The sequence below is a fragment of the Solea senegalensis genome, linkage group LG1 (genome assembly GCF_019176455.1).
Source record: "Solea senegalensis isolate Sse05_10M linkage group LG1, IFAPA_SoseM_1, whole genome shotgun sequence".
Lineage (NCBI taxonomy): Eukaryota > Metazoa > Chordata > Actinopteri > Pleuronectiformes > Soleidae > Solea > Solea senegalensis.
This window is the reverse complement of record NC_058021.1, coordinates 7,743,933-7,852,550: the sequence shown is the minus strand read 5'-3', so window position 1 is coordinate 7,852,550 and position 108,618 is coordinate 7,743,933. Positions and strand designations below refer to the sequence as shown.

The 108,618-nt window shown below is 40.4% G+C and overlaps 9 protein-coding genes across 27 annotated transcripts; 6 read left to right on the top strand and 3 right to left on the bottom strand.

The window, feature by feature from the left end:
* The first annotated feature begins 5,071 nt into the window (after positions 1 to 5,071).
* rgs5b (regulator of G protein signaling 5b) lies at positions 5,072 to 6,564 on the top strand. The gene is made up of 5 exons (XM_044037521.1): positions 5,072 to 5,191; positions 5,314 to 5,409; positions 5,495 to 5,556; positions 5,666 to 5,829; positions 5,922 to 6,564. Exons 1-5 carry the CDS (start codon positions 5,148 to 5,150, stop codon positions 6,096 to 6,098), a joined length of 543 nt encoding a protein of 180 aa, XP_043893456.1. The 5' UTR covers positions 5,072 to 5,147; the 3' UTR covers positions 6,099 to 6,564.
* Positions 6,565 to 14,951: 8,387 nt separating this feature from the next.
* Positions 14,952 to 28,490, top strand: LOC122781359 (carboxyl-terminal PDZ ligand of neuronal nitric oxide synthase protein-like). The gene is made up of 10 exons (XM_044045004.1): positions 14,952 to 15,461; positions 16,745 to 16,816; positions 19,287 to 19,379; positions 19,492 to 19,550; positions 19,642 to 19,750; positions 22,323 to 22,443; positions 22,868 to 22,995; positions 24,728 to 24,889; positions 25,031 to 25,199; positions 26,496 to 28,490. Exons 1-10 carry the CDS (start codon positions 15,357 to 15,359, stop codon positions 27,020 to 27,022), a joined length of 1,545 nt encoding a protein of 514 aa, XP_043900939.1. The 5' UTR covers positions 14,952 to 15,356; the 3' UTR covers positions 27,023 to 28,490.
* Positions 28,491 to 33,568: 5,078 nt separating this feature from the next.
* ddr2b (discoidin domain receptor tyrosine kinase 2b) lies at positions 33,569 to 44,235 on the top strand. 3 transcript variants are annotated; one of them, XM_044015783.1, is made up of 17 exons: positions 33,569 to 33,736; positions 34,421 to 34,437; positions 35,700 to 35,802; positions 35,989 to 36,226; positions 37,272 to 37,419; positions 37,517 to 37,619; positions 38,280 to 38,463; positions 39,079 to 39,319; positions 39,440 to 39,505; positions 40,092 to 40,228; positions 41,176 to 41,386; positions 41,475 to 41,683; positions 41,980 to 42,107; positions 42,199 to 42,417; positions 42,871 to 43,105; positions 43,182 to 43,331; positions 43,407 to 44,235. In XM_044015783.1, exons 3-17 carry the CDS (start codon positions 35,723 to 35,725, stop codon positions 43,539 to 43,541), a joined length of 2,484 nt encoding a protein of 827 aa, XP_043871718.1. In that variant the 5' UTR covers positions 33,569 to 33,736; positions 34,421 to 34,437; positions 35,700 to 35,722; the 3' UTR covers positions 43,542 to 44,235. The 3 variants fall into 3 exon arrangements, with proteins under 3 accessions (XP_043871718.1, XP_043871790.1, XP_043871645.1); XM_044015855.1 differs by having other exon boundaries at positions 34,348 to 34,437; positions 41,610 to 41,683; XM_044015710.1 differs by having other exon boundaries at positions 34,348 to 34,437.
* A 718-nt stretch (positions 44,236 to 44,953) lies between these two features.
* Positions 44,954 to 48,338, top strand: LOC122780473 (3-keto-steroid reductase/17-beta-hydroxysteroid dehydrogenase 7-like). The gene is made up of 9 exons (XM_044043440.1): positions 44,954 to 45,112; positions 45,925 to 46,128; positions 46,274 to 46,366; positions 46,795 to 46,909; positions 47,079 to 47,273; positions 47,369 to 47,473; positions 47,585 to 47,641; positions 47,756 to 47,854; positions 47,968 to 48,338. The coding sequence occupies exons 1-9, from the start codon at positions 45,078 to 45,080 to the stop codon at positions 48,067 to 48,069; spliced, it is 1,005 nt and encodes a 334-aa protein (XP_043899375.1). The 5' UTR covers positions 44,954 to 45,077; the 3' UTR covers positions 48,070 to 48,338.
* A 1,219-nt stretch (positions 48,339 to 49,557) lies between these two features.
* Positions 49,558 to 57,208, top strand: serbp1b (SERPINE1 mRNA binding protein 1b). Of its 9 annotated transcripts, none has more exons than XM_044043357.1 (9): positions 49,563 to 49,951; positions 51,314 to 51,494; positions 52,191 to 52,328; positions 52,694 to 52,765; positions 53,428 to 53,502; positions 53,724 to 53,922; positions 54,225 to 54,290; positions 54,406 to 54,597; positions 55,426 to 57,208. In XM_044043357.1, the coding sequence occupies exons 1-9, from the start codon at positions 49,696 to 49,698 to the stop codon at positions 55,483 to 55,485; spliced, it is 1,239 nt and encodes a 412-aa protein (XP_043899292.1). In that variant the 5' UTR covers positions 49,563 to 49,695; the 3' UTR covers positions 55,486 to 57,208. The 9 variants fall into 9 exon arrangements, with proteins under 9 accessions (XP_043899343.1, XP_043899351.1, XP_043899292.1 ...); XM_044043347.1 differs by having other exon boundaries at positions 52,188 to 52,328; XM_044043383.1 differs by having other exon boundaries at positions 49,565 to 49,951; positions 52,188 to 52,328; positions 53,724 to 53,910.
* A 658-nt stretch (positions 57,209 to 57,866) lies between these two features.
* On the top strand, positions 57,867 to 61,328 carry LOC122780465 (UDP-N-acetylglucosamine/UDP-glucose/GDP-mannose transporter-like). Its single transcript, XM_044043428.1, has 12 exons — positions 57,867 to 58,130; positions 59,218 to 59,251; positions 59,370 to 59,456; positions 59,537 to 59,604; positions 59,705 to 59,776; positions 59,855 to 59,923; positions 60,015 to 60,117; positions 60,233 to 60,325; positions 60,709 to 60,776; positions 60,914 to 60,992; positions 61,103 to 61,185; positions 61,262 to 61,328. Exons 1-12 carry the CDS (start codon positions 57,943 to 57,945, stop codon positions 61,326 to 61,328), a joined length of 1,011 nt encoding a protein of 336 aa, XP_043899363.1. The 5' UTR covers positions 57,867 to 57,942.
* Positions 61,329 to 62,166: 838 nt separating this feature from the next.
* Positions 62,167 to 69,963, bottom strand: mier1b (mesoderm induction early response 1b, transcriptional regulator). 2 transcript variants are annotated; one of them, XM_044043326.1, is made up of 13 exons: positions 69,915 to 69,963; positions 68,364 to 68,388; positions 67,821 to 67,969; positions 67,542 to 67,730; positions 67,310 to 67,439; positions 67,133 to 67,200; positions 66,399 to 66,471; positions 66,091 to 66,242; positions 65,612 to 65,693; positions 65,345 to 65,439; positions 64,941 to 65,068; positions 64,147 to 64,274; positions 62,167 to 63,590 (listed from the first exon to the last, which is right to left on the bottom strand). In XM_044043326.1, exons 1-13 carry the CDS (start codon positions 69,921 to 69,923, stop codon positions 63,271 to 63,273), a joined length of 1,548 nt encoding a protein of 515 aa, XP_043899261.1. In that variant the 5' UTR covers positions 69,924 to 69,963; the 3' UTR covers positions 62,167 to 63,270. The 2 variants fall into 2 exon arrangements, with proteins under 2 accessions (XP_043899261.1, XP_043899269.1); XM_044043334.1 differs by having other exon boundaries at positions 64,941 to 64,987.
* Positions 69,964 to 74,185: 4,222 nt separating this feature from the next.
* Positions 74,186 to 75,530, bottom strand: dynlt5 (dynein light chain Tctex-type family member 5). 2 transcript variants are annotated; one of them, XM_044016825.1, is made up of 5 exons: positions 75,323 to 75,530; positions 75,000 to 75,139; positions 74,821 to 74,912; positions 74,598 to 74,722; positions 74,186 to 74,511 (listed from the first exon to the last, which is right to left on the bottom strand). In XM_044016825.1, exons 2-5 carry the CDS (start codon positions 75,110 to 75,112, stop codon positions 74,308 to 74,310), a joined length of 534 nt encoding a protein of 177 aa, XP_043872760.1. In that variant the 5' UTR covers positions 75,113 to 75,139; positions 75,323 to 75,530; the 3' UTR covers positions 74,186 to 74,307. The 2 variants fall into 2 exon arrangements, with proteins under 2 accessions (XP_043872760.1, XP_043872821.1); XM_044016886.1 differs by having other exon boundaries at positions 74,598 to 74,686.
* A 507-nt stretch (positions 75,531 to 76,037) lies between these two features.
* On the bottom strand, positions 76,038 to 94,710 carry LOC122772594 (SH3-containing GRB2-like protein 3-interacting protein 1). 7 transcript variants are annotated; one of them, XM_044030783.1, is made up of 24 exons: positions 94,328 to 94,710; positions 91,358 to 91,421; positions 90,941 to 90,986; positions 90,413 to 90,469; positions 90,057 to 90,114; positions 89,323 to 89,498; positions 88,935 to 88,946; positions 88,143 to 88,154; positions 87,827 to 87,851; positions 87,668 to 87,731; positions 87,129 to 87,199; positions 86,965 to 87,039; positions 86,812 to 86,880; positions 85,519 to 86,280; positions 84,391 to 84,512; positions 84,098 to 84,281; positions 82,960 to 83,016; positions 82,105 to 82,216; positions 81,806 to 81,961; positions 81,547 to 81,679; positions 81,264 to 81,466; positions 81,111 to 81,175; positions 78,857 to 79,015; positions 76,038 to 78,528 (listed from the first exon to the last, which is right to left on the bottom strand). In XM_044030783.1, exons 1-24 carry the CDS (start codon positions 94,335 to 94,337, stop codon positions 78,506 to 78,508), a joined length of 2,715 nt encoding a protein of 904 aa, XP_043886718.1. In that variant the 5' UTR covers positions 94,338 to 94,710; the 3' UTR covers positions 76,038 to 78,505. The 7 variants fall into 7 exon arrangements, with proteins under 7 accessions (XP_043886718.1, XP_043886711.1, XP_043886731.1 ...); XM_044030776.1 differs by having other exon boundaries at positions 78,857 to 79,021; positions 94,328 to 94,709; XM_044030796.1 differs by having other exon boundaries at positions 78,857 to 79,021; positions 84,098 to 84,248; positions 94,328 to 94,709.
* Between the last annotated feature and the right edge of the window lie 13,908 nt (positions 94,711 to 108,618).

Genomic DNA, 108,618 nt, shown 5'->3' with positions numbered 1-108,618 from the left:
GCAAACTAAGATCGCAGGAGCTTGTACTTTGTTTCCAGATGGGTCATGCGTGTATTAGTGTCATAATCAAAAAATACATTCAGCTTTGCTTGTTAAATGACACACTGATACACTGTTTCCCAGAGTAGTTAACATCGATCTGTCATTCCGACTGCTGCTTCACCAGATGTCCGAGGGCAAGTTGACATTTGATGACGCAGATTTACATCAGGACAGTCTGGCAGAGTTCAGGTGGCGGTTGGGCTCAGGCTCCTTCGACTGGATGCAGTAGGAAAGCGTCCACCTGCTTTGCAGATTATGCAGATTATCTGTTCGCTGCCAGGTGGTGCTACTCACACTCTCGTCCGTACAGTGTTTTTTGATGTGCTTTATTTTGACTTTGAGAAAAATGAACTTGATACAAGCAAACTCCTGTGGCAGCGAGGAGGTTAGGAGAACTGACAGAGAATGGAAAAAAAACGGGCTGTGTTTTTGGAACTCGTCCAGATCGAGGCTGGGGTCAAATCAGCTGGGAAATGGTCAGACTATGTGGGAATTCCCCTGTGTTGTGGATTTCCTGCCCAATAGAGACACTTCCAGAAAGCAGCGTTTGACTTCAGGCTCATTATCGCCAGAGTGAGGCAGGAAGTAGAGTCAGTCCTGACTTTTATAAATAAACTAAAAACATAATTCAACATTACATTTTAAACAAAGCAGATTAAGACAATCAGGACCAATTTATGGATTAAATAGATCAGTAGCTCATGTTTTCATGTGCAAAGTTCAGTTCCAGAGTTATTGCTTGAATGGTACTGAAGAATGACAACTGTATCTCTGCCTGCACCAGCAGCCCCTCGACCCTCATGTGGAGGATAAATCGGTAGACAATGAATGGATGAGCAGCACACATGTGTAGAACATAGAGACGAATGATCCTCTAACGCAGGGGTGTCCAAACCTTTTTTTAACAAGGGCCAGATTTGATAATGTGAAGATTTGTGGGGGGCCATTGGTCCCTTCACACAATTGTCATTTTTAAATGGCAATGTCACCAAATCTAAGCCATGCAAAAGTGTAGCTGGAACTGTGTTGATTTCTTTCACATCTGGAGTCAAATACATGACATAAAAGATGATGAATGTATGTATCTGTCTGTCACAGGTGGGTTTCAAACCCAGGAAAAGCAGGTGACACGTGATTTTCTGTCCATGTTCCTCCCGGGCCGTTAATACATTATAAAACCAAAGCTGCGGGCCGTACAAAATCTGGCCCCCGTGCCGGACTTTGGACACCCCTGCTCTAACGTATCCTAAATGTAGACTTTAACATTAACGGTAATCAGTCCTGAATATGCAGAAATAGTAATGCCCACGAATATACTGTGCATTAATTGTGATGAGGATGGTATATGCTGTGTATTACACTGCTAATCTATGGAAATAGAAATTACAAACAACATTGTTTCTGAACCACTCTAAGCAAACATAGGCAAAGTTTAGGCAGTTTGAAAATAGAAAGTTGTAGTTTTTAATATCCCAGTGGAGCTAAAGCTATTCCCCAGTTTGATTGTTGGCAGCCTGCAATAGCTCATTTTCCAGCAACTTTGGGGCAGCATAAGCATGTTTGATATTAAATAAAGTTGTCAGTTTTTCAGAAAGCACTGTTTATGCCTCAACTAAGCAGCCACAACATTACCTGCCATGCTCACACAGTTTTCTCCTCCCTGAGGGTTTGTACAGCAACATTTATTGTCTGTTCTGTTCTATTCTGACAACATTGTTGGCGTCTCAGACTCATATAATCAGCTGTTCTGGGGCCAAATGAGGGACCTGAGACTACTTTACCTACAGTGTTGCAACACTGTATTTCACTGCAGTACAAACACAATCAATGTTTAGTTTTATATCTGAAATAACAGTTGTTGTACACAGTGTTTTTATCCACATGTATTAACACACCTGCAAGGACCAGCAGTGACCACATGAGTCATTAAATCAGCCACTACAGAAATCTAATAGATGTAATCTTATCCTATAGGGATTGACATCAGCTATTTAGTATGACATGAACATACACAAATACTTTTGACACATCCAACAGATATGGAGCGACACTTGCAGAAATAAGTCCAATATTCATTTCTGTTTCTGTTCCAATTCTTTGGAGTGATGTTTTTTTCTTTAGCTGCAAAATGAAGTAGTCGCCATTGGGTAACTTCACTTTTTTTATCCTTTTATTGTGAAAACCAATAATAACCAATACTACAAAAATATAAAAACCTCAGTCCATGCCAGGCCACAGAGACCACTCCGCAAAGCCCAGGCCCCATCCTCCAGTATATTCCAGAAAGGGTTCCCAGATTTGAAAATGTTTTAAATGACTTATCATTAAGCCAAAAGCTTATAGCCTCTAGGGGGAGAAGTTCCATAATACTCCGGATCCAATGTGAGACTGTTTTTTTACACCTATTACGACCTACATTTTACCACCGATCGCCTCGGCACGGCACGGCTTAGAGTGCGTTTCCACTACAAAATTCTCATTTGTCTTTCAGTGAATCCATTACAAACCTTTTGTGCATCAGTTTTGTAACGTTTGTGTCATTTCAGAGCCGAGACTGCAGAATAATCCGCCCCTGCCCTCTTAGTGAGAACTGTGTCAAGATCTTCTGCTGTTAGGTAATAGGAGCAATATGGAGATGTAACGTCAATTTCAATGAGTTGTGTCACAGAACCATACATAGGCAAGCAGAAGCAAGAAAAAGGCTTTCAGGGTCAGTAGGTAAGGCTGTAGCAGAAAGAACGACAGTAGAAAAACATTTGCCAAAGCAGAAATAACGTGACGAAATATGATTTTTATCTAGTAAAGCTGTAACGTAAAATGATCTGACAAGATTCATCTCAGTTTAATTTATTTGCTGTTTCAATTTCAATCCTATATAAGGTTCATATATTTTGTTTTTTGCATATAAGTTATTTCTATTTATTATTTTACTCTGTCTGTTTGTACTGTTCCCAGTGCTGCTCTGACGCAGTGGATTTATCTTTAGTGGGAGTAATGTGGAACCTATCTATTAACCTATCTCATCTTAATTTCACTTATCTTATTACAGTGGTATTATGTGTATCGTAATCAGATTCCCAGCAGGAAGTTCTTTTCATCCTGTCTGACCTCTGAGACCAGAAGCAGGAGAGAAGCTTATTAATCTGAACCAGCCGCACCTGGAACCAGTGTGTCAGACAAAACAAGCAATGAGCTGGAAAGCAGTATATACTGGGCCACTGGTGGAGGCCGCTGATTTTTCTCTTTCCTGTGCTTTTCCTGTGAACTCAACAAGACATAACCTATTTGCTGACCTTTGGCTGACTCTCTGTCTGTCCTGAATTTAGAAAATTGTGATTGAATGAACAATAGTTTTCTCCTCTCTGAGGGTATGTTTAGCAAGAATATGTTTAGTCATAAGAAAGGAATTGATTATCCAGACTGAAATTGTGCAAGCGCTTCCTTAAGACACTTTTACACTATTATTTATACATCACTTACGAGGACCGTCTCCATGGAAGTCCACAACAAAGAAAACACAGTTTTTACAACTCTAGAATGTAAGCTCTTTAATCAGAATTGTTGGTTTGTTTTATTATTTGTTCAGTTACTATTACAAACTCTTCTAACTTTCACAAAGTAGTTTCATTTATTTTCATAAAATACACTCATTCATTGGTCTGACCTTGTAAGTGCTGGGTTCCTCGGTTTGTTTGCTGGTTTAGATCAGGGGTGTCAAACTACAGCCCGCAGGCCAGAACAGGCCCACCAGAGAGTCCAATCCGGCCCACAGGATGAATTTGTTATGAATTCTAATTGTAATGTGAAACACTATATTTTTCATTTCCAGATACCTGTGACTAAATGTTTGTGCCTTTATAGATCCACTGTAGGTTGTAATGCAAATTTGTAAATGGTAAATTCAAAAAAAGATACTTCTTTGAATGTAGAAAATCAGAGTTCTTGTTGTTTATATTGTGACGGTACATCAAACTACAACAACTACAACTACAACATTCTACTTTACGGCATAAAAGATCTGTTTATTAACAAAGTGATTCAAACAATGTGTTTACACTGAGCAAAGGTTACATAAAGTGGGTTGAGAACACAAGCTTGGCAAACTGCAGCGCTATTTTGTCCATTTTTGTTTCAGGGTTATAGTTTTACTTTCTAATATCTTACAAAATAAAGCAATGTTGTCATATTGTATATAAAATGCTATAACATAGGAGTAGATTAGACATAGAGTTCACCTGTATCATTACCGATTACCAACTGCAGGGGGAACCCGAGAGCAAATCCTATGTTGTGTGACTTTAATAAAGTAGTAACCATCCTGTTTTTATAATAAAATAAAAGCAGGAATGTAACATTTAAAAGATTTTACCTACATACCCAGTGTTGCTGTTCTGTAAAAATCATGGCTCTATGTTGTATTTAAATGAACCATTGTTTACAGTTCTTATGCACCTGACATAAAGATCATTCACATGACAAACAGGTCTTGTTGAACATGATGAACATGCTTCATTTTAGATTCAGATTCTTCTCAAGCTTAAAAATGTATTTGCTTAACAAACAAATAAGAGCAGGGTTTGTGTTTTTTTCACATTTGTCATAGTTTAACAGGACGTGATTATAGTCCATATCTGTCCTGTCACTCATGTGGGACGCGTTCATATTCCCATCTCATCATTTTAATACAAGGGCTAAAGTTAGTCTGTATTAAAAGCAAGAGTTGTCAAAATGTTCTCACTTTAGTGGATTCCCCCCCCGCCCCCCCATGTGAGTGATGTGGTTTTGCCGACACATACTGAAGAGACAACGCAGAGTTAACTTTCCGGGAGGGGCAGAGATGATTGGGTTCTGGGGAAGTCACTGTAACTCTCACATGTGCTGTTGAGAAGTGAGGAAGTCGTCTGAGGGAAAATCTCTCTCTTCATCCACCCACACGTCATTGTCATTGGCCCAGAGTGGTGATGTCACAGTGTGGACTATCCTATAAAAGGCCGCTCTCCCGCAGCAAAGGCAGAACAGCTGCGAGCTAACGCACTATTAACAAGGAGGAAGGCACTGTAACATACTTGACAAACACTCGTCAAACATCTTTGGAATTATTCATCATGTGCAGAGGATTAGACTCGCTGCCCATCACCTGCCTGGAGAAGTAAGCTCACTTTCCTGTTGTTTTTATTGTGTTTGTTTAGTTTTTATGAAGTCCTTATTCTTGCAGTTTATCAAAACGTTGCATTCCTCTCTACAACATATTGCCTTCTTTTGTATTTGTAGGGCAAAGGAGCTGAAAGCTCTGTTTGGAAGTTTACTCCAGAAATCAGATCACAGCATCACTGGCACTGGACAGTCAAAGAAATGCAACAAACAAAGGTAAGACGACTAAAACAGTCTGTCTGTGGAATTAAAACATCAGTGATTCTAAGTGATTTTTCTCACTCACGCTTTTTTGTTGCAGGTTAAACATCAATGAGCCTCTGAAATGGAAAGAGTCATTCGAGGAGTTGCTGTCCTGCCAAAGTACGTACGACCCTCTACAGTGCACCTGAAGTGAAATATATGATGCAATCATTCTAAATCCTTCGAGATGTCAACCAGATGTTGATCCCCACGTTTTTCTCTTTTCCAGATGGACTGTGCCTGTTCAGAGCGTTCCTCGTCTCAGAGTTCAGCGAGGAAAACATCGCCTTCTACTTGGCATGTGAGGACTATCGTGCAGCTAAACCTTCCAAACAGGCCACGAAGGCCAAGAAGATTTACGACGAGTTCATCGGGTTGGACGCAAAACGAGAGGTAAGTGTCACATCACCAAGAGTACGGACATGTGTTGGTTTCTCTTGTCTTGCTGTAAAGTGCAGATCATCAACTCCTCTGTTTCCCAACAGGTGAATCTGGACCATGTGACCAAGTCCATCACAAAGGAGAACATGGAGCATCCCAGCCAGTCCTGTTTTGACCTGGCCCAATCCAAAATCTTCTCTCTGATGGAGAAGGACTCTTACCCTCGTTTCCTCAAGTCTCCTTTTTACCTGGAGCTCAGCAGAAAGTCCAAGACCGGGTAAAAATACTTCTTTTGACAAACTTTCCTGCAAGCAGCAGATTTGTCAAATAAGCTTTGTGACGCACAGCAGAGACTGGAACAGGTCAGACCTCAGTCCGAAGAGTTTCATGTGGTCATGGTTTGGAGAGCAGAGGTTCTACATAGACGAGCATCCAAGCTAGAAGCTGGAGGACCCTGTCCCTGCCGGGAGAAGACATTGAAACAGACTGAGACGTCTCGTGCTGGAAGAGACGCATGTGTTGCACAAACATAAACAGAAGCAACAGTGGAATAAAGTAGAGAGAACGTAAACAAGAAATGAATTCCACACAACAAAACTACCACTAGGAGAAAATGTTTCTCCGTAGCATTGATGTTTATTTATTCTTTATTTATTAAGTTATTTTATATGATGTGAAAACTGCCTCGTATTTGGTATGTTTTTATCTGAAGTACTGTATGTGACACTAAGTGCTGTGAATAAAAGATTTTTCAGACGATTGTTCTTTCTATTTGTTTGTATTCTGTGGGAAAATTCACACGTGTATGAGAGGTGGATGTGTTCGGGGAGGACAGAGGCAGAAACACTTGCTCATGTTCACTGTTCCGGCTGCTGCTAACTCAGTAGTTCCACTTCACCACTTCACACGTAGGTGACAGAATGACTGCTTTCCTCCAAAGTTACAGTGAACGGAAGGTATGTGTGTGTGTGTGTGTGTGTGTGTGTGTGGGTGGGTGTATGTACTTCTATACATACACATCTTTGTGAGTTCCAAAAAACTTACAAACCTTTATGAGGACATTTTGACCTTGTGGGGACATTTAGTTAAGGGACCCACAACTTTAAAGTGCTTTTTCAGGATTAAGACCTGGTTTTAGGGTTAGTGTTAGAATTGGGTTTAGTTTACGGTTAGGGTCAAGGTTGGTGACCCCCGCTTATGTCTATGAAATGTCTTAAAAACAAGCTTTTGTGGGTATGTGTGCATGTGTGAGAGAGAGAGTGGGAGATATTCTATAACACGTCACTTTCTACACATACATCAGATACAAACATACATCAGATACATCAAATAAGTTCACAAAACAAATTTTGCATGTTTCAAAATATGCCTATTTGCGTAAAGACTTGAGCTATAATGTACTGTATGGTGACATGGAATTTGTTTTACCTGTTGCTCACAGTTTTCACCTGTTTTCTGCCTGACACCACAAATTAGGAATATTTACTGTTGGTCAGTTTCTGTGGGAAAGTGTGTCATTCCAAACCCTTTTTTCCCAAATCATGCTGAACATGACCTAACTGACATACAGTACCATCAGAAAGAACCAGACTGAAGGAAATCACTTTTATGCCAAGATAAAATATGATATGGTGCCCCTTTAATAGCATTGAAAAACAAATGAAAAGGGTTATTTGAAAAATAACACCTAAACTATACGAGATAAAAACGAGAGAAAGCTTCTATTTTGCAGCCAACAGGGCAAATGGTGATGGTGATGGTGTGGCTTCACCTTTGAGGAGCTGTTATGTGATCCATCTGTATACAGCACAGTACAGTTTGTGTCCCACTTGAGCATTTGAAAAGTGACTGCATCACAGCGTTCATTTAAAAAGACTTGTTGCTTCCTTTCATTCCCAAGCAAAGAAAAGTCAAACTTGTGACTCACTCTCTCATAAGCCACGCAGCCAGCATTTATTAGACTGAAAACAATCTAATTCAAAGTCATCTTATTGCCTCCAAAAGAGAACTAAATGTTGAATTTTTCCTTTGATTCTGTTATAAGTTTGATGGAAGGCTAGATTTGGGGTTCGAAATGATATTATCGATGGGAAACCCACAGCGCAGACAACACGTAAGGCTTTGAAATCCACTAAGTGTTTATTTGTCCAAAAGAAAGTGCTCATTTTTCTGAGAAGCAACTGAGCTTGCGAGGGTGAGTTGCCATGGAGACAGCAGCCACCTACTGAGCACTTCCACTTTTGTTTACTACCACGGCAGCCACTCGACCTGTGAGTCACAGCTGCCATAACCATCCTTTTTTGTAAATCCGCCTCCTCCGTCCATTCTAACACTGCAGCCCTCGTCAGCGCTCTCCTGCTGCAGCAGACAACTACTGTTCAAACACTTGGCCTCGAAGGAGATGAGGGCAAAGTCATTAACGTCACTCTTACACTCCAGGTTTTATCTCACACCTCCACCTTGTTCTCTCATCCCTGGATGATGAGTAGTGGCTCTTCTTCTCAACGTGGACAGACAGTGAGTGAGTGACAAGACCCTCATTTTCTTTCCCCCAGCAAATTGTTTTTCCTCGCAGAAGAGTCACACTTAACTTGTAATTGTCACTTCTTTGCTGCAGCAACTGATGTTACACATAATAGTATTTGCATTTCCAGCATTCTGTTTGGGCAGGTGCACATCTCCATTCCCATCTATGTTAGCGGATGGCATCAAACTTTGGAAAAGAAAAGAAACTATTCAGGCCCTAACATGAGATTTATCATTCTATATAAGGTAATAAATAGAGTATGTAAGATAAGTTGTGTCTATATTTGGCGGAAATAGCTTGGGGCATACATTTTTAACCCTTTTACACGTAATTACTAACGATTTCAGTATTAATATATTCAATATTAAAAGTTATTCTGGAATAATTGACATTTTCTGGCAAAAAGAAAGTCCAGATGGACGTTTTGAGGCTTGGGAGTTAAAGGGTTAAACAATGCACGATATCATTTTCTTCTTTGTGACATCTTCATGACATTTCATATGACACAATGTTGTTTATTCAGCCAGGAAAAACAAATCTGACTATGATTAAGATCCTCTTTTACTGGGGAGACCTGGTCAAGACAGACAGCAGATCAAATAAAAACACCAAGTTTCATCAATCAAAAGACAACAGAAAAAATCTAACCAACAAAAAAGATAAACAGACATTTGAAGAATTCAGTGACATCCTGTGAAATCTTTCTCCAGTTCTTTCATCATCTAATCAGATTCATTTTTTAATCAATAAAACATTCCCCAGTTCTCTCTCTCTGAAAGTCTGCCCACACACACACATATAACTTGATTTAATTAGTTTTATGCCTATAGGAAGATTGTCTCAATGAGGTAATAACATTTCAGAACAGCATAAAAAAAAAATTTCATTAAAAAAAAAACTTGTGAACATTAATTACGCAGCTTCTGGCTGTTGTGTTCCTACTCTAATCTAATACTGGGAGGAATTTATTGTGATGTGTGTGTAACTGCATACAGATGGGCAGACAAAAGCATTTGAAACAAGTAAATTACAGCTGAGTCACAGCAAGCACTGTGCAAGTCAGAGCGTGACACGACTTCGGACTCATTTCCTGTGCTTTTTTGTTGCTTTTATGTCATTTTTTACAGTCAATACGAGATTATGAGAAAGCCTAACTCCTTTCTAGTGCCGTCTACATATTAGATGACCATAATCTTCCTCCCTCAAAGAGATCATTTCCCCTTAATTAAACAAAAACAGCAGCGTTTCAAGTAGGACACTATTAAAAAGTAAACTTGGCTGCAGTGTTTGAGTAAATGTGTGTCTTGAACCACTGCACACACTTCAGTAAATATGTAGTTGCAGGACTAATGGAGCTCTGAAAGATGAGGAATAGAAACATCATGTACTTTTATCTCACAATTCACTGGTAGAGATAATACAGAACTCTGTATGCTGCAAGCTTTAACTCATCAAATAAAAAAAACACACTTTTTCAGCAGCAACTTTCAGTGAATCAGAAGAAGAGAATTGAAGCAAAGAGAAAACAAGGTAAGTCAACATCATGGAAAATGATGTTAGTGGAAGCTCAACTTAATCGGTCTATTTTCTCCTTGCAAAAGAACAACAACCAACTAAACTTTAACATGGAAAATCCACACAGGGATTTTGACAACCCTGATAAGGAAGTTAAATCGAGGGAGAACAACAATCTGAGATCAGAAGGGAGATTCGCTTCAGGAACAGTGTCGTTACAGTGACTCACTTCGACTTCTCGCAACAAAAACTGATGAAGAAGATGTGAAATGGGAAAACATTCTTTGCCGGATTTTATTTGAAGTCAAGTCACCCAAACAAATGTTTTTGCACCCCAACTTCAACTTCATGCAGCCCACCACTCAATATCAAGTTATCATGAAGTACATGTGTATGTTTTTTATATTTGCAGATTCATGATAAATACATTGATTATTGTTGAAACTATTGTGAAAAATGAACACTTTTATTTGGAAATTCTGTGAAATATTGTCACAATTGGTATTATTGTGATATCATGATGGAATATCCTGATATGATTTTAAACTGAACAGTTGACAAGCATTGGCCCCAAGGTCATTTGAGTTTCAGACCCCTGTTCTAAATTGACTGTAGGTGTGAATGGAATAGACCGACGACCTGTCCAGGGTGCACCCGACCTTTCACCCTGTGTCTGCCTCACTTGCAGTCTACTACCATACTAACGATTACTATTACTATTATTAATAATATCGTTTAACTAGCTTGAAGACAGGATTATAATCTGCATATTCAGGTTACAGTGAGAAGATCTTTGTCCAAAAAAACATGATGGTCTAAAAAAAAAGACTAAATCTGAGGTCATGAAAAACTTTGTATTCATAAAATAATTAGCAAGAAGATCATTTATAATTTCAACACAGAGTCTACTTAACATGTCCACTCATAATGTAAACAGACAACACACCCAGGTGAGTTGTCATGGAAGAGGCTTAACTTTAGTATAGTTTCCACAAGTGTCTTTGAAGCATGGATCAGTTTCATTAGGCAACATTATATGTCATGAAGGTGGGCGCATAATGCAGAAGTGGGTCAGCAGACTCCTATTAAAACATATTTGCTGCGTGAGTAATGGTTATTGTAACCTCCATGCTTGAACTTGGTAGAGAGCTGCAGTCATGGTTACCATGTTACCAAGGGAACAAGCCCAGCAGAGCCGAGTGGTCCCATCCCAACATTTTTGTCACAATACAATAATAATTATACCAACTGAGCTGCAACCCATTTTGGGTTCATTTGGTTTACTGAATGGGAAAAATAAAAGAACTGAAATGAATTGCAAATGATCTCCTCCACGTCCATGTGTTTAAAAGAGGCTCATTTTGGACAGCAGGCACACGTAATCTGATTAGAAATGCCATTCGGAGGACTTTGTGAGATGTGTGGATAGCAGTCCACTGGTGTTGTTCTTTCAGCATCTGCTGTACACCGTTAATTAATTGGTGAACAGCAGATGCAGCAGGGAGTCAAGTCATATAAAGCAAATGACGGTGATTCACTTCAGTCAAGTAAAGTCACATGTGTTTGCTATTATTGTAAACTTCCAGGAACTGATGTGCAGCGTGACTTCACTCAGTGACATGTAACCTATACTGTGTGTTATCAAATCCATGGTCCTATCATTCTGAGACATTTGGGAAAAACTCCGTCAAGCGGGACACTTGACATTAGACAGATGACTTAAGAGTCCCCAAGGGAAAATGTATGCGTTGTAGCATCTGTAGGACATTTAGGCAGACAATACACAATCAATGCAATGAAACAAGTTATCAATAAATTACAAAGTGTTAAAAGTGTTGATAAAAAGTGTGAGATGCAGCAGTAAGTTGACAGTAAACACTAAAGTGTGGTTTAAGGTGAGAATGTAGGAGTGTGTGTGTATGTATAAACAAATTAAAAAAACACATACCCACTACTCTTACTAGAAACATAAGTAACTGTTGCCTTTCCATTATATCAAACCAGTTTGGTCATTTTCCCCTGAAGCATTCTCTCTTCACTGCTCACCAGATATTCTGTCTTTGTTCAGATCATTCTCTGTAAACCCCCGACATGGCTGCTTGCTTTAAATCTCAGTAGATGAGTAGTTTCTGAAATACCAGAAAATAACCAGGCCCATCTGGCTCTAGCAACCATGCCACGTTCAAAGTCACTCAAATCCTCTTTCTTCTCGATTCTGAGGCTCAGTTTGAACGTCTTGACGATGCCTCTAGTGAGTTGCTGCTGTGTGATTGGCCGGCAGGATATTTGCTTTAACGTGCAGTTAAATGTGTTCCTAATAAAGTGGCCATGTGAGTACGTACAATGTGTAATTTCAAGTGTGTTCAGGTGTGTTTCTCCTCCCTATGCTGCCACTGTCTGTATATATTTGTATAAAATTCAATACAAACAAATTTGTGGTAAGTGTATTGAGTTCTGTTTTTTTAATTGCCTCGAAGAAAAAAAAAATGGTGGTAAATAAAAGCAGGACTGTAAAACCTTTTCCCACATTCTCTCAGGAATTTACTTTAAACATAAAATTCCTAAAGTTAATAGTAAATCACTACTGTTTGGTTCCTTATATTTATGCTTTATTTATTGTTTCTTAAATGATTACACATGACAGAATGTGACTTGAAATAATCTTGTGAAAACGGTGAACTCTAGACATTAACCAGAGAATAATAAAGTGCACAGCTAATAGCATTGGGGTCAAAGGTCATGGAGTCACCCTTTTAAGCAGCTTATTTAATTGAGGACTGAAAGCCATGGAGAGTTGAATATGACAGCAGCATAAATATGAGCAAAAAGTCACATTTAGGCCAACATTTTTGGGAACAGCAAACACTTATTTGCCTTCTTTTCAAGAACATGGCGGCCAACAGGCAGGGTGCAAGAACTGGACAAACTAAGATGTCAAACTACTCTAAATGTGACATTTTACTAGAGGAAGCTTCTGTGAAGCAAGTTTTTTTTGCTTTCTTTCAGTATGATCTCAGAGAACACCTTGTTCCAGAAAAACAGTGGCCAGACGTTTTTATCCCAAGGAGTAAAAACGTGTTTTTTTTACGCAACGGAGCATTCTGTTCGTTTAGATCGTAATGGATGGAGCCTGAGAAGGAGCATGTCATTTGTACTGAGTGTGTCCCTGTTCAACAGTTCTGATGGAGCACACTCAGGACACATCACCACAGTTATACAGTTAGCTTATAAAATACATAGAGCTCTATTGCCCCCTACTGGACACAAAGCACTACTGCCGTTTTTGTCATTCTACTTGCAGGTGAGGGAATTAAAGCAATGGAGCAGGTTTCACTTCAAACATTAGGGGGAAATACAGCTCATTTTCTACACTGCTTACACTTGATGACATGGCATCATAAGGATTAATGCAGAATCAAAATCGGGCTTTAATTGTCATTGTATGTCGACACAAAGTTGTGAAATTAAAAGAAAAACATAGGGACACACCGTAAAATGAGAGTAATGGAAAAAAATGAGTATTACGAATAAAATAAATGCATGTTTTTATGTGCACATGAATAAGCCGTGTTGAGTGAAAGAATCCTATTGCATTTTCTTGTTCAATGTGGAGATTCATTTTGATTTACAAGGCAAAGTGTGGCAAACGCTGTGCCATTTAACATGCCAATCATACACAGGCTGCTTGAACTTGCTTCTTAGGAGAACTGACTGTGAGTTCTCACAGCACTCTGCGGCTTCTCTCAGCTCCCGTGGACCATTTTAGTGTCTTTTGTCTCATTAGTTTGGTTTTGTGGGCTGCCTGCGTGTATTGTAGGTGTTTACATTTCTGTAAAAATGATTTGACAACACTGATTCTCATTTTGCTTGACAGAACCATGAACCCACCTATAAAAAAAACATACTGTGGTCTGATGCTGAGCGCCTACAAAGCTCCAAATGGTTGTAAGTTATCTTTCAAAAATAGAGCTCATGAAATGTAGTCTCAAACGTTGCATCAGCAGATGATATGATGTGTTTATGAAAAATTAAAAGTCAATAATAATACAGAGAATACAGAATCAGTTCCACATTGTATTCAGAAAAAATATCATAGTGATGATTCAGAACTCCACATTGTACAAACATGATTCGTTACAAATCGGATTTGACGGTTCGTGTTCATATTCCAGTGTTTTGCATCTGAATGTGACTGCCTTCATATATGCATATATACGCACAAATACGTTTTTGCATGTTAATCACCAACAGAAAACTTCATATTTGTGAGAGTATATGCTGTATTGAAACCTAGAAACTATTATTATATAGCTATTGCAGCAAATCTGAATTGCACAAGTCTAACTTTCTACCTATTAATGTAAATGTAAGCTCAAGTTACATGCCACTATAAAGTGTTTTTTGTGTTTTGTTTTGTAATAGCTTGTTGGCTTGAGAGCTATGTTTATTTTTATTTTATTTTAATTTTTTCATTTCTTTCAAGGTGAACACTTCTTTTTCTAGACATTTGAAACGATAAATGAAAGTGGTTTCATATTTCGTCCACTAAAATATATGTCTACATCAAATGTGATATTGACAACGTCCCAAATGGGATCCACATAATTATGCAAGCATGCACAAATGAATTTATTTCAAAGTGGTCTTACTTTTCAAACAGATCTACATCGTTCTGTGTTTTATTTTAAAGTAGGCCAACGTGTGCCAGTGTTTTTCCATCACTGAGTTTCCCTTTTTAGCAGGTTAAAACAGTATTGAAATGTCAACAGTTTTCTGTTTGTAGCTCTTAAATGTCACCAATGCAACACCCTATATGGATTTTATCTATATACAGAACGTTTATACATGGTGTTATCTTCATTTTATGGGTCAAAAGTTCATGAATAATTATATTAGTAAAGGTTGCAGACCCCTGGTTTAGGGAGACAGAGGTCTCACTAGTAAACACCAGGTGGCGCTGCTGCTGTGTGCACATATAAACATTTCCATCTGTTAGCTCAACCAAGCCCATGTAAATGTTTTATAAGTGGACGATCATGTGATGGTGAATATTAATTACTGCATTAGAGCGATCAATTTAAAGATGTATGCCTCTGCGCTTCGACTTCAAAAAAAAAAATAAAAAGAAAAAAAAGAAAAAAGGAGATCCGTGCGTCATCGGGACCCCGGCGGGCGGCAGCGACGGCGTCAGCGCGTCCTCTCTCTGCGTCGTTGCACTCGCCGCGTTCACACAGCGAGCGCTCACACCGATCACCGATCAACAAGCCAGTTGGACGCGCTAACCAAACAATTCGCCGCGACCGGGGAGCATCAACCCGGATGACCTCCGGAGTGACGCGTCTCTCCGGCGGCGACAGAGCGAGGGGAGAAGACGGCGGCGGCGGTGGCGGCGGCGCCGCTGGAGGAGATGGACGTTTTTACTACTACTACGATCTGCAGGTCTCTCTAGCGCAGTCGTAAAACAAGAGCCGGGAGAACATCAGACATCGTTAAAGCCATGCCAGGTGTGACCAAGTACAATTTGGTAGACGACGTGCACGACTTGAGGATCCCGATGCACAACGACGAGGTGTTCAGTCATGGGGTGTCTTTTGAGGCGAAGGTAGGAGCTTGTGTAGTTTCTGTGTCACAATGCTTCAGAGCACTGATCACCGTTCATCACAGTGTGGTAACTCGTGTCACCACCACCACCACACTGTGATGCTGATGGTGTTCAAGTTCGGTCAACTTTGCACGACTAAAATGGCAGAAGATTTAAGCAGAAAATGATCTTATTCAACCTCAAATGTGTCTTATTAAGAAAGGTTTGCTGCACTTCTCTGTCATTTATCAGAGTAAATATACAGTATAGACTCTCATTAAGTTGTGGCTCGTTGTCTGATACAACAAAACCCAACTTAAATGTGTAATTTTTCATTATTATCTAACATTTTATGGTCAGTCTGAATAATGAATTGATGAACTTGACCACCTGCAAAGCAGCTGTTGATTGGATGCAGCCCCTTTTTTTTCTACATTGGAGGCACAGATAGGGCTGGGCATTAATTAAATAATTATATATTGCAGTAAATGTTTGTTCAATAGCAATATAACAGAGGTTCATGTTGGCGTACGTTTATGTATTTTAGACACACACACAAATGCTTAGAATCTTTTTCCCTCTGACGTTTCTCCATCCGTCCATCTTCTACTGCTTTATTCTCCACGTGAGGGTCACGGGGGCACCGTCCCAATCTCAGCTGACATAGGGCGATAGGCGGGGTACACCCTGGACAGGTCGCCAGTCCATCACAGGGCCACATAGAGACAACATCCACCCACTCTCACACTCACAGTCAATTTAGTGTGGACTTACCCTAATCCCCATATTGCATGTTTTTGGACTGTGAGGGGAAACTGAAGAAAACCCACTCACACACGGGGAGAACATGCAAACTCCAGGTCTTGAACCCGGGTCTAGAGCGCTCACTACTACTACACCAACCGTGTGCCCCAGATGTTTCCTTATATGACACATTCACCAGTTTCTTCAACCTTCACTCCTCTTCTGGCATTCATCTCAATATCTCAAAGTATTGTTATCAACTCATTTCCAAATCTTTTATTCTGATCCATTTTTTGGCTATATCATACAGCCTTATGATACTGCAGCTTAACAAATTCTGATATAACTTGATTCCATTTATAATTTTCGACAACACTGAGAGAAGTGCAGAATGACTAGACCTTTTTATCTTTCAGAGAGAATTAAAATTACACTCAATGAACAGCAGTGTTCAAGGGGAGCATGCAGCCCACAATAATACATCACAAAGTAACTGCTTATATTCACTTATATTCATTCCTCTCAGTGTCATTGTGTGAAGCTCTTTTTCATCTTTGCAGTACATTGGCAGTTTGGAGGTGGGTCGACCCGGCAGTCGAATGGAGATAGTCGCCGCAATGAGGAGAATCAGAGTAAGACACTTAAATATGTAACGGGTGCACATTAATCTCCTCTTTGTCTCTCTCTCTTTGTCTCTGTCTCACCATGTGTAAATTGCTCATTGGATACTTACTCACCTCAACATCCTCCTTTCACATAAATCACCAGTCTGGGTGAAAGCACACACTCGGCAGATTCATTGTGCTGTCAGGTGTGGTTTAAATCACAGACGGACTCATAAGGCAAGTTGTGTTTTATAGCCGAGGAGAGACACAGCATGCAGGATTGCATGTGATACTGTTAGACCAGGGGCTCCTTGTAGCTTTGAAAAGTTTATATTTATTCTGTTTTTATTTTCTTCTTTCACAGTGAACACCTCTTATTTAGAGATCAAGGCGATGAATAAAGGTGTGTTAATATGTTGTGCGTCACAGCCATCGTCTACGTCAAGTGTGATATTGAAAACCTGACAAAAGTTATGTACATATTTACTGTTTATGCCAGGCAGGTTTTCTCAAGCATGAACTACATAATATCCAAATATTACTTTATTTATTTGACTTTTAAATTTTATTACTTTCCACAAACAATGGAAGGACTAGGTCTACATAATTCTGTGTTTTATTTCAAAGTAGTTCTTTTCCCCACTTTATAAAAGTGGGGAAAACTGTCCATTGCTTTGAACAGCAATGGACAGTTTTCTTTTTGTAGTCCTTAATGCAACAAACTATCATTATTTTGTAGAAAGTATATGCGATATTTGCATATTTTTATGGGTCAAATGGGTTTTGCGGCTCCACATACATGGGTGGAGAGGGATCTCTGGAGCCTCCTTTTATTCAGACCGTGATTGTCTCGCCGTTGCACATCAGTGCAGCGTTCCACACTCACTGACGGGAGAGGATTTAGCGGTTTGTCAGCTGTTGAAACTAATCTGACGTCCAAGTTATTCTGTCAGTGAGGAGGAGGTCAGGCCCAAGTTAAGAACTTAATCCCGATGCTTGGAGTATCTGGTGCAGGATAATGATTTTGTTTAACTGCGTTTCATTGATTGTTTTTAATTAATTTGTCAGATATTTGTCAGACATCTTTTGTGTGAGTGCTTACTCGCAGGTTTGAGTAGACGGCAGAGATTATATTATTATAATTATACCCTCGCAAAGCACTAAAATGCTGTGCTCCTTTCACCTTTGAATGTCTGCCCACAACTAAATATCTGTATCATGTAGCTCTGATCTGCAGTAGCAAAGTGTTTTTCTCTAAGGGTTTAGAGCAAAATTAAAAAAATTAATGATGGAGATTGAAGAAAATTGAAAGTGTTAAGAGACAAATGATGAAATAAATAAAATAAACATTCAGGCGATAACATAAAAGCAAGCTGATAAAGGAGCCCGGCTGTTTTGCTCAGTAATTAAGAGTTTCTGCTTCTGGTGGAGACAAACGGTAAATATAAAAAAATGTAATTCAATTTAAAGTACTTAGAGATCGGATCAGAGGTGAATTAATTAACGCAACCTGTGGCAGTGGCTGTGATGGGGGTCAGTATTAGTCTGAGTCGCTGAGGCGGGTGTGCATGAAAATGCAGTATGAATGGTTCCTGTGTTCCACTCACTCTCACTCCTGACAGCAGAGCGTGTGGAGATGGATGGCGCTCTGGTCTCAGTTCAGATGGGGCTGCATTACAAACACATAAAGAGACACATTAATAGAGCTGCGTCCTTCACCTGAGCATCCATCTACCTCAAACGCTTATGCAGAAACACGCCCACACAACAATAAGACAGATGAACGTGATTAGAGCGAAGGAATATTAAGTGGAGGTCCTCACTGAAGCGTTTCTGCTTAAGGTCACAGACTCATACACAAACTGTTCCTCATTCGTTAGCTCTGAAATCACCTTTTATTCTGAAATGTCAGTTAGCGCGAGAAGACGGTGACAGTCGCGCGGAGATAAAAGCCAGTGGAGTTCTGTTGTTATTTTCACACAAAGCAGGGAAGAGATGACAGAAAATATCCCCGTCTGTCACAGAGAGAAGGGCAATGGTGATTTTGCAGAACGAATCTGATCAATAAATCATGTGATGTTGGTCCGTGTTATTTCAGATAAATCCCGCTCCGTCTTAGATCTCTGCATGGCCCGGGTGTTTGGAGTCTGTGTCTGCAGTGGAGGCAGAGGGTTCAGGCTTTAGCATTAATCATGGAGAGTTATGAGAGTGTCCCACACATGTCTCCCTCCCTCTACCAAGTTTGCCTTTGAAAGCTTCAACAGCATCCAGAAACAGAAACTGACAGTTTCTCCGTGTTTACTCACTCGCAGATTTCCCCTGAGGAAAAAGAACGTCTTGGTCTCCACAAGCTCTTTTCCTTTTTTCCAATATATTCCTTAACTTGAGTAAGGACCTGAGTGAGCAAGTCATGCCACATAGCATCGTCTAATTTATAACATGAACTACTTTGTTTGGCCGACCCTGTTAATATGAATTCTCTCTTTTATCTCCACAGTATGAATTCAAGCTGAAGAACATAAAGAAAAAGAAAGTCAACATCGTCGTGTCCACTGATTACGTCAAAGTGATTTTACGCAAAAAGAAGAAGGTCTGTAAATAAACGATGTCAATTCATCTGACTTTACACTTTGGCTAAAATGTTCCTCCTCCTTTACAAATGCTTCATCACTGTCGGCCCATGTGTTTCTGTGTCGTCTCAGAGAAAAGGCTGTTCATGGGACGACAGTACATTTTTGGTGACGCAGGATCCCATCCACAGGTATGAACACAGCTGAGACTGACTTTTCTTTGCTCCCCTAATGAGAAAAACCCTCATGGAGCTCATGTCCTGTGTTGTTTTGCTCCAACAGGATCTTTTATGTCTCGCACGACGCCCAAGACCTGAAGATCTTCAGTTACATAGCCAGAGATGGACCGAGCAACGTCTTCCGCTGTAACGTGTTCAAGTCAAAGAGGAAGGTAGGTTTTTTATTTCCTGAAGAAGTGAAAACGGCAATTCGTTGATCTGTTAAAAAGTCAATCCTTGGGCAATCATGTCGTAAAAAAGACTGCTTGTGGAAAAATATTGATTAATGTAAATGCTTAATTTATAATCTCTTTATATGAAGAAAGTTAAACTAATTCAAGTGTAAAATAACAAGAGTCATTCACTATATTGTCCCTTTCCTCATTTTTATCTGCAAATCAAACCTGGATCCTTTATTTAATCTCAATAATTGGACTAGTTATTTAAGACAATTTATTAAAAAACATTAAATAATCAGGGCACACAGTGGTGCGGTGGTCTCAAACTGGCAGCCCGCAGGCCACATGTGGCCCTCCAGCCCATTTCATGTGAGTTTGTTTTTTTTTTACTAATAGATTAATTTTGCATCATAATTACAAATTTATATCATGAACTGCTGTATATATTGTTCCATGTCAACACAGACACTTTAAAATTCTGTGAATTATCTGTCATTGCGATATCATGATGTCATTTTCACTTTTTTTCACCCACTCCACCTACTGGCCAGACTAGATCCTCGATGACCCCAAGTTCATTTGAGTTTGAAACCCCTGCTCTAATAATAAATGAATAATAATGACTTAGATTTATAAAGCGCCTTTCACAAAACCCAAGGTCTAGATTGTGGTGTAACCCCACCTTCTGCCCTATGTCACCTGCCATTGGCTCCACCAGCCCTGCAAACCTCAGGTAGAAGATAAAGCATTGAACAATGAATGAGAAATTAAAAAAATAAAGTAGATGGAATAATTTCTCGGCCAGCCACAGTAACATCCTTTTTATTCAGTCAAACACGTCAAGAGAGGAGAGACTACAAGGCAACAATATATATTTTAAATATCCACCAACAACCTTGAAAAGAAATACATTGATATTTCAATCTCTGATGACATCATGGTCATTTTTATGAATGAATATTGTATATATTGAATATTTCTGACATAGAGCCTCTTAAAAATCGTCATTATATCTCCAGCTTTAAAGGATTTATAGACTACAAACAAATGTGTACTGTAGCGTCAGTAGCTGGATTCTGTTTTCAGCTCTTTGCCTTGAAACATAGCTTTTTATGGTGATTATTACTGGCACTGGTTGGACCCACGGACCCATGTGGTAATTAACCTGACAGGTATCTGCAGATCAAGAAGGAACATTATATTCCTCCCTGACAAAGACGGCATCGGTGAGGTTTACTCCCATCTCTTCACTATGGATACCAGACAGATGGTGACTTAGTGAAACTGCATACTAATCATTGTGGTGGGAAGAGGATTTTTTTTTTTCTTTTCTTTCAGTAAGCACTTAAATGCATTCACTAGTGTTGAACAAAAAACGCCCCTCACATGGGCATTGACACAGTCAGTGGAGCCTCAGTGCCTCCCCGGGGGGTTTGTGGAGACTTATCTGGGTGCTGCAGACCAAGCGTGTGTGCTGAGTAGGAGGAGATGGACGAGCTGATACGATGAGATTTGATTTATTTTCATCACGGCTTGTTGCGGCAGAACAGGGTTTTGATGTCGACTGCGTACACTAACAGACTATTTTCTGTTTGGCCTTGGGAAGGCTGTTGGGTTGGTTTTTTTTTTTTCTTCTTGACAGTTTAAAACAGGATTACATTTTGTATCGCCAGAGCAAAATAATACATTTCACGACTCTATTTCTTTTGCTATTTCACTTGATTGAATACTTTAAAGCTTCACTAACCTTGACATATTGACTGAATCCCTGGAGGCAGAATCATTTTCCACAGTAAATGTATTTCAATACTGCTTCTGTTGCCGTTACATATTTAAAACAGAAATACTCACTTTTACTGAGAGTGAGAAAGAACATGATGGATAAAGCTATATGGATTTAGTTTGTTACTGGGCTTGAAATGACACTGACATCAAATGAACTGAGGAAATAAGATAATGCTTCTTGCTTATTTTAGTTTAAATAAACTTAATACATTTGCAGTGTACTTTAAATTAATTAAATTTCAGCCGGGAAAAAAAACCCACTCCCCGAGTCCAACAGTATGAGACATCTCATCACTATTTTTTTTGACTTCTTACAAAATGAAACTGCCCCTGATTGATGGCCCGGAGTTACACACCCACCGAGCCTCCTGCAATAACATGGAGCTTAATCCTCACTTCCTCCACCATCAAAATGACTTGCCCCTGAAGTAAAGTAATCCGTCTCTCTGACAGCAGAATGTGAGCGGAGCAGATATACAAGGACAAACAAGTAAAGCCCCACACTCGACCGTATCTTCTGACTTAAATATGGTCTCTGTCTGTCCTTTTGCTTCTGTCTTCGCCCCCCTCTCCTCCCTCCCCCTTGCATTCATGTCCCTTTTTCTGTCATTTCTTGTATACCTGTGCACACGTTCCTTCCACCTTATCTGCTGCCTCATTTTCTCCCCGACTGCGTTCCTTCATTTTGCATCATCCCCTCTTTTTTTCCGTGCTCCTGCTGCTCCTGCTCTCCCCAACACACACACACAGACGCTCTTTGTCTCTGTGTCCTCCTCCACAGTCACAGGCCATGAGGATTGTGCGGACGGTGGGTCAGGCATTTGATGTGTGTCACCAGCAGACCCTGCAGCAGAAAAACGATGACGAGGAGGGGAAGGGTGAGGAGTGTGAGGCGGCACCAGGTGACTCATACTTACCTACACACACTTACACACAAATCAACAAAATTGCATCCATATATCCAGTCCCCATATCTCCCCTGCCCGTTCTCCTTCTATCACACACACAAACTCCCTTTGCTCTTCTTTTCTACTACGCCTCTCACGCAACTTGTGCACACGACAATAAATGGAGCTCCTGCAGAAACTGAGAACAATCAAACGAGGAGAAAGATGTCATCATTATCCACAAACGGAGACGCTTCTCGCGCTGCAGCTGCAGATTGGTTTTGCTGGATTGTGCGAGCCATTGATCAAAGATGTTTGTGTGGTCTGAAGCCCACTGCTGCTGCAGCTGCTGACACTGTTTCCAGATAGAACTGTAAAACACCAAGTGAAATAAAAATCCCCACATACAGATGACTGTGTCTGTCTGCTCGATCCACAGCAAAGAAGAGACTGGCCTTGTCTCAGGAGACTGACCTTGAAGCCACCACAGAGGAGAGCATTGAGTGCGTCTCTTCATCAGACCCTGAGAAGAGCAAGAAAGATGAGGAGCTCAGTCATGCTGCGAAGGTAACATAATCGTCCTTGATTGTTTCTGTGTTGCTGATTTCAAAAAAACAAAACGAAAGCCATGCTTTTTTTTCCTGACTCTATTAGAAACCAGTGGTCTAATACAAACTGCAGACATGAATGTGTGATTCTATGACGGATACATAAAGTGGAGGCAAGTGTCTGAGTGTCTCAGATTATAATCATTCCTATTTAACCTCCCTATTCTAAATCCCCCGGCTTAATGTAAGTGCATTGCTCAATAGGTGGAGTGCCCTTTAAGTGATAATCAAATGAGCTGCAGCAACATTTTCAACTCTTTGAAGCATCTCATTATTTCAACTCTGAAATGAAGCAACCAATAGATTTTTCAAGACTGCACAGATCTGATTATCTTCCACCCAAGATAATCTGGACACAACAAACGAGTTATGCAACAGAAACCAGAACAAAGTCATTGATTTAATAGTTTAATAAGTGAAGATAAAAAAAAACCACAAGGAGTGAAAATGAGTCCATCACGTCTTTAACGGTTGATTGTTTTTTACAGTTCAACAAGTGGTTGTCAGTCATTTGTCAGAAGGGACACGGGGTGTCGTTCCTGTGAGGCGATAATTACTTTTCAATTAATGAATATTACACTAAATTCTATTATGGTTAAATGACATGGACTCTTTCTTAAAGCAGTTCTGCACAATAAAACATCATTCTTTCATCAGTTCAGATCTCACATGCACTTTCTGAGAGGGGCGAGTTTCCTTCAAGGTTAGTAATAATGACAATATTGATCTCAGTTAAGCCACGTCTTTCGTGGCAGCTCCACAAATGGCAAAAAGTAAATACCAGCAACCTGTGCAGATGTGTTTGTATTGAACAGCGGCTGAATCAGCACATCTCTACAGTGAGATTGATGAATCCACTTTGTTAGATTTGATACTGACCTTTGACATTAAAGCTACAATGAGTCATTTGTGGTGATATTTGTCTCTTTTTAGTCTCGTTTTCAGTCCGCTATGCACTTGTTAATTGTGTTTTTATTGTTTTTATACCACAAACTGTAAAGAAATGTAAGCTTGAGGGACAACAAAGTTCTGAACTGAACCGAAGAAGATGAAGAAGAGGAGGGTTGTCCTTGAGTATTTTAGTTTTCGACCACTAGACTTTGTTGTAAAAGGTGAAAAAGCACTTAGTTTGCAATTTATTATGGTCCAGTCTAATCTAACAATCCTGCAGTAAATTCTCCTTCATGAAGGTTGTTGTTTGTGGTTTATTGAATTTGGTTTATAGAGGTGCTGACTCGCCTGTGTCTTTGCCAGAGTGTTTTTTTATACAGTAGTTAATGTTAAAATGTTTTATTTTCATACACACTCCAGTGTATTGAAGCCATCACAAATTTTTTGTTCTTATTTGGTTTTTTAATATTGTCTAATAGTCCCAGCTTGTGCCAGTCATATATTAGCATATGTCAAGTCAGGGATATTGTGCCATTCACAGCAGAATAACTGTTCCCTGTGAAAATCAACCACAGATATTTTTACTCATTTCATAAGTGTAATGTCGACACAGTTTTAATGACACTGCACTCTTGAGGACTGACATACAGTAGTGATCAAGTTCAAAAGCTGTGTTTGTGATAACTCCAGCTACCAGGACTTTTCAGACAACGGTTTAATACAAATTCATTCAAAAAACATTAATTTGTTCATGCATTTGTGAGTAGTAAGGCCCCTCTTTGCTCCCAAATCTGCTGTAGGTGTCAAATGACCCCTCTCTGCTGCTGAGTTCCCCCGTCCTTGGATCCTCTGTGTCGGTTCAGTTAGCGGCAGATGCTCCCTGCTCTGCAGAGCATCAGGTCCAGCTCCTGCAGAAACAACTGCAGCAGCAGGAACAGCAGGCGCAAGCAGCTGCAGCACAGGTATGTTTCTGTATTCATCTCATCAGTGAAACTCATTACAGTTTATCTTTTTAATTATAATAAATGAAATGTCCTCATACCAGCACCGTTGCCGTTCAATAAACATTCAATAAACATGTTGAGCTGCTTGGGTCTGTTCAGGTTCACGTGCTCCAGGAGCAGCTGTCAGTGGAGGCGCGTGCACGGAGCGAAGCCCAGGCCCGAGTGCAGAGGCTGCTGCAGCAGAACACTGACCTGCTGCAACACATTTCCCTGCTGGTAAAACAGATCCAGGAGCTGGAGCTCAAAGCCTCTGGCCAGTTAACGTCTAGTGAGTGGCAATGTGCCTTTATTCTTGGCTTACTTCTCAGCTTTTTCATTTATAGTTTATTTGGTTGCCTGTCTATTTTCTTTCTTTCTTTCTTTCTTTATCCTCCACATGACTGATGCCAATCCCAGCTGACATACGGGTCACCACCTTATCACAGGGCCAACAGACAGAGACGGACAACCATTCACACACACCCACACTCAATCTAGAGTGTCCAATTAACCTTTGCATGTTTTTTGGAAAACCTGGAGAAAACACATTCACACACAGGGAGAATGTACAGACTCCACACAGAAAGGCTCAGACTGGTAGACGAACCAGCAACGTACACAACGGTGTGGCCCTCCCTTCTTCTCTCTTTAATTATTTATGGCCTTTCTTTTTTCCCGTCCTTTTCATTATGCCCCCCCTTTCTCAGCCACCTGTGTGACACACAATTAATTATCTGGTGGCAGCCTTCTCAGAGGATTCACTGCTGCTCTCTATTCTCCTTCCTCTGCATTTACAGTAAGCATACATTTTCCAGGCATCTCAGCACTGACGTCAACGTTCTATTCATTTTCTACAACTTTATGCTCCACATGAGGGTTATGGGGGAGCAGGAGCTAATCCTAGCTGACATGGCAAAGGGAAACACCCTTGACAGGTCGCTAGTCCATCGCAGGGCAGACGTACAGAGACGGACAACCATTCGCTCTCACACTCACACCGATCGTCAATTCAGAGCAACATTTCCCAACCCTGGTCCTCGGGAGCAGGGAAACATCTAAAACATGCAGGACAGTGGGTCCCCGAGGACGAGGGTTGGGAGACACTGAGAGTGTCCAGTTAACCTGAACTAATAGCTCCCCTTGACAGCCATTGCTCCTAGGAAACTACAACAAGCACATTTGTTGACACGGTTTCTGTCACTCTACATGCGTACAGAGGCATTGTAATCTGTGTTGGTTGGTCACGCGTCTTGTTATCCCAGTGCATATATATGCATATATATATGTATGTATATGTATATGTGTGTACATATATATATATATATATATATATATATATATATATATATATATATATACATTGACTTTATTTTATTTATATATAACTCAACTATCGAGGGTTTTTTTTTTAAAATTAATGATGCATTCTGGCCTTAATGTTTTAGTAAAGGTGTGTTAATGTGTTTGTGTTTAGGAAAAGATTGATTTATTGATGTATAACGTGTGTATATAAATACGTTAGATATTATATATTAATGTCATCCTACATATGTTTCATCAGCTCTCTTTCTTGATTTGTCTCCAGTGGGTTCGCAGGACAGTCTTCTAGAGATCACGTTCCGTGCCAAGCCTCCTCCGCGCGAATCCCTCACCCCTTCCTCTTCTTCAGGCCCTTTCGCTGCTCAGTCCCAGCTCCAGATCAGTGACAGTGCCTGGGTCTCCAGCCTCCCTGGACCTTGCTCTCCAGACACCATAGGCTACGACACCAACCCTCTGGGGCTTAGCGGCAGTGGAGTTCGCTTTGAGTGTTTCCGCTTCTCCTCTCGAGGGCCAGACAGCCAGGAGCAGGGCCAGGACATGGGGGAGACACCCAGTGATGGAGCCCCAGATGATATCTCACTGCTGGGGGAGCAGGTCCTTGGAGCTCTGGAGCTGCTTCGGTTTAGGGAGTCAGGAATTGGATCAGAGTACGAGTCAAACACAGACGAAAGCGATGATCGGGACAGCTGGGGACAGGGCGAGGGCCTTGGAGCCGACAGTGCTGCTCGACTCTCAAACGTGCTGAATGCAGAGAGTCTGTCAGACTGCTTAGGGGATGAGATGGCTGTGTAATGATGCTCTCAAAGCTGCACTCTGATGCAAAATGCCCCCATCCTATGGGAAACACGTGAAATTCAGAACCTGGGGGACTTCTGCACACACAAACCATGTATCGAGACATTAATAATGAGTATCATTTGATGGCATAAATTAAGGTTGGTAGCGGATCACCAGTGATCTAAATGTTTACTTTTTTCGCTTAGAGAAGATGTCCCCTTTAACAAGAGTCTTGTTAAAGCAGTGGTTCTCAAACTTTTTTCTGCAGGGCCCCCCTTGGGCAGATGAAACATTTTCCCACTGTGTCTGTTGCGAGAAAGAGAGATGAATTATGAGTTTCTGTAGGGGTGAATGAATAAATGAATGACTATACATGTTAAATAAAATGTTCTCGACATGTAGGTTATGGCCCAAGGAAGAAATGATCAGATTTTAGTGGTGATGTGGATTTAGAAACTGAGCTGTCTTGGTGAATGTTGCTTTGGTGCTTTCTATATTTATGAATAAACTTGAAAACCATTATTATCTAAATAGTAATTTAAAAAAAACTCACCTTCGTCCTCTGTTTTACCATCATTTCTGTCACAAACTTGTCCATGCTTTACCACCAGTGTGGCAAATGTCATTTGTTTGCCCCTGTCCTCACTGCGCCACCTTTTAAACCACAGAGCCACTAGGGGGTGCCCCCCAGTTTTGGAACCACTGCATTAAAGTAAATATGAAAATAGAATTATTAAACACAACTACTGTCACAAAAACAACCTTCTGATAAAATCTACACTTGTAACTGATTCATTACGAAGCGCATGTTAAATAAATGACTTGTCTCTCGAGGGAGAACTTATAAGAGACACTGTACAAGATATAAGATATGAGGATTTACTAAATCCAGCTTATTGTCTGTCAAACCCTCAGTGTCCAATGTTTATCATGTTCACCATTGTTACATGGGTTTATGCTACTTGACTTGGACTGATTTTGTGGTCACAAACTAAAATGTCAACAATTCTGAAGGCAAATATACAAATCCAGTCAATGACTAAATCTTAACACAACAGCACTACATTTACTTTCCATATTTCAAAAAAGAAAACCGAAACTTTTATTGGACAAGGATTTTGCACAATGCAGTTTATTCAAACCCGTCTGATAGATTAAACACTGTGGTGTTTCAGGTTGTCTCGCTCTTTCTGCTGCTTATTGATGTCTGTTACATACTGTGTGTGTTGATTGTTGTACTTTTCACATGCTTGGTGCCATCGCCACTTGCTGGACTTTTTACACTGTGGTTGTGTCTGTGCTTATGGTTTTGTGGCACACGTGGCCTGGACATTTTATCTGTTATCTTTGGGAAATCGAAGAAGAACAGACGCCTTTGCCAGATATGACTGGACGTGCTAACACTATTGTTTCACAAGTGTGAAAAATGAAATCCTTGCTGTGCTTGCTTTGATACTCAAATACACATGGGTTTAAAAATGTACATGTATCTGTCATAGTTTGATTTCCTGTTTTCAGTGCATATTATATATCTCTATATATATATGTACATATATATATATTGATGAGCTAAACATTTAAAACATGTTTTAATTCATATTTGTATTCATCCTTTTGTGGTATTGAAGACATTTTTTTGATTTGGAGTAATTGTGTCTCAGAAAGGACCATCTCTCTGTGTGCAGGTGGTGCTACAGCTGTGTCTCTGCTGCTTATAAATGTTATTTATGAATGCTGTACTACGTCAGCGATAAACTGCTGCATTACTGTCGCTCCACCATGCAGAGGAATTGTTTTGATGTCCTGAAAAACCAGACCAGGGAAGACAGAGGCATTTTGGAAACTTCTGGACTTCATATTTCGGCAGCCAGCTGTCAAATCAGCTCCGCTTTGATCCAACTATATGAATCGTTGAATTGGGAAATGTCCCACAGCTCTTTCCAAAATCAATACATCTCATCCAGGCCTCCCTCGCTCCTCTTGCTTATTCACCTTTCTCCCCTCTCTCTCCTGAAGCTCATTACCCGTTTCCAACTGTTCCACTCTCACAATCTCTCTTCTGCATCAGTCTATCCACATCTCTCAATCTCTGCAATTCCGGTCAAGATAATGGCTGTTCACATGGAGTGTACTGAAAATGAAAGTGCACTTACTGTACATCGACATTTCTCCTTGTGGAATTAAATGCCCTTTCTCTTTTTTGTAGTGTGGTGCTATGTGTGTGTGGCAATTTAAACCAAAATATGTTTTAAGAAAATAATAATGATGCTCTGTTGCTTTCTGGGCTGACCTTTTCGAAATTGCTTTCCTCATTAGTATTCAAAACTGCTTGAGAAACTAGCTGTGTCTCAATAGTAAAGGCTGCATCACCCTCGTGTGAAAATCAGTACACACATGAAAATACAACAAAAAACAAAAAAAATACCTTTTCCTGCTTGCCTGCTCTAAAACAGCAATTTTCAGAATAAAAGATACCGTTTAGGTTGCCCACACTAGAACATTATCATGTTATTTTCAAAATAAAAGGTAGTTTGTTTTTGTCTACACTAACAAAGAGCCCAAAATAAAAGCCAGAAGTCAATGATGCATGAATGTAGTCATTAAAAACCTACAAACATGAAAAGAAAATCAAAGATATTGTCACAACTGTCAGAAAATAAAAAAGAATATTATTATTAGTAGTAGTAGTATTGTTAGTATTATTATCATTAACTAAATAAAATAGAAAGTGTTTTTCTCCTCTTTATATTGCTAAAGATGGCAAATAAATTATAAGTATAATGCCATTTGTGAAGTATTTTATAAATACGGACATGGACATAAATGAAAACATTGAGGAACATGAGGGAAATGTGTATGTTTTGTGGATATAGCATATCAAAGCAGAAACTGATTGACTGATTGGTGACACACAACACACCTGTTCATCTCCACACAGGTGTTTTCAATCAACGGTCAGTGCCATTATTTCGAAGAGAAGGCCCATTTAAACGAGCCGCAAAACGAAGAAAGTGACGCTGTTTCTTTAAACAGAAACTGTTTCTGAAGGAGGGAACTTTAAAAAAATAAAACCGGCGTGACCTCAGACGCCAAAAACTTGTCGTGTATAAAAACGTGACAAGGACGTGGAGACTAACGATGGCGGTTTGACCGGTTCCAGATTGATGGATAGTCCAGAATGGTGAGTAGCTTTTGTCAAATTATCTTTAGCGTGGCTCTGCTGGCTGAGCTATGTCATGTTGGCTTAATTATGTGCTCAAACACAGCCTTAGCTCAATGTTAGCCAAGCTGTGCTTCATTGTCAGCTCAATGTTAGCCAAGCTGAGCCTCATTGTCAGCTTATTACTACTTCAATGTTTGCTTAATTGTTCGATTTCAGCTTTGGCTCAGGGTGTGCTTCGTTATAAGGTCAATTTTGGCTTGATGATGGCTTAATTATTGATTAGTGTTGGCCAAGCTGCTTATTTGTTCAATTTCAGCTTTGGCTCAATGTAATATGATTCTTTATCTGATTTTATTTTCTCATTTTGTCCATAAAATGTTAAATGTTGATTGCTGTTTTTTTACCTCCATACAACATTCCAGAACACCTGAACTAGTTGTTTTACATGTCATGGCAGGAGCTTGAACATTGTCGAGGTTTGAAACTGCACTCAAATTGTGTTTATTTTCTTTCTTTTTTTTCTTCTTCAAGAAGATCATCAAACTGTAAGTGTCATGTATTTTAATTCTGGGTGGCTGCTGTGTCCCCACTCTTTTTCTTGGCTTTTCCTGCCCACAGCAAACTACCGAATCTGTGCCATTAAACACCTTTTCTTAACAACTTTTTCTTAAACGGTTAGTGCCACGCATCATATTGGCCTCTGTGCCATCGCTGTTCCGGCCGCCGTGCCGATCTGTCCTGGCTGCCTCGCCTTTCCTCACTTTTAATGAAAACGTGTCTCTAAAAGAAAAAAAACCTCATCTTAGATTTTAAAGGAATGTCGGATGCTGTTTTTCTTTGCTCATGACCTTGAAATTCTGATGTTTATTACTAAACTATAGTTATGTTGGAGGACCAGATGTTAAGAGGGCTGAATGGATGTTGGTATGTAGTTGACGCTAGATTCTATGAATACATTGAATGTTGTGCCTTGTCTTGTCTGCTGTGTCACTATGCTTAGGCTTCTTGGCCACTGTGCCTTTTTTTTCCTTCGCTTTTCCAGTGTGGCCATTAATCAACCATTAGCCCTAGCATGTAAAATAGATTCTGGTGATCTACAAACACAGTACCTGGCTTTGTATGGACGCCGTGCCATTGCCTTTGTATTACCATACGTCCCATAATGCAAGTAGGCCTATTTGTATTATTGTGCGTCTGGCCTTGCGTGTCCAGTCATTTCACAAACATGGATGCCTCCGCATCCTTGCACGGTAAGTGTACTAACCTGTACTTTTCTTTTAGCATCAATCAAGAGGATTCTAATTAATTAAATTGCATTTTAGTTTCGGTAAAATAATTTCCAACGGTAAGTGCAGTTTCTTTCTTGCTTGGCCGCTGTGCCATTACTATACCTGCTCTGAGCTTTTTCACATCTCTCTCTTGATTTGTCATGGCCACTGTGTCATGACTGCTTGGTCTTGGCTTCCATGCCAGTCATATGATTTCTGATCTGTTTTTGATTCAAATAAACAAACAAACAAACACGTTTGCCAAGAGATGTCTTCAGGTACGTTCTTTCAGATTGTTTAATCCATATTTACTTTTACTTTTTTCAGATGTTGGACCTTAAGGACCAGAGCCCAGTAACCTACGCCTCATACGCATACATTACTCGTCACAGATCCAGCTCTTAAGATTTTTTTTTTGATTTTTTAAATGGACTTTACCACCAGAATCCCCCCCCCATTGACCCACAACCACACATCACAAAAACACTGTACATGCACATGATGCAGCACAGCACTGAAATGCAGACACTGCTACTTTCAGCATGTAATGGTGTAATGAACTTGTAGTTATGGCCCTCTTTATATCAAGTAAAAAATGTTTTCTTAACTTTATGATTGACTTGGTTTTTGTTTGTTTTTCAGGTTCTGTGATGTATGTCAGTTTGATAGGTTCTTTGAACTCAAAGATCTTGAATTCTTGCGTAACTTTAGACAAGATTGTATTACTGCCTCAGTTAATGGTAGAGACTCTGACCTTTGAATTCTGAAAGCCAATTTGATTGTATTAAGAGGTTGTGTTGACCCTGAGGAGCAGTTAAAAGATATTTAAGGGTTATAAATAGATATCTAAGTGCTTCCAGCTTGCAGCCACCCCCCCCTCCACCCCCCCCATCTGAAATGTTGTCAAAAAATGTCCATTCTGGGAGTGAAGACATGATCAGAAAGAGACAAATCTTTTCAGATATAACTGAACAAAAAGGCAATGAGGAATCTATGTGACTGTCAGGAACCTGCAAAGAGGGTTGAGCTGACAGGAGAGGTGGTGCACAAGTTAAAAATGAGCAGTTGTTGATGATAAGCACAGCCTGACAGCTAATATATAAGAAGGTGGGGATGCTCAGTGGCAGAGGAAATTTTACACTGATGGAATATTGAATTTTTCTCAATTGCAGTAAGTTCTGCATGGAAATGCAAAATCAGATGGAGTAGCCAGCTTCTACAACAGCACACACATTCAAATAAAACTTAAAAATCTGTCAGGAAACAAATGTTTTTTCAAGTTGCTACTGACTAAAGATGTGGGTAAATTTATAGGCCTTATTTCCTTCTCTGACTATGGAAATTGTACTAATTCTTATTTAAACACAGCCATGTAAACACTTACAACACTCTCTTGATGTTTGCAGTTATGTTGCTCGCCTGGTTTAACATCACTGTTCTACAGTAGCTTAGGACACAGGTCGACATAGTATTGATCACTAAAGGAAATGATTTCCTATAATATTACACTATCCCTTCAACTGAGCAAAGTCACTTTCACTGAAATTACACATTATAATAAAAGGTGCAGATGAAGATACAAGTGTTGTGGTTTTAAGCAAGTGTTTGACCTTCATTTTAAGTAACTGAGAACATGTAATGAAAGCATTAATGTTTTCAGTAACATGTAATGTTATGTTATCAACACGTATTGTTTGAGCTTTTCTATATGCGACTGCTCTGATTCAGTTTGATTTCTGGTAATCACAGCAAGGTTCTGCCTTTTGTTTTTACCGCATATGTCCATTTTGCTTTTTGTCCAAGGCACGACTCCTCCTGTCTGTATCAAATGATCACTTCTTTGTGTTTTTTTTTCCTTCAAACATCATGTCTCCTTCAGTAATTAGCAGGTTCTTCCCTGCAGTAAAATGAACTCCCTGTTTTTTTAGTAGCTCATGAAGGAAGCTGCCAGGCTCAGCTGCTCTCAGCTGCTTCTGTGGGCCATAATTGAAACCATTTGTGGATCAGGTGGAATTCTGGGATTTTGGCATCACCTCAAAATCCCAAACGTGTTATTTTCTCTGCTTCTTTTCTTCAGCCAGGAGGACTGTTAAAGCAGGCGTCGTTTCCTCCCTCCCGCCCTCTCTCTCTTTTCGTTCACTCTCTACTACTCTCTCTCCCACTCGTCTTTCCATTCCCAGAAAGCTTTTCAGAGGAAGAGGTCTGCGACTTGCAGTTGTGAATGCATCAGCTCACAGTAGATGTGGAATACTCTCCGACACAGATGGTTTCATAATTACGAGAGAGGAACTTGTGAAAGTAAGTCAAATCCATGTTTGTCCCAATGAGATGTTGATTTAAAGGAAAGTTTGTCAAAGTTGGAACTCAGCTCAGTATGGAAAGTGACATCAGACAAGAAAGTAGAGTCACAAGGCCAATTATTATATTTCTAGTTGTACTACATTTGACTTCTTTTAGTAAGGCATCAACATTTCTTTTACACCAGACAGTTACTGGTCTAATGCAGTATGTGAAATATAGTGTGTGCTCAGGTAGTACACCGCAAAATAGTGCACTCTATCCCCAATTACATTTTTGGAAGCACACCACGTTATTTCAGGTGAGTGCAATTTCTGAGCATTTAAATCACTGAGACTTTCACAGTCAAACCTTTGCAGGGTTTTGAGATATTCGCTGATAAGTAACCGTTCTTTAAATATATGATTAGATTCAGGTTTAATGTATTTCAGTTTTTGAATTACTTGAATCTTTCATTGTTTGTGTGTGCGATTAATCGTGAACTAATATGGTAAATATAACTATAAAGCCCAGCATAGTAAGTGGAAAACTTTATTTTGTAAACTTAAATAAGAGTTTACATTGGGGAATGTCGATCTCACCAATCTGTACAACTGTCCTGAAATGTTCAGCTCCTTGAAAGGATATGGAGGTTAAACTGATCACACATGGTGTCTTCTTTATCCTGCTGGCTGCTGCTGCGAGAGCTCAAGTCAACCCAGGTAGATATTCATCATCTACATTCATGTGAAATTATGCATGCCTTCATGTATATATATTCATTTCACGTGCAACTAACACATCCACGAGGGACAGAGCTGAATTTGGTTTTCAGTGTGTGACCATAGCCTCAAGTATGAGGCAGTCCATGTGGCTATGTCATACTGAAGCTTAAAATAACGTCTTTATTTTCCTGGGGATAGGTGTGTTGACAAGATGGAGAAAGAAATCAATTTTAGGTGGGTGGGCTTAATGGGTGTGTGTGTGTGGGTGTGTGTGTGTGTGTGTCCGTGCGCATGCATGCGTGTGTGGTTTACCTAGTGGTCAGACTGCAAATATCCTCTGAACAAGCAGACCTTTCACAAGTGGGGGTATATGTGGGGTGGGGGGGGGAAACTGTAAAATTTTGTAGGCGTAGCTGCATATTGCACACATACATGTACACACACATACATACACAGGTTCATGCAGCTATGCTTCACACTGACTTCCATTCATTTGGACAGCAGCACTAATCGGCACTAACGCTAACCTTAACCAAACCATAATATGAATCTTAGCCCTGACCTTAAACAGTTCCTCAAAAATGAAGTTCTGCCTCATTAGGACCAAGTCTCCATGAGAACTACTGGTCCTGACAAGGTCAGTGTTTATGCCAGAAAAGGTCCAGAGAGGTAACAAATACAAGTGTACACACACATCTGACTTTTCCATTTAGAATATTTTCACAGTAAAAGACTTATTTGTTCGGCTACATGTCAGGGAGTTCAGTGGGAAGGTGAATAAAACAGACACCCCTTAATTACCAGGTGGTGAGAGTAAACAGTAGTGCTGTGGAAGATGCAGTGAAGAGCTGCAAGGTTACAAAAGTATAGCTTCTGTTGTCACACGTGTATAAGACCGTACTGTTAGCATAGAGATGCCCGATTATCTTAAAGTTTAAAAACTTCTCTCACGTGTCTCTAGTATAAATTATGAAAAGCACAGGCAACTCAGAGACCCCTCCCTCTTCATTTTGCTTAGACTGGCACCTACACAGTGATGCCTCTGTTTTGCTTTAGAACGGTTTGTGGTGCTGCAGGAAGGGGACTGGGGGGATGGGATGAGTCCAGAGCACTTTACACTCACCTCCTCACATCCTGAATACACACAATTAAGATGATCACTTACAGGACATGTGAAGGTGTGCAGGTTTTACACATAAAAAAATAAATAAAATCTGAATATATCCATATATATCAGCAGCGCTTCATGTGTTGTGCAGAAATATGTCGCTATCCTCTTGGTATGACGGGCGGGCAGATTCAGGATGAGGACATCTCTGCCTCCAGTCAGTGGTCTGAGTCAACGGCTGCAAGATTTGGCAGGCATGTTTGATGATACCTTTTCTATTCATTTTTCTTTGCTCAACATAATTAACAGTTACATTATTATTTAACAAAGTCATGATTTGAATTTATATCCTCCTCTCCCTCTTTCTTCCTCCACTGTTTAAACCCTCTGCTCCTCCTTTCCTTCACTGTCTCCTCTCTCATGTCTTTTCACCTCCGCAGACTTGACTTTGACAACGGAGACGGTGACGGGGCCTGGTGTCCTGACATCATGTCAGAGCCGGCCGGCCTCAAAGAGTATCTGCAGGTGGACCTGCGTTCGCTGCACTTCATCACACTGGTGGGCACCCAAGGTCGCCACGCTGATGGGATGGGAAATGAGTTTGCACAGCGATACATGATCAAGTACAGCCGTGACGGCAAGAACTGGGTGGGATGGCACGATAGGAAGGGAAGGCAGGTAAGCAGTGAAAGAGCGATTTTTACAGCAATTACCTACAATGACACACATATACAAACACGTTCATATTCCAAATTTTACCCACTAGATCTTTATGTATCAGGTGCACAGATGGGTTTAGAGATTAAGATGTTGTTGAATCAAGACAACATTAGCACTCATTTTAAGATCATTCTGTCTTAACGAAACCCAGACAGATCAGTCCAACGTTGATTTACAGACTACAGTGTCATAATTGTTATAACAGAATGATTTAACGTTTTCCTTTGGCCTGTTCATGAGAGAAAATTTGAGTATTCTCATATTAGGCAGGTACAGAGAAGGCGCCTGAGTGCCAGGAACATGTCTGGCCGGCAGCAGGAGGGTTTAAATCCTGGCCAGGATAATGAGGAAGCAAGTGTGTGAGGGAAGGGGGAGCGGCAGTGAGAAAATAGAGACAGGTGAGCAAGACTCAGGGCATCTGGTAGGTGGACAGAGTCAGGGGGACAAAATAAAGTAGGCTGGAACTTATTTAAAAAGTGCTATGAAGAATCTACAAAGCATTATGTGAATACAGTGCCTAAACCAGGAAGCCGTATACTATTGTTTTTATTACCCCAGAATTAATCTTTTATATTTATATCAGGAGCCAGTTGGACCACCATGTTTTTACAAAAGCCCACAGTGAACAAACAAAGCAACTTTTGAGTAAGAAAGAAAGAAAGGAAGAAAGGAAAAGTGAGGTGAGGGCTATTCAGCTGCAACATACAACTTCACCAATAAATCTTTATATGTTAGACACTGATCTTTGGATTGCCTTAAGATGTTGTTGGAGTAATTAAATGACCGGATCCTGCCTGTAGCAAGGTGTGTCAGAATTGGGAGGCATGATCATGAAATAGAGGGTTCATAATCTATGTAACATGCCTCATATTCGAGCTGATAGGAGGTGACACGCAGCGATTTTGTCATTCAGTAACCCCACTTGACACCATGTTCACTCAGATGGTTGCATGTCTACCACTGATCAGTCAGTCTGATGTCATCTGTCTCTCTCGTCTGCCAGGTAATAGAGGGGAACAGGAATGCATATGACGTGGTGCTGAAGGACCTGGAGCCTCCCATCATAGCTCGTTTTGTCCGCTTCATGCCCGTGACGGATCACTCCATGATCGTGTGCATGAGAGTGGAGCTCTACGGCTGTGAATGGCTGGGTTGGTCGTCACTTTCCATTGCAGCATCTTGACACTTTAAAAACCCCAAAAAGAAATGTATTAAAAGTAATAACTGTACTGGACATGTTCTTTTCAGATGGCCTGATGTCTTATAGTATTCCAGACGGCCACCAAATGATCTACAGAGGCCTGGATGTCTACTTTAATGATTCTGTGTATGATGGAGCATCAGCTGAAAGGTTGGGATTTATCACCGGCTCTGAAGCACAAACAAAGCATAAAATCTCAATATACTTACAGATACCTGTATTACTTGTGTAATACTTGTGATTTGCTGCAGTAATGTTCTACTAAACTAACTGAATATATATTGTGTATATTTTTTTAACCAGCTCATGTTAATGAGGGTCAGTGGAATATAAACATGCCAGATTACAGTAAGAATGCTTATTTACACCCATAGTCCCTAGACATGTTAAAATAAATGAGGACAAATAACGATATACAAGAGAAAATAGGCTTATATGAACCAAAAGGTTTAGTTTAAAGTGTTGCTGATGTTAACAAAAACAATGTAATATTATTTGTTTGCTGAGTCATGCGTCTGAAAACGGGCTCTGTCGAGCAATAGGAGGGGAAAGAAGCGAACATCACATCAAATAGTTTTTTGAGCAGTAGAATTCGCTTCTTGAACTTTTCATGAGCCCTTTGTGTGTTTTTCAGTCATACTCCTTGCTTTATTAACTTAATATTGCTGTTGCCTCGAATCACCTCCTGTGTGTAGTGAGAGCGAGAAAGAGAGAGAGATTCGTGTGGAGCTTGAACTCATTTGATAATTTCTCTAAATTAAACAATTAAATAAATGGAATATTTTTGTCTTCCATTTATCTTTCCCTTAGACTGACAAAGGGCCTTGGCCAGCTGACAGATGGCACCTGGGGTCTGGATGATTTCCTCCACAGCCACATCTACAGTATGTGGCCTGGCTACGACTATGTGGGCTGGAGCAACAAGAGCTTTACCAAAGGTTATGTGGAGATAATCTTTGACTTCGACCGTGTCAGAAACTTTACTTCCATGAAGGTAAGGACTCCAGGGGAATGTGCTGGGTATTTCAGTGAACAGTGAAATAATTCTGAGCCAATATGCCATGCTGGGCATGCGTCTGTGTTATGGGGCTGCAGCAAATCTTGATGGGGGCACGGAATGTAGAATGATGCAAAATAGCATAGCAGCATGGAAATTATGTGTAATTACCTGCAGCCAAGGAGTTTTTTTGGCCGCATTTGTCTGTTTGTCTGCATGACTCAAAAACGGAAAAGACAGATTTGGATGGAAGTCGGAAATTTCTGGAGATGTAAGTTATAACCAAAGGAAGAAATGATTTCTTTAAACAATGTGTCCTGCATACAAGCTAAATGGAACTCCATTTATACACAAGAGTGAGTGAGTGTATTTACACTGTGAGACTCCACAAAGCTTGAGTGTTTTCAGTGTGTTTGTCCTGGATTATAGCCAGAATTGGGAGAGACAAGATACTGTTTTTGACAGCACAGCAGGAAATGTTAGTCATCACAACACTTTCTCTTAGGATAATGCAACCCCCCCAGTAGAGAGAAATTGACTATTCCTTGTATGATGCAGTGCTTACTTCTTAAATAATGTTTTTATTATCACATCCAACTTTCTCCTCCTCAGGTTCACTGCAACAACTTGTTTAGCCGAGGGGTGAGGATATTCAAACAGGCCACCTGTTACTTCCGGTCAGGATCAGAGTGGGAGACAGACCCGGTGACATTTCGGCCCACCGCTGACCGTGTAAGCCAAATTGCCCGTTTCGTCACTGTTCCCCTCGGAGACCACACGGCCACTGCCATCAAATGCCGCTTCCACTTTGGTGACCTTTGGATGCTGTTTAGTGAAGTGGCCTTTCAGTCAGGTAAAAACAAGACGAGTGTGGGTGGCTGGGTTTTAATTCACTGCCAATGTGTTTATAGTTTGACCTTGTTTACTCCCTCTTTGACGTCTCTTTTTCTTCACTCGTTTCTTTCACTCACAGGTTCGGCAGTGTACAATACATCACTGACTCCTCGCAAACATGGACATCCCACAAACACACTCCCAGGTCAGCGCCTGAAAACGTTCTGATGTTTTTATTTCTCTCTGCAGTGGCTGTAGTTTTGGTGAAGTGACAGAGAGGCAGTGTAGAATCTGGCAGATGCAAGAATGCAAGGCTGCTGGGAAGTGATGTGGCAGTAAATAAAACATGGAATGACAATAATCTTCAGTATCGCACAAATATAACAATATATTTAATGACTAGATAAAAAAAAGTTTCTCTCATATAATTTTATGTAATGTAATATACTCTACTTACTATATAATCTTATCTTATCACATAGATTTCTTTTATATATGTTTAGAAGGTTTTTCATTTATAATTTTTACAAAACTGGTTTAGTCTCATGCATCTTACTCTGATTTCTCATGATATTTTGTGTTTTAAAGGGTTGTTTGAGTAAAATCTAGATTTTTGGATTAAAAGTGCCCCCTAGTGATAATATGTGAAATGACTTATTACAGTAAAGATACTTGTCAGGTGTCTGTGAAAATGAAATGTAATTATTTTGTGGCATATTATGAGAAATAACTTGAACTTTGATGCTTTTTATTAAATTAAATCGATCCAAAATCTTCTGTCCTTTTGACAGGGGATGATCCCACTCATAAAGTGGATGACAGCAACACCAGGATCCTGATTGGCTGCTTGGTGGCAATCATAGCCATCCTTCTGACGATCATAGTCATCATCCTGTGGCGGCAGGTGTGGCAAAAGATGCTTGAGAAGGTGAGGGGAGAGGACAGTGTTGGGAAAGTACTGTAGGTAAATATGCACATGAAGCGATGGCAGCACGGTGGTGCAGCTTTGTAGAGTTTTAAGTCGAGCACAAAATGCTGTTAAAAGGGGATTTGACATTAAAATCCCTGAAGCCATTGCACTTGTGTGTTGTAATTGTTTGGGGATAAAACATTTTTATTTATTTATATTTTTGGTCATGACATTTAGATCACTCATCACACATCAGTGTAGTTCACACAATACACATAACCGAAAGGGAAAGCGGGAGAAGGAAAAGCTTATCTAGTCCCGCCCCCATTATCATCATACAATACATAATTATTCTTTTCTTATGACATTTGACAAAAACATGTTTCAGCATCAGGTAGCACTCAGAGATGTAGTCTAGCTCTAGACAGTCAATCAGACTCCATGTATGTCTGTACATGTGTCCATAATATTCCGTCGTGAGTGGCAGTCTCGACTTGTTGCCTGGCATGTTGAACTTCCCAAAAGTCACAAAATGATCCAACCAATAGAGGTCAATTCATCATCTTTTTTTTTTTTCCCCTTTAGTCATCCACCTCTCGTTTTGCTAAAATACTTTTACTATTATATTGTGTTATTTTTTTCCTTTATGTTTTCACCTTTCATGTTCATGTTGGCAATGTTGGCCTTATAAAACCCTCACAAGCCAAACTGTCTGTTTGTGCTTGCATATTCTGCCATTTCCTAACTTTATGAACCATCACTGCTTCCTTCAAAGAGCCATATTATGTATGTTGTTTTTTTCTTTGGTAAAACTAGAGTTTTGTCTGTAAAGTACCAAAAATCTGTTTCTTAATTGGAGATCTGCAGATTTGTCTGTGCTATCCCCCACATAATTACTGCTTATATCAGAGTATATCATATGTCGTCTCTCTGTTTCTGCCCTCAACTTTTGCATGTTTTCTTAGGCCTCTCGGCGCATGCTGGATGATGAACTCACAGCTCGTCTTGCTGTCCAAACCCAGGCCTTCTCCTTCCACCACTCGTCCCTGTCCACTGACGACAGCTCAACCTCCAACTCCACCTATGAGAGAATCTTCCCCCTGTGCGCCGACTACCAGGAGCCTTCACGTCTCATCCGAAAGCTGCCCGAGTTTGCTCAGACCACAGAGAACTCTGGTAAGATGGCAACCAAAGTGGAGGGTTACCTGTGTTACGTATCTGCCACCACTGCTGTTGTTTGATTTCTGTGTGCATGTTCAATTAGGAGCAGGCACCTTAACAGGTGGTTCAGACAGTGCCCCCCACTATGCAGAGGCAGACATCATTAGCCTGCAGGAGTCCTCAGACAGCACCAGTCATTCCATCACAGCTGTCAACATGAATCTCTTTGCTGGCACAGATTCATCCATGAAAGAGTTTCCCAGACACAAGCTCACCTTCAAGGAGAAACTGGGAGAGGGCCAGTTTGGAGAAGTATGTATATATTCAGTTTTGGAGCTCTTATATCTGTTGGCATTCATTTTATCACAGAGAAATACTCTATATAGAGATGGTAATTAAATTGATTGTTTGCTTTCTTTTGCCATTGTTGTGTTCTTGTGTCTTTATATATTTAAATTTAAAAAATAAATGATAGTGGATAGAATTGCTGTGTTAAAAAGCACCAGAGTGTGTGTACTGCAGTAACACATGCTGAAACACTTATCAATATTAAACAGGCGGTTCCAAGTGGTGTCAAGTTGATGGACTGATGAAATGTGTGTATTCAGGTGCACTTGTGTGAGGCAGAGGGCATGCAGGACTTTTTGGGTGAGGATTTGTCTATAGAAGGAAACAATGAGTCACCTCTGCTTGTTGCCGTCAAAACCTTGCGAGAAGATGCCAATAAGAACGCAAGGTAAACACAGTGCTGTGTATATTATCTTGACCATCGATCAGACTCGGGACATATCGGGACATTGTGATATTCTTTAACTCCTGTGTTGCAGGAATGACTTTCTCAAGGAGATCCGTATCATGTCCCGTCTGAGAGACCCCAACATTGTCCGTCTGCTGGCGGTGTGTGTGGACACAGACCCTCTGTGCATGATCACTGAGTACATGGAGAACGGAGACCTGAACCAGTTCCTTTGCAGCCTCAGGCTGAAGCAGAACACTGACCAAGCCGAGACGGAACAAGAGGAGAAAGACGGGGAGAGTATGGACAGGTAAGCTCATATCTTTACATCTGATTAAAATCAGAGATAAAATAAAAACAACATACTTGCCATAATTTGTGTATATGTCAGTATGTATTTTTTCTGTTTTATATAGTTGTCTGATTGTTTCCACACTGTCTATATTATTGAGCCCTGAATTTCCACCTTGAGGATCAATAGATGATTCTTGGAGTCTAAGTTTTAACAAAAAAATGTAATACAAAAAGCAACATTAGGAGGACTACCTTCAGTACTACTCCTCCCACTGGTGCTCTTTAGTTTGGGGAGACGGTAATGAAAGCTATGGGAATGCAAGTTTGATCAGTGATTCGAAGGTCTGTAAGGAGTCAGAGTTCCTGATGTGATCCCTTTGTCTTACCCACATTTATTCTGAGGACGTGAAACAGGTACGTGAAACTCTCCTTATGTCCTCGGTTCATTTGTGTTCTCCTCTGCTCTCAGCTACAGTAAACTTATTAGGATGGCTGTGCAGATTGCATCTGGCATGAAGTACTTGTCCTCTCTCAACTTTGTCCACCGTGACCTGGCCACTCGCAATTGCCTGGTGGGTAAGAACTACACAATAAAGATTGCTGATTTCGGCATGAGTCGAAACCTGTACAGAGGAGACTACTACAGGATTCAAGGCCGGGCTGTGCTGCCCATTCGCTGGATGTCCTGGGAGAGCATCCTACTGGTGAGTGCTGTTTGGAGCGAGAGGATATTGTTACTGCTGATAACACTGACGCTTATTACATTATCTGCTTTCTCAGGGTAAGTTCACCATGGCCAGTGATGTGTGGGCATTTGGTGTGACTCTGTGGGAGATTCTGACTCTGTGTAAGGAGCAGCCTTACTCCCAGCTCTCCGATGAGCAGGTGATTGAAAACACAGGGGAGTTCTTCAGGGACCAGGGCAAACAGGTAAGCATCAAGAGTATGGTTAATCGATCACAGAGGACTTTTCTTACATCTGTGTGTCACGGTGCTTCCTCACAGGTGTACCTGCCAAAGCCGCCATGTTGTCCTGAAAGAGTCTACACTGATCTGATGCTGAGCTGCTGGAGGAGGAACGCCAAGGAGAGGCCAAGCTTTCAGGACATCCACATTCAGCTGATGGAGAGTCTGGCATAGCAGATGGGACGTATAAATTCTCCCTGCTGTACACTGTCATCCACTTTCTTCAGGATGTATTCAGTATTAGGACTTGACTAACAACTTGTCAAAGGTTTTTGTTAATACTTGCTTGCTAAAATGTTGCGGTAAATGGAGAGGGTGTACACTTGAATGAGCCTTTTATTGTAGATACCATGCAAACTAGCACACTTCAATCAGTGTATTTACACTTCTGTATATTTATTAATTACTTTTTTTATATTTATTTATAGAGTACTTAAAAGTAATCCCTAGGTTTTGAAACACAGATGTGATTTATTTAATTTTTTTCATATATACAATATATGTGGCCGTGGATAAAAGTGCCTACTAAATGAGTAAATGTAAATAAACATTTGCTTCTATTGCACATTTAGAAAAGAATGTCCCCCATGTGAGCATTTCTGTTTTTGCTTTATTTTTTTTCACAAACGAACACAAACCTTTAACGACTGTTTTCTGGATGAGAATGGTTTTATCTATCATGACATGGTTGCAGAAATAAATTAACCGTATAGTGTAAAAAGAACACTATAAAAGAGAATATGAGTTACACCAAAGAGCTTTGTAAATAAAAGAAAACGTGAACATTAATTACAGTGTGTCGAGCTTTGTTCGTCACATACTGGATATAAGCATGGAACATGCAGTACTTTCATTATCTGTTTTTTTTCAAATGATGAAAATGTTTTTAACAAATGTTTTATTTTTACAAACATGTTTGCAGAAAGAAAATAAAGTGAATGATTTACAATTTTTAAACTAAATTGTAGTTGTTTCAAAAAAAATAGTTGCACAATTGTTGATATCCACTATTTATTGTGAATATTAACAATAAAATGAAAGATGAAAAGACAAGCCTTTTTATTTATTTCTTTGTCTAAAATGACATAGGGACAATGTGATGTAACATGTTACACAGATTAGGCATTGAAGATAGTTAAATGTTCATTTGAGGCTTATTAACAGTTTAGTGTAAATATGAGCATATATAACAAATATACTGACAAATATAAGTAATAAATTATGAATAATAAACTAATCTAAATAGAGGCATCACCAAGTCATTTCTGAACGCTCCTAAGGGAGAGGAGTTATGGAAATGTTAGCTTTATGAATATTGAATTTACTTAAATAAAATAAAATCTTTTCTGAAAACCCAAACCCCAAATGTTCGTCTTGACTAAAGAAAGACGAGAAATGTGTGTCTATACTCGTTGTTATATGTTCAACAGTCACCCATTATTATTTTAAAACAAGTTGTAACTTAAAACGATTTGTCATAATATTTATTTCGCTGCGCTCTTTTGCGTTTTGGACCGCCTCTCTCGCCGTTGTGGCCGCCGATTGGCCGGCTGTTTGCTGACATCCAATCACACCACGCTCAGGCTCGAGCATATAGGCTGCTGAGCTCTGACTGGAATCAGCCGATGGGCTGAACGTTTATGTGGAGAAACTCTGACCTGGTCCCTGGCGTTATTCTACAGCTGAGTGCGTCTACAGCTGTGGTCAGAAATGCAGAGAGTGGTCATCGTCACCGGAGCCAACAGGTGAGTCCACGTAGTCACGCGATAACAACGAAAAGACGTTGGGTTTTTCACGAAGTTACCGTTAAACACTTGAGGAAATTAACGTGTTCGCGTCTGTAGCTCATAAAAATACGTAATGTGTTTCATGAATATGGTTAATAACACGATTATGATGTGAGAAATTGTTTGTTTTTATTTACAAGTCACATTAATGAGTTTCTTATGCTTGAAAAGGAGTGAGAAGATGTTTAATACTTATTTAATCTCACCCCTTCTCCTTGAAACGTGGATTAATTCACCAACACTGCTTTCTGTTTACATCTTTCTACAACATTTCATCACATAATTAGTACTTGCATAATCAAAACAATCCCCCTGTTTACAACTTTTCCTGGTCGTCTGAACCCTACTAATTTTGAAATGTAACTTTCCTCTGAACTTTAATAGCACCTTTGGAAAATGTGCAATGACTCAAGCACATTGTCTCTCTGTTGACTTGTTTGTGTTTTATCTTTCTACACCTGCTCTGTCTTTGTTTATTATCTCTGTGTTAATGTGTTTTTTAATGTTTCATCAACCTGCCAAGGGACTGCAGACAGAAACTAGCCTTGGGCTATATAATCTGACATATTTACATATGTAATACATAATGTGTACTGGCTCTAAGTCGGTTGGATTACCTGTACTAGAGATTCAAGGTTGTTGTGGGGCACATCTTATCATCTCATCTTATCTTATATAGACTGGCAGCATTTTTAAGTGATGAGTAAATTATATGTGAAAATATTTGTGTAAATGATTGAAGGACTGTGTTTCTCTCTGTGTGTCTGCAGTGGCATTGGCCTGGCGTTATGTGAGAGGCTACTGACTGAGGACAGTCAGCTCCGTCTGTGTCTGGCCTGCAGAAACCTGCAGCGGGCCGAGGCCGCACGCTCTGCCCTGCTCGCCTCACACCCTGATGCACATGTGGATCTGCTGCAACTCGATGTGGGCTCTGTGCAGTCAGTCCTCACGGCTGCTCATGAGGTCAAGGCCAGGTGAGGAGACTTTGTTACTTTGAACTTTTTACCTGTTGTTTCCATGGTATTGCTCTTTGTTCGCTTCTGACTTCAGTCACTGTTAATATGAAAGTAATGCTGTTTAATCTTTGGGCCATATTTGTGTTTTGTTTTTTTAATACAGGTACAACAGGATTGACTTTCTCTATCTAAATGCAGGAATTATGCCAAATCCACAAGTGGATATTAGAGCTTTTTTCAAGGGACTGTTCTCCAAGTAAGTTTTCAAAGCCCGTTCTTGGCTTGCATTAAGTTTTCCTTCCTGTGTTTTAGGGCTGGGAATCTCAGGGTACCTTATGATACGATAAAATGTGCAATACATGGTCCATGATACCAATATGATCGTCATGGTACAATATACTGCAAGACAATCCTATAGCGATACATCATGAAATACAAGTGCAGGATTTCTCTATTTATTCACAACATAGAGAACTAAGTGCATAAAGTCTATGTAGTGAATGTGGATGGGGCAAGTGGTTTACTTTCGAACCTTCACTTCCTAACTAAAATATCAATATTTGCCCTGGTTTATCGATTATCGTATTGCACAAGGAAGGACGATGATATATCGCGAAACCAATGGTGTGTTTTTATTTTTATGTGTGTGATGTTGTCACATAAAAGTGTACCTTGTCCCTACAGAAATGTCATCCAGATGTTTGCGACAGCAGAGGGAATATTAACACAACAGGATCGTCTCAACTCGGATGGACTGCAGGAAGTTTTCGCCACCAACCTCTTTGGTCATTTTCTTCTGGTATGAACCTCACACGGTACACATTAACATCCTGATCTAGCTGTTAAACTTACAATAAAGCGACATAACATTATGATTTTATTGCAATACACTGTGGCAACATGGTGAAGTAGCACAGTTCATGTACAGTTTATTCTGCGTAGTCTGATATCTGACATCGGTGCGCCAGATCAGGGAGCTGGAGCCTCTGCTGTGTCTGACAGAAAACAGTTCGAGGGTTGTGTGGACCTCCTCGAGCAACGCCCGCCGCTCTGCCTTCAACATAGAGGACATGCAGCACAGGAATGGCACAGAGCCCTACAGCTCCTCCAAGTACGCTTCAGACCTGCTCAGCCTGGCACTCAACAGACGCAAAAACAGCCAGGTTTGTCTGTCACACACACTGCTGTAACCACATCTGTCCCCTTATTATAAATGACCTTTCCTTTTTAAACAGTTTTGTTTCTGCTCTTGTGACAGGGGCTGTTCTCCTCTGTGATATGTCCAGGGCTGGTGATGACTAATCTAACCTATGGCATCCTGCCCTCTTTCTTCTGGACTCTCATCATGCCCATTATGTGGTTGGTGAGTGCTGTTTTTTTAGTATTTATATATTTATTGTCTTTGTCTGTCACACATAATTGAATATGTATGAAATGTCTCATTATCCTTTTATTATATTCTTCTGATGTACAGATAAGGATCTTCACTAACACCTTCACACTAACACCGTACAATGGATCAGAGGCACTGGTATGTTGTCAGCCTTTACCATTTTTGTTCATGATAACCAAACACTGTTGAGTTTTATATCTCTCCAATGAATGTACTGTAAGCACAGTTTTCCCGATCTGGTCTTTTTCACAGCACTGGCTGTTTCTTCAAAAGCCAGAGTCTCTGGATGCAAGGGCAAAGTATCACAGTTTAACGTCAGGACTTGGAAAAAACTACACTAAGCCTCGACAAGTGAGTGACAAGAGATCAATAGTTCCTCAAAGATACTCCTCAAGTCTACTTTGTGCTAAAGTCTGCTGCTTCTAATACTTCACTTACATAAAAGGTCTGCATTTATGTTTCAGATGGACATGGATGATGAAATGTCTGATGCCCTATATTCAAAACTTCTTAAACTGGAGAAAGAAGTGCGAAGGAAACTGAGTGAGAGAGAGAGAACACAGTGAGATAGTTTGTCTTTTGTAAAGTAAATAGATCGTGTGCAGGTTGTGATGTAACCATGATTACATTTGTCACACCTGTTTCACTGGAATGTGTGTGTGTGTGTTTTCTCCACGTGAATGAAATGACCATACTTATAACCTACCTCGGTCAAGGTCATGTTTGCTACAAGAGCAAAGCTCCTTATGGAGATACTGCATTTGATGAAACTGATCATGTGAACACAAGAAACATGGCAATGAAGCAATGAATAAAACCTTTTTGTCAACTTGTACTTGTACTACTAAAAGGGAAGGGTTGTTGTCATATTATCAGTCTTTACATGAACTCCACCATCCACACTATTTAAAACGTTACTACAATATTGAACCTGCACAGGTACATTTTCATTACCCTTGTGGGATTTTAGCAAAATGTCCCCTTTTGGTTTAAGTACAACAATAAAAGCCTCAAAACTATATTTGGCCCTGTCATTGTAAACAACAACAACATTTTATAACTTTATAAGCTTTCTACTGGCTTCAAACAATGTCCCAGCTTCCAGGGATCTTATTAAAGAAGTCCACAGGGAGCATCGGTGGTGGAAGTTAAAAGTAAAAGATTATTTTCATTAATAAATAAATCCTCCTAAACTACAAATATGAATGACTCAATTGTCGCCCAGCCCTCATGTAACTGTCTGATGAAATTTTGTCTGAGGGCCATGGCAACTCCTTAACTCCCGTTATTTTGGTTGCACCTGTCCATGTATGGCAGCCATTTTGACAGTTCACAGTAGGACAATCACAGGTGTAAATAATCAAATACATTATGGATGCGTCCCATTTAGCTTCCTCAGTTTCCGGTTTCACATGAACTGAACAGAGCCGTTGTTAATGTGATCAATTACAACAGTGTTTTAACCGCTCAAATTCAAAGGCCCCATTAGTATTAGAAATATACATTCTCTTTTCTATGTAAAAGGGTCCTCATTGACAAAATTGCCTTAAAATGTAAGAAAGATTAATCAGTATCAGTGTTACTACGAGCAGGCTAGTATAGGTACAAGTGCAGGATATGAATAGATATTTAATAACAGTTACACTAAAGAAGAGAGAAGCATTTTTAATAGATTTAAAAAAAACAAATACTTTCTTTTATAGTTTTACAAATAATGATGTTGGTGTCATGTGAGATTAATACCAGCAGATGTCTCACCATTAGTGTAGTGTAGTGTAGATAAGAACAGCTAAGCTTGTTTATGTTCAATGAATGGACACATCAGCTGTGATCAGTCATAATATGATGATTTTCTGACAGTATATAGAATAGCCTGTTAAAAAAACCCAAAAAACATGCTGCCAGTAGTTGTATCTACATCTAATAATATATTCAAAATGAAAGAAGTAAATAAGGAAGTAAAGTCTGATAAAACATTCAGAGAACACGAGAACTGTTGTTACATAATGTAAATAAACAACAATACAGCCGCCGCGTGCTCACATTGGTCCGCGCTCTCGATGTCCCGGATGATGGTGTTTGCGCCGGAAGAGAAGGTGCAACTCTCCCAGCCATCTTGTGGCAGCATCCAGCGAATTGTTCGCATCAAGCCTCGTAGAATCGGAGGTGAATCCCGCTGAAGGGGCGCCATCATGCCCGGACACCTACAGGAAGGCTTCGGCTGCGTCGTAACCAACCGGTTCGACCAGTTATTAGACGATGAGTCGGACCCGTTCGAGATCCTGAAAGCCGCCGAGAACAAGAAGAAGGAGGGGGCCGCCGCTGGCTCCACCAAGACCGCGGCTCAGTCCGCCAAGCAGCCGAAGAAGGAGTCACAGAAGGACAGGAAGAACCCGCTGCTGGACAAGAAGGAGGAGTCGCAGCCTGCAGTCCCCCTGAAGAAAGAGGGTAAGAGGCTGTTTACCTCTGCATTTTCTCTCGCTCTTGTTCCTTTTCCCTCTGTTTCACATGAACTGTCATGTGCAGCCTCTGTCTGTTAGCAGGTAGCTCAACAAACGCAGCGTGAGGTCAACATGGACCCTGTCCTGTTGTTATTAGAGGACACACCGGTGGATGCTCCTCACACACTGAGGAGACACAGTCAGGAGCAGCCTGAGCAGGTGTTCACAGCAGCAGCAGCAGCTCAGAGGAGACACAGTCACGCTCAGGTGTAAACGAGCCACTGTTGTGTCGCAGAAATGTTTCCACGATCATTCAGTTAGGAAGGTGTAATGTTGTTGCTGCCGGTGGATGAGGGTGATGCTCCAGCAGCTCCTCTGGCAGCAGCAGGCTTTCACCTGTACAAAAACCAGTGCACATGTTCATTGGTATTCCCACTGTTCAGTTATGAGGCATTGATTTCCTAATTTAATTTACCTTTGATGAAGCGATTCATTTTAGTCATATCCATCCTCTTTTGCTTTTAGTCAGAATATACCGTACACTCTGTATTGGGCAGATACTAATATCAGCTCTCCAGATCAAATACCAGAAAAAGAAAAACACATGATGCAATATGATCCAAAAAGCCCCAAATATCACATAAATACGTCCTGCCACAATGTAAACAAATAGCCACAACAGCACTTTATCTTACACTGTTTAATGTCCTTCTTTACGAGAATAGAATATTTAATTACACAGTTGAAGCATATTGTTTTTTAAATGGCTTGTTGTGGCATCAATCAGCAAAGCTATAAAACAACTGTATTGCACTGATATTTGATATTGTTATCAGACATGAAGAAGTGGTTAAAAATATATATGTACTTCACTTTCAATAGTATGTGATGCTGTTGCGTTGTTCCATTCTGATACTTGTATAGTATATTACACATAGAAAATCAGTGTCATGTTAAAGCGTCAACAAAATGCAATTTTTTTAACTCTTAAAGTACAAAACAGTCTTTCTCAGGCCATTGACGTTGCATTTATTTACAAAACAGCACTTTTCTGCCAATGAACTTCTAAAAATATGTTTAGTGTTTATGACTTCACAGAAACATTTGGAAATGGTTTACAAATGACTCTTGAACTCTCCTCAATGTAAATAATTTGATGACTGTTGAACTGGATTTATGAAAACAATCCCACTGTGAATCAAGTGTGAAGCAGTTGCTGGTGTTAAAGCTGCTGAGAGGAGGTGACGAGTCGATCATGTGGATCGTAAATAACATCCTTTTCAAGCAAACGGTGTCAAACATGTCAACAGTAACAACTGAAACTGCAATTGAACAACCATGTTTATTGTTTTGCTCTTTTGATATGCAGGAATCAGACGAGTGGGTCGGAGACCGGACCAGCAGGGCCAGCTTGGTTCCCAGCACCAGGGCGGGCAGGGTGAAGGGCGATCTGCAGACAAGAGGCCAGACAGGAGACCTCCCCGAGAGCGCCGTTTCGAGAAGCCCGCTGAGGACAAGCCTGAGGGAGGTGGAGAGTTCTCGGTAGACAAGTGCGTATCTGTGATGAAGGATGGTAATCTTATTTAATTGTGCTGACAATCACAAGACTGTCTGGTGCAACGACAGGAGCAGTTTGCAGCTACTGATATAATCTCAGCTCACTTAATCGCAATATCATAGCTCAAGTATTTGCAAACAAGTGTGTTTGCAAGTGATAAAGTTCAGGGGAGAAGGGCTTCCTCTATCACGGATGTTTTAAGCCAGTATTATCTCCATCCTTGTCTGAAGCCCTTTGAGCCTAAGACCAAACTTTTTTTTGGAAGTAAATCCATTGAGTCTCCTTTAGCCAGATGCTTTCAACTTCCACCAGCTATTGCTGCATTTAAGGGGAACTCGTAATCACCACATGATTATTGTGAATTCTACAGGACGTCCTGAAGTAGGAGCTTTCAGAAAGAGTTAACAGGTCGTGAATAATGGCTGTATTTAGCATTTCATACAAGTCCATGGATCAGCGACAGGAGTGTGATGTCATTCAGTAATCCATTATACATTTTTATCTATGTAGTATGTATCTATGTTTCCTGATTTCTCGTGAAGTAAGATGTTCCTTATTGGATTTTTGTTTTATAAATGTATGTAATTGTAGTGCAGGCTAAAGCCAAATCACATCAGACAGTAGATTATTATTTGCACACATTTGATTGGCTCAGGGTTGACAGAGGTTTTCTTTTTTTGTCCAGCAGGCCTTCTGGAGACCGGCCCCCGCGAGGGCGTGGTGGTGGCCGGGGTGGGCGTGGTGGAAGAGGACGGGGCATGGGCAGAGGAGACTTTGAATCCCGTGGGAAACGAGACTTCGAGAGGCACAGCGGCAGTGACAAATCGTGAGTCAGTCCTGAAGTGAGGCCTTTAGCAGCCCAGTGAGTCCCAAAATAGAATTGACTGTTGTTCAAAGACACATTGTTGAGATTTTGAGAAGTCGAAGCAAATTTGTAAATGAAGACTCACTGACTTAACAAAAATATTTGGGAGTTTTACACATACTGTACTTGCACTTTATGTTCTATAAATAAAGAATTGTATAAATATAAAAAATAAACTTTTTTCCCCCTAGGTGTCATGTACACTAACCTACTTTTCATAATGTTAGTGGAATGTTGTTGGTTTTCTGTGCACAAGAGTATTTTTGCAGTGCATTCATCAGTGTGTGTGTGTGTGTGTGTGTGTGTGAATTCTGTTTTTGCTGCAGCAATCTGAAAAGCGAGGAGAAGCGCAGTGGCAGTGGCTCGCACAACTGGGGCAACGTGAAGGATGAAGTGAGGTAAGTTCTCTCAGAGAGACACATAACCTGTTTATCATGTTCACTGTCTGCAGAATAAAGATGCACATCTGATATTCAGACTGTGCTTACCATGTGAGGACTACAGCAAGCAGATGTCCACAGTTTTCAGGGTTGATCCAATTCTGATACCTCATCCATTTCATTCATTCACATAACCTGACCCCGCTTTCCCATGTTTTCGGGATGTGTTCCAATGAAGTGATTGAGAAATGAGTATACTGTATGGTCATTATAGCTTTGCTAAATCAGCAAGTCTAACGGTGGCCTCAGACTTTTGCTCAGTACTGTATTTCTCAAACAGCTACATATAAAAACATCAGCGTATGCAATGTGGACCGGTGACATCACTGAGATATTGATTAGGGATCAGTTCCAATTATAGTTGTGCTAAGTCTACTGCGCATTCTATATTTGTGGTTTCTGGAAATGTAGCAACGTTGAAGAAAAACTATAAAAAGGCAAAAGAAACCCTTAATTTGGTCATGCTAAACAAATCTACTTCTGTGTGTTTCTGCTTTTCTCTCAGTTTAGAAAGGTGCAGAGTTTGTTTTAGGTTTATCTAGAAATAAGACTCCCTGTGTGAGATTTAAGCAGAGGTGGTGCAACTCCTTGACAAGGTGTCCTTATGTCTTTGTTCCCAGCGAGGTTGAACAGACTCCTGCTCCTGAAACGACCACAGAAGGAGAGGAAAATGCACCTGCTGGCTCTGAGAATAAGTGAGTATCCATCTCCTGTCCAAAGTGATATTTAGATGTTAACAATCTGTTTGAAGCTCCAGTACATCATAAACTTGGTTCTCTATGTCACGGTGTGTCTGCATGTGTATTTGTCTCACACAGCTGTTGGGATAAACATTGTTTCTCAGGATTAGAGAGCAGGCATAGAGCTAAGAGGATCTGCAGTTTAAAGTTGATGTTTGCTTTGTTGCTGTGCGCTGGCTTTCCAGGGAGAACGAGGTCGAAGAAGTGAAAACCGAAGGCCCCAAAGAAATGACCCTGGACGAGTGGAAGGCCATGCAGGACAAGGCACGCACCAAGGTGGAGTTCAACATCCGTAAACCCAACGAGGGAGCCGACAGCCAGTGGAAGAAAGGATACGTGCTGCACAAGTCCAAGAGCGAAGATGTGAGTGCGGAGGTTTGTCCTTTTAATGTGAAACAGAAAACCTTCAATTCAATGCTATCGTCACTTTGTTTACATTTTTACCCTTTTTTTATTATCATTCCAAAAGTTTTGGACCACAATGAAAAAAAGGGAAGATGAACTTTTGGAAACAGATGCTCGTTTGTGCACTTTGTGGAAAACAAGGACCCGTGTTTAAAGTTGTGACAACAACCCTATCTTCAGCTTATAGATTTCAGTTCTATAGCTTCCATTTCACATTTTTCCTATGGGGTATTAACACCTTTGTGTTAATACTTCCTGTGTTCCACTTTCAGAGGCCTGTTGGTGCTTTGATTGACGCCCCAGAAACAGAAGCAGACTCCAACTTGGTGTACCAGAAGGTGCCTGCAGCTCACGCATTCATTTGTCTATGAAACCGCACACGATTAAGAGTAAAAACACCCACACTTGTTCATTCACTTCCTAAAAACATATCTGTACATCTTCTGTTCTCAGCCGCACGGCCCTACTGATGAGTCCAGTGACCACCATTTCCGCAAACCAGCCAACGACATCACATCTCAGTTGGAGATCAACTTCGGAGACTTGGGCCGCCCTGGCCGCGGGCGCGGGGGAGCACGGGGAGGCAGGGGAGGCCGCGGTGGGGGAGGCAGCAGGACGGCACGCGGGGGAGGACGGTCTGAAAAGGTAACAATAAACGCTGTGACAACAAGGGTTTAGTGTCTCTCATTCTGGATTTAGCTCACTGACTAAACACTGGCTGTAAAATCACTGACATGGAAAACCTGTAGTGGACCACAGAGGCCCTGAAATAACAACACTGAGCACATGCTCCGTCATGGAAAAGTCACAGACTGACCTCATAACAGTGGTGATGTACAGTGGTGTGTAGTAACTAGGCAGAGTCATGTCCACCCTGCATGTCGTCGTTTTGAAAGCTGCAGTGACACTGCTTCGATAAGCTTATGCAGTGTTGCAACATTTATTATTATCTGGCTGAACCGGATCATGCGAGGAAGGTATTCTTTAACCCTCATATGACCACTATGATAATCAGGCTGCTTGGATTTATTTTGATTTTATGGTTGTAAAATTGTCAAAAATGCTTAATGAGTGAGTGCTTCTGCCCCTTTTTCCAAGATAACTTTCAATTTAATAACTAGCAGTTATATAACGTGTGACCCGCTGGTGAATCTTGTCTGTCCTGAGGGCTACCATAATGACAGTTATATGGGCGGAAAGCTATTTGTCTGCTTTCCGGTATCGCCAGTCCATAGTTTTTTTTATTTTCTAGTCTAGGAGTTACGGTAATGAGAACGCATGCCAAGTCCTGACAACAGGACGGTAACAGAAGGATTAAGGTTTCCCAAATGTATTAATTATGTCACTCAACATTATAATACAGGCCAGAAAAACCATAGGCTCCTGTGAAGCTGACTGACTCTCTTTGTGTTAAACACAGTGTGATCCATTGGTCAGTTAACCATGTCTCTATGTCGCGTGTTTCTCCTCCAGGCAAGTGGAGCGTCAGTCCCCAACGTGGATGATCCTGAAGCTTTCCCAGCTCTGGCCTAAAGGCTCATTTCCACCACCAGCCCACCCATCAGCCCCTCCGGGCCCCTCCTCTACGAGGCTTGCATGCTTACCACATCTTCCAAGTATATAAGAAAACAGAAAAAAAAAAGATTTTAATGACAAAAAAAAAAAAAAGACTGTCATCCCATACCACCCACACCAACAGAGGACTTAAATTTTACCTGTTTTAAAGGAAAAGAAAAGACAAAATGGCAGAGAAAAAGGACCTCTTGTTACACTGAAGTTTTGTATTTAGGAACATGAAAGCAGGGATGTTTTCATACTTTTTTCTTTTTTTTTTCAGAGATTATGCATACTCCATTGATATTTTTTGTGCTGCTTGAATTGATGCATTTCTGCGATTAGGTTGAAGTGTGTGTTATCTCTTCCCCTGAAGCTTTTGTTATGTTTTTTCCACCTTGACTTCAGTGCAGTATTATGGGGTCATCTTAAAAAAAAAAAGACTTTCTACTGGAGGTTTTGTTATCCAGTAATACACACTGATGTGGTAGTATTTCACTACATAGAAATCTTGTACTAGATATCGGAAATATGGCTTAACACCCATTTGAAGTGTAATTAGTCCGATCCTGACTACCCATCCATTTTGCAAGTCACAAATTCAGGATGGGTAACTAGGCAAAGAGGCTTAGTACTAATGTTTGATATTTTTCTGCTTGTTGTGCAGTGAAAGTAAATGCCTCTTATGTTTTTGTTTTTTTGATAGCTTGCCTTTTTTTGGTGGACCAGTGGGTTAGTAATGCTTTCTATTCCCTGATCCAGATGTGCTACCTTTGTTTTCAGGGTTTCCTGGGGCCCAGTGTATATCTTTAGGCTGGTCCTGCTAGGTCATAAAGACTGTACTACTTGTAACTTAAGGACCACTAAGCGAATATTGTATTTTCTTGTTAAGTATGACTGTGTTTAGGCAGGATTGTGTGTTTGCGTGTGTGCAAGTGAAAGTGTGAGGATGAATGTGTGAATTTAGACAGCTAGTTACTTAGGATTTAAGTGTTCCTCTGCTACGAACTTGCATTTTTTTCAAAAGGTAGACTGCAAGTTCTCGCCTGATGCAGTTCCTTCTGTCTTTTGAGAAGTGATTGTTGAAACCGGGGTGAGAATAATGGGTAGACCATGGACATATCTAGCTCTTAAAGAATCTGTAATATCTTTCAGATCTCAAAGCACTCGGTTATATCAGCACCAGTCCTCTTAAGATTTGTTTACTTCCCCTTCTGTGAATCATAATTGCTGTTTTATTGTTTTTTTTTTGTTTTGTTCTTTTTAGTATTTTGTCAGTGCAGCAGCACCCATGCATAATTTGTCTGAAAAAAAAAATGCCGGTAGTCATTGTGGAGCAATCACAAGCTACAGAATGTAACGTAAGGTAATGTTGCTTTTAGCTACCTGTGTCAGTGTTTCCAGTGAGCTCTTATGAAAGGGTATAATTCACATTTTGGGGGCGGGAGGGGGGTTACTCTGAAGACATTAGGGAGTGAATTAAAAGCTTTACATGTTCTGTGCTGCAAAGACTTGTCTGTGATGCACTGACACAGACGGCTGGAGCAGTTTTCTTTGTAGGACTGTTGAACCACATGACGTAAAACTTTCTCTGCAAACATCCCTGTTCTAATAAATTGATTTGGAGGTGTTACATGTACTCTGCCAGTGGCTGTTGGGGTATTTAAAATCAATACTGTGATTTTAAAGGTGTAAACAAATATGCTGCTGACTCGTCATTGATGTATACACACTGGTGTACTGATTTCAGGGCCACACCGATTGTTCGTCATCAACTCTAAACTGTCGAGAAGGGTTTTGACTCAAGGTGGCGTACGTGAGTTAAACCAGAACAACTTAAATCTCTGCCCCCACTTCTGAGTTTGAAACTCAAACAATATTTAGTGCTGTGCTACATTTGTGTTCTTTTGTAGGTAGCCTGTATTCAACTTCATAACTAATTTAATGTTATCCAGCCTTAACTTAAATTATACTATGTTTAAACTTATCAGCCCTAGCTGACAAGTGTTGTTGAAAGACTGACATCTTTAAGACACACATTAACGATATAATAAAAATAATTAAGTAATTTGTGTAGTTTTTGAATAATGCATGTTTAACTTTATTGTTGTTTTACACTTCAGCACAGTGCGGTCGCTTCCTTGGTGAGTTTTTTCGGAAACTATTAAATAGACGAAATAAATGTTCGCCCACGTATGAGGGTAACGCATAGGTAAAAGTAATTCAAATGTATTACTTTGTATGTCTATTATAACTGCAAACAAACGCTTTAGACCAGAAATAATCGAAATATCCGAAAATGATTGTACATTAAGATAAGTCATGTCTTGGCATTTCCGCCTTCGCCGACTGCTTTTCCTTGTTTGTGTTGACTCTTCAGCGCATGCGCAGTGGGACGTGAAGACGTCCGTCCATTGGAAGCGGCCAGATAACTCGATGGCACAGCTGCAGAAACGTCGTCATGGAGCCGAGGACAAACCGCTGTCAGCGGAGGAAACCTCCAGAGAAGGCGCTGCGTCTGACGCGTCCTCAGCTCTGTTCGTCAAACTCGTGGCTGCGGCTTTGTACGGAATCAGCTCATTCCTCATTGTGGTTGTGAACAAAAGCGTCCTCACCAGCTACAGGTAAAGGTGCAAAGTACAAGCAACAGCTCGTTTTATTTACATAAATGCAACCAAGTATATCTAACTTAACCTTTCTCAGTGTATAAACTTGTAAGAACAGTGTTGCTTCTTTACTGTTGTTGTATTGTTAGCGTATGTTTTGAAATTACACCATTTAAACAAAGTGGAGTCTTGAAAGTAAAAAGTACAAATATTTTTCGAAGTAACTCAATAGAATGTGCAATATGTGCAGTACATTATTCAACTTCCAGACTGTGTAGAATATGCAGTTGAATACATGTACGGTTCATTGTTTAAGTTATCTTACATAATCCTTATTGTGTGTTTTCACAGTGTACAGTAGGTGTGTCCATGTCAGGAAAGTAATGTAAAACAGGTCGACTTTTAGAAGAGAGTTACATAATTTAGATTATTGAGAAATGTGCTGTGTCACGGCAGCACACATGGTGACGCATGAAAGATAAGAAATATTATTATTATGAAACACAAGGAAAATATAAGAAATGTCAAAAACGGAATAATATATACATCTTCTTTTTGAGGGGAAAAAATGTTTATTCTGTTCATTCATCTCTTATTGAGTCAACATTAACTTAAATATTAAGTTATAGTTGCAGCTACTCAGAGGGCGAAGGTCATCCTGGGAGACTTTGGTTTGCCTATGATCAAATAGATAGGACAAATTATTAATTAGTTGCCATTAGGTCACATGGCTCATTAATCATCATGATGACATCCATTGTATTGTATATTCTATGCATTGTTTACTCTTCTGTTACAAACAAAATGTCCCTCAGGGACAATACAGATGTCCCAGTCCAATCTTACCAGACAAAGAAAACTGTGTATTGTTAATTCATAACACATTGTTATTTTTACCACTGCAGTTTTCCCTAAAATAAATCACAATGTCTTGTATCGTCAGCTCTGTAGTGGCAGACTCTTACCTATACTCAGCCCTGGTAAACAGTGTAAAAGATTTGATTACACTGATATTGCACTGTGTGTGTAATATGAGAAATAGTGCATGTGGTCTACTTGGTCATACGTACTTGCACAGGGTCATTTTCCCTCATTGTCTGCACAGATTTCCATCGTCAACATGTGTTGGAATTGGTCAGGTAAGTGGAAATATTTCCTCTCTGTCCACCAAAACAAACGCTGAAACGCTCCAGTGTCTCCTCTCCTCTCCTCTCCTCTCCTCTCCTCTCCTCTCCTCTCCTCTCCTCTCCTCTGCAGATGCTGGCTACAGTTGTAGTTCTGAGGATGGGGAAGATGTTGGGCATTATCTCATTCCCAGATATGGATCTGAGTATACCACGCAAGGTGCGGAGTGAATCGTTAAATATGATCCCACAGAACATGTTTCCCATATTTAAAACTATAACAGTACATCTTCTTTTCAGATGTTCCCACTGCCTTTACTGTATGTCGGGAATCAAATATCAGGACTGTTTGGGACGCAGCGACTCAAGTGAGAACCTATTATTTCCATTATTATTCACTATTATTATCATCACATATAATAATAATAATAATAATTATTAAAAAAAAGAATAAAATGTCTTTTCTAGTTTACCTATGTTTACAGTTCTGAGGAGGTTCAGTATTCTTCTCACCATGGTGTTTGAGGGACTCCTGCTGAAGTAGGTTAAACTCCATTTAACCGAAACACGTTGCTGATGAATGATTTTTAATAAACGTGCGTTTTACTTCCTCCACAGAAAAACCTTCTCCACGTCTATTAAAGCAACCGTGTTCACAATGATCTTTGGGGCCTTCATCGCCGCCAGGTAACAGCCGCACACAACGACACCGTCACCTTTCCTGGCAGGAAGTTTGTGTTTGTCGTTCTCATCCAGCCCGTTTTTACGTGTTTTGTAGCGCTGATTTAGCCTTTGACCTTGAAGGATACGTTTTCATAATGCTGAACAACGTACTCACTGCAGCTAACGGAGCATATGTGAAGAAGAAGCTGGACTCTCGGGTGAGCGGTGCCGTTCACATAAACACATAAACGTGATGCGTCTTCTTCTTCTACGCTGTCGTTCACATGTCGTCATCATCATCATCATCATCATCATGTACTGCTGTTTCCACAGGAGCTGGGAAAATACGGTCTTCTCTACTACAATGCTTTGATCATGATTTTCCCCACGATGGCATACGCTTACTATTCCGGGGATTTAGAAAAAGTAAGACAGATTCTTTTTTTATGTGACAAAATTGACAATTAGGCAGCCATAAAATCAGGTTTAATTTCACTAAGAAGTTGTTGCTTGTTTTGGAGTGATGGTGTGTGTTGTTATTATTCTCTGTCACCATTAATCGTTAATACTTTACAATAAATTATGTACAAAAAAAGGAATTAAAATCACCTTTCTTCTCCGTTCTGACGGTTTGAAATACAGCTGGTCACCATGTTGTTGTGCAGTGAGATCCGGCCTTGTGATTGGCTGATGAGATATGTGCGCTAACATGTCGTAGAACATGTCGCTAATAAAGTGGCAGGTGAGTGTATTTTTGAATATAACGATGAGGATCTGCGTTGTGTGTGTGTGTGTGTGTGTGTGTGTAGGGCTGGGAGTATCCTGGTTGGTCTGATCGGTTGTTCCTTCTCCAGTTTGTCCTCTCCTGTGTCATGGGGTAAGTGACACACTCAACTGACATATCCCACGTTTCTTTATATAGCAGCAACCATCCCAACCAACACCTACGATTAACAGATAATAGACACAAACCAGAGTGAGTGTGTGACTCTTCTTCTTTTGTCTGTGGCACAGCTTTGTTCTCATGTACTCCATCATGCTGTGCACACAGTACAACTCAGCGCTCACCACGTCCATCATAGGCTGTATTAAGGTGATTTCATAACAAACTCCCTGTGCTGCTCTGAACTCTACTGGCTCCTTAGATTCATGCAGGCAGAGGAATGTAACTGACTTCTCTGTGTGTGTGTGTGATTGATGCAGAATGTTCTAGTAACCTACATTGGGATGGTGTTTGGTGGAGATTACATTTTTACCTGGACTAACTTCGTTGGTCTAAACATTAGGTAAGACAGTTTAATTCGATTTTTGTTGAAGATTTTCTGTCTGGTATCATATTCTGTAATCCTTTTTTGCCCTCAGCATTGCTGGGAGTCTGGTATACTCCTATATCACTTTCACACATGAGCAAACAAGTAAGAAGTTTTAAAATAATAATAATAATAATGATAATACTATTCATTTGAGTACATGTTCAACATGTTTGTTTCCTGTGCTGATTTGAACAGAAAAGGCGTAAATATCGACTCTGCACCCGTAGAAGGACATCCTGAACACATTTTATATCTGTGCATCATCACATGTGGATGTCACTATTTTTAAGCATGTGTTTTTTAATAATGAAACAAACGGGAAATGGGATGTTGGGTAAAAACATTTTTTACTGAAACATTAATACTAGCATTCTTACAATTGTGATTAAGTGCCTTATTTTTATTTTATTTTTTTTAAATGATTTTATATTGTCAAACACAATCTTTTATAATCATTTACATCTGAAAAATTAATAAATATTTTTATCTTTCAGTGTAAGTTTTTTTTTTTTACACATTTAAAGTAGCACTTTAAGCATAAAATAATAGCTTTAAAAACAGTTTTTGATTGTTCACTCACTAAGTGATTTTACTGTATACAACTTTAAGTAGGAAACCTGAACTGAACAATACTCAAGACTCACACTATGACAACTTCAGTAATACATTTATTAAATAAAGGCAATGTTATTCCATTTATAGCCAGAATATACTTCATTTTTATTTATGTTGTCATTTAAAGAGAACAGAGATTAAAGATAGAGAAACTACAAGGACCAACATTATCCGAGACAAACCTATCTTAAATTTGAGAATGTTGAGTACAAAGTAAAAGTGTTCAGCTTCACGGCAACTGAACAAAAAACATGGTTTCTTTCACAGCTCTGAAGCCACTCACTGTGGAGACAACGTGGTTGAAATGAAGTAGCAATAAGCAGCACACTCAACCACAAATGTTCTTTTTCCTTTAATGCACAGAAGAAGCAGGGTGACACAGGAATGAGAAGTGCTGCCAAACAGAGAGGGAAAGAGGAATGGCTACTTTATTACATCCATCTCAGGCAAAAAGACTTTCTCGACAAATAAGCAAAGCCAACACGGAAGACCAGAAAATACAGAGATAAACATACAGTTACATTAAAAAATTTACCAACTGCTCAAGGTAAGAAATCTATACAAACTTTACATTAAAAACCATGAACATTCTGTCTAGTAGAAACAAAGCGTTGAGCAAAGCACTGACTATGAAAATCCAAAAATACAGCAATCTTCTACATGACTTATATAGTACAGGACATCACTGATGTCAGCTCCTTTACACAAACAAACCTGCTGAGGGAGACAAACCCACGGGTTTATTCATCATAGACTAACAGCCATGATACAGGGCCAGAGCCGGGTTACAAATGAAGGAGTGAAAATGTTTAGTCTGCTGGGTTTTTGTCACCACTCCTGATCGACCAACCATGAGACACGTACAAAGTGCAACTAAAGTGAGCCAGCGACAGCACCAGCCCATCTGTCCTATTTTGCCTCTTTAAGACAACAGCTTGAGCGCATTATTGGTTTTTCTTTAAAAAAAAAAAGTCCTCGGATTCATCAAATGCTCAAATGGCTTGAACAGTAATTACCCATTATAGTTTTTCTTTGTTTAAAAAATATAAATATTTCTTTGTGTAAAAAAATATCACCGGTGACATATTTTTCTTTCAGAACAAATAGAAAAAAAGGAAATTCTTGGCAGAAAGTCTCCAGAAAAGGGAATAAAGATTGTGAACTATGAGACGAGATATTGAGCTGTGGAACTTTGGGATGAGCTTTGCAGACAGTCAGTGTACGGATGGGTTCGGGGGACAGGGACAGACACTGTCCCTTCTGGACGACCGGCTGCAGATCGGTAGACTGCGTTCTTCAAACCTTTGACCTTATTAGAGAGAGTCTTAGCTCTCAGGAGACGCTGTGCTCGCAGGCCAAAGGGGCTCTTCAGCCTGACATAGGGACATTTTTGTCCACCCTATATAAGCATGTATTAGTGAACACCATCAGGCTCTGGCTCCTTCAGTTCTCTGAGGTTCTAGATGGTTCCACCTCACTTTGGCCCAAAGGCTCTGCCTCCGTCCTGCACACCTTGGCCGGCCTGTCACTGTGTGTCACCGCCGCCGTGTCTCTGTGGTCAAGCGGAGGCTCCAGAGAACCGTTTCTGTCATGGCTCGGTGCTGTGGGCTGGCTGCAGCCGTTGGAGTTGTTGTCTGGAACTGGAGGAGGTTCTACCACAGGGACAGAGGGACCGTTGGACAGAGCTGGCTCAACTTTGACTTGATTTGCCGGGGGGAACTGAGGGCCATCCACTGGGTTGCTTGAATTATGGCCTGCAATACCTGTAAAAGAAGGATGAAAATTGAGATCATACAAATGCCAAAAGTTGCAGAAGTGTCCCATTGAAACTGTTGATAAAGTTACACATATTTACAGTTATTACACTTCCAACTTTGCTGTTCATAGAGATATTGCTGGATAATTGATTAAATATCATTTGCCCTGCAGTGTAAGAAATGTAATGCAACTCCCTACAGCTCCTTATTGACAAAGAAGCTGCTAGCGGCACGAGAGGCACTGCAGTACTTTACATTTCTGCTGCTGCTTCCAGAACTGCATCACCCTCAGTGTAGCAGCAACTGGTCATGACGAACAACAATAAGAATCTAAACTCTCATTCTGAAGCCTCCAGAACCACAATTTGGCCTGTGCCATGTTTTATGAAAAGGCTCCAAGTGGACAGCCACCAACTACACTGTCCAATGTCCATTTCCCTCCAAATGGAAACAGAATTCATGAAATTGTAAATTGTGAATTCTCTCTAAACTTTGAACGTTAACAGCCTTTTCAATAGCCATCTGTGTGTGCGTGTAATTATAAAAGTATGTGTCAGCTCACCATTCTGACTGCTGCTGTCCTCCCTCTCAGAGTGACTGGCGCTGCTGCTGGACGTAGTGGGAGGAGGCGACGCCGCTCTGCTGGATGTTGCGCTCTCCGTCTCATCCAGTAATCTGTCCATGTAGTCTCTGATGACCCACAGCAGGACACAGACTGTTACACATCACCTCAACCCCTGATGTTGTGATGCAGTGATCACAGGTATGTCTGCATGTCGTACTGTACTCTGTGTTTTTTTACTAATTTATCCATTTTGACATGAGATGAAATTATATTAGATTATTAGTTATATTAAACTCTGGTGCCTTTTTAGACACAATTTAACAACACTGAACATAATTCATCCACCACCTTAGAAATTGTACAAAAACTTGCAAATATGAACAGAACTGGTTTACATAGTGTCATAAAACATTTATTTATAATATATAATTAGAGTCTGTTTATATAATAATGTTTGCTATGCAATGGTGCTTTTGATGTTAGTAAAACTCCAAACAACATATAACTATACTGTTAAAAAAAATGAAGGGAACGCCTAAATCACATATAAAAACGAACTTGAATTATTTAATGACGACAATATAAATGTAACATCCATCAATTAAAAACAAAATCACCAACCCATTAAAGACTGAATTCAAAATCACACATACAGTCAGACTGTGATGATTAAGTGTTCCCTTGATTTCTTTTAGCAGTCCACCAACACAAAACAGGAATTCCATCATTTCTACATTAACAATACACATCTTTCACAACTGCACATATAAAAATAAAAAAATACAACTTACGTGACACCAGGGTGAAGGTTGTATTTCCTTTTCCCAAGTCTGGTTTGCTGTGCAAAGAAATCATAACGCTCAGACTTCTTCCACATGTAATAAAAGGCCACACATTCTCCTACAGACCTAGTTCTCACCTGAAAGATTTAATTCAGCAGACATGAAATGACCATTATTACCATCATCTGAGGAGATGATTCAACACAACTTCAAAAATTGACAATCCAAATGACTCTTTAGGACAAAAGTCATAGAAAGCAAAATAAAGACTGTAAAGATTAGTCTAAACGTGCAGCAAGTTTTAAATGGCCACATAGCAAACAAATCAAGATTCATTTTTTTATTCATGCAACAACAAATGATATTAATTTTATAAATATTAATCTGAATGAGCTTTTTAACACTTGTCTTACCTTATTGGCCTGTATTAAATGGAAATCTTTCCCATATGCTTTTAGTCCTTGTTCAAAGTTTCTACATTCCTCCTCAGTCCAGACAGACAGCTCCTCTGTTACAAATGACATGAACGTTATTGTTACAGCTGTATTACAGTGGTTTAAAAGGTATAATCACAATTAGTATGGCCTGCAACAGAACAGCAGATCAGTAATTTCGTATGTGAGAAAACAAGAGGAGAAGATAAGAGGAGAAAATGTGAAAAGCCGTTTGAGTTGTCTTACCTCTGGCTGCTTTCACATTAAATCTAAGTCTTCTTAAAGCTTCCTCTGTGTCAAAGTCACATTTCACTAGTTCATATAGTGCCTGCAGGGAAACAGACAATCAAACATGTTTCCATTGCATACATGTTAAAATATTAAGTCTCCAGCCTGTCTCTTGTTCTCAGCTCCATTATGCATTTTTAACGTGCTTATAGATCATTTCTCATCAGCAGCAACTGGACTGTGTGTGGGAATGTGATCAATTCAAAATAGACAACAATGACAGTGTTCACTGAAACAAAGAAACATCACCCCTTGCATCGCTGATCAGTGCTAATTGCTCTGAAGCTATATGGCACAGAGGAATACGTTAAACCAGGCTTTTGTTAAAATAAAAAAGCCCCATAAGGGATTAATATATTGGTATTTTCATGACAATGAGAATAACATAGGCAACAGGCAGCCATGTCTTCTACATACTACAGGTGCATTCGTCTCACTTGTTCGTTGTCTTTGATATGAGATCCCTCTGGAATAGCATCCACTCCCTTCTCATCTCCCGTTCGCCTTGACGCCTCCGTCAAAAACTCCACTACTTTGCCTTCAGGTAGACTCTCGGGGTTCCACAATAACTGGTCATCATTTTCATAAACTGCAGGACAAATTCACAAACAGCAGAATAGACATTATCCTTATGTACATTATAGCGACGGTATACTATGTTTACGATCTCTATGCCTTGTGTAGTCTGTGTAATCCACAATGGTAATATGTTATGCAGCTGTGATCAACAGAACAACTATCTCACCTTTTTCGTTTTCTTTATATTTACACAGGCCAACGGGGGTTTCTGCCTGGTACATAGAACCCACCATAATTTCCTGTTGGGAATAAACACACAGTTTAAACTGAATACAATTACACATAAATTACCTCATAATCTAACATGGATCTGAACATTTCTGGGTGTTCCCTTAAATAGGTTTATTTTAGGAAGTTGAATCTAATATAATATTATCTTGCACAGAATATTTTCAGTACCACAAATGCATCACAGTACCTAAGTTCCCATTAAAATTCCAAAAAAACAAAATTTCAAAGTCTTGGTAAAGAAAAATGTGGATGTATGTTTTAATCAACTGTTAGATCACTGAGAAAAGCAGTGGGTGGCTCCAAAGTCTATGACACGACAGAAGGATACGTAGGCGCAAGTTGACGATAAGCGCCAGCAGCTGGTGATATATGGTGGCATTTCATTGCTGCTACAATTTATTATTGTTGTAAAATGTACTTCTTGCACTTAGTGGGAGAATGTTGTGGTTTTCTCATCAGTCCACATAATCCTCGTCTCGCCAGCTATATCTACCTTTTCTGCTGTTAGGTCAGGTTTGAAGCCAGTCAAGCAAAACCCTAGTTAGCATTTAAAGAAACCACACTTTCATAGGTGAAGTATAACAAATGCATTTTCCAGTGTTGTAAAAATCCTATTTAATCTAATAGCACATGTTCAAGACTGATAGATTACAAGATGCTCTTCCATACCTTTTTCCAGTCTTCTGATGGAACATAGTCCTCATCTTCATCCGACTCCTCCTCTGCATCATTATTGCCTGAAAATACGGGAAACCATTTTAATGAGGTGCGTCGCACAAAATGATCTACTGTGCTTTTTTAAAACAACAAACAAAACATAGGGGGCAAAAAGAAGGAGGAACATACTTTCAAAATAAATTAACTTCTGAGCACGAATAAGTTCCACTGTGCCGAGGGACCTGACTGAACGTGTGCGGGATTCAGGGGCTGCCTGTGTCTCACTCCCAGGTCCTGATGAGTCCTTAACACTCTTACCCTAAAACATGCACATATGATCACAAATGTTTAAAAAGTCTGCTGAAATTACACCAAAGAGTCAGTCGTTTCCAAAAGAACATGATTGTCAACACAAACACACCTCATTCCTCTTCAACTCGCCAGTGCTCCTGCTACTTTCATCATTGTCAAGATCCTCTTCTTCATCCTCTTCCTCATCGTCATCCTCTTCTTCCTCTGGCTCCTCTTCCTCCTCTTCATCCTCATCTGCTGTTGATCCACCGCCATAACCGTACAGACTCAGCAGCTCATGAATGGGCATCTCTCCCTCCTGTTACAAATGAAAAATTACACTTCTCAATGAACTCTAAAAAGGACATGGGGCTGACAAACCCGGACGTGCTGAAAACCTGAAACAAACCCGTGCAAGATCTTCAATCTCATTGACGTTGGTCTCATCTGCTGCTTCCATCATTTCCTCTTCCTCCAGGGTGCGCTCATCATCAAAGTCATGGACAAGCATTTCTGCCGATGGGTCGAAATCACGGTCATCGGTACCTGCTGAACCTCCTAGAAAAATACGGCCAAAATTTAAAGACAGGCTGTAAATTTAAAATATATGAGCTTATATGAGCGTAGTAAATGACACGCTTTTAAACTATTAAAATGCCATTTATGTTCATTAAAGAATATGACAAGGAACACGTGTTATTACAATTCCAGGAAAAAGACTATCAATGAAAGTGTCTTTTCATTTAAAATGTTTAGGCATTAACAGAAGGCACTAATACTTAGTATTTCACTGCATTATTTGGAACCCTAAATGGTTACACAAACTACAAGAAAATGATGGACAATATATTTATGTTATTGCGTTTGCCTAACATTTTTATTTATTTATTTTATTATTTTATTATTATTTGAACAATTATGTAAAACAAGTTTCAAATTTAAGAACATGTACCTGGGCTCGAATTCTCGAGGGAGGGCTGGAAAACAAAAAACGGGGATAAGAATTAAGTTTAAGAACTGCTTCAGAAGCAAACATGTCATCACATGTACAATTAGACACCACATAATACAGTCATTCATAGAGATCAGACAGGAACCCATAAAGGGGTCTTTGTCAAATTGTGGGTTTAAATGCCAGTAAGACAAATGAGATAAGATTCATTTGTCAAAATACTGAATATCTTCATCAAATGGCTGGTTTATCTATTCATGAGATATACATTTGTCATAATACTGTATATCTTAATCAAATGACTGGTTTACCTATTTATATGATATAAATTCATACAGAAATGATAGAGATGGGAGATGAAATACAATAAATGTAAGAATAAAACTAAAATTATGTAAATGAAGAAGTAAACATGAGAACCCCATACGGCTATACAAATAACATAAGCAGAATTAGAGCTGCAACTACATTATTCATCAACTATTTTTTGTAATCGATAATCAGTTTGTTTTTTAAATAATTAGAACATTTTAAGCTTCTTATTTTCTGGGGGGGGTTTTTTGCTTCATATAAACAAAGAAATCACTAAACGGGAATATTTTTTGTTTGTGGAGAAAACGAGACATTTGAGAACGTGATCATTTTGAGGTTTGAAAAACCACTCGTCAACATTTACTGACATTTATGGAACAAACGAGTACTCGATTGATCGAATGAAAAGCTGCAGCTCTAATTAAAATGTCGGAACCCCATAAACGTACGTGTAAAGAAAAATAGTTTCGCTTTGCACAAATCTGCTCTCGTCACAATTGTTGAGAAGTGTATAGTCATGTTTATAAACGGCTCCTCGCATAAACAGTCTGGGAAAATATTGGGATACAACTTAACGAGGAGAAAGAGGACATAAGAGGACATAAGAGGGGAGCTGAGAAAAAGCGCGCTCGACGCTGAGCCATTTAAAAAAAAGCTGATCGCAGTTCAACAAGACAAGAAACAAAGAAGAAATGTGACCACTTCCTGCGCAGACATTTCACGGACAGCAGAACTATGATGTGAATGCTTCTTTTGCTCTCCGTACTCAGTCACATTTACGTAGCACAACAGGGCGAGCGCTCGCCGTGTTTAAGCTCTTCACTGGCTAACTCAAATTATAAGTTGCAGGCTAATTCTCCTTTAAGTATTTGGCTAACGCGTCTAAGTTACGCTTGGTATCAAGAGTCTGCTAAATAATGACCAAAAAACAACGTGTGAACGTGTCGCCCCAGTGCGGTATGAAACGTGAGTGCGAATAGTTACGTATTCTTAAACTAAAACCGCGAAGTAGCGCTGCTAACGCTGCGTCTTTCTCTCGTCAGGGCTAGCACAGCTAACGTTAGCTAAATCTGAAGTTTTCCAAACATGTTGGTGTCGCGAAATGGCTTTTATCTAGCTATGCAAGCAGCTGCAACTCAAATTCGTATATTTTGGTTATAACACTTCAAGGATGCGCACATTTGATTTAATAAACAAATCAAATTTTTATTGAATCGAATATTTATTTCGCTGGCTTACCTCCGTCATGTTTGCGATCCTGCAGGGTCGCGTCTGGGGTCAGCGGCAGTTCCCGGATGTAGAGCCCCGCCCACCCGCAGTAATGATGCGTCCACAGCGCAATAGTATGTCTCTGCAGTACCGGAGACAGTAATCTCAGGCGGCCCACGTTTACTTAACAGCGCCACTTAATGACTTGGATGACCAGAGACTGCGGTTTCTTTTTTTATTTCATTTACAGTACAACATATGAAAGTATATAAAAACTGTTAGATAAACTAGAAGCATTGAAAAAAAACAACAACAAAGAAACATAAATATACATACAAAAATAACCCTAATTATTATTAAAAATAATCAATAATTAATATAAAATGATATCAATCAAAAGGGTTTGCCGTTTCTAAATGCATTTCTGGAAGTGCATTAACGAGTAAAGGGTTATTACACCTAATTAACACCCTTAGGTAACTACATAGTTGATGTGGAGCAATCTGTGTAATTTGAACAATTAGCTCATTATCAGGTAAAATGTAGATGAATCACAGGCTGTGACATTCGCAATTACTAGATCTCAACTATTAGCTATAATTTCTTTCTGGCTTTTTTTTCTCACAGTCATGCAAAGACCTTGAGTCTAACAATAAAAGATTAGTCACGTAACAGCTACTATCAAGTTATTCCTTATACAAAAAAATAGCTTGACTGTTTGACACCTCCCTGCACTTTGATAGTTTGTGAGGTAGTGCCAGAAACCTTGACTGTAATTTAACATTAAATATTACACTACATACCAGTTGCATTCAATCAATACATATATTTAAGATAAATATGCAATAAACGAACTGTTGAGGTAAATTATTCTGTGATGGTATTTACAACAAAGGCCCTGGTTGAATATTTTCAGCTTGTCTGCATTGGTGATTAAATACGAACATTCTTAGAGAACCAACAAATGATATTTAAGTTCTTGTGACCGTACAATTTAGTCCACCAGTCTCTTTTCCTGTGCAGTGAGCTGGGGCTTCCTCAGTGAAAGAACTCTTTCTTGGAACCCTAGAGATTGGCTGAAGGGTTTCCTGCAGCAAGTCTCTTATTCCAGAAGCCAAATCTTTGACAACAAGATCAATACAAAGTATTACATAGGAAAAGGCAACTGGTGTGTATAATTACTCTAAACAGACAACACATTACATGTCATTTAGCAGACGCTTTTATCCAAAGCAACTTACAATGGAATCAAGTACAATTAGCCAGGGGTGGAATCGAACTTGCGACCATGATGTCTTTGGTACACAAGGTAGGGTCTTAACCACTGAGCCACTCCACCCCGCCATGAGTGGTTCCATCTGAACACAGACTGCAATCTATTCTACAGCAAGTGTAAAGGGGAGACAAGTGTACATACAGAAGTTTCAAAATGTCATAAAATAGATGAGCTTGAGGCACAGTCCATTATGGCACTATGACAGGGTTTGCTGCTAAAAAAAAAAGCACAGTACATGACATAATCTAACATTCAAGGCTCATTCAAAATAGTTCTTAAAAATGACTCACTATGTTAGTGAGTCATTGTGTCAAATGTTATTGAACGGCTGATAGACAGATAGATAGTCCTCTGAACTTCATCATACATTCGCATACATTTTTGCAAAGGAAGCTCGTTTTCGCTCCCATTTTAAACAGAAAGAGCCGCCAAACTCCGTAAAAAACCCAGTCATTTAATCATCTCGAATAACAATATAATTTAAGGACAACACAAATAATAAGGCTCCAAAATATCCCTCTGGTTTGGTCAAAATAAACACGTATTTCACTAAATTAACGAATTACTACTTCTTACTTTTTTAAGTTGGTGGATTTAGCAAGTGCGTCGTGGTGGTGGTGGTAGGGTTAATCAAAACGATGGAAAACCTGATCATACATAACAACAAAATGTTTTAAAGACACTTAGAACAGCAAACGGAAACTTTAACGTGTTACTCAGACATTCATAATTGATTTAACGGCAGAAATTAAATGCTATATGCTTACATTCTTTGAACCGTCTTTGGTGTCTGGTCTGAACTGCTGGAACCGCAAGAATTGAAGCGTTGTCTTCTGTGTCCACCTGGTGGCGCTGTTAAGAAAAGCCGCCTGAGACTACGGCCGCTTGAAATTACATACAGACGTGCTGATAACATCTCTGTTACCATGTTCACCGAGGAAAATTATATCAAGTCAGTGCATATAGGTCCAAGAAATTAGACATAAAGGTCCAAGAAATTAAAAATTAGAACAATAAATGTGTAATGTCCCATGTTGCTATGGACATTGGTGATCTTTTCTTCTTGGGAGGACAATAGTCAGTAATGACTATTCCGAGATCAACTCTATGCACTTGTGCATGTACATACTGTAAATGCTGTTTATTATGCATAGTATTTAGCATTTTCTTCCTTTTCTTACGCATTTTCTTCCCTATTCTCCTTCAACACAAGTGATCAGGTATAGTGTGTGGCATGGAGAAAGGAGACTTATAATTGCAGCATAACATGTTATCTTTGCATAATGACAATAAAGCTTTTGAATCCTTTGAATCCTTTCTTTCAGTGTCTTCGCCACATCGAGTCATATATACTATATAAGTATAAATACTCGTCAAATGATTGAATATCAAATGATCAATACTTATAATATTTAAATGCTTATTGATAATCATTGTGTTAAATCTATCAGCAATAACATGTTAAATGTTTTGCAAAAATCCTGTTTTGAGTTCCTAAAAGCAGCATGAATGAAAATCCTGTGATGCGGATCACTAATTACCATAACAACGTGGGACGTTACACTTCTTAATCCAAGGTTTTACATCAGACATCTTTGAAAGTCCTGCAAGTTTCACAAAAATGAAAATACATGTAAATCTAAAAGATAAAAGCTATGCAATAGTAAAGGAGGTAAAGGAATAATTACTGTAATTTCTGGCCACCAGATATGATATAACAGCTTATTCACCAGTCATGTGCAAAATGTTACATGAAAATTAAGAAAGATATAATCAAAACATAAACAATGATTTTAATGTTATTTTCCAGCCCCGCCTTTTCTTCTTGCACGACAATGGCCGGTAATGACTATTCTGAGATCAACTCTATTCCATGACAAAGCTCAGTTTGACCAGTGCCCTTGTAAATACAACTGTCTCTTCCCGGAATTGCTGATTAATGTCTATGATAGTGGACACACACTCCTCTATGTTGCTATGTAGAAAGCCATCACCTCAGTCTGTTGCAGAGGGGATATCACTTAAAAAACACTTAACCTAATCCATGGCAATAAAAAACCCTGCAGTTCTGACATAAAAGAGCATTTATTTCTCTAACATCTACCAAAAGGTAGTTAATCAGTGATCATCACAATGGATTAGATTCCCACACACATCCAAAAATGGTCTGAGTGACATCCGTTGTTAAAAGCCCATGATGTTCACCTAAGATAACAAACGTGGCCTCTTCAGGATTTACCTGAGATCAGCGTGTGACATCACCAGAGACCGGGCATAAAAGGGAATGATGAGGGACAGGTGTCTCTGACCATCAACAAACGGTGTTAGTGTGTATTTTTTTGAAAACAGGACCAGCAGTCTTTGAGCTCCATGAGATCCCTACTCCTGCTCTCGATGTTGCTGTGTGTGTTGTGTGTAGTACATGTTCGCACACAGGATGAAACAAACACACTGAGGCTGTGCGGCCGGGCGTTTGTTCGTGCGGTGGTGTACACCTGTGGAGGATCCAGGTGGAGAAGACTCATGGGAGAAGAGGACACTGTGCCAAAAGGTCAGTAAGGCACAGCTTTGATGGTTAAACCCACAACTATAAACCACCACATTACAATAAACATGAACTTTGAATTCTTTGAAGAAAAGAAGAGCTGCTCTCTTTGTTTTATTTTAAATCAACCGTGAAGAATTGGGAGTAATGTCAATCTGGCAATGCTGTAAATTTTAGATAGATAGACAGACAGACAGACAGACAGACAAACAGACAGATAGATAGATATTTTAAAGGAGGCTTTCCTGGTTAGAACATGTTGTCATAATAATAATAATAATAATTCTTGACAGGCAACCAGGAGCCAAACTCCCTGGAAGCGACAGATGTGCCGTTGATGGACCGTCAGTGGCGTGACCAAAACCAAGCACTCAAAACAGTGTGCTGTCAACTCGGCTGTCGAAAGAGTGACCTCTCTATGCTCTGCTAGAAGGACAATCTGCCACGATGTCTCACCGAAAACATGACTTTAAAACACTGTCAGAATAGTGTGATTTTATTTTCCATGTTAACAAAAATAAACACCATTCAACCTATTAAATGCTGGTCAAAATGATTCATTATCTGTCTCCTCCTGTGTGTGTTGTCTCAGTGTCTGTGATTCACTCAAAGTAAACAGCATAGACAGTTGCTACACCAAACAGAGAGCTGTTCTTGAACGAATAGGAGGCGAAGGTGTCGTTAGCCGCGTCCCACAGACAGCGGCTGCTCATCTGCATGCTCTGACCACACTGCTGACCAATGTGGACCAGAACGACTATTTTATACCTGGGGATCATGAGGTCCTTCACACGGGCTCTGATCACCTGCAGGGGCCAAAAGAAGGATTCTTTATCAAGCAACAATTTGTAGCTACAGCTATATAAAGGTGATGGGTTTGATTTTTTTTTACCTCACATATAGTTTTAGTCATTTTTTGGGACCACTCCACTTCATATTTCTCCTGTTGCAGGTAGTTGGTCAGCACATCCTTCAGTATGTCTTCGACAGCGGGGACAGGGAAGCGTTTGTAAGGTGCTGTGCTCCATAAATAAACATAACACAACAGTATAACAAACACAAATAAGCAGCTGGTGATGATGGTGTGGTGCAGTATGTGTGTGTGTGTGTCTCACCCATCTGGTAGGTGTTCTCCATCGTCACAACCATCCGAGCGTTGTCATCATGGTGACCTAGCTCATCCATGGATGACACAATACTTATGGAGCTGAAAGAAGGATCCTTCTGTGACTGACTAGTTCAAAGCTAACGTTGTGTTTATTCCAAACGATTGAAGCCGATGCAGTTTACTCACTCTTTAGTCCTTACAGTTGCTTCCTTCCCTCTGGCGCCATGACTTCCCTCTGAGGGAACCTTCACTGTTCTCTTCTCTCGCCTCTGGGATTTGTCTTTCAGCAGATCGGACATGACAGCTTCCCTCTTCTTATTGCAGATCTTCACAGGATGATAATACACAAAATGGATTTCAGGAGAATTAAAAAAAAACCTTAGCACACAAGCACAGTACACATAACTTCACCAGTTAAAGCACTTGGAATTCAAGAGTTCCATGTTATCGCTTAGCTTACAAAAAGTCAATAAGAATAAAAAACTGTGACGTTTACATCACTTGATTACCTCGTTTGTCAACTGCTAGTGCTATGTGCTAATTCTGACTGAGCAGAATCTTACACTTTCAGGACAAGTGACTGCGTCAAAGTGTGAAGAAATATCGCGAAGACTGAACTAAAGCCGTTTTTAACGATTTTTGAGCCTCATAAACGGTGCAGAAGTAAACCTCGTGGAGCTTGGAGTTGCCATAACAACCATTAGCCTTTGGTCAGAGGGAGGGCATGCAGGGAACGAGAGTCTCCCTAAGCCTCGCGAGATTTGGGCTCAACAATCGTCCATAGCTAAAATAATAGGTGAATGGATTGTAAGAAGGCACTAGTATAAATTAAGATAATATATTTTCTTCAAATAATTTGACCATTAAATTAAAAATAATCATGGAATTAATACAAAAGGAGCAAATCAATAAGTGAAATGATTGATCAAAACATTAATAAAATAATATTATTAATAAAAAAGAGATATAGTTTAATTCAAAGCAAAAGAAAAATACTCTTTTGGTTTGTCATCTGTCATGTGATGTGACCTATAGTGTGGAGAACTTAGAGAAATTGTATTAAATTACATATATATATACATGTATTATATCTATAATTTTAAAGGAATATATATATCTATGTCACTCTATTATCTGAATAACGTTCTGTATTAACATAAAAAAGATGATTTTGGTGAGCGCATTTACCGGAATAACACTGAACAAATCACAGGGAGATACATGTCATGTTTCCTCTTCTTTATTACCAAGTAAAACAGATATTACATGATATTGATTTTTTTCTTCTTCATATATTTACTTTCAAAATCTTTGGATGGGAAATTTACATGACGTGTTTGCATATTCTGTGTCTACTGCAGTGAAAAAAATACAGCCAGAAAGTTGTGGGGAAAATAAAGTTCTCCCTCAGTCCTCTGATATTAGAGGAATGAGAGTCTGCTCTTTAATAAGGCAAAACAACATAAGCATTTCTAACAGAAACGTGGTGAAGCACTTCTCTCACTTCCTCTCGTCTAGAATTAAATATCACTTTACACCCAGGCCCAAACAGTGAGTGAACACAAAGCATTCCATAAAATGTGACGCTTGCATGTCCTCATGTGCACATATGAAATTTAGCCATGATTTGGTTCATGAATGAAACTGAAGATGTGCTTTGTGTGCAAGTCCATATCAGACGCATGGAATGAGCTTCTGTTGGGGTAGCAACAGGGAAACAGAGCGTGGAGGTTATGTAAAGGCAAAACGTCTCCTCTCATTGCACAGCTACTCATTAACATGTATCATGGCCCTATTGAAACTGATAAACTGGTATTGCATTGATAAAACTGGTCGTTAACAAATGCAGATTTCATGCGGCACCATTCGGAGTTATTTGTCAACACTTGTTTTGTACAAGAAACCCACATGTTAAAGAATAGGCGGAGAATGTGGCGTTGTCATTACACGGAACCTAAAATGTGTGATGAGCGCAGACATCAATTAACCAAGAGACAATCACAGACACACCTATACGCCCAGAGAAATATTTCAAACATAGCTTTTTATGTACACATTTTACACTTAAGATTTTTGTTCTTTTATATATTGCTGTTAGAAAATGATAAAATATTTATCAACGTGGTGGAAAAGAAACAAAATTAAAACAAGGACCCGAATAGTGCTACCTTCTCGATAGACATTACTCTTCGTTATGTCCCCAAGAATCTTTGTGGAGACTTCTGTCAAAGATCACAGTCAAATTAAGTGGCCTGTTTTCAAAGCAGCATTGAAGGCAACTCCCATAATCATCCTCCCAGGTCCTTTTGTATTTCTCCTGCAACGTAAAGCTCCTTGTTTCACCACTGTATGGCACTCACATGTGGCTCTGTTTATCTCTAAAACCTTAAGGCCCTTTCGAACATAAATCATGTTGTCAAAATAATTGACCCAAACCGTTCCAGTGAGAGTAGCAGCTTTCCCTTACAAATGTCACTTAATGGTTACAGACTCTGAGCAATCACACACCACCACAAATGCCACTCAAATATAGTTTCATGTGTCTCAGCATTGCACGTGCCCAGAGTGTAATGTCTCTGTTCTTCAGCAGGTCAAACCTCTTTAACTGCTTCACTTGACCAGTTGACAGTGTAATTCCACCAGTGATAATGTCAAATATGTGACGCTAAATTATCACACAAATAGCCTTTAACTTGTTCGATAAGTCAATGTGTTTGTTTGATGAAGTCACATAATAACCTGCTTCAGGAAGGAAATGTTTAATTATTTCACTGTTCACCAGCTTTTCGCTAACATTTTCTGTCTGCTGTAAAGTGATGAACTTTTAGTGAACTGTAGCTTCATCACAGGCTTTAAACTGAGTCATGTTAGTAATAGCATACAAGCAGATTTAACTCACTGAGCACCAAGTCATTTTGTTTTAGCTCAAATCGAATTATTCTTTCCCTGATGTCACACTCTCTTTAAAAAATACTCACGTCGTGCTCATTGTTTCCCCAAATAAGTTCCATTAAAAAGCACATTCAGGATTAAGCGTGCTGATTTCAATCTGCAAGTCAATTTGACTCTGATCGATCACCTCTTATCGCGAGACTAAAAGAATAGGCTTTGCAATAAAACAGACACAGAAAATCTATGAACAATACAGATTTTTCACACATGGTGGAAAAAAATCTGATTTGAGGTGGCAGTGTAAATCAGATATTACTATATAACCTATAACTTACAAGAATATAACTGCAAAGTAATCCTATACTACACTTACTTTTCTACATTGTCCACTCTTCTCAACTGTGTTTGAGATTGTTTTAGGATCATATAATCTATTCACATTATCTTTTACAGTGCATGTGCAATGACCAGTAATAGACAGGGGGGAAAAAAGAGAGAAACAAATGAATAAGGCTGCATCACTGCATAAATCCACAAGAACAAAGAATCAGGGTTTCCCTAAATGTTACTCTGTGAAAGCCCATCGGTTTTCCAAGGATTTACTTGCATAAACTCAGCAGCAGTCAGTCATCTGAAATGTGTCTGTGTTTTATGGTCTCTTATTCTGTCTACTTTCAACCATGAGTTCTAATGGCTGCTGCTACAGATGACGTTTCAAATGCACCGAACATGGGATGGATCCATTGTCTTCACAGTCAAAAGCCACTGATTCTCTTGGTCTTTCTCCACAAACGGGTCAATCAATTGTCCGCCAAATATTTCCCTGTGAAGCAGAATGAAACGTGTCAGCCCTGCGGTTCAAAAACAACAACAACAGTCAAATGGACATGTGCTTTTGTAAGTCGCTTTGGCTTTTGTAAGTCGCTTTGGATAAAAGCGTCTGCTAAATGACATGTAATGTAATGTAATGTAATGCATGTAAGGCTGGGTATCAAAACTTCCTCTGTATCCCTTGTTATCGAAAAATGTGTTGTTATTTGGTGTCAAAGGAGTTAAGCTCATCAATTTGACCAAGATCTAATGATCGGATGTCTTGAAACGTACAGGAAGTTACGACCACAGATGGAGCTCATATCAATACTCAGACTGACCTGAAGCAAATCTCTTCTTGACCAGCGATAGCCGATAGCCAGTGCCAACCAGCTGGATGTCACAGCCTGAAAGAGTGCTTCCCTCACTGGTGAACTGGACAGACAGCTGTGAGGGTTTACACGGACCCTCTGTCGTCTGAAACCGGCCCAGGAGAGCTCCTACTCCTACACATGATGACATTATACCTTTACTGCCCCGGAGAGGAACTTGCCTTGCATAAATTTATCAAAAAACACATGAATAAATAAACATACACAGGAATGTGATTAAGGGGGTTTAAATTGGGGCTTGTTGAATGTGTTGTACGTGTTAATTACAGGTCTGAGGGTGGACTGGCCATCTGGCATAAAGGGCATCGTCCTGGTGGACCGTTGACCCAATGTGGGCCGATCTGGTCCACAATGGGTTTTTTCTCTCTCTCTAAAGTCCCTCCAATTGGGACGGCCAATTGGCTACAGAGGGCTAGCAGTGTGTTGCCAGCATCAACACATATTATTGGTCTACGTTTGTCACTGTCAATCAATCAGAGAGCCCTGACAGTGCTGTCAATCACAACACAAACCAGGGTGGGCGGGTCTTCCTGGCATGGGCTGGAGTGGCGGGACGGGCTAAAAATGGATAAGCGTAAGAAACAACTGCGAATTAAAAAGCTGAAGTCTCTGGAGGTGGACGTTGCTAAATGTTCAAAATTGACAGACCTATTTGGTGTCGGGGTCACCACCCCAGCAGGCGCTGCTGAGCCGGGAGACGAGCGAGTGGAGGCGTACATGGTAAGTAACGTTAGCCTGGGGCTGGCTAGGCTACATTTTGAGACATGTCCAAAACAAAGTAGAAAACGTTTTTACATTGAATGTGATGTGAACTTATTAACTGCACACTTGTGACAACACGTTAGCCCAGAGTTGAAGGTGACTGTTGGTAGTTGTGGTTGATTTTGTTGAATTGCCGAATTGTGATATTATTATGGGCTAATGAGCTGTAAATAGAGTTGCAGAATCAAACTGTATTGTAAATACAGATGAGATTCTTTGAATTTTAGCACAAAATACAAGTAAATCTACAGGAAATAATTAGTTTAATTTGCAATCTTTGCCAATGAATTTATTGTAATCTTTCAATTAATTTATTGTTTAGTGCGGTGATAACTATTTCGTAGGTATAATTTGTGTGTAAATGTGTTACTTTTACTGTAGTTTTCAAATGGCTGTGTATAGTGCTGTCTTCAGCATTTTCAGGTATTTTCACAAAGATCTGATTTTTTTGCAATGAAAAACACTAGTGTCATAATGAAAACATGACAAAGCCATTAGTGTTGTTACGCTCATGAACGTTTAGTTCAATATGAACTAATCTTTTATCTTGTACATTATTCTGTGGTTTTGAGTTATTTCCCCATTCAATGATAAATGCTTTCCCTATGTCCAGCCCAGACAGGTTCAGGGCAAGTCCAGCTGATCAGTTCAGGGAGAGAGCCAGACCAATGCAGGCAGCCCAAAGACTGCACCACCTGAGAGGGAAAAGCCCTTACCTAGCCCTTACCTAACCCTAACTCTAACCCAGTACACAGATACTGAGTACAAGTTCTGTTTGCTGTTTCTTGCAGGTCATGAATTTGGTGAGGAGTGGAGCTGGCTGGCTGCGGACGAGGAAGTAGGGCAATATATTCATGTGCACTTTCACGTATATGAGCATGCATATCTATTCAGACCTGTAATTCATGTCTTAGACTTTTTCACACAGCTATAGATAATACATTTTTTTCAATTCACTGTTTATGGTTTCATAATGACTGAATCACTGTTAAAACAATACTGCTACTGTCTGTAATATGTTTCTATTTAGATTATTTGTCAGAATATTTTGTTATTATTGTCCGAGTTTGGTTTTAATTAATGCTGGGCTTACACCAAAAGATTTTCACAGTCACAGACTAAAAACTGAAAGGGTAACGTGAGGGTTCTTCCCGTTAGTCTTGTCCCACCCCTAGTCATAACATACCTTCTGTTGTGATTTGACACTATAATGAATAAAGACTGTTTGATTGCTATAGCTGTCATTTTAGTCCTTGAGTTCATAGTTACGTGCTTTATTTGTTAACTGCTATCAAGGAATATGACTTTCCTTTGTAGTATGCATGAGAGGAGATGCTGTGAGATTTGTGGACTTCTATGTAGTGTCTGCTGATAATGTAGTGGGCTGGTCTGGACAGAAAATGCCAGGACTGATGGTTCAATATGAAACACTAACACCCACCTCCATTTTCAGATCTATGAGAGAGACTGGAGATCTTCCACTGTATCGTCTGCTGCTCTGGATTCCTTGGGAAGAGAAAAAGTGTTTTGTCGCAGCAGACACGTTGTCTGAAAAGACAAGTAAAAGAAGAGTAAAAGTACAAGCAACCCTCACCAGGTGGCAGGTGGGATCATGGCCTGGAGTTTGGCGGCGCCTCCATCCACAGGTACCAGGAATTGGATGTTGTGTAGTGGGACAGGGGCAGCCATGGCCTCAGTGTTGTACTTGTAATCTATTCTAAGGTCTGTGCTGGCGGCATCGCCTCGCCAGCTGACTGCTAGGTTCAGAGGAGTGGACTGGATCCCCTCTGCGGACACCTGAGACACATAAACACACAAGACGGTGAGATAGAAGAATGTATGGATGCAAAACATAGACACAATGGAGGGATACCTACCTGATATTTGATCATATCCACGTTGTAGTATGTTGCCTGAGGCTTCTGTTCAGCCACTCTCTTCAAATGACTCATCAGGTTTGGCATATTTACCCAGAACTCCTTAGTTTCTACACTGTCTGCTGTGGAATCACTAAGGCATGAGAGGAACACAGTTAGATATTACATATTCATTCATTTCTTTCATAAGTGACTGTAACTTCTGAAGTTACAAAGTAATCTATGTCCATATGTTTTTTTTCTGTGTTGTTTTTGTTACCAGCAGAGCAGCTGTGGGTTAGGAAGGACCTGCTCCAGTCGCTCATAGCTGCTAATGCTAAAGGTGAGGATGGGTTGGGACGGTTGGCTTGCAAAGTGCCTGGTGATGCCCGCAGGAAAAGATAGCACCATCTCCCCAGTGATCTTCACGACACATCTGGGACAGAGAGACGAGGTGAGGCCAAACTCAAATATCAGGCTGAACACAAATCATTTTTTGCACCTTCAACATTACAACTACAACTACAGTACTTCACTTCATTAGTGGAAATCTTTCCAAAACAGAAAATGCAGGCTTACTTGCTGGGATCAGCGCCTTTGAAGTAGGCATTGATGGTTTCTGTGAAGGCAGCTGCCACAGGCAGAGTGTCCTGAGGTCCCATGGTGAGTGGACTGGGTCCTCTAGAGCATCCTGAAGAAAATACACATGTATATTTTTTTTAGAAATCTTATAGGAAAGCATACGATTCCCGGTCAGACCTGGTATTAACATCTGTTCTCAGTGATCCAAAAACGCATGTGGCTAGTGCTAAATATGACATTAAACTGCATATGATCACATCTGGCACAAGCAGCCTTTATTGGAATAGACAAAGACAGGGGAAACTGATTGAAAGGTCTTTCTGTGCTGTTACATTATCATGAAATTGCTTAATTGTATAGTACAGAAAAACAACATATAGTGATGTTAATATTGTGGCAGTGAGTGCTGATTAGTTTATAAAAGAAACCTGAAACTGACATGGATCAGGAACATGATAGTGTGTCTTTTTTTTGAGATAGGATATGAGGACACATTTAAGACAAACTGGGAGCGTTCACAACTGTACTTCACGCCTGTATCCATGATTGGATCACTCAGGAAGAATGTTAATAGTATTACAGGGTCATAATGTAAACTACAGCTTTTCCCTGGGTTGCACAAAAGTTTAGCCGTGGGTGATCACACAGAACAGGGGAGTATAAACAAACACACAAAAAAGCAAAACTGAATCCTACATTTGTGACTCTGGTATTGAGGTGAGGGAGCAGGACATAGGATAGGGTGGACAGCAGTAGTGTGCCTCACTGGACATGAGTGTGGACAAGACCGCAGGTAGAAATAGTGCAGGTGCTTTCATTACATGCACTGGAGGGACTTCTGGCTGGACTCACCTTCAAAAGCTAAATAAAACCTGCCATGGTCAAACCATACCAGAGGCTGTGACGCCTCTGAGAGAGAGAGGAGACATGAGGAGGAGAGAATCGTGGAGAGGGGACAAGAATGTGAGGCAAGGACACAGTGATGAGTGACAGACAACATGGGCTCAATCTGACAAGTTCACACTACACGACTTTCGGAGTCGCACGGTCGCTGTGCATGGGATTGAGTTCATGCTACATGAGTTCAGCCACTACATGATCTGTCACCTGGAGGAGCCGTCTACTAATATACATCTATAGACTGTGTATAAGATAACTGTGTATAAAGCATGTAACGGATGATATGGTTGATAATGTATGGCACCTTATCGGCTGACCGCTGCCCAACAGAAGCCAAGATTACGTCCAGTTTTATATAAAGGATTTGTCACAGAAACAAATGAGAATGAAAGAAAAAAACAGGAATAATTTAGCTCCATTTCATGTTTACAGGTCTGACTGCGTTTGCTCGGAAAGTCTAATCCATTTGGGGAGGTGTGAATGTGCAACCGAACCAAATGCTGGAAGTGGACTACAACGCAGGGCATTGTGGGTAACCGCTACAAAAACAAACGTGAGTGTAGAATGATTGATATGGCTGAGCCCATTGTTGCAGTGTATATGTGTCGTATGTTCACATGAAACTAAATAAAAATAACCCGAGACTGATTTGATGCAGCTCCATGTTTTGCTCTTATGTGGCCGAAACAGAAGTTGTCCTGCATTAACCAACAGATGAGCGAGTTTTCTTGTTGATTGTTTGTCTTGTCTTCTCCTTCAGTAATTCTTAATGCAGCGCCGCTTCAGGCGAGGAGGGGAATACGTTATTCAAAAGGTTCATTTTGTTTGACTAAAGTGCAAAAGTGTGACTGGGACTGTGTGAAAACGACTTTAGATGTAATACTTTTCTTTTTCTGTTTCCTTCTATTTCTCTGATGAACACTTATTTTATTCTTGTTTGGGTTTCAGCTGTTGCACCCTGTCCTGACTGGCTGGCGTAGCTGGAGTCATTCACTGTGACTTGAAAGCTCGTCTGCAATTGAATAATAGGGCTGAAAATCATGTGGTGTGAACTAGGCTTAAAGACCAGGCTGACTTGTGAGTGGTGTACCTGCAGTGGACATGCTGAGGTCCCTCCCTAAGGTTGGAGTAGATGCTGCACTTTGCGAGGTAATGGAGGAGATGGAGGAAGAGCTCTCTGCCCGGGCCAGGGGGGCGAACGGCGGGGGGCTGCCTGAAACCGGTGGACTGAAGGGTCGAGTCTGGAGACAGTACACAAACTGTGAATCTGCTGTCTGCGAGTGCGAATGAAGAAAAGGAAGAGTCAGACTGAATTAATTCACCTGTGTCATTTATGAAAAACAAAGGACAGAAAGACAAATAGAGACAGAGAAATGGAAGTACCAGGTCTGTGATTGGCTTCCCCGGGGGCAGTTTTGGTCGTGAGGACGGTCGAGGTGGAGGAGGTGGAGGGACTGGGCTACCTCGAGACTGAGGCGTGGCAGGACGAGCTGGAGACGAGGGGCCTGCGGTACATACCAGTGTCTGTGGTTAGCACTGCCTTCAGATCACAACAAGAGGATTATATTCAACATCAGCATCATCATTTTTCACTGTCTGAAGATGAATTGTGTAATTTCACATTTCACTTCCACAACTAATGTTAGATTGTTTGCCTCCCACTACAGAAGATGACAAAAACAAAAGCAGGAGAAACATCAGAGGTGTGAGGCTGGTGTTAGGATGACTTAAGCGTTGTGGGAACACAAGTGGTGAGATGTGGCCATGTGATAAAAACAGAAACTATAACGTTCAACATAACATAGGTTTTCACTGAACACTATTTAATAAATGATAAATGTGTGATAACTGGTATCTATTTAATATGTAATTAATACAGCCTGAAATCCTTTGTCAGTGTTTACCTTGGAATCAGAAAGAAGAAACCACAAAGCACATCCTGTTTAACTATTTGATTTAAATGTTAAAACTCTAATTGAAATGACTGAGGATTAGGGAAACAGAGGCTGTTGCTCAAATGTATCATACCATCAGAAGTGAGAAACCATACACATATTTATTGTAGCTGTAGTATTGAAATGTTGATCCTATGTGGCTTATAGATAATGAAACACAAATATATATTTGTGCTTACATGAACAAGCATCAGTCTCTTTTTAAAGGGCATTAAACTGAAGATTCGGTATTTAGCATTTCTATTTCATTATAATAAAACAAAGTTTCGTATCACTCATACAATCATGATTTCCTTCACCATTAGGTTGTTTATAACAACAATGATGTTGTGTTGACTGAAGATCAGTTGCGATAAAAGAAACTAAAGTTTGACATAATAGTAAAGAAAAACAACCTTAAACCAATATCAAGCATAATAAGTGACTGTTCTGTAGTGGGATCAGATCATCAAATACAAACCAATCACAAAGAACAAATGTATTTTAGGCATAATTGTGTGATCGTTTTGTTACAGAACGGCAGCCTAATTGGCAAGAAGGAGAGCAGAGTACTCACTGCTGCCTGAGTGGGGCCCAGGAGAAGACATAATAGATCTGTAGGTGGTTGGAGGAAGAGGAGGTGGCGTTCCCCTGAAGCTTGGAGTCAGCTCTCTAGGTGAGCCCACAAAGTCTGGGATATCATCTCTCAGGTATCCACTGTCTGGGGTTCTTCTTCCTCCTGCTCCCCCCAGGACCAGGGGAGAAGTAAATCCTGTCCGAGGAGATCTCCGCTCCGCTGGTAGAGGGGGCACCGGGCTGATGGGGACAGGACAGGAAGAGTATCCTGCAAACCGCAGCACCTCCTCGTCGATCGCCTCCTCATCGAGGCAAACTGGAGACGAATTAGAGGAAGAGAAGTTGGGAGGCAGGGGAGGGGCTGGTTCATCCGGAGGAGGAGGTCCGAGCAGAATGGAGGGGGGTGAGTCTGGTGGTGTAAAAGGAGGAGGAGACCCGGGTGAAAAAGGTGGAGGCGAAGGTGGGGGCTCATTCGGCGGTGGACCAGGAGAAAGGCAGGGGGTGGAGGGAGTGGACGAAGGCGTGTCTGGGGGAGGAGAGTCCGGTGGTGGTGGGGGAGCAGGTTCATCAGGTGGTGGAGGTCTGTCCTCAGTGAAAACAACCCATCTGGGCGACATTGTCTCTTCGCTGGCGCGAGGACTGTCAACGGGGCCAAACACATCGTCAAGGTCGGGGCCCGTGGAGCCACGGTAGGAGGCGGGGGACAGGACGTTCAGGTAGATCGGGGCTGAACTGCGAGCTCCTCTTCCATTGGGTAGATCAGCTGCAAATAGTGGGAAGAAGGCCTTAATTAACCACTCTCATGGAATTTAAAGGTCCAACGTGTAACATTTATGAGGTTTTATTGACTGCGGAATGGAAGATACTCCCCACAAGTATGTTTGTATCAGTGTATAATCGCGTTAATATTTAAAATTGCAGGGGTTTCATAGCCCTGCATGTACTTTTTGTGTGTGTTGTTGACTATTATGCCCCCTGTTTGGTCTTCATGAAAAGAAACAATGTAAATGTATTAGTTGTATACTGCGTCCTTCTTCGTGTTCGTGTGTGCACAGCAGCCGTTTAACCAGAAGTGCTCTGAATGACTGGGTGGTCAGAATATGGTGGTTTGAATGTCACAGATGTATGTTTGATGTATGATGTAGAGTTACACACTACAGCCTTTTAAGCAAGGACCTTGCAGCAGCCTGAATGGATATGTGTGTTTTATGTTTTCAAGCATGAAAAGTGGGAGAGTTACAGTATTTGTACACTATGGACCTTCTACAGTTTAAATACTTTCAGATGAACTTACCTGCAGAGTCTGAAGAGTAGCCATAATGACTTCTTGATGGAATGTTTTTTGGAGGAAGCGGAGGAGGAGCTGCAACATGGATGACAGGGTCAGGTCAGTACAGCATGTCAGATTATATGATGCATAAACACATCCTGGCACAGGGACCCTCACCTCCCACTGGAAAACTTCTACTGAGCGGTGATTCTGACCGTGATCTTGATTCTCCCCAGATATCCGTAGGAACCACTGTGAATGACAAGTAGACAATCACCATCACCTCTGTAATCTCTGCTGTCAAACTGTTCTTGATTATGGTCTAGTGATAAGGGTCGGACCATCATATCTGGCATATTTGGTCTCTGAAGGCAGGCCAAAAAAGGCGGGAACGTTCTGTGATAGCCGGTCACTGCAGAGGAAGAAGCACAAAAAGGAAAAGTGGCTGAAATAAATAGATTATTCTACAACAGCGATTTCAACAACTTAACACAGGATTATTACTCTAAACCAATGATTCCCAAAGTATGAGCCACGTCCTCCTGGTGGGCCCTGAAGGTACTGCAGGTGGGCCATGAGAACAAATAAACAGGTTTCAGATAAACAAGAAGCACCTAAGTAACTTTAAAAAGTCACTTTAGCTTTTACTGCAAGGTAAATTAAATATGGAGAAATTAATTTTGTACCCTTGACATGGAAAGGCCAGTTTCAAATGTTTTAAATTGTAGAACGTAACTCTTAAATATCTGTTACCTTCAAAACATTGTCAAATCAGCTCAGGTGAGACAGTTGCAAACAGGTTGTCCACAAAAAAAAACAAAAAAACTATGTGATAATTATAGTTTTTTTTAATTTTTGTGTTACTGGTCAATAATCACACCTTGGCATCTCAGGGACAGGACTTGGAGTCGGCGTTGAGCGTCTTGGTCTGACAATCTCCTCACCTAATGGAAGAAATGACTCTGTTATTCTTGTGTTTGACAAGGAAAATGCACTGCTTTATTATGAAGCCGCAGTTTGTTCAATCAAGTGTACTCACAGGACAAATTTCTTTTTATCTGCCCCTGTAAAAGAAACAATTCAAAACAAAAGATGAATAAAGGAGGTGGGTAATAAAGAATGAAAGTACAAACATAACAATTTTCTTTTTTTTAAAAAAACAAGTGACAAATCGCTTGGACCAAATATTTTAAATTCTTTAATAGTTTTCTGAAAGTGGACTCTACATTATCTGAGATGTGGTTACTTTTTAAGTTGCTGTTTGTCCTGTCTTGTTTCTGAACAGGTCAGAGGTCAAAGAGCAGTGTTACAGGCTGTCTGATGCAGACCGCCAGCAGAGGGCGTGATCAACTCACCGGGCTGCGTCTCTGAGACCAGCAAAAAGGAAGAGAGAACAGACCTGGGTCAGAGAGTGAGTGACAAATCAGTTAAGTGGACACCAACTTAAACTGCACACACCGCATGTCTTTACTTTCACCGCAAAGCTGCGACATTAATGCAACAGGAGCCATAACACGCTGAGATTATGGGGACAACACCAGCAACATCACCTACAACACACACACAGAGCTGCACACTCAAACAAGACACAAGTCTCTGAGCATTTAACTGAGACCAAATCAGTAGGTATGAAGCTTTGTGTGTGTGTTATGATTATGGTGCATTATGTAATAGCAATGCTTTGCCAGAAAGGGCCAAGTAAAGCTTTTGGTGAACAAAAACCAACAAAATGAACAAAATAATCTATTGTTTTCAAGGCCTAAAAAGGGTACAAACACAGAGAGTGAGTCCATGCAGAGTCACACTGAGTTGGGCTGGGCGGTATATGGCCAAAAACATCAACTATGTTTCATATTAGTCAGTATCAATAACTATTACCATAAAATGCCAGAAAATTAAGGTTTTTCTCCTGAGTGAAAGTTGAAGAAACCAGATAATTGTGTTTTTTTACAATTATTTATGGACAGGCATCAACAAACAGTTGCAGTGTATATTGTTGTTGAATTATTGCGCAGCCCAATTCATAAGTGAATTATTACGGTTTGTGAATGGGGGCGGGGTTATCGGGCATCTCTTTTCAGTTAGCTCATGCCGTGCAGTCGCTCTCTTCACGGTGATACGAAGATGAAAATGTGTGACAGGCTTACCGGACTTCTCTTCTACAAGATGTTGGCAGACGAGTTTTGAAAAAACAGAAGGCAAAAAAAAAACAAGGAGGCAGTTACAGAGACAGATGTAAGTAATGCAGTATGTAATATAGCTGCAGTGTGTAAACCAGAGGTGTCAAACTTGCCACATGTGGCCCATTCCTAAAATGAAATAGCTGGTTTTCATGTTTATAGATTAATTTTGCATCATAAATATTTTTTATGATGTGAACTACATATAATTCTTTGTGAGAACAAGTCTGTTATTTTGAGATTATGTGAAATATCGTCATTACAGTGAATGACTTTTTGAAGTTTGAGGCCCCTGGTGTACACATTATGTGCTTTGTAGAGTAGGAAAAAGAGCGAGTTGATCAGCAGCACTCACCAGAGATGGCGAGAGTGCCAAACCTCCCACTGAGGCTTTTAGCTCGTCCATAGTTGGAGGGACACACTTGGCACTGTCCGGCACGAGCGGCTTGATCTTAATTTTGAACTTTTTCTTGCTGTCCTCGTCGTCTTCTGAGTCGCTGGAGGAGAAAAAGTGCTTACCTTTGGAAGCAAGTGAGGTCTCGTCAAGGACAAAGCAGAATAAGTACAATATGTAATAACAGCAATGGAGAGTGATTCAATTTCATGCAGCTTTTAAAGCTGTTCCTTCATCCTTTTAAAATATGGACATTTTACTGAAAGACGCTGTTCATGTGCAGAGCAGCGCTGCAGCACCGGAGTGAGACATCTGCTCGGTGTCTCCATGTGTCTCTGCTGCCTCGGCTAATTCATCCTGCTCTTTAAGAATCTACGTCAAATCTACAGCTGCTGACACCTGTGGGAGCAGGAACTTAAAATACCTGTGAACTGCAGGTCAGTTGTTAATGAGAGCTGTGGCTCTGTGATAGCTGAGGAGTCAATTCAAATATAATATGACTTCTTACCTGCGGCCCTGACACTTGTTTAGTTTCTTGTCAGACATTTGGTGTGGTGAAAGAGTGATGGATTATTGAGTCGACCAGTTTAATACTGAACCAGACTCATCCAATGAGTCATTCAGCCAAACAGGCCAATAATTTTTGTAGATCTGCTCCCACCACCCACCGCTCCTTCTTTCCAGTGAAAGGATATCATCGCCTTCGTCACCAGGCCGCAAGCTGAATCCCTCCTCATCCACATCAGGAGAGGCCTGCACAAAAGAGAAGAGGAGGCATAGAGTCGTTTCTAGTGTATCATACACACTGGCTCAGCCAAGCTGCTAAACTCATGCCTCTGAGTTACTTTGTTTAAAAAACGCGGATCCTATTTCACAGATGTCTTGCCAGAGACAGTCGGCTTCCTGACTGACTGACTGTACGGCTACTGTTACATGACCCTGATCGCAACAGCACGTCGCACTGTATATTTACTGCACAGAGCTGCAGAGTCTCTGCTGAGCATAGAAGTAAAGAGTAATTAAAACAGGAGAGTAGATTGTGTGTACTCACATATCTGTCCCAGTCAATCTCCCCATAGAAACCATTGGGTGCCCCATTGGCCTTTTTCTATTAATAAAATGGAGAGGTTTACATTTGAGTCAGTAACGGTGACATTCAATGTCTAAGAGCATATTCTGGTATCAGGATATGATGAGCAAATACCAGAATTGTTAGAAACATGTCTGACCGTTATTTATCATGGTCATAATGATCGTCCACATCTGCATGCAGTTTATATGTGCAATGAGACATTTTGGGGATTTTGGGTAAACTTGCTAAACTGTTGTGAGGTTTTTGGTTTTATATTTGTTGCCAAATCAGACTTTTTAAATGTTGTAATAAAATGATTTATTATCTTTTAAAGGTAATAACAGTACATGGAATGACGGTACATGACAATATCTTAACTCTCTTTAACACCTCTATATTTGGACGCATTCTTTTGTTAAAAGTCACAAGATAAATCCAAATCCTGGGGGGGGGAAAGAGTTAACTTAAAGGTCATAATTCAAGAATGAACAAAAAAAAAAAACCTACGCTTCCTTTCTTTCCACTTCCAGTCCCTTCTTTGTCAGGCGAGCTCCTGTTTCAGGTGACAAGAGAGAACAAATATTTTGATCATACTTTTCTCATTCCACCTGGGATTTCAAAACCTGGTTTAAGCATAGTCCAATATCATCCTTGAGTTAAAGTAATGCATCTGTCCATATCTTACTCTCACAAATAAATACACATTTGTACAAAAGCCCTTTTATGAGTCACAGTTCTCAAATGTTACATTTCTGAACTCAAGCAGCCAAATACAAGAACTTGGCCGCAGTAAAAATGCTGTTTAAAATGAGCAAATGAGTAAAAAATAATCAGTTTCAGAGTATTAAGTTTTAATCACATTATCTAAGTGTAGAATTGCCATGCTGTTTGTTAAGCTGTAAGCGTGTTTGTGATCAAACTCACGCTGCGTCTGCATCCTTGTCTTTCTTTCGTAAACCCAGAGCTTTCCTGGTTCGGTTTTTGAGTCCTGAAAACACACAGAGAGACACAGAGAGAGGGATCCATTTAAAGTCTAGCAACACAGACAGGACACGGGCTTGTGCAATGTATCAGTTTCAGACACAAACATCCTGCCATCTGAAACAGGCCCGAGCATAAAACTTAGCCATGCAGACCGTGCAATTTCCTTAAGTGTCCTCTCCCTGACAATATAAAATGGAGAGGAAACTCGAGCAAAGGTTGATCAATCTGTACACTTCATTAGCGAGATTCGATGGAGGCTGGAGGGGAGGAGCAGAGCAACTACAGTAGATGCCAACACCCCCAGCAGCAAAACCAACATGTCTCTAGTAGAAAACACATAATACAGAGGGTGTGTTTCCTGTGACGTCACTTTTCATCATTAGAGGAGAGTAGAGCTGTTTAAAACCCCAACAAAGACTTTTTCTTGAACTTGAAAAACTTGTGTCACAGGAAAAGCAAAAATGTATTTTCTGGCTACTAATGAGAAAAGTTCATAATTAGCTTGTCGTCTTTTAATTGTGCTCAAAACACTGTGTATTACCTCCGTTACCTCCGTAAATACTGTTGTGTTTAAAACTTGTTCCTCAAAATCAAATCAAAGTAAACCGTGAGCCTTGCATTTATTTTCCATCATCACACTGAAATCGTACCAGCAGCAGCACGGCTGTGCAGTGCACTGTACTCTGGCTCATTTGCTGGACATGAAGCCCTCCTGAGCGCTGAAGGACATGTCGGGGCCTGTGATGTATTAGAAGATAACTGGGCTGCTCAACACTGATTACTCCTGCATCATGTGCTCTTCATCAGTGGAGGAAGCTTTGTACAGGGCACTATGCCCCTGTCTTGCATGTTTTCTTTTGCTGTTATTCAGAAATCTGTGGGAAACTGAGATTCAATAAAATTCTGATTTTTGAATGGAAATAGAGTGACACAAACTGACTGCATGATCACCACATGCTGTTTACACAACTGTGTGTATAATTCAATTGACAAAAACTTGCTGGTTTGTTATCAGTCACAGTTTGTGGCGTTTATGACTAGAGAGTGCAGCAGAAAGCTCTAGAAGAAACCCAGTAACTGATATAAGGTTTCCCCCAGAGCTGTCAAACTCTTCTCTATGCCATGAGCATTAGAAGAATCTTTATAAATTCCAAAAAATGACTGAGGCAGTTGTCCACAGTGCAAAACTGGGAAAAATCTTGTTCTTCGTCATTATTTACACACATAGATGGACTCACGACAGGAACAGTACAACCAATGTCCGGACCAACCAGTTCTGACCAGTGAGGATTCACTCAACATGTTATAGCACTAACAGTGTTATAACATGCTGCCTCCCAGTCCCTCTCTTCCACTACTGTTTGTACACTGACACCAAGTACAAATAGTACAAATGTGCTGACTGCAAGTACAGTATTCACCGTACTCTTACCTTGAATACAACATTTTATATGACTTTATTACAACTGTAACACAGTGTTAACTCCACGATGACCTTCTGCAACTGCACCTTGGTCACTGAGTTACATTACCTCGCCCCAACTCATGTCCTGCAACAGTGAAACACCACTGGCTGATGCCATATTTGTGCCCTTTTTTTAGAACGCACGTGCATCACCGCCCACTCCGTTCCACTCAGCTTTCAAACACGGCCACATAATCCAGTGACTTTCCGTTATCTTTGCACGTTTGCTGCAAATAATCCCTCATTTCAAAATTCTAAATCCTTTTGGGGTTTTTTATTTGTATGCACTCTGAGAATTAACCGCAATCAGAGACGAGAAGATGTTTGTGAGTGCGTTTAACGATACTGAATCACCCACATGCCATTAAGGCAGCACACACACCGCACCTTTACGATGCTGTGAGCAGCGCATGCTCACAAAGGCGACAGTAAACGTGTGACATCTGTGTTGAGTGTGGAACTGAGTACAATGTCAAAGAGAGGCTGACTGCGAGCCTTCTACTAATAATAGCCACCTTCCATTACCACATTGGCATTAATGGATGGTACAGCATCTCTCATGTCGGCTTGTATGTATGATGTAGTTCTTCTATCACAGTTTATGACTCACTTAACTGCACTCAACCACTCGACTTTGGTTAATCCTGTATGCAACACAGGGACCGTATATGCAAATATACTTTGTAAGTAAAAATAATGTTGTAATAATAATTTTACAGCGATTATAAACTTACACAAACATACCCTTGGGCTGTGTATTCAATTTCTGCCAGTAAATCCCCATTGATGTGACACACTGGACATTTAATTTAACTCATTTTTAATCACTATGTCAAAGAATGGCTGGCACTGACTGTGGCACTACAAAATAAGTAACCTTAGGCAGTGTTTTCAAGTCACTATAAAGGTATGAACTCATTCACTGTGATCCTAATAATGTAGGCTCACCATAATCAACTAAATGAGAGTGATCTTTATCATATTGTGAAATCCCTGGCAAAAAAATACATTTCCTGGCAGGAGATGTATGATTGGAAGTAGCTAAACAGATTTTTCCTCACTTCGAGATATGCTGAGCATACAGTATAACCAGAGTCAGAGCAGTGCACAGTCACACGAGTAAACACACACGCAAACACAACATGATAGAGAAACGCAGACACACACACACACACACACACACACACACACACACACACACAAAACAGGAACACCAGTAAGTGTTGCAAATGCCACTTCTTCTCTCCTCACACCTTTCCCTTCATCTCACACACATCTCCTCTCGTCCTGTCACACTGTCACGGTCATGCATGCATACAGTCAGGCAGATCACATCACTGGATTCAATGGCCCACCAGGACACAAGAGGGTAGAAGGAGGACACAGAGGCACACATGATGGAAAATAAAAGAGGATCAGAAGGAGAACACAAACGGATAATTCACCTTGCATCATCTTTGCAGATTTTCATCCTATGTTGCCTTCTGGTTTGCAGGCAAAGGCAAACGGAGAAGTCCTGCCGGTCAAAGGATGCCTGGGCAGGGCATGGCTAATTCTGCACAGCTCCTCCAGCAGCAAAGCACGATGTTGATTCCCCTCCACCCACAAGGGCCCTACCCCCGGACACCCGCTCAGGGAGGTGGTGAGAGGCAGAAGCAGAGGTTGGAGGACACAATGCCAGGAGACACTCGAGCGATATGCGGCTAATCCAGGGGAAGGGGTCCTCGGTGTGTGCGTGCTAGGCCCCAGACACTGCACCGACACACGCCATCTCTGTGAGGGGGGGATGCTGAGGAAAGGCGAGGGAGGGAGAAAAAAAAACCACAGTGAGAGAGAGAGAGAGATGAAGAGAGAGGGGAGGAGGGAGGCAGTGGGAGGCTTGCTGATGTCACATCTGCACTAAACCAATCCCTGTAACCATGGTCACATGGCTGCTGTCCCCTGATGCCTTGGCAGCGCTCTCCTTGCCTTGAGTTGCCTCTGTAGCCAACTGCATACGCATTACACAAGGTCTTACATGATATCATGCTAAATATGAGCTCACATTTCAATCCCAGTGAATCTAAATCTCTGATTTGCTTTTAAAAAACACAGAATGTTTACACATTTCTGAACATATTGTATGTACAAAATGTACATATTGGGACAATAAGGGAAAAGGTGATAAAGAATATTCTTTTAAGCCCTTTGTTGAATTTGCTCTTTAATATGCTAACAGGGAACCAGTGACCTGGGGGGATAACAGAAAGCAGTTTATTATTTTAATAATATTAATATAATAAATATAAATAATATAAATATAATGTTTTATTTGTTTAGATGGAGCCACCTAATGTGCCGTGTAACAAAAAGCTGATTCATTGTTTATATTTTATCAGAAAGGACAAGAGCTGATTTGGACGTGAATTGAGATGATGTTAGACACAAACACATGATATTTGGAAGCAGCGCGGTATTAAATGACTGAAGCGAAATGTCACCAGTGTAATGATGAAGGAAATGTCTTTGGGCAGATTACAGGACATGGGAGATGAAGATGAGCTGTCAGATAAATATGAAGGAAACCAGTCTGAACCAGAACCAAGGAGATACTTGAAGATTAGAGAATGTGTTGGAATAATCTGGTCTGCACTGTCAAAGGCTGGATTTAGACCCATTAGACAAAAGAGTATGAGGAGGCCAAGTCGAATTTTGTCCTGTGGAAAAACTCTGAAGGCAGAGTGGATTTAAAGGAAATAAAAGTGCAGTACACTGACACACAACTGCAAATTCCACCATTCTATCTATTGTTAAAAAAAAATGTGTGCTTGTGTGTCAGCACGCACACTGTCAGCTGTAATCACAACACAAGCTCAGTGGGAGGAGGGGCCTGATATTGTAGCCTGGAAGCAAAAGAAAGGAAAGGACAAACTGTGACTGAGTGTTTCACTTCAGCTGCTGCTCACATGCGTTGCTGAACCATTCAGCTGCTTTGGAGGCTTGTGTTTTGGGCTGCTGGAGCTGAATGACTCACTCCTTGCTGATAGAGAAAGAACCGATGGGGAGCGAGAGAGAGGGATCGACTGATGAGGTCAAGTACTGATACATGAACGTGTGAGCACGTGTGACTAGTGCAAAAGAAAACAACCTGAAACGCCCTCAGAGGACTGGACACACGTTTCCTCCAAGCACCACCAAATGTGGTGTCTGTGATTAAATGTGAGGATGCCATGATCGTATCACTCAGGACGGATGTTAATACCAGGTCTGAAGGGCTCTAACGTCTTACTGTTGCACACTTCAGAGCCAAGCACAGCTCAACACCTTACACAGAGGCCGACGCCTTTACGTAGTCTCATCCCTCCTCTGCTTCTTCCGAGGGTTTATTTGTGGCTTTTGTTGTTGTTTTTACCTTGAGCAGTAAAATGTTAATGAGCTTATTGCCCCGGCCGCAGCCGTGTGGTTTCCATAACCGGCTCCTTACATAAGATACCGGTGAGAGGTCAGAGGTCACGGAATCGGGGATTAGCGAAGGGAGCAGTTGACACGGCAGAGCGAAAGGAGAGAGAGCTTTGGACTGTTCATTTCTGTAAAAGCACTAATGTGTGGCCTGGTACATTTATTGGTAGACACTTCCACTTAAAAATATCTAATGCGTGTTCAGTAAATAGATTAAATTCAGTATAACGGTGACATGACATGCTGACCACCTGCAGGAAACAGTGCCGTGCACTGCAAAGCTGCACCTTGTGTGCCTCAATACTACCACCTACCGAGTAAAGGCGGATTCTAGCTACTCCTCCAAAATAAAAGCTCTATCTGCTCATTTATTTGCATGTTATTTTTTTTTTACTATACTGAGATAAATTATCCGAACAATGCTAAAAAAAAACACCAAGAAGAAAATCTTTTCCATATTATCGAGACGTGCACACACAGAACCTTAATCTGTGGTTTAATACAACAGCGCAAACATCGATGACATTGTTTCTCGCTCTGATTCTTTGCGTGTCATCACAACGGATGAATTCCCTCACAGCGCAGGATGGTGCATGTGTTGGAGCGATGACAACAGGCCGTATCTGTCTATGCACATATTTGAATGTCTACCACACCTTTAAGTAGGCCTGAACGATTTGATTTGCAAAAAAAAATGTTTAAAGTTAGAGTTCAGTCAAGGTGTAATCTATTTTAAATCTTAATGCACCGTAATATCAGCCTCAATAGATTATTGGCAGATAATGGGAACAATGTGTTGTTCTTATATATTCTGATAATGGAATATAATTGCGATGATTATAGCCAATAATTTGGCTCGATTGAGCAAACTTTGTCGACCCTCTTTTGTTGAGAAGTTGAATTGTAACTCAAACCTGTTACATTTTTTTAATCTGCATTAAAGATAGAACAAAAATAGAATAATCATACTGCAGCCTGTGCGAGTTGTTGACGTGTTGTTATGAGCTGCATTTTTGATTTGAGACAAGTGAACTACAACCTTTATTTTACTAGGATAATCCCGCTGAGAATAACAAATCTCTTTTCCAAGAAGCAGCAGCAACAAACACATTACATCTACAAAGACAACTCATTCAGATTACTCTGAACTGATTAAAATAATTAAAATAATGAAAATAATTCTCTGAACTGCCCGGTGATACATTAAATTCTCTGCCAGGTTTTTCATTACAGAGTCTAATTTACATTGTGCTATAAGGTTATTTAATGGAATTATTGATCAATAATCCTAAAAAATGTCCACAATGTAGAATGATTTCAAGCCTAACACAGGATAAAAAAAAAAAGGTTATGAAAAGCTTTCTTTGTTTAACCGGTATTTCAGTGTTACAAAACGCTGTTACACTGATTAAACATTGAGTAGAATACAGTTATTGTTACTGGATGCACTTTTTAAAACCACAGGAGACTTTGCCCTGGAGGGCAGGCGCAAAAGAAATCGAGTTAGCTTCGTCCCTTGAAAATCTCACTTATTTCATTGTCCTCCTACTTTTCGAGGGGAAATATCTTGTCTGTTTGCACGAACCGTAAATTGGGGGAAACAAGAGTTACTGTGATAATAAGAGCATTTTGAGCTCAATCTGGCGTTTCTGTAACACCCTCTTAACAAAACAGGACACACAGATTACTTATAAAAGAAAAACAAGTCTCTCCATGCTTCAACGTTCTCCCTCTCCTGTATCTGTTTATAGAAAACCATCCACAAAGAGACAGTAAATGTTTGCCGTGTCATGGCCGTCTCTTAAATTTGCAGTGGACTTGTGAATGTCAGCTGAGCCGACCACAACACAAAAGAGCTATTGAAACACGTACATAAAAGAGAGATACAGATAACCAAGGTTATGATAGTTTTTTACTTTTCGTTTTTAAAATGAGTTTGTTTGAATTATTTTTTAGAGCAGGTATGCTTAGTTTTATTTTATTTTTTATTAGTTTTAGTATACAAGATATAAAAAGGTCATAATAAGTATTGTGTGTCATAAAAACTCAACTATATGAAATATATGAAACCAAAATGCTTGTATATGAACTAAGTTTACAAAGTTTTTTGTAAACACACAATTCAGTTTCAGTTTTTATTTTTATTTCAGTTAACTAGGAAATAGTTTTTTCAATTTTAGTTTTCGTTAACTATAACTAGCTTGCCAGAAACCAGGTACCCATAACAGAGAGATGAATATAGGCCCCCAACAAGTCAATCAGAAAAGGCAGATTTTTCTTAAATAGAACTGTTGCGTAATCACTGTTTATATGTCTATAAAATATAGATTAGGTATCATGTCACATGCTTCTTTTGTCACTGCTCTTATGGAATGTTTTCTCTTAAGAATCCAGTTTTCATCACGTAATCTTTGACCCTCTTTAACCCTCGCAACCAATAAGACCTGGAACAAGCTCACTCACCTCAGTTCTTTCTTTATGCCACTAGATGGCACAAAAAGACCATCGACACAAAATGCACTGCATGAGCTCACATTGGGTCAGTGGTGAACATGAAGCACTTGAGTCTGTTCCACATTTTTCTCACCACTGGTGAGAATCTGACTGAACATCATGTGATGATGAGGACTACAGTGTCTGTCAGTGCAGTGATATACAGTGAGTCAGAAAAAGGTGTAAAAGACGATCGTCATGAGCTGGAAAAAGCATGCGGGTGAAATAATGTGTGTGTGTGTGTGTGTGTGTCGTCCTCACAGATGCTGCTGCTGATGGTGCTGCTGTGCATCAGGAGGTGGCAGTGTTATACACTAGTGAATTAACCAATTGTCTCTGGGCAGAACACTGAGAAATGTGGCGAAGGATTTGAAAAAAAAAAAAAAGAACCCAAGAAGGATGATGTAATCCTTTAAAGGGGCATTCACACAAAAAAAATGTGGCAACAACAGATACAAAGCTGTAGTAGGGTAGAGATGTTGATGTCAACGTAAGGCTGCAAAATAACAACTGTTAGGTCTACTGAAATGCAAGAAAAAAGTTAAAAACATCCATTTCTTTTTCCCAGAGCCCACATTATTAAGGAATTCAATTCACAATCATGCATGTAAATAATTAGCCACTTAATCAATCCATCATTCCTTTAATGGTCTGGTAAAAATGTAGATATTAAGGGACATAAATAGGGATTTTAGTAAATGATTCACACTCACTATAAATCGGACCATCCTAAAAAATGATAGGCGCGGTGTTATTGACGTTAATGAAACATTCAGTGGCTCGTGGCTGTTAGGAGTCTTTGTGGCTGAATGCGTGAATCACATGAATCACACGTATCGCATGTCACGTGCACTGGCCACCAGTCAGTACAGAAATAAATGACAGATAAAGTGACAGAGCGTTGCATCCGCGCAGGAAATGTTTAAGTTGATTGATTCACAGGGTATTTTGCTTTCAAGCGCTGGTGCTTTCAGGGAACAAATTCCTCATTGTTGACTCGGTGAAATGCAGAATGACAGTGGGAATTGTGGCCTCTTCTGAAAATAGTTTTTATATGTTTAACAACATTAGACCAACAGCATGTGATATACATTCTAGTTTTAAATGAGGCTCTTTGTTCAACATGGAAATGTTACATGTGTCGAGAAAATCTCTGAATCGCAACCAATTTGATCACATTTAAAAAAGATCCAGCGCAATGATCTGGATCTTGTGAAAAAAATGTATATGGATGAAAAAAAAGAGAGATTCAGAGTAAACAATATTACATTCTTCTATGTAAATTCTCAAATAAATAAATACAGCCAATTGGCATGTTTCACTTGAAGTAGAGGGTGTGGTGCAATGGTTTTGGCCTGTACAATGGGTAAAATATTACATATTTTAATAGACCTCAATTATAGAGCCTCATGTTGCCAGTTAAATGCACAGTTTATGAGATTCTTGTTTAATGTGTGTACAGTAGATGATTTCATATGTGTGATAATACACGGAACAAAAAAAATGTAGCACTGTAAAATCTCCGAGGCCCAAGATCTGCCTTGTTTGCATATGACCTCAGCTACAACGCCTTAGGCTAAACAGAAACACCATCCATTATGAGGAGTGGTTAACCAGCTCTCTCCCAAATTACAGTGACTCTGGGTTCCCATTTTACTGATTTAGCGGTTGTGTGGTTCCCCATCTCATGTTACTGACTGTTATAGTGAGAGGCACTCACGCAGGCCATCCTCCCCTTGTAAATAGCAAGCGAAGCATTTGTTGGCCATTTAACAGGCACCAAGCAGGCACCAAGTAAAACACAATAAAGATCAGTGACAAGACATTATTTATTTTATTCTGCAAAGGCTCGTTTGTGATGCTAAAATAACACCGGAGCTTGATTATACAGGTTCAAATTGACGTGGTGTTACACTGTTACTTCACAAACACAGCCTCGGGCTGCTCGGGTGAGATTTAACCACATCCTCTAACAAATGCAGGAGGAGCATTTTACCACCCTGTCCAAGAGGCCACTGCACATGGTTTGCAGCAGAGACAGAACATTTCCTCAGCATGTAGTATTACAGCAGTGACTAAAACGCCACTCTTTAAAGATGCTCTCATACTGCTATAGAGCCGATCCTTCTTTTAACCTGTTGGCAAAACATTTACCCTGTGCCTTGTGCACCACTCCCCAACTTCAGCCTCCTCGTGGGCATTTGCCCATTTTTAATGCTGATCTTTAACCGACTGCACTACAGATAAGTTAACCTCTACTACTATCTCATGAAGCAGCAAACACATTTTCTTGTAACATTGGTGCAGGGCATCTGAGCATCAACAAAGCCAAGTAGAAGTGCATCAGTCCTTGATAAAGCGTCTAAAGAGCCAAGACTCTGAGTTCAGGAGAAAGAGAGAGACTTATGAAAGTGTCAAGCTTTGTCTGAAGTGTGAATGACTGTAATAGTATTTATTTCCTTTCTCTCTCTCTCTCTCTCCAACCCTCCTGCCAGCACTAGTCCAGGGATTTTCCTTCCCACCATCTCCGGCTGTAACACTATTTCCGGATTGTGTCGTTCATTTACTTAGTTCGCAGAACACTCGGGAATGGGAGGCCATGGAAAACTGAGCGTGGCAATGTGGCTAGAGTGGTGGGGGAGAAAAAGACAGAGAAATGGAGAGGTGTGTGTGTGTCTGTGTGTGTTTACTTGTAGTTCTATCTTTGTAAGGACAAGTTTGAGTTTGTACAGAGTGATTACATGCTGATCTGAGCAACTTCAAGGGCCAGAACTTTCTCTTAGAATTGATTGATTGGAGTCGTGGTGAGGCATTTAGTCAGGGTAAGGGGCTAGTTACAGTGTCGATCACCATCCTTGCAAAGATAAAAGTAGAAGCAACGGTGTATGTGCGCGTGCTAAATTGTTAGAGATGGACATAGTGCACAGACGGAGCTGGAACAAGCTGGATTGTCAAAGACAAGCCCAAGCAACAGCCTTTACCAAAATAGCCCAGGCAAGAATCTCTGTGGGTAACATAAATTTGAGCATGATGAGTGTAATCAAACTGAGAAGGGTTGGACATGCAACATAAACTATCTTCATGACCATGATGTTGAGGATTCCTTTGTCACAACTGTGTGTTTGCCTTGCTGCCTCCCTGCCAGTCTGTTTGTTTATCTGGCTGTCTCTCCGTCTCACAGAACATCCTATTACACGACTGCATCTCTGCAGTTAAAACCCAGACGCTGGCTGTTAATGGCCTGTTTACCTTTTGACATTTCCAGTGTTGGTAAAAGCTAACCCCCTCTGTGGCAGGTGTAATTGTCAAACAAAGGTGGTCATAGAAGCTTCAAAAGCCTTTGACCTTCAGGCTTCGTCGCTTTATCCTTGTTTGATGACCAAACAGGAGTGAATCATTCTCTGCGCTCATCTTTGTCTTGAGGAAGCGGACAACAACAGCGACAACATGCTAAATTTCATATTTTTTATTATTATTATAAACTGTACTAACAATTTATTCATTTAAGGTGAATTCATTTAGTTAACATATGTGTTGCTAGCTCTATATTCTGAAAACTATCACTGTTCAATTGTTTGGTCAGAGGAAGTGGACAACAAACAGGAAAAAAAACAAAAGTCGCTTAAAGTAAATAAATAGGAGATCATTTTACATGTAGGCGCTGACATGACATTTGTGATGCTTTCCGCTTTGTGCAGCAGTGCATTGAAAAAGCTAACGTGAGCATGTGCTTATCGACATGTTTACATAGTTTGACTAAGTTCAACATCTTTGTTCCGCGTGTTCACTTTATAGATGTCAGGGCTTTACAGATCATCCTAAAGAGACACAAAGTCTGCAAGGATACTTCATGATTCTTTGTTTCCGCAACTATTCAACTTTGCCGCAGGTTTTTTCTGAAGTCCCTTTCAGCCACAATCCCCCGGAGGAGACTGTGTCTGTGCAGCAGGAGATTTCCAGGTCAGGCACGTTCACAACAACAGAGGAACGACCGCAACATCCAGGTGAGCGCTGGCGTCTATTTGAAGCATGCAGAAGGCAGAACACATGCCCACTGCTGTATTCGCACATTATCCACAAATTTGATTAGAAAGCTGGCAGGACAAGATATGGAAAATGTCCAGAGCAATTCACATAGAGTCTCTCTGGACAAGTTTAGGAAAATGAATGGCCTCTGAAAGCAGCTTCAGGGATGCATTGTCTTCAGAGGATGAGTCTCAGAAATTGTACTGATTTACTGCCTTTTCCTCCACGAAATAGACATTTTGGGTTTTAGTCAAATGCAATATAACTGTTGGGATGGAGAGTCACTAAATGTGGTGCAGACATTCAATGACTTTCCAGACATCAGCATCGTCAGAGCAATAGTTTATGCAAAATGCCCTTAAAATAAAAGGATGATCATGGAAAACATTATACTTTCTTTGCAGCTTGTCATTAGGAGAATGCTGAAAATAAAGCTAAAAGCAGCCAACGCTTAGCCTGATTTCATCTGTCTCCTATTGCTCCTAAAACTTAATAGAACTTTATGGAAGTAAATGACGAGCCTCTTTAATAACTACAGCTAAAATCTATTCAAATCCACACCTCTACTGGGAAAAACTATGTTCACAAAACTGCGTCTACACAGACACACTCACAGATGTCTGGTGTCCCACACATGTACTATGTGCCATTGTGGTGGGGCATAAAAACACAAAGTAGGCTGTTAAAAAGGGTGAGAAAATTGGACTTTCTTAACCGACTTCCTCTAATTACTTTCGCCAATAAAAGTAAAGTTTCCTGGGACAATTTAATTATAGTATACTAGTTGATTAATGTAGTTTTATGATATTCTATTTTTTAACAGCTCTGCCATGAAGTTAGCTTAAAAAAATGACCACCGTACAACAATAATCAGATAAGATAAGCGGTGTGTGGCTTCTTTTTTTTTAGGTCACTGTGACAGTTTCTGCCTTTGCACTCAGCAGTTTTACAGCTGAGTCGTAATCAGTATTTTGGAATCCAGCATTGGTACAAGTTGCTTTAATAAAGTTAAATTAGTGGTGTATATGTGTGTGTGTCTGTGTGCCTGTGCACATGTGTGAAAGTTTATGTGCCATTAATCACCCGTGTGAGTGTATTCACTCTGTTGCAGAGAAGATTAGAGATTTCAAAGAACAGGACGACTCCTGATCATTTCATTTATACTTTTCTGCCGCACCAGAGAATGTTTTGTTCTTGTGACACTTTTTTTTCTGCCCCTTAATCTTGGTGAATTATTACGTGTGGTGAAATTTTAAATTTAAATAAATAAAGTAGTGGATACGAGGGCACGGAGTTAAGGTAACGAGATGATGCTCTTAACCTATTAGACTGTCATCTCAACCTCCTGTTCTTAAAGCACCAAGGTAAATCCCAATGCATGACGCAGAAAATGAGTTTACTCACTCCCTCCGTAGCTCAAGTCTAATCCACACAGGTCATCGATGCTGCTATTGTTTGTGCAGGAGTTGTATAATCCTGAATTCTTTTGTGCTATCCTCCTGTTGTTATGGCTCCTCGCATGTGCTTAACACTTGCTGAAATAACTTCTTTAAGACCTATGTAAGCAAATACCACTTTGAGTATTAGTATACCAGTACATGAGCGTCTGTGCGTGTGTGTGGGCAAGAAAAGGGACGGGGTCTTCTTGCACACAGGACAGGGGTGGTTTGTTTTGTCAGCAAAATGTCAGTCTGTCTTTGCAAGGTTATCCCTTATGATCTCTCTAAATACACAGCACTTGGTTGTCCATCTGGTTGGCAGTTGAGAGTCCTCACCACCATCCACCCCATTAACACCCACCACTGCTATCCCAGGTCTGGAGGTCTTGCCTTTCTACCTCCCACCGAGAGGGTATGAAAAGGCCAACAAAGCTTTCCATTCTCTTCTTTTACTGTCAGTTTTTTTGGATCAGTGTAATCCTCAAATGGCTGCAACACGTGTACAGCGGTTTGGTTGCTCCCTTGACAACTAAACAACGCAATGGTTCTCACTGGGAAGGGACACACACACAGAAGAATATTGCACATCCAGAAAATATCCAGACACATAACATAAACACACAAACACATTCATACAGCCAGGCAACCGCTCCACAGCCAAAAAGTCCAAAAAGCCAGATCTGTCCTCAATCCAAACTGCCTTGGGCTTACCTAAGCTATTCAGCGTGTGCAAATGAAAGATGTGTCTTGGAACAGTGCAAGCCTCTTGGTAGAGCAGCACTGGCCTGGTGCACAGATATACACAGCAGCCCTCTGGACATGTTTGGCACCCACACCAGAAAGTTTGAGCCAAAACTCATGTTGCGTGCTAACTCTCTCCCTTCCCCATCCCCTCATGCTATCCCGCTCTGCAATTATATGCTATGCTCCCACCCAAACATGCAAGAATAGGCCTTCTCAGTCAACAGACAAACCAAGTCATTCTGTCCTCAAACCATGACATCATGACCATTTGACTTTAGTGTGAAATTCAAGCCCAATTTAACTTTGTCAGGGAGAGAAGTGGCGTGTAACACTGAATTCATGCAGTTCTGGGAAGGCACAGCTAATTTATTCTCTAGAATATCAAATTCATGCAGAATATGTGACTCATGACAATTTCATCCATCATATATCATATTATTATATATCCGTGCACACAATGTGACAATGTTTTTGTGTGATTATTAATGCTTTTATATGATACACAACTTTAAAAAATATGTTGTTCTTCATAAAAACAATCCATTTAAAATAAATAGCACGAATTCCAAATGTTACCTCTAATATTACAGTAATGTCAAACAAGTATGTTTGAATATGGCTTCCAGTTTCCGAAGTTTGATGGGGCTTAGATGCCTAAGAGGCATCCATCAAACTGCTGACAGCTTTTGTGTGAAGCACACCTCGTTTTCCAAATCTGCCTCGCAACAGAGTCCTCTCCTCTGTCCTTGCAGCTCTGGGAGGGGTTCTTAATAGTTTGTGAGTGCTTACGTGTGTGTGTGTGTGTGTGCATGCTCATGTATATATGACAGAACCGAACCAATGACAAGCACCTCAGCCCAACCCTTGCAACAAAAAGGGCCGGTGGGTTTCACCTCAGCCCCACTTGCTCTCCCACACACTCATAAATAACCATACAGAATCTCTGCCCGGGACAGGGGGAGAAAAAGAAGAGAAAAGGGCCATTTAGACAGCTCCTCTCCTCTCATGCCTTCCATTTGACCTTTTCCAAGGGTCAATCAGTCCAACCACAACACCATACTCTGACATAACCCCCCCCACCCCCCTCCCTTTCCACACTGACACTAACCTGAATCATCCCATCACTGCTGTGCTGTGGAAAGAAGCCACTTAGCAGTCTTGGGTCATTGTAGGGGAGCATTCAAGATGTAGAAAGCATAAAGCTCCACAAGCTCTCAGTCCCGGAGCATGTGAGAAGGCAGGCAGGGTCGGAGGTGAAGGTCACAATATGGGAGGAGGAGAATAAATCCTGTAGCATGAACGACAATGGCTGCAATCCCCACTGACAATGATGCCATTGTGGACTATGGGTTGCTTAGTGTGTCCTGAAGCTGTGCCTAATAGAGTTATAGTGCTGATGTGATGCTGTGTAGCTGAGGAAAGTAGTGTCCTTTTATATAAAGGGGGCAGTTGCAGAGAGGCTTGAAAGAGGTCTCGGCATCTCAGTTTTGTTTTGCATGAAGCCTGAGGTCGTGTGCGTGTGTGTGTGTATGTGAAAGAGAGAGCTGGCTTAACTTCACTGAGCTTCAAGCTGTGAACCCATTGCTCACTGACACACATGACTCCTCTGAAAAGAGACAGAGTTGACAGGATGTAACGCAGAAGTCACAGAGCTGACTACAATATGACTTTTCTATTTGGGAACCCCTTAGGTCTGACTGCATCAGGCATAATGCACTGTTTGTTTTCAGAACCTTTGCTGATCAGTACAACTTCACTAACCTAATGATTGGTTTATATAAGTTATTAAGCATAAATAAAATATTTCCATGTACTGTCAAAATGAATTGCGGTTTGCACTGTTGTCCCTTTTTAAAGGGATAATTCAGAGGCATAAAGGATCACTCTCAGGGAAAACATTTTCAGTTTTAATCACATAACAAAATTAATTGTGCGCTTGCCTAAGCTCACCATTAGACTGTTTTTTTACAAAAAAACAAGCATTTCACAAATGGAAACACAAGTTTTTGTCACTTTGTAAACGGCACACTCCAAACACCAAAGTCCACAGAGAAAAGCAACACTTTCTGCATTACAGCACACAGGAGTTGTTAATCCACTGCTGCCTCCATTAGTAAGTTGAAATATGTTGTTACTAAACAATGCAGCTCCATGTCTGTGCGAGCTTATGATGCTGATTTCCTCTATGGACAAAAATTCAGTTTCTACTGGTAAGAAAAAGCAGAAAAAATATTCTTAGGATACTATAGACTTCAGCAGTCAAATGTTTTTATTTGATGAGCCTTTTGTAAAGAGGCTGAAATGTGTTTTAAGAGAGAGAATGTCTCCATGTGTGAGTAACTCATACAACCACATTTCAAAAAAAACTACCACGTTTTCCCTAATCCTCACAATTTAACACGTATTAGTTGCATCTCTACAAACTGCTTTGAGTTCTGATGATACAAGGCCTAGAAAAAACTGGCAACATTTTGTGGATATATTCTGCTTACTCTCTTCATGGTCAGGTCTTTATTTTGGCTCTCCACTTAAGCAGAGAGGTCGAGAGGGCCTCTGGAGAGACACAGGCCAGTCATACCACAGGCTCATCATCTCCATCATAACTCAGACACTCAGCTGGTAGACGTTGTGTGGTGGCATGCCACAAGTACCACAGTTGTCACCTCTGTTTGTGAGATTAGGCACTGGCAGACTGGAGTGACAGATGATGAGTGGTTGGTATGACCACCAGGTGCTAATGCAGGGGACACATAAAGAGGTGGACACGGCCAGACTTGACAGATAGAACCAGACAGACAAACCCCAGAGTGTATGGAAAAACAGTATGTCAGTTTTGCTGATGTCTATAGTAACAGCAGCCTCCAATTTGACATTCCCTCCACCAAACATTGGTTTTCTGTTTTTTTTTCCTTACTTTTGGCTTCTCTTTGACCTCCTTAAAAGAACAAGCTATGTTTCCCAGGGCCCAGCTATTTGAAGCTCATAGTTTTGGTCATCCAAAGTTTTCTGCTCCAACTCAAGCCGTTCAGACTCTGTCCCCACTTACATTTCCACAATGGCAGGGTCCTGGGGGCCAGACCATAGCCGCCCTACACTCTGCCCACAGTCAAGTTGCCTCTGGCAGAACTTACTGCATGCTTTGTGTGCTGGTTCTGGCCACTGATCAGGGAAACCCCACAGTCTCTCCATGGTGAATGCTGAACGTCCTGCCAAGACCATTTTGCATTCCTTCAATGGCCGTGAATAGTAGCACACTACAGTACTGAAGATTTTCAAAGATGTGCAGTTCACCCACGGATACAATGTGAGACCATGACACAGATACCCACATGAACTACACGTGAACTAAACTAATCCCTGACATGGTTTTCTCTGTGTTGTGTCTTTGGGTCTTTTTTGTACAACAAACAAAACAGATGCTGATAAAAGCATGCCCTACATTGCAAAACGCACAGGACATATGAAAACAACAGATTAATAATGTTCCTTGGCACAGATCTCAGTTATAGATCTATGTCAAAACCAACATTACTCGCTGGTAGATTATATGGCTGAATCTACAAATACTGCCCATGCTACAACTCTTAAATACAGGT

Bases quoted from the DNA above. Each gene is read 5' to 3' on its own strand.
- rgs5b (XM_044037521.1), top strand. From the start codon at position 5,148: ATGTGCAGAGGATTAGACTCGCTGCCCATCACCTGCCTGGAGAA. The intron at 5,410-5,494 runs GTAAGACGACTA...TTTTTGTTGCAG, and splicing joins AAGAAATGCAACAAACAAAG to GTTAAACATCAATGAGCCTC. The intron at 5,830-5,921 runs GTAAGTGTCACA...GTTTCCCAACAG, and splicing joins GGTTGGACGCAAAACGAGAG to GTGAATCTGGACCATGTGAC.
- LOC122781359 (XM_044045004.1), top strand. From the start codon at position 15,357: ATGCCAGGTGTGACCAAGTACAATTTGGTAGACGACGTGCACGACTTG. The intron at 16,817-19,286 runs GTAAGACACTTA...TTATCTCCACAG, and splicing joins CCGCAATGAGGAGAATCAGA to TATGAATTCAAGCTGAAGAA. The intron at 22,444-22,867 runs GTGACTCATACT...CTCGATCCACAG, and splicing joins GGAGTGTGAGGCGGCACCAG to CAAAGAAGAGACTGGCCTTG.
- ddr2b (XM_044015710.1), top strand. From the start codon at position 34,362: ATGGAGGTTAAACTGATCACACATGGTGTCTTCTTTATCCTGCTGGCT. The intron at 36,227-37,271 runs GTAAGCAGTGAA...CTCGTCTGCCAG, and splicing joins ACGATAGGAAGGGAAGGCAG to GTAATAGAGGGGAACAGGAA. The intron at 40,229-41,175 runs GTGAGGGGAGAG...ATGTTTTCTTAG, and splicing joins GGCAAAAGATGCTTGAGAAG to GCCTCTCGGCGCATGCTGGA.
- LOC122780473 (XM_044043440.1), top strand. From the start codon at position 45,078: ATGCAGAGAGTGGTCATCGTCACCGGAGCCAACAG. The intron at 46,367-46,794 runs GTAAGTTTTCAA...TTGTCCCTACAG, and splicing joins TTCAAGGGACTGTTCTCCAA to AAATGTCATCCAGATGTTTG. The intron at 47,855-47,967 runs GTGAGTGACAAG...TTTATGTTTCAG, and splicing joins ACTACACTAAGCCTCGACAA to ATGGACATGGATGATGAAAT.
- serbp1b (XM_044043347.1), top strand. From the start codon at position 49,696: ATGCCCGGACACCTACAGGAAGGCTTCGGCTGCGTCGTAACCAACCGG. The intron at 51,495-52,187 runs GTGCGTATCTGT...TTTTTTGTCCAG, and splicing joins GGAGAGTTCTCGGTAGACAA to CAGGCCTTCTGGAGACCGGC. The intron at 54,598-55,425 runs GTAACAATAAAC...TTTCTCCTCCAG, and splicing joins GGGGAGGACGGTCTGAAAAG to GCAAGTGGAGCGTCAGTCCC.
- LOC122780465 (XM_044043428.1), top strand. From the start codon at position 57,943: ATGGCACAGCTGCAGAAACGTCGTCATGGAGCCGAGGACAAACCGCTG. The intron at 59,252-59,369 runs GTAAGTGGAAAT...TCTCCTCTGCAG, and splicing joins CATGTGTTGGAATTGGTCAG to ATGCTGGCTACAGTTGTAGT. The intron at 60,777-60,913 runs GTAAGTGACACA...TCTGTGGCACAG, and splicing joins GTCCTCTCCTGTGTCATGGG to CTTTGTTCTCATGTACTCCA.
- mier1b (XM_044043326.1), bottom strand. The intron at 67,440-67,541 runs GTGTGTTTGTGT...TGCATGTTTTAG, and splicing joins GCGAGTTGAAGAGGAATGAG to GGTAAGAGTGTTAAGGACTC. The intron at 65,694-66,090 runs GTGAGACGAATG...GTTTCCCTGCAG, and splicing joins ATATCAAAGACAACGAACAA to GCACTATATGAACTAGTGAA.
- dynlt5 (XM_044016825.1), bottom strand. From the start codon at position 75,112: ATGTCCGATCTGCTGAAAGACAAATCCCAGAGGCGAGAGAAGAGAACA. The intron at 74,913-74,999 runs GTGAGTAAACTG...TCCTTCTTTCAG, and splicing joins GCAACTGTAAGGACTAAAGA to CTCCATAAGTATTGTGTCAT. The intron at 74,512-74,597 runs GTAAAAAAAAAT...TGGCCCCTGCAG, and splicing joins TGACTAAAACTATATGTGAG to GTGATCAGAGCCCGTGTGAA.
- LOC122772594 (XM_044030776.1), bottom strand. The intron at 84,282-84,390 runs GTACTTCCATTT...TCGCACTCGCAG, and splicing joins GGAAGCCAATCACAGACCTG to ACAGCAGATTCACAGTTTGT. The intron at 81,962-82,104 runs GTAAGCCTGCAT...TCTCTGTCCCAG, and splicing joins AAAGGCGCTGATCCCAGCAA to ATGTGTCGTGAAGATCACTG.